Source organism: Taudactylus pleione, unplaced genomic scaffold, assembly GCF_031769625.1.
Source record: "Taudactylus pleione unplaced genomic scaffold, aTauple2 ptg000041l, whole genome shotgun sequence".
Classification (NCBI taxonomy): Eukaryota; Metazoa; Chordata; class Amphibia; order Anura; family Myobatrachidae; genus Taudactylus; species Taudactylus pleione.
The window spans coordinates 53,272,884-53,377,500 of NW_028284443.1; the positions used below are offsets into that span (position 1 = coordinate 53,272,884).

At 45.0% G+C, this 104,617-nt stretch overlaps 3 protein-coding genes across 7 annotated transcripts in view; 1 reads left to right on the plus strand and 2 right to left on the minus strand.

Moving 5' to 3' along the window:
• Window positions 1–1,592: 1,592 nt before the first annotated feature.
• On the plus strand, window positions 1,593–31,794 carry GTPBP6 (GTP binding protein 6). Of its 2 annotated transcripts, XM_088456936.1 has the most exons (11): window positions 1,593–2,101; window positions 6,222–6,359; window positions 8,041–8,111; window positions 16,021–16,151; window positions 16,658–16,728; window positions 17,683–17,841; window positions 17,922–18,130; window positions 19,206–19,354; window positions 28,668–28,817; window positions 30,356–30,438; window positions 31,400–31,485. In XM_088456936.1, exons 1-10 carry the CDS (start codon window positions 1,657–1,659, stop codon window positions 30,387–30,389), a joined length of 1,557 nt encoding a protein of 518 aa, XP_088313062.1. In that variant the 5' UTR covers window positions 1,593–1,656; the 3' UTR covers window positions 30,390–30,438; window positions 31,400–31,485. The 2 variants fall into 2 exon arrangements, with proteins under 2 accessions (XP_088313062.1, XP_088313052.1); XM_088456926.1 differs by lacking the exon at window positions 30,356–30,438 and having other exon boundaries at window positions 31,400–31,794.
• A 9,314-nt stretch (window positions 31,795–41,108) lies between these two features.
• PLCXD1 (phosphatidylinositol specific phospholipase C X domain containing 1) lies at window positions 41,109–85,210 on the minus strand. 2 transcript variants are annotated; one of them, XM_088456944.1, is made up of 7 exons: window positions 85,158–85,210; window positions 58,211–58,341; window positions 56,396–56,532; window positions 50,266–50,394; window positions 48,699–48,851; window positions 46,143–46,323; window positions 41,109–42,025 (listed from the first exon to the last, which is right to left on the minus strand). In XM_088456944.1, exons 1-7 carry the CDS (start codon window positions 85,205–85,207, stop codon window positions 41,781–41,783), a joined length of 1,026 nt encoding a protein of 341 aa, XP_088313070.1. In that variant the 5' UTR covers window positions 85,208–85,210; the 3' UTR covers window positions 41,109–41,780. The 2 variants fall into 2 exon arrangements, with proteins under 2 accessions (XP_088313070.1, XP_088313075.1); XM_088456949.1 differs by lacking the exon at window positions 85,158–85,210 and adding an exon at window positions 84,306–84,605.
• Window positions 85,211–95,778: 10,568 nt separating this feature from the next.
• The window catches only part of RGN (regucalcin), a 22,255-nt gene continuing 13,416 nt past the window's right edge, over window positions 95,779–104,617 (minus strand). Inside the window, exons 6-7 of one of the 3 annotated variants that reach the window (XM_088458772.1) lie at window positions 99,209–99,363; window positions 95,779–96,013 (exon numbers count right to left, since the gene is read on the minus strand). In XM_088458772.1, coding sequence (XP_088314898.1) covers window positions 95,963–96,013; window positions 99,209–99,363 — 206 coding nt within the window. In that variant the 3' untranslated portion in view covers window positions 95,779–95,962. The remainder of the gene's footprint in view (window positions 96,014–99,208; window positions 99,364–104,617) is intronic. The other 2 variants (XM_088458787.1, XM_088458781.1) reach the window with 2 other exon arrangements.

A 104,617-nucleotide genomic window follows, 5' to 3' on the forward strand; every position in this document is an offset into this window, starting at 1 on the left:
CATTGCTGCATGTGGCATAATGTGTTATACAGGGCATTACTGCATGTGGCATAATGTGTTTATAAAGGGTATTACTGTGTAAGGCGCATTACTGCACATGGCAATTAATCGCCACGAGGGGAGAGCTCGAGGGGAAATCCAGCACCTTCGTAAGTGCTGGGCATGCCTCACAGTGTGATGAATTGGGGGTGATCCGCAAGGACACACCCCCTTTCCGGAAGTGCTTTCAGCGCAAGCAGAGTAACGTCTTCTAAAAAAAGTTGGCAACTGTGAACTTTCACCCTAAGCTCCACAATGTCTAGAACCGGCCCTGCCCGCACCCCCCTTGTGATGCCAGTGTGTGTGGTAAACACTAAAGAAAGAAGTCAGTATAGTGAAGCCGTGTAGGTGGCGGTTGTTTTGTCTTTATGTGCAGGTCCTGAGATCCGGATCATTTGTCCATTGCCCAAATTATTTATGCCAAAATCCTTGTTGGTCGAGGGAAATGGCAAATGGGTCATGTGTACCTGACCCCCCTCTGTGGGTTCCAAGAGTCAAATTTGATGACCAAGGATATTTACCCCTTGCACAACCACAGCTACTTAGTCAAAATCTGGTGCCTGTGCCCGCTTTACTACCCTATTCATGCCCAAAACCTTCTTGGTCAAAGCAAATGGCAAGTGGGTTATATGTACCTGACCACCCTCTGTAGATTTCAAGTGTAACATTTGATGACCGAAGCTAGTTAACCCCTGCACAACTACAGCTTCATATTCAAAATGACAAAATGTGGTGCCTGTGCCCACTTTACTGCCCTATTCATGCCAAAATCCTTGTTGGTCAAGGGAAATGGCAAGTGAGTCATGTGTACCTGACCCCCCTCTGTGGGTTCCAAGAGTCAAATTTGTTGACCAAGGATATTTATCCCTTGCACAACTACAGCTACTTAAGTCAAAATAACAAAATCTGGTGCCTGTGCCTGCTTTACTACCCTATTCATGCCCTAAACCTTCTTGGTCAAAGCAAATGGCAAGTGGGTTATATGTAAGTGACCACCCTCTGTGGGATCCAAGTGTAACATTTGATGACCGAAGCTAGTTAACCCCTGCACAACTACAGCTTCTTATTGAAAATGAGATAATCTGGTGCCTGTGCTCGTTTTACTGCCCTATTCATGCCAAAATCATTGTTGGTCAAGGTAAATGGCAAGTGGGTCATATGTACCAGAACACCCTCTGTGGGTTTCAAGTGTAACATTTGATGACCGAAGCTAGTTAACCCCTGCACAACTACAGCTTCTTATTCAAAATGACAAAATGTGGTGCCTGTGCCCACTTTACTGCCCTATTCATGCCAAAATCCTTATTGTGCCAGGAAAATAATAATTGTAAACTGTGTGAGGGACACAATTCTATGTTTACATTGTGATAGTTTAGTGATCTAACTTTATTGAAATGTTTTAATGTAACTTTTTCTGAATAAGAAGCTGGAGCTTGAATAAGAAATGAATAAGAAGTGAATAAGAAGTGAATAAGAAGCCAACTTCAGCCTCGTGGCATTGAGGGGGGATATAATCATGTATCAGCAGCAAGAGACGGACGGAGTCAGTGTGAGCTAGGTGCAGGAACTGACACTCTGACCCTCCCTGTACTGTAGCTCCGCCCTGTATAGGCTTGCATGGCGGGACATGTGGGTCCCATCCTGTGTGGTGGTGTGAGCCGGCCGGGCATGCTGCTGCTGCTCGCTAGGGTGGTGTTGAGGGCAGTGGGGAGGCGCCGCCATCATACCAGCGGGGTGGCTGCCCTGCAGAGAACGGCCCGAGTCGGCCTATATTCTCCGTACCACGGCCCCCTCCTGTCAAACGCTGGCAGTGGCTGGCCTTATGCTCCGAGGTCCCGCACACTCTGCAGCGGCACACCGCTCTGCCAGGCTGGGAGACCAGGGGGCAGAGGGGGTGAGGACGGGAGCAGCACAGAGGAGGAGATGGACGGAGATGAGGAGGAGGACGATGATGTGGACGAGCTTCTGGTGTCTCCCATGCCGCACCTGCACGGGGCTCAGCACGTTCTGTTGGTGCACCCAGACGTAAAGTGGGGACCCAAAAAGCAGTTCAGCACCACCGGTAATAGAGAGATACATATATAGACACACAGGCCTCACTGGTCACAGATACTGTAATGGTTCCCAATAATGATCATATTGGTTACAAATGTCATTTATTCACATGAAAAAATGTATATATCTTAGGGGAAATGTTGCCCAATACCCGCATTATCATTGGGAGATTCCACATTATATACAATTAATAACAGCTTGTGCTGCATATTTACAAACTCAAGAAGGGGGTTTGGAGCATTCTCGCTGACACTTTCGGGTTGATTCGATTAGGCGCGAGCCCCACGGTGTGCTCTTACATTGGTGTAGAAACTACCAGTAATTGCATATCAACTCGCCCCATTACATGCCAATGTACCACCAAACTCACTGATTGTGTATGCAGCCAAGTGGGACGGGACAGAAATCTGTGAGTTCAGGGCTGCTGTAGGTGCGTCCTATGCGTGCACTTGCAGGGCGAGCTGGTTTCTAAATAATACCCCTTTTCCACCAAAATTCCGGGTCTGACCCGGAGTTGGAACACAGGGGGTCATTCGGACCCGCTCGTGAGCGCAGGACGCTTGCAAGCGGGTCGATGTTCCCCCACTGCGCATGCGCGAGACCCGACGAGCGACGGGCTCTCCATCGCTCCGGGTCTCGCACCAAAGGGGGCGTGCTGTCGATGTTGATTGACAGCACGCCCCCTTTGGTGGGCGTGCCTGCCAGACGGAGGCGTTCCCATGGGAACGCCTACCGTCTGAAGCCGGCTCCACTGACATCACTAGTGATGTCAGTGGGAGTGATTTTGGCTCTGATAGAGCCAAAATCACTCCAGGGCTTGCGGCAGCGAGACCCTACCGCAGGGTCTCCGTCGCAAGCCCGATGGTCAAGACCATCGCGACCATCATCATGGACGCTCGCATATGCTGTGGGTGGTCACCCACAGCTATGCGAGCGGCCAGGAGGCCGCTCCATTTTCATGGAGGAGGGCACTGATTCAGAGCGAGCGCTCTGGTCAGAGCGTTCGGCTCTGAATCAGGCCCACAGTTCCTATCCGGATCAGACCCGGAATTTAGCCGGCACCGACTTGGGATATTCCCGAGTTGGCGCCGCTCACACCGGAGTCTGGTCTGCATAGACCCGGCTTTCCTGGCGTGAAAGTGGTCGCTTGGAGATTACGTAATCTCCAAGCACCACTGAAGCCGGACTAATCGGCCTGCTAGCAGCGCACTCCAGGTCATTGTGACCCGGAGTGCGCCGTACACACAGCAGGGTTTCACAGGCTACGCCCGTGTTAAACCCTGCTATTTACGTGGGTTGGATTGCCGGGTCACTTGACCCGGCGATCCAACCCTCTCCCCTTTTACACCAGGGAGCTGCCCAGGTTAACCCTGCAATAACCCGGGTTTTAGCTCCGGTGTAAAAGGGGTATAACTTAATTGACCCTTTCATTATTACGCTGTACAACTTTTTCTCACAATATTAATCAGTTGCAGGTGATTAACATATATACTAAAGGAAGCTGAGCTTTGTAAGCAGCAGGTGCACAGTCCTAAGGGAAAGTCAATTAGCCGCGTGAAATAATTGAATATCTCCGGGCATTAAAACTCTGTGTAATTAGGGATGGACATCGGAAGCCCGGCATCGAATAGTCGGCAGGCATCCAACATCAAATCAAGTGATGAAATGGCTACAAGCCATTGCATGAAAATCAGATGGTATAACCTTTGACGGTTACTATGTACGCATGAGCAGAAGCAGTGGGAGCTTTGTGCATGCGTACACAAGCTGAACTGTGGACACCACGTCCTGATGTCCACAGCTGCATACAAGCCTGTCGGCCATCCAATGGCTGGCAACCATAGAAATACCCACAATTTGATGGGAAAAGTGTTGCCATCGGATCGTGAACATTGATGGTTGCTAACCATCGGATTCCGATGTCCATCCCTACATCTAAGTCCTGCAGCTAATTGAATTCCCCCCTAGAATCTGTGGTGTGTTACTTCAGGAGGATCTCCTCAAATATTTGAATACAATGTAATTTCAATTTGACTAAATGTATTCATGGCTGTCACACTTGGTTGATAGCAATAGGTTTGAGCCGTCCATTGGGCCTTATTCAGATTTGTATGCAAACCCAATGATTTGCATACAAGTCCAATTGTGGGTGGAGTGCGCATGCGCTGGGGCTGCAGTGCACATGTGCTGCAGTGATGTCGCAGTGCCATGGACACCGCAACCAAATTAAAAGGCTGCAGCCGTTTGAGGGCGGGGAATAGCTGGCGATGGGGACCATTCCCCAAAACGGAGGCACATCGCTTTCGTTGTGTGGGAGTGCCAAGGCTCTGTGTCTTTCGATTCAGATTTCTTGGCACAGGAGTTCCGTCGCCGGGCTTAGACTTACTCAGATGGGCGATAACTGCGGCCGGTCACTATGGTGACCCAAGACGCAGCACTCAGAACTGTGATGCCGGCGGCTTCTTTTTTATCTTCAGACACCTCCTGCTGCATTAGCATAGTTTAGCAACTCATTGAATGTTAATTGTCCCTGAAAAGTAACTTCTTATTGCTGCAATAACAAATGATACATTGTGGGGGCCACTGCCACCAGTGACTAATAGACCTTTCCAGAGAGTCAACCATGATGGCTAACTTCGCATTTGAAGGGTTGTTGTATCAGGGAAGAGGGACTTTCTTTACTTAGATGTGTGGTGCTAAATTGTGTATGTAACAAAAATAAAAAAAGGAGGAAGTATTGTACAAATGTGACACTTGTGTCTACTACAGATAACACCAATATGGAGGAAACAAAGTTTAGAAAAGTAAACTAATCACATGCGCCAAGTAGCCAATGCATCTAAATTACCGCTGCCATATTACTTTTCAAAGTCATTTCTATTGATGTCTCTTGATGCCAGAGCTGGAATAACAACATGGTGGTCCCCCAGGAGCTTTTACACATAGCTACATCACCAGCGTGTGGGGGGGCACTGTGGCATATGTGATCTGGGGTTCCTGGCATAATGTGAATTGGTGACACTACAGTGTGTTTAACACATTTGTGGTGCTGGGAGTAGTTACATAGGGTTGGGTACAGGATCCTGGCAGTCAGTATTAGCGTTTCTGCTAGGCTGCTTCAGTGGTGCTCCGACTCTGCCCTCCAGCGCGGCACCCTGCTGAAACAGCCTGCGGGTGCCGTCCTCACTCGCTGGTTGCAGTGTCCCGCGGGTAGGGAAAACTGCGGCATAGCGGTCACCGCCCGTGAATGGATGCTGGGTGCATGCGCCCAACATCTATTCACATTGACATTGCTTGGGGCAGCCCGACATGTCCATAAGTGCCGGGCACACCCCAAGAGTGATGATAAGGGGATGCGTCTTAAAGACACGCCCCTTCTTATTGACCACATCCCTCTTTTGGGCACGGTTGCGCCTTTGGTGCGTGAAGATGGGTCCTTGCACTAGGTCCGGCGCTCTGCCCAGCGCCAGACCTAGAGTGAACGCTAAGTATCCCGACGTTGGCATCCCAACAGGGTTAGGATACCGACACCTGTCGGTCGGTATCCTAACCCTCCCGATGCCTGAACCTAACCTCCCCCCCTAGTGCCTGAACCTAACCTCCCCCCCTAGTGCCTAAACCAAACCTCCCCCTTCCTGCACCCTAACCCTCCCCCCTTAGTACCTAGCCCTCCCCCTAGTACTACTACTAACCCCCCTTAGTACCTAGCCCTCCCCCTAGTACTACTACTAACCCTCCCCCTAACCCCGCTAATTTCCTTCGGTATTCTGGCACCGACATTCTGAGCACCAGAATTCCCATGGTCGGGATTAATGACTGCATACTGTTACATATTATACTTTGTATAAATATCACCAGCATATCATATTGGCAGTCTTATTGGTAGGGGCCCCCACAAGTTAGTTGCACTGGGGCCCCCACAATCCTTAATCTGGCCCTGCTTGATGCATATCTTTCCTGTATCTGCTGTGAGTGGCCAGTTTTCAACAGCTTCCTCTTAATTTAATCAGTGGTAAGTGATGCAAATGCTTAAAGTGAAGAAATAAACATGTTTGTTTTACACTTTCCTGTTTAAATGACCTAAAATTGTACATTGAGTAGCATTCTGTTTTTTTTTTACTCCCCAGCTGATTTGCAGGTTGCTGAGGCTGTCAGTCTGGCACAGAGCATTCCTAATTGGACAGTTGTAGACAAAGTAATAATGTCTACAAAATCACCTGATAGTAAATACATTTTTGGCAAAGGAAATTTGCAGGTTCTAACAGGTAATGTGCACAATAATTTATAATATATTGCTAAAAAAATTGTCTACAGCAGTAGGGTCATACAGATGGTACTGTAGGTTATGTTCCAGCCCTACGACACAAGTCAACTCTTCATCCTGTCTATAATTACAGGAATGCACTGTAATGACACATTTCCCCCATAGGGGGCAATTCAGTTGTTAGCGCCGACGCCTGATAGTGCTGGGCGCCCAACAGAGCAATTCTATTGTCACCAGTGCTCTCCCCAGAATTTTTTTCCAGCCGGGTGGGGGCCTTCGCAATTAAGCGCACGCCGGGAAAATGGGTACCTCCCTTACCAGTCCAGCCCGACAGGTCTCAGGCTGCTCCCCCACTGGCTCTCAGTCAAAAGTGCCCATTATACAGTGCCCCCTGTAGTTTTTCCCTTTATGCATTGCCCCCTGTAGTTTAACTTTGCCCTTATGCATTGCCCCCAGACTGGTCCCTTATGTAGTGCCCCCAGGCTTAAATAGTGCCCCCAAACTGGCCCCTTATGCAGTGCCCCCAGGCTGGGCCCTTATGCAGTGCCCCCAGGTTTAATAGTGTCCCTTATGCAGTGCCCCCAGACTTAAATAGCGTCCCCCAGACTGGTCCTGGCCCCAGCCCAGCACTTACCTTTACTTGCTGGCCGCTGCCTCGCGCTGACTGGATCTAACTAGATCCAGCAGACGCACGGGGCAGGCTCCTCATGTTGCGGGTGACGTCATGACGTCACCCACGCTGTGCATCACTGGGAATGGTGGCCTCTGAAGCGATCGGAGGCTTCTTTAACCTCCGGTCACTTCAGAGGCCAGCGTTCCACAGCGGGGGTCGGCAGGGAAAAGTGCCGGGCGGCAGGCTGTTTCTGTCGGGAGATGCGCCCGCAGAAAACAGCCTGGGGAGAACACTGGTCACTCTGTTCGATCGCGAGCAGCCAGCGACATCTGCATTTCTGCTCGCACTCCCCTGAGGTGGTGAGCAGAAATGTGCGAAATGTCTGTGGTTTGAACGCCCTAACCAGGTCTTTAGAAGGGTTTAGCCACTTTACGCGGCTAAACCTGCTCTAATTTGGCGCAACAAATGCTATAATTAATGGTCACCCAAAAACAATTGAATTGCAACATTGGGCGCCCACTAATTACCATGCCTTAAAAAAACAATTGAATCGCCCCTTAGAATGGAAACTATACTGTTTTCTGTATGTAATTATGCAGTTTTCAGGTCATAAGTATGTTAATTTGTGAGTCTTTCTGTATCTGTTTGAAGTGTCCATCCTGCATCCGTGTAATCTTGTATGCGTTATATGCACTGATAAGAGACCCTTGCAACGCCACATAAATAGAAGATAATAATGGGAGCACAAGGACTATCTGAGCAGTACTCGGCGAATCTGACAATGTATATTGTCCCTTATAGTCATGGCCAGTACTCTGTGACCCTGGTTGTCATATAGACCAATTGTACAGTAGAAGTCTGCTTTTTTATTAGGTATGGTACTGAGAAGATTAGAAGTATACACATTAAAAAGGCACACCCTTCTATTCCCTGTTATTCCATGGGTATCTAGGTCTTACTCAGTGCCCCTTGTGCCATCCAGTGCTAATGGTATAGCAATATTTTCTGTGTTTATTATTACTGAGAATCTTTTTCACCTTGGCTTACCTGCACTTTCTTTTGGTCACAGAAATGATAAGAGGAATGTCTCCGCTCACTGCGGTCTTCTTGAATGTTGAAAGAGTATCTTCTTTGACTGAGGTAATATTGAACTGTGTAAAACCCATAAAAAGTGTAATCATATTTAAACTGGTACATTTTTATTGGTGATAGATATACACAGTCGAGTGACATTATTATGACCACCAGCTAATAGCCAGAGTAACCGCCGTGTGCAGCACGGACAGCAGCTAGACCGGCTGGGAGTGACTCAATAAGGTGCTGGTAGGTTGTCACAGGTATCTGGAGCCATGCTGACTTCAGTGCATCCCACAGCTGCTGGAGGGTGCGTGGTGGAGTATCCCATAGAGCAAACACAACGATTGAGGTGGTCCCACAGATGCTCAATTGGGTTCAAGTCCGGGGTATTAGGCTGCCAGGCAAGTACTTGGAAGTCTTGTCATGCTCGTCCAACCACTGTCGGATATTTCTAGCCGTGTGACAAGTCGCATTGTCTTGCTGGTAGATCCCATCCGCCTAAGGGAAGACCATCTGCATGTGCTCTGCAAGGATAGATTCATAACCAAATCGTTTGAGAGTGTCTTTCACATGAATGAGTGGGCCCAGAGAATGCCATTAAAAATACATTTCCCCAGACCATAATGCTGCCACCACTAGCTTGTGTTCTTCAAGCAATGGTTGCAGGGTGTTTGTTCTCCGATGTTTCTCGCCTGACATGCCAACGTCCATCCGTCCGATGAAGCAGAAAACATGACTCATCGGAGAAGGCAACCCTTCGCCAAGCAGCAGAGCTCCAATTCCGATACAGGTGTGAAAATGTAAGCCTTTTTCACCGATGCACCTTCATTAGCATAGGTGCAGTGACCATCCGTTTGCTTTGGAGCTCCATACGCAGCAGGTTTCGTTGAACTGTCGTTATAGACAGGTCCGGCGGCCCCCAGGTTCATTTTGATGGTGAGCTGCTCCACTGCCGCGTGTCGGTCGGCTCTCCCACACCTTCGTAGCCGATGTTCACCTCTCACATCAATGACACGTGGTACTCCGCAGTTTCCACATCAGTTATTTGCAGTGGTGCCATTTGTCCAGTCACGATACACCTTCACAACAGCAGCACAGATCACAAACTGCGCTGTTTCAGAAATACTGCCACCCTTGACCGAAAGTCAATAATCATCCCTTTTTACAACTCTGATAAATTACCCCCTTTCCCCATGACAGCAACGAGTGATGTGTGTACAGACGACCTATCACACACCTTAAAAAGTCAGCGCATGGCATGTGACGTACTTCATGGGCTATGCACTGCCTACGTCAAATGTAGGAGGTGGTCATAATAATGTGACTCGACTGTGTATATCCTGAATTTGCAATCAGACAAACTATAAGTAGTAGTAATAATGTTATTTATATAGCACTTTTCTCCTAATTGGACTCAAAGTGCTTTACATTTGCCAAAATACAAAACAAGCTTAACAAGGGACATTCGTGAAATGCTTGGGTGAACAGGAAAGTCTTGAGTCTATTTTTGAAAGACTCTAGAGTGGAGTCCTCTCGAACTGTGTGGGGAAGTGAGTTCCAAAGAGTCAGAGCCACAAAGCTGAAATATTGACCCCCAAATGAATTCCGGGAGACTCTAGGTGCTGTTAATAGTCCTTCATCAACTGATCACAGTAATCGAGTGGGATAGTAAGGGATCAGAAGCTGCTTCAAGTACCTTGGGCCCTGGTCATGTAGGGCTTTGAAAGTCAGTAAACCAATCTTGAAAACGATTTGCCATGTTAAAGGCAGCCAGTGAAGGGAGTAGAGAGTAGGTGTTATGTGGCTTGAAAGAGGCTGGTTGGGTAATAGCCTGGTAGCTGCATTTTGTACCATCTACAGTACAAGCGGTACAATCCTTTTGCTGGGACACCAAGGTAGAGGGCATTGCAGTAATCTAGGCATGATAATCTATACTATGTAGACAAAAGTGATTGGACACTGACTAGTAAATAGATCAACAAGATTTTATTGACGTCAGTACTTTGTAGGTCCACCACTGCAAACACCCTTCTTGGCAAACTCTCTACAAGTTCCTGGATAACAGCAGGCGGTAGGTTTTACATACTGTGACACTGAAGATGGCCGAGTCAGCCTAGAATGCATCTGTCGCTCCAATTCGTCCCAGAGGTTTTCAATAGGGTTAAGATTTGGACTCTGAGTTGGCCAGTCCATCCGTGTTACCGAATTTTCTATATACCAGACCGGTGTCGCCCTGGAATCATGACAGGTGGCATTGTCCTCCTGATAAATACATTTGTTGTTTGCAAGTGCATGGGCGTTCCTACGAAGTGTACTTGTCGAAACCGCCACATTAGTGGCCATTTAGAACTCGTGTGCAATGGTATACATTTCACTTGCACGGGGTGTCCAATCAATTTTGTCTACATAGTGTAAGTGCTTGATTTTGGCTATGTTCCTCAGATGAAATAATGAGGATTTAATTGTGACAGATACCTGATGTTTAAGTGTCAAGGCACTATCCAGGACAACACCAAGATTCCGCACATGCTCAGGTAATGTGCAGATGGTGATGGATAGTATGTAAAAGCTAAAGCTGGGGGAACACTGAGCGATGTATACCCAGCCAATATGTCGGCTGACATGGGTATACATCAGAACGAGGTAATGAACGACAGAACGATACCGTGTTCTGTCCTTCATTACCTGGAATGGGGGAGCTTGCGATATCCGTTGGATGTGCAGCACAGCCGACCTGACGATGTCGCAAGTGGCTGCGGGATCGCGCATATTGGCCATACATATTGAGTGATGCAGAGGATATGTCGTTCTGATTTGGCCGGAAACTACATATCGGGCTGACATCATCTCAGTGTAGGGGTGTGCACCGGCCACTTTTCGTGTTTCGGATCTGGATCTTTCTTCGTGTTTTGGATCTGGATTGGTTTTGCCAAAACCACCCTTCCGTGTTTTGGATCTGGAGTTTTTCTTAAAAAATAAAAAAAAACGCTACAATCACATAAAATGGGCCTTTTTTTGTTCCTATGCTATTAATAACCCCAATAACATTAATTTCCACTCATTTCCACTCTATTCTGAACACCTCACAATATTGTTTTTAGGCCAAAAGGTTGCACCGAGGTAGCTGGATGACTATGCTAAGCGACACAAGTGGTGGCACAAACACGTGGCCCATCTAGGAGTGGCACTGCAGTGGCAGACAGGAAGCCAATCAGCGTTATGGTGCCCATTTGCATGTAGCACGGACCCGGGAGATCCGTGCTACATACATCTGTGTGATTGGCACAGAGCAATGACGGGTCCGTGAGATTGTGCTGCTGTGGTAAAAAAAAACCTGTGTAAAAAAAGGAAAAAATGGCGTTCCCCCCCCCAAAAAAAGAGCAACCAGCCCCGGGCATTAGTGACCCAGTGCTGGGTGTGCTTAAATACAGGGGACAAACGATGTAGGGGTCCCCTGTACTTAAGCACAACCAGCACCGGGCTAGTCAGAATCAGCGCTGGTTGCCAAAATACGGGGGACAAACAGCTCTGGGCTCTGTTCCGGTCCTGGTTCTGGAAATACAAGGGAAAAAAATGAGTAGGGTTCCCCTGTATGTTCCAGGACCAGCACTGGACTTTTTCTAGCGGGGGGCTGAAGCCACAGCCAGGGGAGCCCTTTCATTGGGCCCCCCAGCCGCAGCATCAGCCCTGACCGCTAGTCAGCCCAGGCCGGGGATCCCTGGAGAACTGGGGACCCCCCCAATAAATGGGTCACCCTCTCCAGGGCACCCCAGGCCCAGGCTGATAGCCCGGGGCTATCCCCGCCACCCCTGGTGGCGGTGGGTGGCGGGTTGATAGTGTGGTGTGGTGTAAATAAAGAATATCAAACATTGTGTTTACAAGTAGAACTGCAGGTCTCAGCAAGCCTGCCCCGCATGCTGGTACTTGGAGAACCACAAGTACCAGCATGCAGGACATTAAGGGCCCACTAGTACCTGTAGTTCACCTGTAAAAAAAAATGTTTAAAAAAAAACACAGGACGCACACACCGTGACAGTATAAGTTTATTAAACATATGTACACATACTCACCTATGTAACCCTGTAGCATCGGTCCACTTGTCCGGTAAAGTATCCATAGGGGACCTGTGAAAAAAAACATACTCACCATCTCCTATGCGAGGTTCTGTCCTCTTCGTTCCAAAGTAGGCATCCCCGGACTTGGCAAAAAAAACAAAACGAAAAACCGATCCACGAACTTAGTACCGTTCTATAGAACGGTACTTCCCGAATGAGAGCTTAGCGGCGGGGTATCACCATGGAAACCCCGCTGCTAAGCGTTCATTGGCTGAGAGAGGTCATCTCCCGTCTCTCAGCCAATGAACGGCTCCCTCCATTGTAGTCAAAGTTGAGAACCGCAGGGTAAACTTTAATAACCCTGCGTCGTTTGTCCCCCGTATTTTGGCAACCAGCGCGGGTTCTGACTAGCCCGGTGCTGGTTGTGCTTAAGTACAGGGGACCCCTACGTCGTTTGTCCCCTGTATTTAAGCACACCCAGCACTGGGTCACTAATGTCCGGGGCTGGTTGCTCTTTTTTTGGGGGGGGGGGGGGGGCATGTCATTTTTTTTTTTTTTACCACAGCAGCACAGACAGGTCTCACGGATCCGTCAGTGCTCTGTGTCAATGACACGGATGCAAGTAGCACGGATCTCCTGGTCCGTGCGTGCATCTGTGTCATTGAAATAAACAGCAGCACAGACTGGTCTCACTGACCCGTCCATGCTGTGTGTCACTGTCAATCACACAGATGCATGTAGCACGGATCTCCCGGGTCCGTGCTACATGCAAATGAGCACCATAATGCTGATTGGCTGAGAGCCGTGACAGACGGCTCTGTCAGCCAAACAGCGCTTTGGCCATTAAAGGCAAAGGCATTTTTTTTTAAATGGCCGCTCGAGGCAAAACCTCGAGATCCGACAGCAGATCTCGAGGTTTTGCCTCGGGAAAGGGATCCGGGGCAGACAGGGATATCCGAGCTTGGGCTCGGATCGCCCGATATCCCCGAAGTTCGGGTGGGTTTGGTTCTCCGGGAACCGAACCCGCTCATCCCTATCTCATTGTGTATCCAGCTTAACACGGCCACCATTGGAGAGGTACTGGAAACTTCTATGAAATGTCTTTTATTTTTTTCAACCTGTTTTATTGTATTCTTGTGTGACGCACTTAATAAACTCAAAGTGTGCTCTACATTCCCACCAATGTAACCATTTCATGTAGTGATGGGAAATCAACAGGTTTTTATGTTAGCGCTCCCAAAATCAAGTATTGTACATAATTACATACCAAAATCAGTCCCATGTCTCAAAGGATATGTTCATCTTTAGGCCCCAAAGGGTTTATTTACATTTGGTAAATATGAGAGCTGGGCACCAAATGTCCAGTCATAGTTTTTTCACTAAAGTGATTTCATATTGTTGCGGATTGCATATGTTACAAAAAGAAAAACTCCACAATGGTGGATCTATCCTAAAATATTATTAAAATTTTAATGTGTGTAATGCACATGTATAAAGAAATGATGTAGTATCCGTTATCTAAATTATCTCCCACTGTTGTTGTGTGTAATAGCAGCGCTTAAACCAAGGTGCAGCTGGACTTAAAAATGGCGATCACCCACCATACAGACATATGCAATATATAAAACAAACCCATTGCTCCTGCAATTAGAAATATTAGATATATGTAATATCAGTTTGTAATAACCACAAATAGTTTTAACGTTGAAGACTTATATATTCCTCAATTTCTCTTAGTCGTGTTACATATAAGAGGATACAAAAGAGATAAAAGTAGCTCCTCCTAGTGTAAAACATTTAAAATTTATTGACATAAAATAAAATAAAAAATAATACACCACCATGGGTAACATTTTTACTCCGTACCGTAATTGGTCTTTAGAGAAGGCACTTTATCAAGCATGAGGGAAAGATGGTATAAGCCAGGTATATCGCCCTCTTCTCGATGTTGTGGACTCCTTCATTAGACACTTGGGGGTAGTATCTTTCTTCCTTATTCCAGCGGCACGTTTTGACTTTGACAGTTTAAGGCACTACAGGAACTATTTGTAACAATTACAAACTAATACTGGACATATTTTATATTCCTAATTGGAGGAGCGCTGGGTTTGTTTCATATATTACTCTGCTAATCTTAGTTGTTAGATGTTGTACCCACTGTTGTTATTACCATACTTGTTAACAATGTTTTTATTTTTCCCAATGTCTCTTGCTCCATTAACTGTAGTTATTTTGGGGCAGCCCATTTTTTTTATGTATCTGTTTTATCTTATTCATTGTATTTATTAAACAGGTACATAAATATCAAATAAGAAAAAATACTTAAACAATGAAGACATTACAGTGCCTCATACCATTTTAAATTACCGTCGATAAATGGCCCATGGAAAGGCTTGTAGCCTCCACACGTTCAGCTTATTGGTCTCATATTTCTTTAAAATCTCTGTACAGGACAATGACAAAGAAATCAACATATAAAAGACTGCTGCGTTATTGGGTACCGTATATACTCGAGTATAAGTCGACCCGAATATAAGCTGAGGTACCTAATTTTACCACAAAAAACTGGGAAAACTTATTGACTCGGGTATAAGCCTAGGGTGGGAAATGTAGCAGCTACTGGTAGTAATCCCCCCCCTTGGTACTGTCCCCAGTAGTAATCCCCCCTGGTAGTGCCCCCAGTAGTAATACCACCCCCTGGTAGTGCCCTCAGTAGTAATATCCACCCCCTGGTAGTGCCCCCAGTAGTAATATCCCCCCCTGGTAGTGCCCCCAGTAGTAACCCCCCCTGGTAGTGCCCCTAGTAGTAATATCTCCCCCTGGTAGTGCCCCCAGTAGATAGAGGCATAAAAAAAAAAAAACCACTTACCTGAAACCCCGCTCCTGGTCCCGATGCTGCTACCGGCTCCTCCGGCCGCTTTGCAGCATGGGAGAGACGTCACGACGTCTCTCCCATTACCCAATGTGGGAGCCGGAAGATGGCTCCCGCAGTGGGAGCAGCAGCAGCCGCTAATTACAACAAACACACAGCCGCCGTTGCCGGCGGCTGTGTGTTTGGCACTGTGTAGTGCTGACCGAACTCCGTCCGGTCAGCGCTACACACGCGGTGCAGCTGTGTCACAGAGACACAGTCTGCACCGCGGCCCGCATGGTACGCAGCTGAGTGTGGTGCCCTCCAATATGTGGTGCCCTACTCAGCTGCGTAACGGGAGAACCGGCCCTGGTCCTGGAGCATCACTCGAGTATAAGCCAAGGAGGGGCTTTTTCAGCACAAAAAATGTGCTGAAAAACTCGGCTTATACTCGAGTATATACGGTAACTATTTCCACTATTTTATTATCTTTTTTTTCTGGATAAGCCAGTAGTTGCATCATTTTACAAGATGGAGTAACCATCTGTGTAATGTTTAAAAGCATAAACGTTTTATTTTAACACTGTAGTCTAAATACCGTCAGTAGCAAAATATATGACCTGCATTTAGTCTGCAGTCTCTAAAATCACTGAGGTCGTTTTCTCCAATTGAGCTTGATTACTCCATAATTTTACTTAAGGTGCACATCGGTAAAATGTAACGTGATAAACAGTAGCTTACGGCATTTTTCTGTGCAGTATACAAGTAATTTAGAACAGAATTTTCATACTCATTTCATTATTCCTCATTCTCCTAACAAGCATAATAAGGGCACAATCCTGCTCCGAACCCACAATTCCTAAGACAAAACCATATGAAATAAGAATCATCCAAACACCACATTCTTATAAATGCATAAAGAGAACGTGTCATAGTTTATATTTAATGTGTTGATATGTTCAATTGTTATGAACTATAGAATGCACCTCCAATAATCGTTATCATATTCTTTCAATAATCATCTTCCTCTGTTCTGACTTAACTTGAATTCTGCATTCCAAAACAGAAAGAGCTGGAAGCAGCATGGGGAGTGAAAGTTTATGACCGATATACAGTGGTCCTAAATGTTTTCCGCTACAATGCACGCACAAGAGAGGCCAAGCTACAGATTGCACTAGCTGAACTTCCACTGCTGAGGTAGGGAGACACTGTAATCCTTACTGAGCAATCTGTCTTTGTTTGTAGGTTCCCATATCAGCCAGCTTGTGCTAATGACTCAGGTTACAGTACATTTATAAGTGATGGCAATAGAGGGGACCTACTGACTTTTTTTTTCATTCCCTGTATCCCTATAGTTAGGACACAAGCTAATGAATTCTTGTGTGGTAAATTAATAGAAAAGCATTTTATAAAAAGAATATATATCCTTTTCGCCCTTTATAACTTTCATTAAACTACAGAGTAGTAGCTGAATTTATTTCTGGGAGTGCCCTAATTGTATTTTTGTACAGTTTAACACTGATAAAAACACTACCAATTTGTCATTCCCAAAAAGGAAAACTTAGCTGGGATACTCTAGCAAGCAAAAAAAGAAAGTTTACTTAGTTTAACTTGTCACAAAGGACAAAGTAAGTATATGAAAATGTTCACCATTGTATAGCTAATATACTTTAGGAGATATTTTCGGTCTTATTTTTCAATAGGTCTAGAATTAAAAATGAAATGGCCCACTTGGACCAGCAGGGTGGCGGATCCAGATACATCATGGGATCAGGTAATAATGTATACATTACTTTCACTTGTGAACAGTAAATTTAATGAAATTGAATGATCTATTAGTTTTATTAATGCACTAGAGTAAATTAGACACATAGCTAATACACCTTCTTACCTGCACTTCTTGTGTTTGGTAAGACCTATTGATTTATTGGTAGTGCCAATGGGTTGGGTATGGTATCCTGGCACTCGAATCTTGACGCCGGCATCACAACAGGGTTAAGATACCGTCACCTGCAAGTAAGTATCCTAACCCTAACCACAGCCTAAACCGAACTCTCACCACCCTCAGCCTAAACCTAACCCCTCCCATGCTGGCCAAGGAATTCTGACTGGTGTTGAGATTCCGGTGCCGGCATCCCGAACAGTCGGAATATGATAAATATCCCAGTGCCATTACAGCTCATAGTCACAGGAGCTATACAGCACAGGCACCTCTGATATGTAGGTTATCGCTTTTCAGTGATCTCAAACATCCATAATAAACACATCATTATGAGGAATGCGTAGTAAGCCCTGATACACCGTCTTTTAAATACACAATGGATCCCAAATGCTGCTGGCTCCCTTTGACATCTGAAAAAGAAAACAAAATCCCATCACAAAGGACATTGGGATCCATATATAATTTACCACCGATATATGGAGCTGCAATTACTCTGTTATACTTACATTTGTAAGAAATTACATTTTACAGTGATTAGCACCTTTATTGTATTTATGGAAAAGATGGCTGCACTGTACAGTAGTAATTATGCTAAACAGGCTGCATGAGCAGCGCTATCTTCCCTCCTTATAGTACCAGTAAGACGTGCTGGGGGGCTGGTATACAGGAAGGAGGCTGTCGAGCAGGTGCTTCAGCCATGTCGGTGGGGACAGGCCAACTTCAAATTCATTTATTTCACCATGAGCACAACACCCTCTGTAATTGTCCCCCATTATAATCCTTAAGGTGAAACCTTCATGGAGGTCCAGCAAAGACTCTTAAAAGAGAGAGAAATAAAGATAAAGAAGGCTTTGGAGAAGTTGAGGAAGAAGAGAAAGTTGCTTAGGAGCCAGCGCAAACGGCGGGAGTTTCCAATTATCTCTGTGATGGGCTATACAAACTGTGGTGCGTGTATAAGGGATTCTATCTAATGGTTTTCAGTATTGATAAGTAAATATGAATATGGTGTGATATTCTGATTGCAGGAAAAACAACATTGGTAAAGGCACTTACAGGTGATGCAAACCTTCAGCCCCGTGACCAGCTCTTTGCCACGCTTGATGTCACTGCCCATGGTGGATTGCTTCCTTGTCGAATGCCAGTTATTTTTGTTGACACTATTGGCTTTCTGTCTCAGCTGCCTCACAACCTGATTGAGTCCTTTTCTGCCACGCTGGAGGATGTTGTCCACTCGGTAATAACCTTAATGTGAAGTGATGGCCACTGCATTTTTTTTTTCTAGTTTTATTGTTTTGTAACATCAATACATTTTTATTGATAAGTTAGCAAGAATAGTAAGGTAGTACAGAAAACATAGGGATGGGAGGTTGTACAGGTGCATGGAGATGACCACTGACTTTCTAAAGTAGAGCTTTGTTGATTAAAATAGTTGATTCAGACCCACTCGCGAGCGGCTGTCCGCTCCCAAGTGGGTCGATGGTGTGCACTGCGCATGCGCACGACGGAGGGAGCTCCGTCGTGCGCATGCACGAGACGCGACGAGCGAAGGACTTTCCTTCGCTCGTTGTGTCTGATCAAAGGGGGCGTGCTGTCGATGTTGATTGACACGATGTTGATTGACAGCACGCCCCAAGGGAACGCCTACCGTCAGAAGCCGGCCCCACTGACATCACTAGTGATGTCAGTGGGAGTGATTTTGTCTCTGATAGAGCCAAAATCACTCCTGGCCTTGCGGTTGAAAAACTCAACCGCAGGCTTCTGTTCGCACTGGCGATGGTCGCGATGGTAAAGACCATCGCGACCATCATCCTGCACGCTCGTATAGGCTGTGGGTGGTGACCCACAGCTATACGAGCGTCCAGGAGGACGCTCCATAGTTATGGAGGTGGGCCCTGATTCAGAGCGAGCGCTCTGGTCAGAGCGTCCGGCTCTGAATCAGGGCCATAGTTAATTATAGAGTATAACTTGCCCTTAGCTCTCCGGACATCTATGGGTTTACGGGAGTAAGCCGTGGATTTAGAGTATGAGGATAAGGGCTTGTAATTGAATAGCTCAGGGCGTAAAAGTCAGAGGTTACCATCTCTTTTCCCCTGCAGTAAGTATGGAGCCTAATCGGATCTGACCCATAGCATACAGACATGGATTCATATCCAGTCCAATATCAGCTTGTATGAGCTTGGGTACTGTTTGAGAATTTAGGCTTTTCATATAAGATTTTCCTATATTATACTAGTTAGTAGCGCAATCTGTGCACCCTCTCTTACAGATAGCATATGCTTATATTTCATTCTGCTTATTTAATTTATCAGGACTTATTAATTCATGTGAGCGATATCAGCCACCCGGAGGCTGTGAATCAGAAGAAGAGTGTGCTGTCTGCTCTCACCAATCTGAACGTCCCACAGAGGCTCCTGGACACAATGATTGAGGTGCACAACAAAATTGATTTAGTTAAAATGTAAGTGCTCATATTGGGGTCTGATATTTCCTGTTACTCATACTATTTAATAGTATAAATCAGTGATTCCCAACCTCGGTCCTCAAGGCATACTAAGGTTTTAGATATATCCATGCTTGAGCACAGATGGTTACATCAAACTAACTGAGGTACTAATTAAGACACCTGTGCTCAAATATAGTTATCCTTAAAACCAGCACTGTTAGTGTGCCTCGAGGACCGTGGGTGGGAACCCCTGGTATAAATGTTAAAGTTGTGTTGACAGACATTCTAGTTATATTAATAGGACATAAATGTATTTGTAATGAAAACCTATGTTGTACTTCTAAATTGTATTAGAGGTGTTTATGTTTCCATGGGGGATCTGTATAATTCTTTAGGAAACATGAAAGATCTAAAAAAAGGGAAGTTACCGAAGTAGCTTCTTAGCTGGGCGCAATAAATTAATAAATGATTAAGGCTTACACACCTCAAACCTGATGGTAAAGCAGCTCCCCAGTAGGTCAGCCTGGATTACCTAAAAACCATAAAATGAAAAAGAGGGGTGAATAAAAAAAGGGAGGTTTGTGAGCCCTTAATTTATCTACTCTCCGAGGAAACCGTTGCTTGATATAAAACGGAGAAAGGCGTCAGGCTTCATCTATGATGACCAATAGAGAGATATTCACATAAAGAAATACTTGTGCAGGACGAGCGGCTGCTAGAATCATATTCCCACAGCGATTGGCTGTCTGCACCAGAACTGAGTGACTATTCACAGCCGTCTGCTGTATGTTGTTGCAGTGATTCATCTAGCTGTCCTGACCTGGACCAGTGATCACGCTAAGCGGAAAAAAAATGTAAATGGGGGGGGGTGGGTTAGGTTTAGCCTCTATAGTGGGGTTAGCGTTAGGTTTTTTTGGGGGGGGGAGGTTAGGGTTAGGCACTATCGGGGAGGGTTGGGGTGTGGTATGGGGAGGGTTGGGCTAGGCTTCAAGAAGGGAGGGTTAGGGAGAGAAGGGGGGAGGGTAAGTATACCTACCCGACCCCTGTCGGGATACCAACCATCGGGGTGCCACTGACTGTATTTTGACAGGAGGCATCCCGACAGCTGGCATTACATACCCATTCCCATAAAAATATCAGAATTCAATAATTGAACAATAATCACATAAAATTGTCTAAATTGGATAAATCCACAAATATCAACCGGCAATATAAAATCATGTGTCTCAGTGATAATGGGTTAGAAATCTCAATAAATATAAAACCCAATAATAGCACCTATGTGATGCATGCTGTTATTTACGTGGGTTAGCAAGCTCAAGCAAGCTGTTAAGGCAGGGCTCGACAAATTTTTGTAAAATCTAGGAGCCATCTTAAAAGTTTAGGCTACCACACATGTCTCTTTAATGGTCATCAGACTCTGCAACATGCCCATACCAGCCCCTGTAAATAGTGCCACCAAAATTAATGCTTCCTGTATTAGTGCCCCTGTAAAATTTCCCCTACTAGTAATGCCCCCTGTAAAAATGCCCCCAGTAGTAAGGCCCCTGTAAAATTGCCCCTTGTAAAAGTGCTTCCTGTAAAATCGCCCCCAGTAGTAAGCCCCCTGCAAAAGTGCACCCAGTAGTGAGCCCGCTGTAAAATTGCCCCTTGTAAAAGTGCCCCCAGTAGTAAGTCCCTAATAAATGTGCCTCCAGTAGTAAGCCCCCCTGTAAAATTGCCCCTTGTAATAGTGCCCCCAGTAGTAAGCCCCCGTAATAGTGCCCTAGTAAGTAAGCCCCTTGTAAAAGTGCTCCCAGTAGTAAGCCCCTTGTAAAAGTGCCCCCCCAGTAGTAAGCCCCTCATAAATGTGCCCCCAGTAGTAAGCCCCCCCTGTAAAAGTGCCCCCTGTAAAATTGCCCCTTGAAAAAGTGCCCCCAGTAGTAAGTCCCCTGTAATGGTGCCCCCAATATTAAATCCCCTGTAATAGTGCCCCCAGTAGTAAACCCCCTGTAATAGTGCCTGCAGTATGTCAGCCCCTTGTAAAAGTGCCCCAGTAGTAAGCGTCTTGTAAAAGTGCCCCCCAGTAGTAAGCTCCCTGTAATAGTGTCCCCAGTAGTAAGCTCCCTGTAATAGTGTCCCCAGTAGTAAGCCCCTTGTAAAAGTGCCCCCCAGTAGTAAGCCCCTTGTAAAAGTGCCCCCCAGTAGTAAGCCCCTTGTAAAAGTGCCTTCAGTAGTAAGCCCCTTGTAAAAGTGCCGCGCGAACACACACAAAAAAAAAACAAAACACAGAATACTTACCTTAAGCCCTGATCCTGCGTCCGCCGCTCCTCGTTACTATGGGAGATACGTCATGACGTTTCTCCCATAGTGGCCGTGGGAGAAGCCGGACGCTGGAGCTCAGGAGTGAGCTCCGGCCACTGCTGCAGAGAGTCGGGCGCCCTCTGGTAAAATTTCAGCGGGCGCCCGGCAAATGGATCTTTCCTGCGGCGGGGAAGGGGAACCCTTGGACAACCATGGCGACTTGGCGACTGGGATTTGTCGAGCCCTGTGTTAAGGGCCTGATTCAAAGATGTACGCTATGCTGATTTCTACACAGATCGAGCAATTTTTGCTGTTGTGTATGCATAGAAGTTGCACTGTGCACGTGCAGCGATAGTCTTGTGATTCTGCATGCACAGAGAACCCATTCGCAAAGTTAGTGACAGGTAGTCAGCTTTTGGGGAGGTAATGGGGGGTGGCTAAAACAAAATGCAGGTGTGTCTTACCGTTTAAACGCCGTTACATGGCCGTGCATTAATTAGCCATTATTTTATATATAATGTAAATATAGTCCTCATGTGTGGGTCATGTCAAATTATGGATTTGAAGAAGATCTGGTGGCCAAGAACTTGAGGCTGGGACTTGTTCACATAGGCAAAAAGTCTAAAAAGTCAGGTGGAGGCTGGAAGTTCAACACCTATGTTTATAGGGTGATAAGACGTCCAAAACCAGGCAATTGTCCAATCTAGTAGTGACCGGGTGGGCAAGAACTTTAGGCAGGGTGTTGGGAAGATATGCTGTAATCCTTTCTCAGTGCTGTTTTAGGTGCACTCCTCTTTCCCAGCTCACATTACCTCAGGAATAAGGACAGTATCAAGGTGATGACACTATGGTGCAGTGTAGTTTAGGTAAGGATGGTTTACTTACCAATTGCTGTGTCTGCTGGTCTGTCAACTCTCTGCAAGTCCTCTGATGTGTGCATGTGAGTGAAAGGCTGGGTATGGGGTATGACTAAGCACTGAAGCTTTTAATTAAAGAAATCTATTTAATGAGTATTAAGGTAACAGGCTAGAACATTAACAGCATATTACCAAAATCAAATACAGGTAAAAACAGCAGTTCTGTAAGTGTTGCTAACGCGTTTCATCCCTATGAGAGACTTTTTCAAGGGCAAATGTCTGAACATGAAAACTTACCCTGCTTTATAGTAAGTGTCCTCAAAAGTCCCAGTGCGCGGTGAAAAGCCGCACTTCCGGGTTCCGCTACTGGCGCATGCGCAGTGTGTGTCTGTATAGTAGTGTCAGTACATGCACAGACATATAAGACATCGGTGGTTGCTTAGTGGTGACTGGTGTTCCTATTCGTCCCCACAGTGCGGTTCCTCTACTTTCTGTTATCCGGACTCCATTTGAGGCGGCGACCATCTTTGGTGTGTCTTAAGTCTTTTGTGTTCCTAAGTCGTTTGTCCCCCGTATTTTGGCAACCAGGGCTGGTTCTGACTAGCCCGCTGCTGGTTGTGCTTCAGTACAGAGGACCCATACGTCGTTTGTCCCCTGTATTTAAGCACAACCAGCACTGGGTCACTAAAAGCACGGGACTGGTTGCTCTTTTTTTTTGGGGGGGGGGGGGGGGGGGTCACGCCATTTTTTTTCCGCAGCAGCACAGACGGGTCTCTCTGATCCCGTCCGTGCTCTGTGTCAATGACACAGATGCATGTAGCACGGATCTCCCTGGTCCGTGCTACATGCATCTCTATCATGCATGATGTGCACAAACTCTGTACGATGTGTGTCACATCGTACACGATAGGTCGAAATTTTACTGCAGGTTCAGTTGATCTACGTTGCAGATACACGACGCCGGGGACACGCATCGCCATCGTACTGGAATACGCCACTTTTTACACGATTGGTCGTTACAAATGATCAAAAATGGCCAAATTGTGTAAAAAATCGCACAGTGTATGGGCACCTTTAAGCCAACTGATATTAGTATAGGTTAGTCTTAAAAGTTAATGCACCAATGTCATCTAGTGGTGAAAAATTATTGTAATCTAATGAATGTTTATTAGTGAAAGCTGCATGCAGTAAAAAAGAAAATGTATGTTCATAAAATAACATATCATATGAACCGTGAGCTGTTTGCTCTCTCACTGACACCAGACTCACAGGTCAGCTGTTCTAGTAGTACTCCCAGCTGTTTAACCCTTCAGTGCCCAGAATAAATGCAGGGCAGACCGTGTTCCAGCCCCAGTAGATAAATGCTGGCAGCAGCGTGTGTGCTGTGATTAAGTGGTGACCCGACCACAGTATATTAGGGGAATTGATCCGCTGTATGTAAACACTGACGACGTGATCATGCCTGGTGACTCTCAGCTGTGAAGTTGAAGTAATGCAGCTAGTGAGGCTTAGAGAATCGGGAACAGAAACAGCAAAACTCCGGTTCAGAGCAGAGGTCCACGTGCCGGTCAGACTGGAGAATGCTGTTCCACAGACAACACTGGGGGAGTGGCTAGACGTTTTTTTCGGCCAATAGGGAGCCTTTCATGGGAGATGCTATCGGCAGTGATTGGCTGGAGAGATGCTGCCGGCAGCGATTGGCTGGGGAGACACTAAAGATTGCCAGAGGTCGGTGAGTCAGTGCGTCCTACAAGACCCGCTAATTTTTAAAAACTTGGTCTCTCCCTGTAGCGCGTAAAAACTCACTGTAGCGCGTATTTTGTGATCACTGCTGGACTATCAGTGGCAATAATTACAGCTGCATGTCACCCAACTATCTGTGACATTGTTATAAGATTGATTGTATGTATTTGTATGATTGGACGTGTCCTTCGCTGGTCTCAGTGTCTCAGTATATTATATTTTATTCGCTGACATTTGTTGTCTTTTAGTTTTAATAATGCCTTTTATTGTTTAGACAGACCATTGTGATACCTGCTTCAACATTAGTACGCTCATGCATTATGTGAAGGTTTTTGCTACCTTTCATTTCACCCCTCTTTTTTCATTTTATAGTAGGAAACCTGACTGTGCTGTAATGTAAATTTCTCTTGCAGCGAGGCTGGGGAACACTGGACCATGGGATTATAGGTTGGGACTGGAGCTGGCACTTAATGAAACTGTAGCTTTAAATCCTATGCTCCTCCCCCCTGCAATCCCACAATTCATCTTCGTTAGGTACCTGAGGAGTAGTGTACGTTTTGAATGGGCTGCCTTGCAACCCTTGTAGGTAGCTATTATTTCGTATTTATTTGTAAACTTTTTATTTTGGTTTCTAGTTGAGGAGCTGTGCGCTACTTGTAGCAGTTCACAGTGTGAGTGAGTGCCGGGCGGCTGCGGAAGCTGTGGCACAGCTCGCCAGTATGCAGCTGCGGCGGTGGTGCACGGCGGAAGGACCCCCACAGAGCGCTCCAGTCTCTAGGAGAGGCCGCCTGGACCTGGGGACAGTGCATACTGAACCGATTTAGAGGGTGCTGGATGGCAGTGTTGTTCTGGATGGTGCCACCATCTTGCCGGGTCCGATGAGGGCGGCTCCATTGCGGGAGTGCGCACCTCATAGGCAGCTCGGTCAGAGTTTAACAAGTGCTTACCCCAGGCAGGGGAGTAGCACTTGTGAGTGCAGCCACGGAATAGGGGGGCGGATCCTGTAGCTGCCGGCCTCCCCTGCACATTACATTTGGCTGGGATTGTTTGGCAGCGGCTCCCCTCACAAAGATGCAGGAGGAGCTCGTACGCCACATTCTGCCCGGATCAGCCGGGCTTAACCACCGTTTTTCCCTCTCACGGGGAATGACTCAGTGTCCCAGGAGAGTGGAGATTGGAGGGGGCTGTGCTTCCAGCGCTGCTCTCCCCATCCTGCAGCGGTACAGGGAATGCATAGTAAGTCATCCCACAGTCGAGACTGCTACATTCTGCTCTGCACAGCACACATCCTCTCCCAGGCAGCTGCGGTGTTGGTCAGCTTGTTGCTGTATTAGCTTGTTGCGTTGCTTACTGTTTTTGCACAATGGGGCCGGGCTCTCCCACTCCTCTCAGACGGCATGATTGCTCCAGCTGCGCCGCAGGTAAGGAAACTGGGGTTCTATCTTTTTCCTTGTTCGCAGGCAGACCAGCTCATTCCGTCCGCTCAGGTCTCTTCGTGCCTTGTTCAATTCGCATGAACTCTAACCAATCCAGCATCTACAGCATGGAGGCCAACACCTCCTTGCTAGACGCCTGGAAACGTGTGTCTTCAGATTCCGCTTCAGGCGGGTCGTCCTACTTCTTCAGTGGGTAATTGACTCAGTTCCTTCCATTCGCTGGAGCCCTGGCTCCGTGTGTTTGCACCACAATACGGTAGGTGCTGCTGCGCCTAGTGCTCACAGCAGGTATTTGCTCTCTTCGGAGGTTCTGCTTGTGTAGGATACCTCTGCTCCAGAGTTACGGACCTTCTTAGGTCGCTTGTTTCAATTACTTTCGGATCAGGACTGTGTCCCGATATTTGCAAGGTCTTCCTTGCTTCCGTGTCTGCGCCTTCAGTTCTGGGGGTGTCCTTCGACACACCTCTCCACGGTGTTTTCTTGCAGCGGACAGTGCTGGGACCCTACTGACCTTGGTCTCAACGGTTTGGTCGGTGCCTCATCCATGTCCCTGGAGGAACATTCGGTTATTGGGCAAGTTGGTCTCCACTTAGAGACCATTCAGTACACCAGGTTCTACTCACAAGAGTCCCAATGTGTGATTATCCACACTTGACAGGGTTGCTCGGCATCCCTCTCGTCTCCTTTCCCATTCTGTATGGCTGCACACGTCACTCTCCATTGGTGGAAGGTTTCCGTCTTTTTTCCTCCAGGTCCACTCCTTGGTCCTTCCGGATGGGGTCATTGTGGCCACGTCCGCGAGTCCCCTGGGCTGAGGTTCCGTGATGTTGCTTTTCGGCTCTGGGGCCTTGGGTCACCGTCCACAAAGGCTCGGCTGTTCGAACGGCTTGATATCCAAGCCATCGTTCTAAGAGGCCCTTTCTGTCCTCGCCAGCCAGTCGCAGTCGGTCAGATAACAACCCGGGGATGGCATAGGTCCGTCTTCCGGCAGGCAACAGTGCGCGGCAGCGATGCCGTACTCTGTCCGGGGCGAAAACCTTGGTTCCGTCTCTCTCAGTGGTGGTCAGGCCGGTCGTGGGACATTGGACAGTTGACTTCCTCAGTAGAGCCACATTTCTACACTGTTCCTTCACATCTCCAGGGGCATTACGGCTTCCCGAGTGAGGGTAATCCTGGCGGCTCCTGGCTGGCTGCACTTGTTATGGTACATGGGCGTTCTCGGTAGCCCCGGGGTGGCATCCTTCCTTTCGTCCAGACCTGCTGCAACTCTCCTTGTTTCTTCCCGGGCACTTCCTCGGTTGGTTTTCGCGCCTGGCCTTCTTACCTAGGAGTGATACAGCTGCAGGTCTTTCTCTCGTGGTCCGTACTTGGCTGCAAGCCCGAACTCCGTTTTCATCTCGCGCCTACCTCCGGGTTTGGATCCTCTACCTCTTGTGGTGTAACCGTTACAAGTTTTTGCCTCTCACATGGCTTGGAATTCCTTCTGAAGGGTTTGGAGGCCGGCTGCTGACGTTGTCTCGTGACGTTACTGGTTTTGGCCCTGTCATTTTCTTTCCAGCTGCGTTTGACTCTTCTTCCAGGGGTCCAAACCGTTTTTACACGGTGTGCTGCATATTCACCACCGCTTCATCCACAGGTGCAGCTGTGGAATCTTAATCTAGTCTTCTCTGTTCTCGTGCAGGCTCCATGGGAGTCATTGCGTTCAATGGATCTTCAGTTAGTTAATTGGAAGCTGGTCTTCCTCATAGCTATTGCCTGCCCTCGACATAGTTCCGTGTTTAGGGTTTTCAGGTCACCCTTGCTTGTTTTCCATGAAGACTGTGCGGTTCCCCGTACAGGTTTTACGATTCCAGCCGACACTGGTTTCGGATATTGTCCTTCTGGTTTTTCCTCTTTTGGTGGATTCCGGTGACAGGAATGATCTGATTCTGCTAGTTTGGCTGAGCTCTGCAGATTTCCTTGGACACGTCTTCTTTGGTACGCCGTTTTGTCCTCTGCGGGTTCTTTATGACGTGTAGGAACATGGTTGGCAGGCTACTCAGCAGACCCTTTCGCATTGGATCCGCTTGAGCATTACTCTAGCCTATTCTGGTGTGGGGTGACCGCCACCAGACCAGGTGCCAGCACCTTCCGCTAGGGCGGCGGTGATCTTAGGGGCAGCACGACATGGGACTTCAGCAACATAGGTCTGTTGTGCGGCTATCTGGTTCCCTGTCACACGATTGCTCATTTTTTTTTTTTACGTTTTTGCCTTCGGCGGCACCCACTTTAAGCATACAGTTCTCCGGTCAGGCAGCCTGAGCGTTCCCTTCCCTGGGGGGCGGCTTTGGTACACGTCTTATGGTCCAGTGTTCTTCAGCCTTGCTGCAAGAGAAAATAGGATTTTTGGTCAACCTACCATTGAATCCTTTTCTGTTAAGCAGGCTGGGGAACACTGCGATCCCTCCCTCACGCTCAGTCGTGTGAGGTGTTTGGTTCTTGACCCATCTTTTCCCTACTGGTTTGTTTGGTTGTTCTGAATAGTTTCATGGGGTTCCTGCTACTCCTCTCCGGACTCTCTTTAAGAAGAACTGGAATTGTGGGATTGCAGGGGGGGGAGGAGCATAGGATTTAAAGCTACAATTTTATTAGGTGCCAGCTCCAGCCCCAACCGACAATCCCATGGTCCAGTGTTCCCCAGCCTGCTTAAGAGAAAAGGATTAAACGGTAAATTGACCAAAAATCCTATTATTTCATGTATGTGATTTATATATTTATGCTCTTTGTTTGACTTTTAATCTACACTAAACACACAATGCCATTCTTGCTGTATATGGCAAGCCAGTTTTTTTCTGAAAGTGAGAGTGTAGTATATGTCTTTGCAGTATTTGATATCAACGTAGTAGGTTAAATGGTTATTATTTTACATGAATTTTTTGAATTTGAGAATATTTTTAACAATTCAAGGACTATGATTTTAATTAAACAAATCTGAGATTTGTTTTAGTTTTAATGTTCATTCCATTGTAGACCCGAACCGGACGAGGCCGCTATACCTGTGTCTGCACTTTTGGGTAACGGCTTGGATGACCTGAAACAACATATAGAGAAAGCAGTGATGAACAACACAGGAAGGATTAATATGACAATTAGGGTGAACCTGGAAAGTCCCCAGTTAAGGTATGTAGTACTAACCCAATGACAACAAACAGTCTCACAGTACAGAAAATTAGATTATTATTGTTTAGTAACTCGTATAGGTGCAAATATTAAGATTCCAGAGGCAAATATTAAGATACCCAGATAAAAAATAAAGATGAGCTTTTCTGTAAATGTACAGAAGTGTCCTTGCTCATCTGGCCTGAATACGCCATACAGCACGATATGCCTGGCGTGAGTGAGCTGTCAGGTCCTGTGCAACTCTGCTAGCGACGGGCATCTTTTTTTTCCGAAACTGCGTCTAAGTCGCGATGCAACTAGGACGCACCAGGAGACTGTGTTGATTAATTTGATATTTTACACTTTTATATCTGTGTGCGGCTGAGACTAAACAGAACTTGGCATGGAAAAAAGATGTGGCCACTGCATCGTAGCACTTCGGGCTATTTGACGCGACTGCAGGAAAGACGAGTGAGGACACATCTGTAGTTGCCATTACCAGGTCTGTCTAGGTAGTGTAGCATTCACTAAGGTTTAAGGCCTAGTTTCTAGAAATTAGCTTTTTTATGCATGTTCTTTTAATTAGTGCCACAAGTTTGCATTACATATAGAAAGTGATTTCATTGTGCAAAATACAACTGAGAGGCTAACCATTGATGGTGCAGTCAGTGCTTAATATCGATGGCATGAAACTATTGATGGATATCCCTGTTCTGGGTGGTGACGGGCCAATCAGGGAAGAGGGGGGGGGGGAAGGGGGGGGGGTTGGGCACTGGCTTAGTGGCACGAGGAGGTGTAGCTAAGTGGCAGACCAATCGTTGGGACTGGGACTGAGCATGGTGGGACTAAATGCCTGAATTGCTGATTCTCTGCCATATATGGTGTTGTACCAGGGGATCGCCACCATCAATGGTTGCTAACTGTCGATGGTCATCCCTGATTTATAACACCTTTTATAAATATGTTGTATTATATTTATGAGCAGCATTTAACCTTTTTCAGATTAGGTATTGGACTCAGTACAATAATTATTTATTAAAATAGAACTAGTAAGATAGTTGGGTATTGGACAAGGTATTACAACATCTATAATTCCCGCACTGGGAGGGAAGTCATTTCTAATATTAATTATGAAGCAGCTGTGAGGTTAGCCAACCCAGAGAAGGAAACGCCATAAGGACATATATAGATTCCATTTGTGTCCTCCTATCATATACATAAAAGGGACAGCTGATATTTATGAATGACCTATCATCACCTTCTCAGGTGATATAATAAGATTTAGATGTATACAGTTATCCCATATAGACCGTTATCCAATTAGCCCCGAACGTTGTTTGGACGCTAATTGATCCCTGCGATCGGCGAAAAACTGGGATTTTTCGCCAATGTCTTTGTTCACCCTATCCTATTATTTCGGTCAAAATAATAGGATAGTTCTCCCGAAAATACACAGGTCCGCGAGCTTATCATGGCTCCTATGTGTTTTCGCCTCTTTTTTTTTTTTTTTTTTTTTTTTTTTTGTGAAAAAATGGCACTTATCGCGGATTATTTTTCAGGACACATCAGGTCCCGAAGAAAGAACCCCAATAAATGCCGGCGTCGGAGTGACTTCGGGACTAATTGGATAGCCCTGGTCGAGGTAATTAGCCGCGGTAATTTAGCACGGCTAATTGGATACCCCCCTTAATACAGGTTGAGTCTCCCATATCCAAAATGCTTGGGACCAGGGGTATTTTGGATAACGGAATATTCCGTATTTTGGAATATTCCGTTATCATCATGAAATCTTTTAGGAATGGGGCCCAAATATACACACAGAATGTATTTATGTGTTATATACACCTTATATACACAGCCTGCAGGTAATTTTATACAATATTTTCAATAGTTTTGTGGCTCAAGCAAAGTTTGTGTACAAAAATTAATTTATGTTTCATATACACCTTATACACACAGCCTGAAGGTAATTTTATACAATATTTGTAGTAATTTGTGCCTTAGACAAAGTTTGTGTACATTGAACCATCAAAAATCAAAAGGTTTCATTATCTGAGTCATGTCAAAATTATCCCGTATTTCGGAATATTTGGATATGGGAGACTCAACCTGTATATGCATAGAACAAATATGTTTGTGCACGTGTTTTAAACAAATTGTTATTTAAACCTTTGATTATTTTCCATATTGTAGCGCTATATTTCTTTAAATAATTACATTACTACCTGCTGATTTTGCAAAAAGATTGCATTGGGCTTCTCCTAAATTAGGATGGAGACCTGTTTGTGTAAGAGCCTCAGGTTTATATGCTATACTTCAATGTACGTTACTGTATCATTATCTGCCTCCTTCCATTTAGCAGACTGCTCTCTCTGCCCTACTTCTTGCAGCTTTCATAATTATTTCATACTTTTTCTAGTTTACTCTTTGATTAAGAGCATGAATAAAGAAAATATTAATTGCACAACTATTTATATTTATACATTTTATTTTGGGTCCTTATAGGCGCATTAACAATTGTGGTGTATTACTTCATTGTGCTGCTGGTGCCTTGTCCATGCTCTGCATTCCTTTCATCTGTCCTGTATGTGTTTATTTGACAGCTGGCTGCACAGAGAAGCCTCAGTACAGGAAGTAATAGTGTCACCAGAAGATGGCACAGCTGACGTTCTTGTTATAATAACTAATGCTGCTTATGGAAAATACACAAAACTCTTTTGTAAATGAGCACTCACAGTAGGTGTGTTTTAAATACCGAAATATTAGGTGCGTGCAAAATGTTTTGATAAGTATAGTAAATTGCCCAAGAGTTGTCCTCTAAAAGTTCTTCCTGCACTATTGTAATGACTGGAGGGATGTAACGTGACTGTAACCTGCCAATGCTGGATAAATGGACAGCTGCCACACAGCCCTGCAGAGACTCCTCAGTGAATCAGTGACAGAAACATATATGCTAATTATTGTCCTACACCAAATAAACTATTTTCTTGTAATGGCAGGTTGTGGACATGTTTTTGTTTGTACCTAACTTAGTATTTCAGAAGTATAAGTTAGTTATAAACATAATAAATGGTGTAGGAACATTTCTGGTATTCATATTATACAGTAGATAGACTGAGTCTTTCAGTTTAATCATTAGGGCTCAGTCTGTCACAGTTACGAGAAAGCAGAGGACTGGTCCAGGATCTAGACTCTATATATTATTTAAAATATGCCTAAAGAAATGTTTAGTAATTGGTTATAATGTTGCAGGACATAAAGGATGCTTAAATAAGGTACAAATTGCATTTAATATTGGTTGCTTACAAAGAATCTAGCTGAGGAGGGGGGTTGTGGGTAGTAGGCCTTTTGTTCTATTTAGCACTATCCAGATGTACCTTTTTTGCTGGCAGATAGCTTGTAATAACTATATGGGGTAGATTTACTATGGGTCTGTTTTTCAAAGCTGCCATTGGTCGGCGGCTTTGACCAATGGATTTCAAACGGCAATCGTAATTAATGGCAAACAAGGCTCATTTAGCATTTAATTACTATTGCTGTTTGAAATCCATCAGTCAAAGCTGCAGATCATCATCAACTTTGAAGGGGATCGGTATGAATGACCACCGGACGAGAGCCTGGTGGTCAAAATCCAGACGCCGACAGGCCGAACAGCGGAGATCCCGACGGAGGTGAGTAAACTACCTAACCCTAACCTCCCCCCCTAGGGTGCCTAAACCTAATCCCCCTCCCCGCACCCTAAATCTAACCCTAACCTTCCCACGGGGGTGCCTAACCCCCCCCCCCCCTTCCCCTAGCTCAGAGGTTCTCAAACTCGGTCCTCAGGAGCCCACACAGGTCACGGTCTTCTTCTGTGAGGAGACCTGGAAAACATGCACTGTTTGAGGTCCTGAGGACTGAGTTTGAGAACCTGTGCCCTAGCCTAACCCTAGATCCCCCCGTGGCTCGTTCGGTCCAGCGTCGTTCTGGATTCCGGCGTCGGGATTATGACAGGTGTTGCTATTTCGATGCCTATCAATAATGCATCCCGCTTTGAAGACCTATGCATAGTAAATCTATCCATGATGTTAATAGTTGTATTCTGCTTCCAAGACAGCCACATACTGCACTTACAGGCTTCACGAGCTAGGCAACTAGTGATGTGTGAAGGGGACTGGCCTGTAAAGCGAACACAGGTGGAGCTCAACTCAGAAGCAGAGTAAAGCTATTACACACTGAGGGCCTTATTCAGCAGGGCACTGATAAACGCAGATTTCCGATGGGCGGGAATCTGCGCAGGCACCGAGCCCGCACTGTGCACGTGCAGAACGGGTCTTGTATCGTCGTACGTGTCGCCGCCGTTGAGTGGGGGGGGTTTGGGAAGAGGCCAGGAACTCTGTTGGCTAGCAGAGATTTCCTGGCCCCTTTGTTGTATCTGCGGCGGCCAGTTTGCGTGACCCCATGCTGGCTGTTGGGATCGCAGATTATCCAATGCCTCATCCTTGGACACAGGTCGGATAAGTAATGGATGCAGGGGGCGTGACTCCTCCTGCTGCATTACCATATTACAGCTATCGCAGCTGCTAACGTGTCAGCGGCTGCGATTGCTACTGCATTCTCTGCTGAATCACCCCCTGAGTGCGGTATTTTACAGGTACTCCTTTGGGCAATGGAGCGAGTTTGTTATTTATATAATAATATCTGTAGGTCTGAACCATCACATCAATGCGCTCGCAGAGGAAGCCTGGGTGCGCACCCCAACACTTCTTCCACTAAAGGGAGACGGGACAGACCCTAGCCCTCTGCCATAGAGGAGTAGGATCCGCTAACCAAACAGGGTAAGTATGGGAGTGGGGAGCGGGGCTGGACAGAGGAGATGGTAGAAGACTGAGGTGACCCAGCATAGACGATGTCCAATATACTAGCCCATACTAATGTAATAAGAGTGTTGTGTCTGTCTGTCTCTTCCAAGTTGGCGCAAAAACTACATAACCGATTTTCATAAAAACTGCGTCATTGTGAAGTGGAAATGACTAGCAATTACCTGCACTTTGTTTTCTCTCGATCTGTCAAGTTAAAGCTGAATACGTGGGCCACTCCCACGACAGGGCCCCTATGCAAAGCAATACAACTAGAACACTTCAAATAAAACAATGTTGGCAGAAGCGATTTCATTGTGTGCGAAGCCGCGGGTTACAGCTAGTCATTTAAAGTGTAATCTACAAGGCAAACTGTATAAAACAAATAACTGCTCATAATCTTTAACGTAGTTTTAATATATCAGCATTATTAATTAATGATCAAATCGAGACCCTGGTATCTATATACATGAAAGCCCTTTGTAATACAGAGTTAAACAATGTATGTGTGTATGCTTTTCTGTGTGTCACATTCCAGAGCTGTAAAAGTACATTTTCAAACTTTTTGGAGGGTGCCACTATATCATCCCGATAGGTCAGTGTTTGAATTATTCACTTGAAGTCTCTTCGGTAATAGAAAAGCGACAGAATGAAAAACACATTCTTGTTCTCACCAAATGTCGTAAAAAGAGTAAATAACATGTTTTGCTCTAACAGTTGTATCTTATAACAAATCCCCGTTTAGCTAATGACTATGATTTGAGGTGTGCAGTTTTAGCTGTTTCTGGTGCCAGGGAGGATTAATGATCAATAACATGTAACTTTTAAAAGTTACAGTGAGAAGTTGGTAACGCTAAAGGTGCCTACACACTGGACGATGTGCTCACGATGTCGTGAGCGATTTCCCTTGAATTCTCCCCGGTACTCCAGGACACCATATGGTGCAAAAAAGTGTCCGATCTGACCAACGATCTATCATGCGTCCTTAACGATTTGCAGTGTGTCGTGTAAGAGATTGGCAGGTCTTGTCTGCTGTAGTCAAGATCTGAAGATGTGATTTACAACCCGCGGGTATGCGCATCGGCATCGTAAGTGGACACTCACAATTTGGACATATTTTACACGATTTGTCGTTCCGATGCATCAAAATCGGGATAATCTTGTAAAATATCGTCTAGTGTGTACGCACCTTAAGGGGCAGATTCAATTAGTCATGAACAGCCACCAGAACAGGATGTGTCTCTAGCTGATTTCAGGTCGCAGCCTATGGAGGTGTGAGCAGAAATTAAGCTACCGTAATTGCACAATCTTCCAAACTCCAATTTCAAAATGAGTCGCCTTAACAAAGAAATCCTCTTATTTTTAAAAATACTGCCTTCATCAATGCTGTTAATATATGTAAATGTTTTTCGTTCATCGTTGTCCCTTCTTTTCGCTAAGTTGTGCATGTTCAGCTCTTGAAGTCTTGAGAAATACTGTTATGCAGCCCATGCACTATTTTAATGTATTTTCTTTTTTTAGTGATAGAGCCTCCAAATTAACAATACTTGGGATGAGGACTTACAAGTGATATCTAAAGTGCCAATACAAACTTCTCTCTTTGTATACAACCAAGTACATACATCCAAACATTTGAGTTTTCTGATCTGAAACACGACCACTCCTCAAAATAGGGGCAATGACACTTTTGGTGTTTGATCATATCACAATGGGTGGGACCATACCCCCAAGACTGTCTCTCTCATATCTGAAGCAACTAGGCCAAGCATACATGTTTTCACTCACCTGATTACACTCCAAACCGTATTTCCTTTAATTTTAGGGAATGTTTGTTCCAAAATATCCCTATAATTTGATATGTATTACGCCAAGATGGGGCACACCTGTCCATTGCTCTGCTTGCTTGAAAAAGGGTAATGGAGATACCCAAAATGTTGTGTTTATATGCTTGAATATACATATGTTTTGTTTAAAGCAAACCAAAGCAGGGTGCCTAGCGTTCTATCGGGCCGGTTATGCAGTAGTATGCCATACTACCACTTCTACTGCTTTGAATGTACAGCTACCACAACACAAAATGGAGGAAAAATACTGCTAGTATTGATACAAAACGAAAGATACCACCAGTAAGTAAGAGTACAGTCTAACAGTTGTAACATTGGTTAGAGAGATTAACAGCAATGAATTAATGAAGAATATTTCTGCATAGTAATTTTTTAAAAGTTAATGTCAGACTACCTGTCATATATCAAGCAATATTCCACTGCAGGAAATTTGCATATCCTGCCAAGTGCCTTACATGTGACCTCTAGTTATTAACTCCACTGTTCTCTTCATACCAGTTACTGACTCCACAGATGAGACTATACTCAGGACAGATAAGTACTTTAAGTGACAGAGTAAATTATTCATAAAGTGATTCTAATAAAAGTCCTGGCCAGATGCCCAGCCATTATTAACAAGAGAATCAATCAACTCAGGCTGGAAATAAGTTATTTCTCCATAAAGGAGATAACAAGGTTAAAGTAACAAAAAACTATTATTCTGGAATACATGATGTACAGCTATATATAAGTTACTTAAGGTCAACTTATGAATAAATTAAACATTTGCTTGATCTCCATGTAATCTACAATAAAAAGTGCAAGTAGAGGTATGGCGCAAACAGTTTTATATATAACTGTAAATGGTAATCTCACTTCAATAATGATCAATGATGTGTTGATAAGTATTGATTAAAGTAAAAAAGTGTACTACAGTAGATTGTTAATTAAGATTAATAATAATTCTATTGAGGTCCATAAATCTGCTATTTAATGCTACCAACTCTCACTTTATAAAAATATGCATTATTGGTTTATAGCCAAATGTCTTAGAGTCACTACCAGCTTCTCTATGCTCTTTCATCTACATCAGGGACGGGGAACCTCAGGCCTGGGGGCTGTATAAGGCCCTCGGAATCATTTGGTCTGGCCCTCTGAGCTTATTTCTGCTAGCCTCATCTGACTAGCAGGATATCTAGAATGGCACCCTGCAGCCAGAATCTATGCAGCAGTGCCGCCTGGAGCGTCCTTAGGATGCGTTAGACTGTCACGCTGCTGCCCTTACAGCTTCTTGGAGCATCCTGAGGATGCTCAGGGCATTGCTGTAATCACCGGCAATTATGGCTCCGCCCCAGTGTGATGTCACATGGATAATGTTATATATATATCAAAATGGCCCTCGGCAGAAAAAAGGTTCCCCACAACTGATCTACATGGAGTAAAACTACTAAACAAAAGAAAACAAAAATCTTGAAACCCATCACAACAGGATTATTGTCCCCAGGCACTTTCTTCTGTTGTGATCCTGGGATCGGTAGTGCTCCTACCACTCATCGCTAGAGGGGGACCTATCTTTCTATATGTACTGTATATACAGTAAATGTGTGTGCAATATACACATACACACACACACACTTTCTAACCTCGCCACCATACATTTAGCAAAAAGGGTATTTTATTATCTGAAACCAGGCCCCAGATCACTTTTTATGTTAGAGCAGTGATTCCCAACCTCGGTCCCCAAGGCACACCAACAGTCCTGGTTTTAGTGATATCCATGCTTAAGCACAGATGGTTAAATCAAAATAACTGAGGTACTAATTAAGTCACCTGTGCTCAAGTATGGCTATCCTTAAAACCTGAACTGTTAGTGTTGGGAACCCCTGTGTTAGAGGATTTGGTATATCAAGTCCACATCCTATGTGAGTTACAGCAAAATTAGAGTAACGAGAGGAGCCCTGAGGGGAGGAAATCTGGTATTTGCCACACGTGGACAGATCTGAAAGTAGAGGATGGTCCAGAACTGCTAAGCATCTCCTCTGCAAAATTCTGGAGCACTTTGTTAAAGTACAGGGATATATTACATTTAGATGAAATGTACAGCTTATCCTAAAATGTACTTTATCCAATGACTTATGACATTCACAAAACAATAGCAGTTTTCACACAAACATTTACTACAAAAAGCTACGGTATGTCAGTGCTTGGATTTATATTGGTCGGATGAAATGTGGTCGATTATTGTATTTCTAGCTCGGTGCAGTTTTGTCCAGTGAGGGGTTTTGTTTTGTTTTTTGTTTTTTTTGTTTATCATGAAAAAAATTAAAAAGGGAAAATGTCACTAACATTTGCCACAAAGGTTTCCATAACGACATACATAGTGGATAGAACATACAGCAAAATTAAATAATATAATCAAACAGACAATTATATATACATTTAAACATATACAATTACACAGACTGTAATATTATAATCTGCAGATTGCATAATTAGTGAGACCGCCAACAGAGAGCAGATAACACTTAAAATTATGCTATTCCTTGCCAACATGCCATCCCTTACACCTCTCCCTTTGCCATCCTTTGGTCCACTTCCCACACCATCATTTTTCTGCCCCTTCACTGTTCTTCGCTCTGGCCCTTTTCTGCTTCCTTCACTTGCAACCTCAGCTCCCACCAGTGCACCCTCTATGTTATTCCCTGTGTCTTCCTCTCCTCTAGCTAAGTCCACTCTACAGGTTTACAGTCATACAACATCCCCCAGGTCCCTCCCTCACTTTTCAATAATTTCTCAACCTGACTGCCATACTTTCTCTTTCAGACATCTCCATCCTCATGTTTTGTGATTTCAATATCCACATTGAAAATCTAATCAATCTCCACTTCTACCCTTCTCTACATAATCAATGGCCCTCTTCACCTTCTCATTTTAGTAGTCTTACTCTCTATTTAGTATTTGGCCACCATTGTGGCATATCTGATTCCACCAACTTCCCCGTTCATAACTCTCGATGATCGCCTCCTCTAACCTTCTCTCCCTTGTTCCTCCAACTCTTTCCAGAAGACTACCCTCACTCAACACAACCTTGATACCCTGGACCCTTTTTTGCCTCCTCCACAACTCCATTCTTTTCCCAATCTCCACCACCTCTTGCCCCATGGCTGCTTCCCTCTATAACGCAACATTAACGTCTGTGCTGGACGTAGTTGCTCCAGGTTTTTCCAGGTGACTCCTTTCACACACACGCCATGTCTGTCCTGGCATTCAGTGTGAACTCCCGTCTGCCGCTGATGAGGTCATCTGTAGCAGCCCTGAACAGCCAATCAGCTCCTTCTCGGTGCAACCCAACTCTAAAAACCAGGGTCATGCCATTCATACATAAGCTGAACCACTGCCCCAGGTTGCAAGTCCCAGGAATAACCCTTGTCAATTGCAGGGTCAGAGACGAGGGACTGTAAACCCAGGCTGATCCTTTCAGGCATAAACAGGATCCGGATCGACTCTGCATGCCTTGGCAAATTCCCAGGTTTTTGGCTGTGTCTGAAAGGGATATAACTCTTGCTGCAAAATTGCTACTATCCATCAGGACATTTTATTATCCAATCCTTTCCATACTCTTCCTGTTATGGGTGACAAAATCCTTTCCCTCCTCTTGTACTTCTCCCATCTGCACAACTGACTCCATTCCCTCCTACATCCAAGATGCCCTCTCTTGATGCTTGCTCCCAACTTATTTAACCTCTCTTCATTGGCACCATCACTCCCTCCTTTAAACTTGCCCTCTTATTCTAAAAAAAAAAAAAAAAAAACCTCACTATTCAAACTAACCTCACTGTCTTTCTTCTCCCATTTACCTCCAGTCTTATGGAGCAACTTCTTTTCCATTGCCTTTTCACCTTCCTTTCTTCACACTCAACCCACTTCAATTTGGCTTTTGCTCCCTCCATTCCAAGAAAAAAACAAAACAAAACAACTTATTACCTAGTTCATCATTGACCTTCTATCTGCTAAATCGAAGGGTGTTTTCAATTCCAACTGTTATTGACTTGTCAGCACCCTTTGACCATGTTAACCAACCTCCTCCTTCAAAGCCTACACTCTATGGCGCTCCATAACACTGCCCGCACATGCCATCCACCTACCTTTCTAACCACTCCTCTGTATCTACCTTCCTCCACTTTTCTTTTTCCTGTTTATATTCCATAAGGTCCCTTGGTCACCTTTTGTTCTCCCTCTCCACTCGTCCCTTTTGTCTACAATACCACCTTTTTGCTGATGATACCCAAATGTACTTCACCGTCCCTGACCTCATCCCCAAGTGTCCCTCTTCTATCTTTTCTTGAATATTTCAGCACTTGAAGTTCAGTATGTCAAAGACTAGAGGCACACATCCACTTAAAGACATGAAAACGACTGCACAATTACCACATTGTAATCGTGCAGTCGTTTGCTCGTTCAGTGTAGGCACATCACAGACTGCCAATGATTGATATGCCTACACTGAATGACTGTCAAACATGCTGAACCTGACATTATCGTCAGGTTGTACAACATATTTGCCAGATGATAGATGTCGAAACGACCAGGGGGAGCGCGCATCGCTGGTCGTGTTACATTTTTTTTAAACGATGTGAAAATTTGCACTCGATGATTGAATAACGATATTGTTAAATTCGCTCAATTAAATAGTCTAGTGGATGTGTGTCTTTAGCTTATTGTCTCTTCCAATCTATACAGGGTCCCTTTTTTCTCCCACCTCATATTTTCTGTTGCCAACACTATCCACTCTCCTGTCACTAAAATCCAATGCCTGGTTCTTATCCTTGACTACTGCCTCTCACATTTATGCCATCTCTAAATTAATCAGATTTTACCTCTGTAATATCTAAGGTTCCCTTCCTCACCATCTACCAAACTTTTCTGGCCATCACCACTATCACTTCCTACACTTTGAGGATAGATTTAGAAAGAGTTAGGAAGACCAGTGTTACTGCTTACCTCATCTTCCCATCATATAACCTCTCCTTCACTGGCTCAACTTCTGCCAACTCAGTTTCTGCTCTTCCTACAATTGTCTCCTTGCCTCCGCCCATATACAAGACTAACCCATGCTATTCCTTTCCTCTGGAACCCACTTCTGCACCATATCAAAATGTCCATCAGCCTGCAGGGTTTTAAATATGTCCTAAAAACACACCTTTTCTTTAAAGCCTACTAGGTCTCCTCATACTCTACCCAGTTCACCTCCTAGTTTTTCCTTTTAAAGCCTGAGACTGTAAAGTCTCACAAACAAGACCCTCCACCCTTTTGGTTCTGGCCCTGCTCTATCCTAGTCTCCAGGGTGCTCCCATTCACTGTCAGTGACTCTGATTGTTTATGTCTGCTCTTCCCAGGGGATGGGGCCATTATGAGCTACTTTTAATGATTATTTCTCATTCTAATATATCATTTTCTCACAGTTTGATTTTTTTACCCTGTACTGTCTGTTTGTACCGGTTTATATTGCATGGTTTGTTTATATTATTGTAATTCTTAATTATATGGAGTCACCAAGTGCCATAAACTAAGTCATAATAGAAAAAATGGGTAGAGCTACTACATAAGGAAAGAACATGATCTCACAAGTGGTGATTAAAGACACAGGTAATAAACAGAAGAATCACATTTTTATTTTACACCAAAGTTACTAGATTCCAAATTAGCCAAATCAGTTTACCCATACTCCCATTTAGGTAAGAGACAAATTAATTTTTTAAACACGTGGTGGACATATACTGTGGCAAAACCAATGTAAGTACTCACAGAGACCATAAGGTAGAAGGTACCATTGCCTGGGACATCTTCTATAGAGTACTTTTGACCTGAGAAACATTCAAACTGGAATGGTGCATTGGAATGGTGGTAGTGCATTGAAGGTGAAGCTATACCATTAAAAAGGTATTGAAGAAACTGAGATTTATGAAAGTTTGTCTCGGCAGTGCAAATCCCAGTTCTTGACATCAGGTGCTTATTTCTTCACAATTGGAAGTACATGCACCTGAAAGACTGCTGGGAGAAGCTGGTGTCTAGTCATGCATACACACTAATAAAACACAGTACCACCGCACACTTACTCTCCTGGTACCAAGTATGCCCATGTTCCCACCTAAGGTAAGAAAATTCCCAAAACAGGGCCTAGTCTGTGGTGCCCCTACTAAGCATCATGCAAGGTATAATAACACACTATGTATACATACAAAAGAAACTACAACCACAAATATTTGTACAAATTTGATAGTTTTGAATACCATTTAACTAAAATAAATTATATCACAAGATGATCAATTCTTATCCAACAGCAACTTCATATTAAGATGAATAACAGCAGAAACAAAGTAATCAGACCCTATTAGATCTTCTGCAATGATGTTGATGGCATCTCGGCTTATTCCAGGATGCTGCTTTTGCACCCAGTTGAACAGGAATGGGAGCTTAGACAAAGTCAGTTTTTTCATGGACCCAAACGGGTGTCTTAAGATATAAGAAGCATTTTCTGTCAAATTTAGACCAGCCACAAAAAATCCAACTGTAAAATTAAGAAATGGTTAGTGTAAGTTTGTGAAATATTTAAAACTGTACAAATGTAAGCGAGAGGCAGAGTGTCATTCTGAAGCTTTTTATAGGCCCTTCCTGCAAAAGAATTTAAATCTCAGACGCATAGATATCACTTGCTCCTGTCTATCTCCCCCTTCCCGGTCACAATAAGTAGCCTGGATTGAATGAAAGTTACCACACACTATTGGACAACCCACCTTAATATTACCAGACTTCTGCATCAAATGAATCACAATTGCTTAATGCCAGGAGATGTTCACAATTCTAATAGAAGGGTCTATGTAATAAGCCTTGGATGGAGATTAAGTACCAGCCAATCAGCGCCTGTCATTTTTAAACACAGCCTGTGACATGAAAGTTAGGAGCCGATTGGCTGGTACTTTATCTCCATCCAAGGCTTAGTGCATAGACCCCTGAATCAGTTTTGCTTCAGCTCACATTTGGGTACCACAATTCATAGCTCTTTAATACAGCTCTACTGTATAGTACTGGATAGAGTAAGTCCTTTACTATTGTGGCTATTGATGCAATTTGTGTTCCAGATTCAGGAAAGGGGGCCCTTGATGGCAGACCTGCAATTTACATGTAAGGGACAGGCTCTATAAACAAAAAGTCGACAAGTCCTTCAGATAACTAATGTAAAATAAATAACTATCTTCCCCCTGTTATACACAAATGAAGGACTTTATAGGAGGTCACTCAGGATCATTTTCCAACAGCAACTTTTGCTAAATGCATGCCCAGAATCACTGAAGTTTAGAGGAAATACACCAGTACCTGAGCCACTGGAAATAAATGTAACAGTCACTTTGTCAGTGATAAAATGGTGCCCATTGTATCAGATTGAAAGGATATTGAATTGTCTGTAATACACATCTTGCTGAGTAATTAGTATCTCTCCCTTGAACAGTCTGCAATTTGGAGAACGGTCAGATTTAAACACTAGTTTTAAAGACCTTCAGACCTTGTAGCTTTTAGGGATTTTTTTTAGTCAACATCTTTTTTTATTAAAGCATGTCAATAATAATCAGTGACATACAAGCAATATCTAATAAATATTGCATTGTCAAGAAAATACATTTCAGAGATCTTAGAGAGCACAAAACAGAACTAAGAGGTGCAAGGACCAAAACATTGGTAAAATAAATACAAGACATAAGGTCGGTGAGGTGTGACAGAGCTAAGGGCATACTAGTAAAAAGTAATTAACCACTTGCCTGAAACTAACGTATGGTATGAGACCGTAGCCAAGAGTGCGTTGAACTGGTTGCATCAGGGCCAATGCTAGGATGTTCGGCGCACCCCTGCAAACTAATTTTAATAAAGGGACAGCGTGTGCCGAAAAAATAGTCTCACAAGAAAGGAGCGTAGCTACACAATAGTACGCCCAGTTCAAATTACTTCACACTAACACAATCTTATTCTCATTACACCACATAGTAGTTTATTTTATTTATTTATTAACAGTTTCTTATATAGCGCAGCATATTCCGTTGCGCTTTACAATTGTAAAGTGGTGTCCCTTATTCAGGTTACAACACACTGTAGTGCCCCTTATACACATAAAGCCCACAGTAGTAGTGCCCCCTACATGCAATGCCCACAGCAGTAGTGGCCCCTACATGCAATGCCCACAGCAGTAGTGGCCCCTTACATGCAATGCCCACAGTAGTAGTGGCCCCTTACATGCAATGCCCACAGTAGTAGTGGCCCCTTACATGCAATGCCCACAGTAGTAGTGGCCCCTATGCAATGCCCAGTCATAGTGCCCCTTACACATAAAGACAACACTGCACCCGCCGCCGTCCGACAGCTCCTCGTGCTCGGCAATGTGGGAGAGACGTCCTTTGCTTCCCCCATCTGTAATGGAGGAAATCTGTTCTGCATATGTGCAGAACGTATCTCCTCCGGCCCCCTGGGTGAAATTGTGGTCTGAGACCATCTACATCACTCCCAAAATCTCGTCCCAGAACGGCACCTGGAGCGCAAGCACCTAAACCAAGAGTGCAAATATGATAAACTCTGCATGTGAGTTGGGAGAAAAGCAAAAAAGATCAAGTCACTTTTCACCAGGGCAAACCATGTTGCTGTGCAAGGCGTGCAAATACATTATTTTCGCATGAGTGGTAAATACTGGCTGCTTTAGCATGATGACCCACAAACACTGGACAGATTTAGTATTACACTGCAACTTAGACTTTAATTTGGACACACCCCTCTTAAAGATAAATTTCTCTCCATCAGTCTGCCCCCCCTGCAGTGCCACATGGTTTTGCCAACTTGCAGTTATTTGCTCCTTTTTGCTTTACATCCAACTCAAAATCAGGCCCTTAGTGTGACCATTACGTAACACGTGAGTCTGGAAGCATAACCAAGATGCTCCCAGGCTCAGCGTTAGAACCTGAGGTTGCCATTGACAGCCTGATTAGAGCACTAGAAGGAGCAGAATCCCCAACCCAATACCATCTAAGATACCATTTACAAACGGTGACAGTCTGTGAAAAACACTGAAGTGGGCCATTCCCTCCCTCGTGAAATAAGCCCTATTCAGCAACTATTTTATTAAATGAAAAATGATCTACTCAAGTAGGCACTTTACAAACAATATATTTGAAGGAAATATTGCTAAAACTAGAGCTTTCGTGGCATTCAATGGTAAAATAAACATGAGCATGTCATTTCCTGAAGCATGAGATTTGAATATCTATAATTTACTCCTTGAACTTATTCATTATGGACAGCAGGTTGTGGATTTCTCTTATTCCCAGCTGACATGGCCTCCATGGTACCGAGGACAAAACTGCCCTCATCGTTGTGTGACTGTCATCATGGGCAGACTGCACACACTGTCATATTAGCTATAGGCATCCTGGATTTCTTCACTCCCATTTGACATTAATTCAAACTAAATCAGGGAACCATTAGGGATAGTCAGTCATTTTGTGTCCATAAAAGTATATCTTACAGGGGGTGTGGATCATGAGGTCTACATTGTCTAGATAGACAATGTTTGGGTAGACAGTGGAAGATAGACACTAAATGTCGACAGGCAATATGTCGACAGGTACAGAAGGTCGACAGGCAATAGGTCGACATGGTCCGAAGGTCGACACACTAAGGGTCGATAGGTATGATGGTCGACAGGGTCAGGTGGTCAACACACTAAAGTTCGACTGGTAACAAGGTCGACAGGTATGAAGGTCAACTTTTTTTTTTTTTAAATCAGGGTTAGTGTCAGGGTTAGGCACTTACCCCGACGGGTCGACTAGCAACAAGGTCAACAGCTATGAAGGTCAACACTTTTTTTTTTTTTTTTTTTTTTTAGGGTTAGGCACCAGGAGGGAGGGTTAGGGTAAAGATTAGTCCTAAAAACCAAAACAAACCATGTGTCGACCATTTGCATGTCGACCATATGAGTGCTGACCTAATGACCATGTCGACCTTCAGTACATGTCGGTCTTGTTACCAGTCAACCTTTAGTGTGTCCACCTTCAGACCTTGCCGACCTACTGCCTGTCGACCTTCATACCCGACCTTGTTACCAGTCAACCTTTAGTGTGTCAACCTTCTGACCCTGTCGACCTTGTTACCCGTCGACCTATAGTGTGTCGACCTCATTACCCGTTGACCTACACTGCGTCGACCTTGTGACCCCGTTGACCTTTAGTGTGTTTACCTTCAGACCCTTTCTATTGCCTGTCTATCTTCCATCGTCTACCCAAACATTATCTATCTAAACAATGTAGACCTAATGACCGGATACCCTTACAGGATAAACTAGACTTTAAAAGCACCTTGTGTAAGGAAAGATTTACATTAAACAGAGACTGTATACTCATCTGTACAGAGAGAGAGAGGGTAAGGGATTTAGAAACACCTGTTTGTAATATTTGTTTTTAAATAAATGTACATTTTTAGGACCAATTACTTTTCTGATATAACTCTGTTTTAGAAGGTGTGATTTGTCAATTTGATTGTATTAAATTATAAAGTGCAATATACCTTTTACTGGTATAAAACGGACAAAAAGATACAAATATCAAACATTCCATTTGTAATCTGATAAAGGCAAAACAATAAATAGTTACCTGGTCGTCCATTGCGCTTTTTATCCTCCATAAAGTGGATTAATGAGTGTTTATTAGTAGTATTTGCCCACCAGTATGGGATAGATGACCACAGGTATTCATATTTCATAGCCAAAGGGTTATCATATGAAACAATGATTTGGTAACCTTGGGTCCACATGTTTCTCAGAGTGGGCTGTTCCTGGACAATGAATGCATAAAAGGAAGAAAGAATAAATTTACCTTGGAATTCAAACATATATGATACATTGAACTACTATACTAGTTACCAAAGTACATGGATTTCATAGATTGCTAACATTGCAGAAATGACAACTTCTCTGATATGCAGTAATAGAGCAACTGTTCTCTAAGCTTAGGGCTAATGCATTACAAAGCATTAATCTTGTGTGTGTTCCCCAAATAATCATAGTCTGTATGGATGGTCTATGCTGTGACAGGATGTGGGAGGCTGTACCTGCCTGCAGTGTAGGATGAATCATCGCTCTAATGTTGGTAGGGTAGAAGCTGTTAATTGGGAGGGGAAAAATGCTAGAAGGTGGCTCTTTCCAATTAATGGGCATATTCAATTCCAGGCGACAAGTCCCGTACTTTTCGCAGGCATTACTTTTCGACCACTTCGCTGGCTTTCAATGCGGAAAAGTATCGCGTGCATGCCCGCTTTCCGTCGTATTCAATTATAAATTGGCGAAAAACGGGAGCCAGCGAAACTGTAATATGCGAAAAGTGCTGTCAGATTTGGCAAAATAAGCCTGACACCCCCCAAAAGTTGGTCTGACATTGGGGATCACTGTAGATACCCCCGATTATCCCTGCTGAAGGTATTTGGAGTACTTATATGATCTCAATAGCTGCTATTTTGCGTCTGCAGAAGTGGTGAAGAATAGCATTAAGCAATATTTTTTATCATAAAAAGTAGTCCCAGCAAAATTGGGGTACATAAAAATGGGTGCTAGCATATTTTTAAGTTGTGAAAGTGAACTTTTAAAAATCATAAAAAAAAACAACACCTTCCGCAAGCACCTGCAAACTTAAAAACACCTGGGGCATAGTTGGGGACCCCCCAGGAGTCTATTTTGCTAGTTTTTAAGTTTGACCCCAAACTTTGAACTTTTCCGCCCCCAAAACTAAACTACTTTTTGGGGGTGATCTAAATACTTTTTTTAAACTTTTGACGCAGATTACCTTTGGGGGACTGTCCCAAGGGTGCAGAGTTATTCCCGCAGCTTTGCATCCCAAAACCCCAATTCTGCACTTTTCTTCGACTACTATTCATAGGCAAAACTTTTCTGCAGGTTACAATGCATTGACTTTCCGCACCGGCGAAAAAGTTTTCGCTGGCGAAATGACATCATCCGCGATACTTTTCCGCGGATTTGGACTTATCGCGGCTAATTGAATATGGCCCTAAGTATTACGGAGTTCCAAATGACCGGGCCTGAGTGTCCATTTACTTAGAATCCTTTTAAAGACTGGGGGTACCCAGGTTGATTTTGCCTTTTAATTACATATATCCCCGGGAGTGGGAATGCACAATACTTTTGGACTAACATACTAAAATGCACATGAAATGAAATTGGGATATAAGAAGCCTAAGCCACTTGCTCTATAGATCATGCAATGTAATGTATATAGTTTGCAACGAACCTTTTCACACAGAAGAGTGGAGGATTAAATCTTGCCACAGGAAATGTGATAATTGCTTCTCACTTGTCCCTACTGGCTGATCATCTGTGCTGCTGGCTTTCTAGAAAGGATTCAACTAGCTGAACAGCCGCACATCCAATTTGTAGACATGCTGTTTTGGTCATGTTACATCCTTACAGTACAAGGTACCATTTACAGTACAAGGTACACCATACTGAGTTATCTCTTCTATTGTGCAGGGTCAGGAGAATACCCATAACTGTGCACCCAATATGGTTGCAGTAAGTTCTGGTAAATTAAGATTAAGTCTGAGAATGCAGTAACCGTATTGATATAACAAAGTATTTGTGTTAAGTCACCACACCCCCCCCCCCCTCCCCCTCCCACACACACACCTCCCCTCGCACAGTTGTGGTTCCTGTAATTGTAATAACACACCAGCAATTATTTTTACATTTCACATTGCATTAATAATTTTCTTGATTTATATAATAACTGTAGGCATTTTCCTTAAATACAATCCTAAGTTATTCATACCAACTTGTTAGATATTTTAAGACTTTTTTTCATAATATTAAATGTTGGTTTTCAGCATTTTATAAAGAATAAAAAAGGATGTTTCTTTAAATTCCCCAGAAGTTTGTGAGAATATGAGATGATATGAAAACAGTTGGAGTTAGAGGAATAGTAGCCCATGACAGAAGTCACTTTATATTACTACATACCTTATATTTTGTAGAAGATGGTCACATACTGTATTCTGTATATCCTATAGGCACTCTGACACTATTCCCACTATGAAAGGTGTGACAATACACTGGCATCTATTACTATACAACCCTAGAGTTTTACATGGTTACTTAGTATAACACTGTAAAATAACAAACAAAGTACTTTTGATATTCATACATGCTTGGGGCATAATTTGGATCCAAATATCCTGTGTATGCAGCTAATTAGATGTGTATGTTGTACTGGAGACATTGGCTGCAGGTTACATGATAGGATGAGTATCTCCTGTGGGTTCCTCTGTAGCCAGTCACAGATATCTTGTAGCATTTCCTATGAAAGGTGAAAAAGTAATTAAACACTTTTATTGGTATACACTAATTTAACAAAAAGAAAACCTAAATATGCAATTTGCCATATACAGCAAAATACACAAAGTAAAAATTATAAATTAACGGTTAAGCATTTCAGTTACACAAAATAGCAATCAATTATTAGTATTGTAAGCATATAATAGTTAGGACATCTACTTTTTTTTTTTTTTAATCAGTTATTGACTGCTCTTCTTACACTTAAAAATGCTGAGACATTAAATCTATATATCTGTATCACCTACCTCCCAACATGACCCTCTCCAGGAGGGACACAATGCTCTGGTCCTGGACTTCCCTGGTAAGAGGTGGGGCTGTAGCGCAGTTCAAAATTCAAATAGGGGAGTCACACCAACTGTCATTTCACACGCTGCCAAACATCACTGGCTGGGACTCACTGGCAGTTGATGTGACTCCCCTATTTGAATTTTGGACTGTGCTGCAGCCCCACCTCTGGAGCCACAACCAATCATAAATTACCAGGGAAGTCCAGGACCAGAGCATTGTGTCCCTCCTGAAGTGGGTCATGTTGGGAAGTATGGTATCACTCCTAAGGGGATGAAAAGGGCTAAAATGTTTGCTCCCCCCTATGCAATGTCTTGCCTGACTGTCTCATCACCAACTGTCACCCCAAGTGCTGCCAGCCATCACTGGCAGTTGGTGTGGCTCCCCTATTTGAATAGTGTGGGAAGGGAATGTGTTACAACAGCAGTAAGAGGAGGCTGTGTTACTACACAGGTGAGTGATGTATGGGAATGTGGTACAACATGGATGAGGGAGGGGAATGTGTTACTACAGGGGCGAGCAGAGTAATGTGTTACTCCAGAAATGAGGGGGGAGAATTTGTTACTCCAGAGGTGAGGGAGGGGAATAAGTTACCACAGGTGTGAGCAAGCGTAAAGTGGATTACTACAGGTGTTAGGGAGGGATTGTATTTCTACACAGGTGAGAGGGAGGGGAATGTGTTACTACAGAGGTGAGGGAGTGGCATGTCTTAATACTTAATATAGCAGTGAAGGATGGGATGCATTACTATAGAGGTGAAGGATTAATTTGTCCCTGGAGTGGTGAGATGGAAATGGAAACAGTAAATATCTCAGGTCCACTTGGGTGAAACCGAGTACATCAGCTAGTATATATATATATATATATATATATATATATATATACATACACACATTATATATATATATATACACACATATGTATATATACTCATTCTCATTGCTCTTTCTATGTATCCCTTACAAAAATGAACCCTTTTTAGATCTAGAGAGTAAGTACAAGCAGGGGAAAGCACACGTTTAGCTGATAATATAGGCCAAATGTCTTGGTTTTGTTTCTACACTTGGCCCAGTAAACGCCCATCACTTTACCTTTACAGTGACAGATGTGTAAAATCCATGTACAAAGTGCAGGTCTGGAGAAGGAACATCAGGTCTGTGACCTATCCGAAGATCCAGGTATCGGATTCCACTGTCCATCTGTCCCACAACACTTAACGTCTATCAGATATAAATTAGAGTGAACATACTGTACTGTACATACACATAGTAAATGTTGTTGTATATTCTTCTCAGTTAAAAGCACTCCTTTGTCTGGGCAGCATTGTTATTTTGTACCCTATACTGCCATCTGATTTATTCAACATCATGTTAGCCAGGGTTAATAATAAGCTATTCTTTTATTATTCTTTATTTTTAAAGCACCAATATAATATGCATCACTGTACATTGAGGCGATCAGAATATGATTAAACAACATACAATGGCAGGAAGCAGAAGGTAAAGATGGCCCTGCCCAAATAAGCTTATCATCTAACAGGCAGATTTAATCACACATTTATCAGCAAGTTACGATAGACTAATTCTGTTTGCACCTCCATATGCTGCAAGCAGACTCAGCCTTCCGTGACAATGTGCGAAGTCGCTGGAAGCTGTTCTGGCAGGTTACGCAGATAACTGAATTAGCCCCTAAGAGTTTGTGGGCAATTAATGCATAGCGAAATAATAATAGCAGCTGGCAGAGTGGACAGTGTTTGAGGCTCCTGGAAGGCAGAAGCATTATCAGGCACCAATATTCAGGCAGCTACATGTGGTGTGGTACAATTGTTGGGGAGAGACAACCATGACTGTCCATCACTTATATTCACTAAAACTAATGTCCACAGCAAATGTAGTACTACCAACTCCTTACATTGTAAGTTATTATGAGCAGGACTTTCTCACCTTCTGTTAGAAATGATTCCCCTAAACTGAAAATATATATGTTAACATTTATCTCCCACATTATACATCACAATATAGATAAAGCCTATATAGGGGATGATGTTAAGTCTAACAGCAATAATGCGTAGTCTGCAAGCTACATTACACACAAGGGCAAGTAGAGGGAAGTTATCTTTCTTGCAATTTTAATTAAATTCCTTTTTGGATAGATTGGCTTTGTAGTGTGAGGAGAAATATGAGAACTAATGCTACTGTAGTCTTAGAAAATTCAAAGTCTTCTGAAAAAAAAAAAAAAAGAAACCCAGGTAGAAGTTGTGAGGGTACCGCACAAATAATTACCAGTATTGATGCTGAAACGTGACCAGCGTAAAGGGTGCCAAAACAGACTCAACAGTGAATGTGTTAAAGACAGATAAACTAGGTAAATCCCAAACTAACAGAAGGATAAGTAAATCGCCTTACTAAATTATAATTGATCTCCGGTGAACTGTATCAATGTTAATACATCTTTTTATATTAATGAGTACTAAGGGCTATATCTAGGGGTTTGCCAGAATGGCACTCACTAGGGGGGCTGGCCCAGGGGGGGCAACACTTGGCTCACCCTGCCAACCCTTAGGGAGCCCTTCTGCTACAAGATGACCCATTCTAAACCTTTATTATTATTCGTTACATTGAGCTTCATCATTTGCTCTGTTAAGCGGTTTCTGGATTCTTGACAGAGGGAGGGAATGGAGTCTTTCAAGTTTAGTGTTGGGCAGCAGCCTCTGTATCTGATTAGGCAGGTCCGGTGGCTGTAGTCAGACAGCACATCATAGGGTGGTCGGGACTGGTCAGTGATAATGGAAGTGACATCGGTGTTAAAGATTAATGAAGTGAGGAGTCCAGAGCTTGCTACCTGCTATGGGCACTTTGGGGGTGAGCTTCCTTACTGACTTTTTTGCACAGGTATTGTTAGTGCAGTGAAAACTCATATCGTTCTGACATCTGTTTTCCTAGGTGGAGGGGGCATCACCAGGTCATGGAGGGATGTGACTAATGTTTTAAAAGATCCTATTTCAGTCAAAAAACAATACTGTGCATATAGTATGTTGCTTGGAGCTGATGGACTCCACAAGGTAATGCCCCCTTTTTTTTATCCTGATTCAGGTCATGTTCCCTCTACACTCTAGCTCAAGTCATGCCCTCATTGAATCCTCTATATTACTTGCCCCTCGGCACCCCCCCCCCTCTTCTCCCCCTTATCCTACTACAATTCTCCTGTCTCCTCTCTTTCCCATTCTTCTTTCCCAACACCCATACCCTCCAGTCAATGTTACTGCACAGTCTCATCCTCCTCAATTTTCTCTAAGGACCACTAAGTCCATTGTCCCACCGAAATGGGTATGAAATACCGCCGGCCGCATGGCCGGTGGTTCGATTCCCGTCAGCGGCAGGCCGACATCAGCAGAGTTCCGAGCAGCGGAAGCCCGACAGCACTGGAAATCCCGATCGTGGATAGGTGAGTATCTACTAACCTAACCCCCCTCTAAGTGCCTAACCCTAACCACCCCCTTCCCCGCTGCCTAAACCTAAGTCCCCCGGGGGGGTGCCTAACCCTAACCCTCCCTCCCCCTAGCCTAGCCCTAACCCTAACCCTCCCGGGGGGGTGCCTAACCCCAAGTCCCCCCCCCGGGAGCCCTAAACCTAACCCTCCCCCCCCCGCGGCTGTCCGCTCGCAGTGCCCCGGCATCACTACGATCGGGATGCCGGGCACCGATCTCCCGGCGTCGGGGAAATGCGGGCATCTACATCTAGACGCCCGGCATTTCACCCTTGCCGGGATATGACAGTCGGGAAGCCGGCTGCCGGTATTTAGGCAGTCGGCTTCCCGATTGCTTCCCATCCCACCACCCCAATGTATCTTACCCCTCCTTCTGCATTTGAACTTTGTAAGGGCAGGGCTTCATTAATATGCCCTTTACAGCATGGATGGCCAAGATATAAGCAAAAATGATTGGGGGGGGGGGGGGTGTTCTCTACTTTGACAGTGGCGCCTGGGCCCCTAGGTACTGTACAGCCCAGAGAGTACAGGCTAATATGAATTGAAGTTCTTGAGAAAACTGCTTGTGGTATTATTTTCAGGCTAAAAATCAACAAAATGTAAACAATTCCCCCATATTGTCAAATCACATATTCTTGGATTTATTGATCTTGCATGAGTCAGAAGAATTGTTATGGTTGTCTAAATAACCATAGTAATCTACTTTGTTATAGTATTTGTGGTCGCAATGTATCCTTCTTCAGCCTAGAGGTAGATGTACAGGAAATCTATATGCAGAGCTGTAACTAGACTTCTTGGTGCCCTGGGCCAGAAAGAACATCCCCCCACCCTCCACCATCATTTCTCAAATAGGGACACAAGATGTGCACCTGAAAAAGGGGTGTGGCCTCATGATTGTGGGGCAGATAGATCCATGTGTGAGGTGTCTGACTGCCTGTGAGAGGTGATGGGTTTCAGTCCTGGGTGCGACAGTATTTTGAAATGTGTGTTTTAAATTAAAGAGGCTGTGACTAAAGGTGCTTGGGTAGGTGGCTCGAGCAGCGCCCCCTGCCCTGTGGTGTCCTGTGCCGTGGCACATGTTGCACAACCCTAGTTACGGCCCTGTCTATATCTATGGGGTGGCAAGTTATAGTGAATCTCAAATAATATACATTAGAATTAAACTATTCCAAGAAATGTGAAATAGACATCCCATCCCAAATTAAAAAAACAAAAACAAATCATCCATGTATCTGCCAAGGCGAACACCAGATATATTGTCATTCAAACTGGCCCATATATTTAAGTTTGTGAAAATAGGAGCAAACCTAGTGCCTAATGGCAGTACTGGGTGTTTGTAGATCAAGCAAATTCAAAAGCTGTAATAATACGCTCACGTTGTGCCTCTCTAAGGGCCTGATTCAGAGATGCACGCGGCCGCGCCTTTTGCCACAGGAGCTTCTGCATCTTTATGATAATGACGCGACCAATGATCTTTCTACTGAGACGCACAATAGCTGCAGTGCTAATACGTCTTGGTGCGTCCTTAGAAACACCATTGAAGCTTGCACCAGCCCTGTGGCAGGTACAATTTCTCCGTCTGAACATGGCGTCCTGTGTCTGCGTACGAAGTCGCTGTCAGTTACACAAACGCATTTGCCTAACCATCCCCCTGTTCCCTCCCAGAAAAGCCCACTAAAATCCAGGGCTCGTTTCCAAATTCACTCCGTCTCTCCCGGCAGTAACCATCAGGACACAAAGTGCCTTTCATCCCTATAACATTTTACTGTCTGTGTGTCAGGTTCGGGTTGGATATTAATAATTCTTTTTTTTTTTTAATTATTGTTATTCAACTGTCCACATGCTTCCAACACACAGGCTTCCATATATTTTTGTTCATTTAGATCTTTTTTATAAAAAAAAAAAATATGCCTCTTCCGACACAATGTTCAGACATACTGGTTTAATGCAATGTTGCCAGCTTGGATGATGGGGAGAATTTAGAAGCTTTATTTAAAATGGACATGGTGTCCAAAACATTACATGTATTTGGCGATATTAGGGAGGCCATAAAAAAGAGCCATTGCTCAATGCTGGAAACACCTGATTTCAATATAATCATAACTAACATTCAAGTTGCTTTTGTAATGGAAACATGGGCCTTCCATACCCTACTTTTGCTTCTTCACCATTAACGAAATGGTTTAAGTGACAATGGCATAAATGTGACAGATGGGGAAGGAGCCAGACTATTACTAACACTTCCAACCACACCACTGACTACTACAGTACCAGATCTCTCTGCTCAGCCTTGATGCCCCAATTTGCTGTTATAATTGTCTATTATGATTCTTGTTGTTGTGGATTGTGGTGATTTTTTTTTGGAAACTACACTAACAATGATAAAAAAAATAAATTAATATCTGGCACGTGGTTATCCGAAATAAAGTAATATTGCTAGAACAGATTGAGCAGGATCATCAAAAATCTCTATTGTTTTGTCATCACCATTATACGGATATTATGATAACACTAGGCTGAATTGATCATGGTCATCATAAATCTGCACGGTAGTGTCATCGCCCACTCTGCTATTCTTTGAACAGTTTGCAAAAAAAAGAAAAACTAACTACTTTTATCAAAAGTTTTACTGTCAAATTTGGAAACTAAGGGCACGATTCTATTCAACGCGATGTAAATAGCGCCGGAGTGAGCTCCCGGAGCTATTCAATACACCGCGCTGGCAAGTCCGACTAATGATTTCTTCTCTCATCCCTCCGGGGATGAGAGAAGAAATCCGACAAAAGTCCCAGCGTGAGGCTGTTTTCTGCCCCTCGCGCCTGGAAAACAGCCTCGCGCCGGGAAGTTAGGTCGGGGAATGCCCGTTATCGCGCCTAAACACCCTGTTTAAGGCGCGAGAACGAGCCTTCCCTGACCTAACATCCTGATAAATTGAATAACTCCGGGAGCTATCTAACGGCGCTATTTACATCGCGTTGAATAGAATCGTGCCCTAAGAGTCATTAACCCTTTCACTGCTGAGGATTTTCTCACCACTGTGCGAAGACCAAATTTCGATGTTAGTGCTCGTCACATTCCAACATCAATATTGCAGTTTTTTTAATTCAGTAACCACACAAATACCTTGTCTTTTTGCGTATTCCAACAAGTTAAAAATAAAACCAAAGTGGCAATAAAAGTTTTTTTGTTTTTTTTTATTGAAATTTCAAAACAGGAATAATTTTTTTTTCACCACCACATACAGAAACTTGTTTTGACATTAACCCACCTTTACAAAATAGCAAAAGCAGGTATGAATATGCTTTTTGATAATTAAATTTTTCCGGTCTACTGTCTCTTAATTTAGACTATTACTATATGTAAAAATAATATGGTAGCTCAACTAGGCCTAGTATTTTTTAAAACCGATAACCTACCGCATTCAATGAGGGGACCACTTTTATTTGATGGAGGAGAAATTTAGTTCCCCCCTAACTGAACGAGTGGGGGAGATAGAGGGACTTCTCTCCTCCCAAGTTTTCCTTTTTTTTTTTATACATTCTGACTGGTGGGAAAGGTAAAAACAAAAGTTTTTTTAAGCCCCTCTCACAGCAGGTGAAGAGTCCCACTTGTCTGTCGCAGTTTTAGTGTACATGCGGGTGACAAGTGGGGCTCTGCAGCAAAGGGGTTAAAGAAAAACACTTTGCAGATCACAATCATATGCAGAAGGTGTAGAAAAATATACAAATAATATACTTGTGTTGTAGTCCATCTTAAAATAATGGATCGTGTGATACACGGCACATACTTCTCCAAGAACAGCAGCAGCTTAGGCAAGCTGGGATCAATTGCTGATGATTTGTCTAAACAATATGTCATGGTATCATGACTCCCTGTGAAAAGAAAGAAATATTAGAACACTACAAATAATTGTAAGATACACAATATCATTATACATCACATCTATAATTGTATTTTTTATTATTATTCTGAAGTTTAAACAAATGAACATTTTCAAACTGCAAGTACTTATACACTCAATTCAATCTGTGCCATGTAATATATAGGGCCCCATTTATACACAAACGAACATACCAGCGGCAATTTTCATTTAGCATCACTCTGATACAAACAAAAAATGCCACTAGTATTTATTAATACTTACCCCCTCCAGCGAGGTCCCGCGAAGTCCTCATCCTGGTCCTCGGCTGGGCTGCTGGCAGCCTAACGCTACCAGTAATGGGGCTCCAGTGTTATGCGTATGCGCGACGGTTCACCTGCGCATGTGCATGACACGGGGACCCGGCAGTACCTGGAAGGCTTCGCTGAAGCCGGAAAAGCAGCGCTGGGTCTCCATTGCCGGCAATGGGGACCGCATGCTCTCGCCATCTAAAAGATGGCGAGAGCGGTGCTGTGAAAACAGCGGTGATCTTAGATTACCGCTTTTTATTAAATGTAGAAAGGTGGCATAACCCCCTTTAGCGAGCGCTATAGGGGTTATGTTTCGTTAGTAAATGGAGCCCGATGTCAGAATGTTATTGTCCTGTGTATTTAATAGTAAAGAATATGGAAAACAATATAGGGCTGAAAATGTCTGACAGTAACTAGAAGAGGAAACTTGTCTGTTGCACATTTAATGCCTAAGGTGAAACGTGCACTGAACCACAGCAACCAATGAGCAGTTTGCTTTTAACGGTCTGTCTACATTAGACAATGAATGACAGTGTCCGCTATGGTTTGTCAACATTTTCATCTAATACAACTCTAGGTAAATAGCCCTAATGAGGGTGCCAACATTGCTCAAAAGGTGCAAGTCCGCATACATTCATAGCAACCAATCATACATTTGTTTAACTTTCATAGACAGATGAAAGGTTATTACTGATTGGTTGCCAAAGTTTCATTCAGCTCTGCACAATTAACAAATGTCAATGTAAACAAAATCATTAAATTAGGACAATTAACTATATATTATCTTCAGCAAAGTAGGAGTACAAAGTATACCTAATAAGAAGGAATATTAAAAATTGCCTTGAAAATCAGGGACTGTTTCTAGTAAATAAGAGACCTGCTACAGCTATGTAATTACTATTTTGTTCCACAGACAAAAGGTTCCATTTTCCCAATATAATTAGTTCCAGGGGTTTTCATTTGTGCATTTTTACATGTTTTATGAGTGGATGGATGAGATTGTAGGGGGTATATTTGCTAAAGTGTGGGTTTTTAGAAGTGGGGATGTTGCCCATAACAACCAACCAATCAGATTCTACTTACCATTTATCTAGTACCTTCTGGAAGATAATAAGTAGAATCTGATTGGTTGTTATGGGCAACATATCCACATCTAAAAACCCGCACTTTAGTAAATATACCCTTAGATGTGGAAGGCCAATCACATCACCCAGCTGCTGAGAATGTTGGGTGGTGAGCGAGCAGGTTCATGATTGCCTGTAACAGGCATGCTATACACAGCCCAGGGGAACATGACAGTGACCACTACTTTATATGCCATGGTGCTTACAATATTGCGAGGCATGTATCTGGATGGTAAAACAATATAGAAAATAGTACCTGGAATTGATAAGTTGTACAAGGGGATATCCCACAATTTCTCACACAGCTGTGACATCCACTGAGCGTTCCCTCCCTCATCATTATCACATTTCTGCAAATGTTTTTCCATCTTGTAACTGTGATGACCACTGCAATAACAGAAACATAGGATTTACTTGGCACTTATTTTAGTGGTTAGTGCTGGCATGATTGGGGGAATTCATTTCATAGTGTTGTTTTGCTGTACGTTACTGCTATGTCTGGGAGGCCGCAATACCAGTACAAGTCTTTACTCATTTTCCCTATGCACCTCTATGGGGTGCCAGGGAATATTAACAAAGATACTGGTCATGAAGTAACTTGGCTTGTCATTTCCAGAGTCAATTTTCAGTAACGCTATGAATTTAATTTCCACCGACATATGTTTTATACCAGTCATTTGCTAGAAATATAAATGTACAGCGACAGTGCAGTCTAGGCAAGTACCAATATACAGAATAATACACCCAGGGCCTTGGGATGAATCTATGAAAAAATTATTCTATAAAGTGATCCCACTTGACTGAACCAATCAGCTGTTCACAGGCTGCAAACCAGAAGTAAAATAATTAAATGACATTTTTTTATATGCTCTTAATCAGGCCCCATATGCTTCGTATATTACAATTACTACTTAAAAAAAAATAATTATATTTCAAACATTGCTTATCATTAACAAACAGAAAATACAAAGATATTTTTAAATAGATTCCCTAGGAACAATGTGCAATAACGTCACTCCAACAGGAGGAGAATGGACTTCTGGGTACTGCCATACACTCAATTAACCTGCTGGATTAAGGTTCCAAGATTGTGCAGACATAAGCCTCTTCAGACCTTATTGTTGTGCAGGATAGGCTTTGTTGGTCAGCATGTAATCGGTTATAGAGACAATCACATTTAAACAGAGAAAATTATTAAGATTTTGTTAGACAAAGGTCTGCACATGCACAGTACAGATCCTGCACAGATAAACAACCATCAAAGATGTACGTAGACCATTGGCTTTGCAACATCTCTGCATTAATTCCCAATATTCTAGAACAGACATGGCAAACATGCGGCCCGCGGGCCGCGGCCCACACACCTTCCACGATCGGAGCTCAGCTCTGATCGGGCAGAGTTTACTTTATTTAAAGCTGGCAACGCTGGTTTCTGTAGCGATCAGAAGCCTAAAGAGGAATTTAAGATAAAAGATTTTATGACTTGTAATAGCACTAACTGTATTTATTTAATTGAATGTAGCTGTGGCCTACAATATATAGGCAAGACTAAGACGAGACAGAGATAGGTGGTCGGAACATTTGTGCAATATTAGAAAAGGTTTCGATAAACACTCAGTATCACAGCATTTTAAAAATATTCATAATTGCTCAGTATCTAATATTAAATCGATGGTAGGGAAAAAAAAAATTAATGGTAACTGGAGGATTAAGGGTTTTGAAAAAGCGCTGGCTCAGGCCGAAATGAAATCTATTTATGATTTTAAAACGCTAGAACCCAAAGGACTTAATAATGAATTTGAAATTAAGTGGTTCTTCTAATTTTTAATGTCTTTTTTAGAATATCTTTTTTAGAATTTTTCATTGTCATTACCATGTATATATGTTTATAATTTTTCGTGTCCTTAAACTATGTCCCTATGTTTTATATATGCGCTGCTATGTATAGGTTTTTATATATGAGCACTTTATCATTTGATTACTTGAGTACTGTAATAGTTGTAGGAACATGGTTCCAAAGGAACTACATGATATCATTTGTGTTCCCCATGGGGAACGCCTGGTCGATGGACTTGGTTGGCCACGCGTTATCTAGCCGGAAGCGGTAGTATGTCATTTTCATAGGGGAGTCGCAGGCCATCTCTATTTGACCACGTGGTGTCTGGTAGGAAGTGCGCCTTAGTGAATTTGACCAGCTAGTCACGCCAGCCACGTGATGACCCGCCGGAAGTGGATCGCGATGTGCGGTCACGTCGGGGTGATGATTAGCGCTCAGGGTGAAAACTGGCTGGCTATAGATAAGCCGGGCACGTGGCGCTCTACCAGAGGTAAATTTGAGTTACTTCCGGGTAGTGGATCAGCCGGTCAGTGTGACGTAAGGTCACATCCGGTATACACAATTGATGGCCATTAGCACACAGCTGATGGGATAATTGCCTCTCAATTATGGAAGGGGCGTGTTTAAAGGTATTTAAAGCCGGCAAGTTCATCACACAGTTACACTTTGACAAAGGCAATTAGCCGAAACGCGTTAGTGTGATTTCAAGGACCGTGGCCTGTTTGGGGACTGCATCAGATCTAAGAGGTATCATATGGTTGTGGACTTCTATCCAGATTGGAAGTCCATTGGGTATATGCTGTTATCACCTGCCTTGGTCTGAAGGCCCCCTCTGGTACATGAGCATTTTTATGTGTATTTGTGTCATAATAAAGTTTGTTAAGATTTTACACTATGGGATATCCCTGTGCTTAAATTCTTTTGAGGGTCAACGCCTATCCACGCAGAATCTCGATCTAAGAGAATTCATTTGATTGGGAATTTCAAGGAGAAACATATATTTCAAGTCCTAGATGAGGAAAAAGTGGAAGATAGACATTAACATTGGATTGAAGAATTTGGATACATATGGACCGTGTGATGTGATTATAGTGAACATTTATTCACATATTTATACCCTAGAGGAGCTTGCTCTTGGCACTTTTTGTTCATTTGATTTGTGTATTATTGTGGTGGGGACCACATTTGTGGCTTAAGCAGCATTTTCCAGAGTTTGGAGCGCAGTTTTTTACTTTTTAGTTTCACTTCAGAGGCCAGCGTTCCCAGTGATGCATGACGTCACCCGCGATGAGAGGAGCCTGCGCCTGCCGCTTTGGATCTAATTAGATCCTGTCAGTGTCTACACAGGACGGTGGGAGTGAAGACGAAGTGGACTGGAGTGGAGCCCAGTGGCCATCGTGAAGAAAGGCAAATCCTGCACAGGTGAGTGTTGCCTGTTCGATACTGGGAGGGGGCACAGCATAAGGGGCATTACTGGGGGCACAACATAAGGAGCTCTGCATAAGGGGCATTACTGGGGGCTCTGCATAAGGGTCACTACTAAGGACATTACTGGGGGCTCTGCATAAAGGGCATTACTGGGGGCACTGCATAATGGGCACACATTTATGGGGCATTGCATAAGGGGCACTGCTTTGGTTTTTATTAATAATAAACCTTTCAAATTTGCAAATAAGACTTTTTTGTTGCGGCCCACACTCAGACCTTGAATATTCGGCCCAATTGGCATTTTGAGTTTGACATGCCTGATCTAGAACAACCTGTCTTGGATTGAGGAGATCAAACTGAAATGAAAGTCTGTTAAATGTTGCATAGTTTCAAGTACATGTTCTGACATGTTGCATGTTTTATTGTTTTTATTAAATAAATGTGGTGGATGATAATGTGATGTTGCTTAGCTTATCTTTTCACATCATTGGTAAATGTTGAAGTATTTTTAAATTATAACACAAAATCAACTACATTGCAAAATGTATGTAGACACCCGCCCATCACATCCAAGAGGCTCATTCCAATACTAAGGGCATTAATATAGATTTGGTCCTTTTTTGGGGGGCTATAACAGCCTCCACTCTTCTCAGAAGGCTTTACATTAGATTTTGAAACATGGCTGTAGAGATTCGCATCCATGCAGCCACAAGAGAATTAGATGAGGTCAGTGCTCTGTGCAAGCCAATCAAATTCTTCAACACCAAACTGAGAACAGACTGCTATGCACTACAGCACTCTGCGATCCTGTTCTGTAATCTTGTGTAGCCTACAGCTTTGCAGCTGAGTTGATGTTGCCCCTGGGCATTTCCACTTCACTATACAAGAGCAGGAGAGATCTAGCAGGGCAGATATTTCACAATTGGACTTATTGAAAACTCTGCAATTCTATTGCAACTATTTGGACTATGGATACTACATGGCTGTATGCATCTATTAGCAATGGGTATGGCTGAAATTGCCAAGCACACTAATTAGAAGAAGGAGTGTCCACATATTCCAGCAATGTAGTGTAGTGTATTTCTAGAAATACGGGTAAATCAAGGTTACTTAATGATGCACCATCGATTGTAGGGTTTGTAATACCTAATGGGCAAGTAGATTCCTTGGACCTGATACTGAGTTGGGTGCAAGCCAATGTAGGACGCAGTTGTAATTAAGACTCACCGGGGTAAATTTACTAAGGTGGGAGTTATAGAAGATATTACCTGGAATCTGGTTGCTATGGGCAACATCACTTCTTAATAGAAGGTGCTAGATGAATGAGAAGTAGAATCTGATTGGTTGCTATTGGCAACATCACTTCTTAAATAGAATTCCCATCTTAGTAAATTTACCCCAGTGTCTCAGAAATTTCTTCAAAGTTGGGTGTTCCTGGGCGGTGGCTATGTGGACGCATGGAGATGGGTCGTGTTATGGGGCTGTCACTGAAGTGTTTGCGAACTCAGACGCATTATATCTCACATTGGGTGCCATATTCTTATGGAAAACCTGCACCTAGCATGGGGCTGGAGCAAGTTTCATGGTGTGCCTGATGGTTGCGTCTAACACACCAATCGGTATTTGAGTGCCTAAAGAAGCTCATAGCGGGCAGCTCAGTCCTTGCACATGCAGACGCACGGTTGTACTCCAGGAAAGGCTTTTGGCACAATTTGCATAAAGTCACTGAAGCAATACAGGCAAAAGATACACAGATGCTGCAGCGTCAGATTCAGAATCAGGCCCGTATATGTTCATGTTCAATGTTGTAAGTTATACCTTCAATAAACACATAAATGAGCTGGTAACCACACTCCTTCAGTTCTAAAGTTTTTACAGGACCTGGAAAGTGCACATTACAGTTATAGGTTATCAGAGGACAGAAATACATTTAGTTTTCTGGTACTGGTCATATTCAAGCAACATTTTATATGGTAAATTCACATTTTATACTTCCAGTACACATCCCTAAAGAAAAGAACAAAAAATGAAACAAGAAAATAGACAAAGACCATGTTGCACTAATCTAAGGGGTAAATTTACCAAAGGTCGGTTTTGAGTTTTTGATCAATTTTAGTCAATTTTGCAAAGTGACCAAAACCGCATATTTCCTAAAGGCGAAACCGACAAAAAACCTGACTTCAGAACATCGGGCAGCAATCAACACTTTTACATAGACGCCTATAGAAACCAGAGATTTAATAACAGTCGGTTTGAAAAACGATCAAAAACCAATGGCCAAAGCACTGTATAGATCAGCATGAACTGTGCAGATTTTTTAGGTGTTAAATGTAAAGAAATAGTTAAAAGCTTTTTAAAATTGCGTGGCATATCCACCAAAAACCATATCCAGCCCCAAACCACTCAACCTGGTCCCATATAGGAAAATAGTGTGTGGTTCCCCTTATTTTCCTATAACCAGCATTGGGCTGAACCAGCTGGGGGCTTACGTTATAGCAGGGAGACACACAGCGTAGGGTCCCCCTTCTATAATGTAAACCAGCTCCAAACTGGTCAGCCCAGGACTGGAATTCCTCAAAAAGTGGGTGTCACAAATCCGGTACTTAGACCCTCTTGCCCTACTCGGGGCTGCCAATTTACTGGCTGGCGCATGTCAGGATTCTCCTATAGCTGTGATCAGGCACAGTAAGCTCGCTGCCATCTTTATAAAAGGAAACTAAGCAGCTGATTCAAATGGAGGGTGTCAGCCTCCTGGTATAAATTGTACACACAAAGAAAAAGGAAGGTGAACAGCGCTGAGAAACTAATGATTCTAATCACAGTGATAGATAAATTAAATAAAACACAAATAATAAAACCCATCTCCTAGCACATGGTATAAAGAGGGGTGTAAAACACATAAGAATGGCTCTGAGCAGCTTGGCAGAATGAAAATTAAATAAACATTTAATTTTCGTTCAGCCAACCTGCTCAGAGCCATTCTTATGTGTTTTACACCCCTCTTTATACCATGTACTAGGAGATGGGTTTTACCATTTGTGTTTTATTTCATTTATCTATCATTGTGATTAGATTCATTAGTTTCTCAGCGCTGTTCACCTTCCTTTTTCGCTGCCATCTTGCCTGAAGTCAGCTGAGTAGTTTAAGCCATATATAGAGTCTCTACGCTGCACATTGCTTTCACATCCAGTCCTGTGCTAGAGCTTCCTATTTAAAAGTGCTCTCTGCCACCTGTCCATTGCCAGTATAAGAAGTCTGCTAGGACTCCTGATCTACTGTGACAGAAGCAGTTCTTAGTTCCTGAGCTCCAGCATCTGTACCAGTTCTCTCAGGGCCTGATTCAGAGCCGCTCGTAAGCGGCTGCTCGTTTGCTCTGAGCGATTTGCCCAACTGCGCATGCGTACGGATCGTTATACGCATGCACGAACCAGTCAGTGCGGTCGAAATTCATGTGCTCGCAAAATAGCGAATGCCTGATAATTTGAGTGACAGAAAGAGGCGTATGTGGGTGGTAACAGGGGAAGGTGCTTGAAAACGGGGAGTGGAGATCCGATCGCAGGCGTGCTTAAAGGTCAAAACGGGCGTTTTATGGGTGTGCATAATTAAAACAGCAGCGTCATTGAGCACGTCACTGGGTTATTTTATAGCCAGAACTGCTCGCAAAATTGTGGTAGCAAAAACCAACCACAAGAATAGCGAGCAGCTCATACCCTGGTCGATGTACTCGATTAATCTAATAAATAGCGGACATGACGTAGGATGCGAGCGGCCAGGGGGCGTAGTTTCCCAAAAAACGACCGCAAGTTTTGTTCGCTCGTTCAGACCTAGAGGCGTGAACAGACCGCAAAGAGCGAACGGTTCATTTGAATAGCCACCCCTTTTTTGTGAACGAACGACCGCAAATAGCGACCGGCTCTGAATCAGGCCCTCAGTTGTTTCACCTGAGTGATCCATTCCAGTGGATTCAGCCTGTCATCAGCACTCACCATTCTGCAGCAAAGTGTTACCATCTGCATACTTGTAATACACCAATGTGTTTCTGACTCCTGCAGTAAGATCTTTGAATCATTACAATCTGCTATAACTAGTCTCCTGCATGCAGTCTCATTTATCAGATATGTTCAAGTTCTACTAGCTGCCATTACAGACCCACATGTTCTACTGTGTTACGGACTGATTCATCTGTACTCATAAGCACTCATTTGTACGGTATGTAGTTAGGAAGCAGACGGTCGAAATGCCGACCGCCGGCTACCCAACTGTCGAAATCCCGATGCCTGTCATTATCCCTACGCCGGTAACCCAACGCCTGCCATACCGAACGAAGGTAAGCTGGGCTACGGGCGTGGACAGCCGTTGGGGGCTAGGGGCTCCCGGGGGGGGACTTCGGGTTAGGCTAGGGGAAGGGGGGGGTTAGGATTAGGTACCCCAGAGGGGAGGTTAGGGTTAGGCACCCCCCCGGGAGGGTTAGGTTTAGGCTACGGGGCAGGGGGTTAGGTTTAGGCACTTACAGGGGAGAGAGGTTAGGGTTAGGCACTAGGGGAGGGGAAGAGAAGATTAGAAATAGTTAATTTACTTACCTTGTCGGGATCTTCACTACCGGTCTTCTGGCGTCGGGATTTGAACCGCCTGACTTCGGTCCAGCAATAAATCATACTGATCCCCATCTGTACTAGGTTGTTCAATTATAGCCACCACAGCCAGATAGAGTGTAAATCTAATTTTTAAAGTATGCTATTTTCCATATAGGTAGGTTTGTCATATCATACCTTTAATTCGGGACACATGAATTACACAGGTTCTGTGGCTGGCTGACTTCATGGGCAAAATGTAATAGGGTGAGAGTTTAGAAAATGTGAGAGTTTGGCAGTAATCTCTCACACTATTACATTGGTCGAGTTTTATCTTCAAAATGGGAAAACATCTGGATAAGAGTTTAAATTGTGAGTTTTTTTAGTGTAAAAAACATGTGAGTTTGCACATTCCCGGACTCTATTACATTGGCCAAGTTTAAAAAGTTTTAGAGTTTACCGCTAAACTCTAACATTTTCTAAACTCTCAGCCCATTACATTTCGCCACAGTCTCCATTTCACCTGGTTTTACTCAGCCACAGAACCTGTGTAATTCATATGTGTCCCGAATTAAAGGGATGATATAGCAAGCTGAATGCTATGGCAAGCTGAAAGGGTGAATGATACTTCAACTCATTCAGTATTCCCTATATCTACTAGATATAGGGAATACTGAATGAGTTGAAGTATCATTCACCCTCCTAGTTTTATTCATTCTAGGGTAGCCTGTCCTGCCCTGCGGCTTCAGTTCTGGGTACTCTACAAATTCAGAATCTAACAGTGGGGACCCCAAAAATAAAATGTGGTCCCCCTCCCGAGGAACAACCCTGGTGGCAGTGAGTGTGGGGTTAATCGTGAAATAATAGATATTGTTCTTTACAGGTCGAGCTTTTAGCTTTGCGGCTCCAAATCTATGGAACTCACAAACTTGCACAGGTCTAGAAGCCGACACTCTGGAGTCTTTCAAAAACAGACTCACCTGTTTACTCCAGCAATTCCTTAATTTCCTAATTTCCCTTTTTAGTCCCAAAAAAAAAAAAAGTAGAAGCCAAATGCTTTGTTCTCTTTTCTGTTAATCTTAATTTGGATCTGTTATTTAAATACAAATGTAAAACACTTTTTGAGCCATACTGGGAGAAAAGTGCTATATACTGTAAATAGAATTGTATTATTATTACGTTATCAGTTATATAGAACCAAAATTACTACTGTACAGTCAATGCAAATTTGATACTTTTCCATCTTTTTTCATTAAGAATGTTGTGCAATAAAAGTACAATACAATTATAATACTGTATAGACTTACAAGAATTACATGCAGAGCTTGCAGTAGATCGTTGCTGCACTAAGGACAGAGGATGTCATTCTGTGTTTATTATGAAAGCAATGTACAATGGAATGTGATATAACTGGATTGTAGCAATACAATATAATTTCAAAGTCGAATGCTTATACAGGTGCAATGATAAATATGACAATAGTACAGATTAACATGCAGGAGATTTGGGGCATATTCATGTAAGCGTTATTCTTACTCTAAAATTTAAACCACTAGGTAGTGACTGATTATATTTTCACAGGCTATAAACTTATTTAAAAGTGAATATTCTTCAACAGCACAGTAACAAAAAATAACAGTAATACAAAAAATAGTGGTTGCTCATATCAGCTTTTTGGTTTTTCACAGGTGCTTGTAAAAGGAGGAATTTACTCTGTACTACAGAAAAAGAAGAAAAAAAAAAAAAAAGTTTCCCTCAAGCACAGCAGCAAAAAGGCTAGAATACTACACGGGCATATTTAGAGGAGCGGGACTGTGTTCACTCACCATCCGGGGTCCCCTCCTCTCTCTCCCGCTGCCGTGGCATACTGACCAGTTTCAGTAGACTCCGGGCACTAGTCTGTGCCCGGAGTCTACTGCGCATGACGCTGTGAAAGTGGCCACTACGGCTATTTTCCATGAGTTCTGTGTAGCGCCTCTCCAGCCGACGTGGGACATTGGAGAGGTATTAGAAAGTATGGGTGCAGGGTGTGCAGCGTGGGCCCCCCTGGACCCAGGGGCCCGTGTGTCCTGCACACCCTGCACCCATTATAGATGCGCCCCTGATACTACATGATAATGGAAATCCAGAGGTCTTTGTTGCATATATTTGCAAATATATGATTAAGCGCCAGGCCATGTACAGGGCTCCCTTGTAATGGTGTCCTTATCGCTACATAAAAATCGCACCCTCTCTGGGTCATGATTGTTGTGCCACATAACAGCAAACAGGGGTGTAGCGAGGGCGAAGCCAGTGGAGATTATGCTTCAGAACCTGTTGGGAGTGCCAGCAGTGCCGTTTCCCTGCCACAGTCGCATGCCTTCTCTGCTCCTCTGGCAGGCCAGTCTATTAATGCATAATGATCTCGGCCGACCCGTACTGTGTATGAGACAGACTACAGTGAGGAGCCGGGCTGTGTCTGTGACAGCCGACATCACATGTGGTTTCTGCACCCCAGAAAGCCTTGCAATTGGCATTCTGGAGGCGCGGTTTTCAGCACTGCAAAAGTGTTTAGGGGGGAACCGAAGTTCCCTTCTATAAGCATTGGAACACCGGCCAAAGGCACTCAGAGTGGGCTAATGTGTGATCATCAGCCCCTCTGAGTGCTGGTTCCTGCTCAGCGGGGACTGACTGACCAGTCCACTCTGAGCTGCCTGTCACACCCTCTGCTGTGTATACATGGGCTGGGTGGAGAACAAAGGCGTATCTATAATGGGTGCAGGGTGTGCGGGGAACACGGGCCCCTGGGTCCAGGGGGGCACTACACCGCACACCCTGCACCCATAAGGTTACTTACCTCTCCAGAGTCCCACGTCGGCACAGGGGTCCAGCGCTGTAAAACGACAGGAAAATGGCCGTGGCAGCCATTTTCCCGTTGTTTGTGCATGCGTAGTACAGGTAAAATGGCCGCCGTGGCCATTTTCCCGGTGACCTATGCATACACTGTGCACTAGTGTGCCCAGAGTCTATAGAGTCTATAACTCCGGCGCTGGCCGCGCACAGCTCAGTGCACTGCCGGCTGCCGGGCGGAGAGGAGGGGGCCCGTTTCAGAGACTGCACACGGGCCCCCTCCTCTCTAGAAACGCCCCTGATGGGGGGAGCATGGTGGCTTGAGGAGGAAGGGGGCACATTGGGGGATCTGTAATCAATGAAGGGGAGGTTATGTCACCAAGGCAAATGGTCCCTGGGGTGGGGGGTGGAGTTATATTACTGGGGAATACAGAAATAAGCCACAGGGGTGGGAACAGATATCATTACAGGGGGTTAATTATTAAAGGAAATTCTATAAAAAAAAAAAAAATGCTCAAGGATTGGGGGATAATGCAGAAAAGGCAGTCTAGAGAGACACACCCACAGGGTGGCAGCAAACACCTATTGGGGGGGGGGGGTGCCATGGCTCCATGCTACACCTCTGACAGCACATACATAAATATATTTAAGTTGAGTGCCAACTCACCTAGGAGGTACCCCAGAAACCTCCATCCAAATAGCACTACAGGAGCCTGCACATCATCCCAATGCTGGTCCCACCCATGCCTCTCAGAACAGCAATAAAAAATAGTGGTTGCTCATAAAAAACAACAATGCTGAAGACATACTATAAAAAAATATTTATTTTTATGAAAAATTAGATGAGATGCTACCTAGGCTTCATCTACATACAGCAATACATACTGTAATATAGTTACGTCTGTAGTTACATCTCATGGATCTTCTTGAAACCTTAGCTCAAGCCCCACTTCTATACGGACATTACACACACTCACCAGCAGTGATCTCTCTGCCCCACTAACTGAGTTAAGAGGAAGCAGGGATAACTCCTTTCTCTGACAAAAAAAAGCCAGAGAAACTGGTTAAATAATTTTGAGTTGGCAACATTCAAAGTACTTTTTTTTATATGAAGAGTACCGGTACTCACATTAACGGACCTCCTGCTTGCTGAAGGTTCTATGACCAAGTAAGTGTCTCCCTGGTCTATAAAGCTGGAACAGAAATGTCCGGTGATACCAGTTTTAGGCAGAAGTGATATCATATACCAGTGATGATGATAAAAGAACTACTTGTTTCTGGGAAAAAAAAAAGTTGCTGATACAGGAAACTGTTGAGTGTCATCGAGTAAAGAAAAGAAATAAAAAAAAAAAAAAAAAAAGCCAATTCCAGCATGTAAAACAAAAAAAGGGAATCACTTCCATACAGCATACTTATGTATTTTACTTGACTCTATAACATTTAGGGCTCTATTTACTACAATCCACATTTAAAATGAGGTTGGAGCACCAGAGGAGCTCAACGGAGCACCAATCACCAGCCCCTGGATCCCTCCAATTGCCCTAAATTTATGTGAAACTAAAATAATGTGAAAAGGGTGTGAAAACATCCTTTCACTTTATTTTAGTAAAAAATAATGTTAATAAGTAGAGCCCTTAGTGAGCTCCAGCCTCCGGCCCTGCCCAGAATATCAAGGTGACAGGTGTCCACTCTGCCCGAAATAAGGATGGCTATCGACCATCGGTGGTTTGCCACTGATGGTTCATATTTTTGCCATCAATGGCAGATGTCCAACGGTTTAGCGCCATCGAAGTCAGACAGTGCAGAGATTTATTTTTTTACCCCGGCGCCCACCTTTTCTGATTGGTCTGTCATCCTCTCCACTCGATTAGAGCCACTGCACACGGCTGTCGGGAGAGGGAGAGAGAGAGACGATATCTCCAACCATCGGTTCCAAACCGACCCAGTACTGCAATCTATCAACATCGGTCTCAAACCAATCAAGTTAATCAATTCATCAACTTCGGACTCATATCAATTTAGTTCTTCAATTCATTATCAGTTATAAACCAATGTTCTCCAAACATCAATTCCAACCCAACTGTCTGCAAACATCAGTTCCAATCCGATCCTACTTCATCAATCCCACATCATCGATTCTATCGCATCAGTTCCAATCCAACCTTGCTTCACCAATTCCATATCATTGATTCCAGTACATCGGTTCCTATCCAATTTTACCATTACAGTTCCTATTCCACTGTCGTCTTTGGGCTCATCACCTCCACTGCATTCTATCTTTCCTCATTGCATGAGGAAGTCCTGGCGCAAGCCACCCAAAATCAATCACACCTGTTCCAACCAACTCCAACCCTCAGGCGTGACAGCGTGTAATTTACAATCAGAGCGGCTGGGCAGCAACTTTCTCTCCCTGCCTCTTAGCTGGCGTCCGCACACTCCATGTAGATGCCCTCTGGCCCTGCTTAATGGCCCATACAATCATGGGGCCCGGGGGAGAGGGGGAGACCGAGACAGAGAGGGAGGGAGGGAGACAGAGAGGGAGGGAGGGAGACAGAGAGGGAGGGAGGGAGACAGAGAGGGAGGGAGGCAGACAGAGAGGGAGGGAGGCAGACAGAGAGGGAGGGAGGGAGACAGAGAGGGAGGGAGGGAGACAGAGAGGGAGGGAGGGAGACAGAGAGGGAGGGAGGGAGACAGAGAGGGAGGGAGGGAGACAGAGAGAGAGAGAGGGAGACAGAGAGAGAGAGAGGGAGACAGAGAGAGAGAGAGGGAGACAGAGAGAGAGAGAGGGAGACAGACAGAGAGAGAGGGAGACAGAGAGAGAGGGAGACAGAGAGAGAGGGAGACAGAGAGAGAGACAGAATGAGATTTATGTGTGTTACAATTAGGTTGGCAGACATAACATTTTTCCAAGTCATCTCTCAAGGAGAGGGAGGCCTAGGATCCAAATTTGTTAGGGAGACCATAACTCTTGTGTTAAGTCTCTGCCCCCATAAAGATCTATAGAGATGGCGACAAGTGCCACTAACCATAAGTAATGAATGATGGGGTAGAATCACCCCATTCTATGGCCATGCTCCCCTGGACGTTTAGCCGGCTCTTGAATAGACCCCAAAGTTATAATGTGTTGTGCAATACATGTGACTCTGCTTTCAGCACACCTCGGACTTGTCCCTAATCGTGGTTCTCAAATGACTTTTCACTCCATTAGAAACTTTGTCATTATTTTGTTGCTGGTTAAGACCTATCTGACGGCACTTTAGATAAATGTGTCATTGTCCAGGAACCACTCATCACATTGTGTATGTCAAACTTGTGAATGACTGCAAGTTCACAACTGCATTTACCGTACCTGATCATGCAGTTACTAGGAGCTCTATATATCAGTCGTGCATTAGTGGAAACATTACAGCAAAACATAATGTAGCTGCAGCGACCGCTCCCCATGCTGAAGAAATATTGAAAACTGAGCCTGTCTGAGAGGTACACCATTAAGTGCAGGGCTGTCCGGTCACTGCCTAAGAGGTTCTATTCGCTGGGTTTGAGAATGGAGGAGCTGAGGAGGGGTGGCCATACTGTGGCTGGCCACCACCCAGATGATGCACATTACTCCTCCTCACCTCCCCATGTATGGGCTGTGCAGCCTATTACAACGATACACTGTATGGAGGTCACTACATTGCTGTGTATACTGTATGGAGAGTTCAGGCTGTGCCGCTTTATATTATGGTCAGGGGCAATTATTGATTTAATTTGGATGCAAATAATATATTTAAATGTTGATATTTGAATTTTGAAACACGTGGACCTGGGCCGCCTATTTTTCTAACTTCGTTCCTTCGCATGCCAAAAGCTGGCAACACCACTGCCTCCCATTGGCGGGTATGACATCTCAAGAGGGTATTACACAGTTGCTTGATAAATTGAGTATATACCACAGTCCCTATAGCAGGCTATGTGTATGCATTTAACTGGCACTCCCGGGGGGACAGTGTTAGGTACTCCCCGAGGAGGGTTAAAATAGGAGATGGGGGTTAGGGTTAGGCACCATGGGGGGGGGGGGGGGAGGGAGGTTACAGTTAGGCAGTCCCTGGGGAGGTTAGGTACCACTAAGGGAGGGTTGGGGGGTGGGGGGGGGGTTTAGGGGAGTTAGAAAGGGAAGGGTTAGGGTACTTTCCAGCCCTAGTTGGGATCTTCAATGTTCGGGCTTCTGGCGTCGGTATTTGGTCCGCTGGGAATAGATCCGGCGGCATTACATACTGAATCCATTAAAAGCTACTAATGTGGGCCATGTCAGATCATAATCTAACTAACTTTCTACTGTATATAATTATGAGGATTAGTTCCCTTCATAAAATACTACAGCCTGTCTAAACATGTTAAGCACATAAACACATTAATAAGAGACAAACTCTTGACTTGCAAGTGCAATTACTGGAATGAATATATAATTCTCCACTTTAGTTCTTCTTTCTTGTAAAAGAAATTTCCCTTAATAGGAACAAATAATATGCCGAGTAAGTTCTGTTTAGTCGATAGAGGAAGTGAAAGCAAGTGCATATATAAATTTTCTCTACTATTTATGGTTGAGCAAATACTATATTTAGGGAGATATATATGCCCCAGGTTCCTAGCTTGTGTCTGGTAGACAGCGAATACCCAGTTTCCACTAAAAACCCTGATCCAACCCGGGACACTGAGAATGCAGAGCAGTCTAGTCAGAATACCGACAGCGGAATCCAGACAGGCAGAATCCCAACATGCATTGGAGTGAATGGTAAGTATTTTGCCTAACCCACCCTTCTCAGTGGCTAACTCTAACCCTCCCCCCTCCTCCCTAATCCTAACCATCCCCCTAGTGCTTAACCCTAATGCCGCTAGGTAACGTTACCCTCCCCGTGCACCTCTATACTTACTTTCGTGATGCAGACGGTCGGGATACTGGTGTCGGGATCCCGACCTGTAGGGATTTCGGCGCCATTAGAACCGTTGGCATCCCATACGCTAGGAAGCCCACTACATCCCCTTGTACCAAGGCCCTGGATTGGTGTGCTATTAATTGGCTGCTGCATGCAAGGTACTGCAAGCTGGTGAGCCCCTCAAAATGTCAGGGGAATACAGTTGATGTAACCTGTATACTTAGTGATACTTAGCATTATGATACATGGTAGTCACTGTGGGATTAGTTCCTTATTTGATGCATGATGCTATATCGGGGAGACATTTTTCCCACTTCTGACGCCATGAAAAACCCAATTTGTTACAGAAGTAAATAACCCAGACCCGTTTGATAATGTTGCTGATACAGTAGCAGTGGGAATGTTCCACGAGTCTGAAGTGTTCCCTTTTTCATGCATGGTTTGGGAGTCAGAGTGACTGAAGTAGAAAACGTTGTTGAACCTGGTGACTGTATGCCTGAACTTGAAGAAAAGAGATCTTTGCTGCAGAACATTTTAAATACCAGACTCTGGTAAAGGCTAGAGAGAATGTAAAAGTGGTTAATGGAACCCCCTGTGGAGCCTGTAGAGGTTGTCATTTCCTCACATGGCAGTATGTCAGGATTTGTTGTATCTAGTCTCCAAGAGAAGATATTTTGGAACAATTGAAAGTCCCTAAGGCATATTGAAGAAAAGGGTTGTACCTGGCTCATGGCCACAAAAACTAACGACATCTAGGGGTAAAAAAAACTCTCAGAGAGAATGTTGTAGTGATTTTTATGGCCAGGGGTCCATAGAGATGTATCAAACTACTGTGCACCCTGCCCAGAGTGTCAGTACCATGCTCCCAGGCCACATTATAGAAGTCAGCTTGTCCCATTACCCATTATTGAGGATCCGTTTGAGAGAATAGCTATGGATTTGGTTGGACCGCTAATAAAGTCTGCCTGGGGTTATTAGTATATTTTAGTGGTAATGGGTTATACTACCAGATTCCCAGGACCAATACCATTGTGCAATACATCAACAAACACAATTTCTAGGGAACTATTACATGTCTTTAGCAGAGTTGATATACCTAACTGATCAGGGTGCCCCATGTATATCACGAATCATGAAGGAGATGTGCCATCTGTTTAAGAACCTCCGTGTATCGCCCCCAGACTGATGGTTAAGTGGTTTAGTAGAGAGGTTTAACAAAACTTTAAAGAATATGCTAAAGAAAGTGTGGATAAAGATCGGAAAGATTGGGATTTATTTATTACCCTATATGTTGCTGCCCATTTGAGAGGTTCCACAATCTTCCATGGGGTGCTCATCTTTTTATTTGCTGTAATGGAGACACCCAAGGGGAAAGCTGGATCTTGAAAAAGAAGTGTTCCAGCCTGGGAAAAGAAAGGCAGAACAGATCTACCATGTAAATCTTATAACATCTTGGAAAGAGAGTAGCTCCATCAGCCAGAGCTGCCATTAGAAATTGTGGGGCGTGGGACTGACAAAATAGGCAGGGCCCCCTCCTCCAGCATCTTCCCTTCTCCTGAGGTAGCATGTGGCTCAGTGATGTTACAGACACTCAAAACAGCTGCCTTAATATTATTAGTGCACTTTAACTGAATTAAACACAAATTTGTTTCAGTATGTGACATACTGTACAAGTGATTATATTTAGCCTAAATATAATCACTTGTACGCCACATGATGAAACAAATCATCCCATAAATTAAAAGTCTCATTATTTACCTCCTTGAAGGAGACTCTTTCTGTCTTCTTCCTCTGGCCTGGCTGGCTTGCTGGCATCGCTTCTCATGCATGGTGGCTCCTCTGACTACCTTTGTCCCCTTCCAGTGGTGCAGTATGAACAAAGCAAACAACAAACCTATTGAAGTGGAGGGGGGAGATCATGTAGTCAGGGCCAGGGGCGCAAGTTCATCCCCATCACTCAGAGAATCTTTGCCTACTCTCCCTAGAGTCACAGGAGGCTCTGGATTTTCCTGGTAATCCCCTGCACCCCCGACAAAGTAAGCAGATCTCCCGCATCCACCCCCCACTTCCTAGGATGGGGAGGTTTTCACAGAAATTTGCAGGTCCGTCGAGAGGGGTCGGGGCTAAATGATGCAAATTGTGTCATTTAGCCACACCCCCTCCTCTTGGACTCACAAATCGCAGGCTTTTCCTGTAAAGAAGTGAGGCCTAATGGCGGCTATAGTCAGGCCCCTGAAGCTGAGTGCAGAAGCTCCTCTCCGGCTGCTCCTGGAAAGGATTCCACAGAATTTGGCAAGTATGGCTCAGAGGCAAGTTAGAGTTAGGTTGTGAGGCACTGGCCAGCTGAGTAAGCCTCAGCTGACGCAGGTTAGCCAGCTTGTGAGGCCAGGAAGTTTGCATCCATAGACGCTGACCCTGGCCTCATTCATCACTGAACACAGAGGCGACATGCCAGTTTCAAAGAACACAGGCTGTCCTCGCTCCTGCACCGCTCTGCAGATGCCTCTGCCTGAAAACCCTGATATCTATGTATGTATATATTTTTTTTTTTATAGGTACTGGAGGTGTATCTGATCTGTCTTAAAGTCATAAATACACTATCTTGCTCTTTTAATTTATCACTCAAAGAGAACAGGTCTATGCAATATGGAACCATCCTAGACTTAAACAAAGGGTACTGGCTTTTTCTGCACCAGAGGACCTGCTCCAATACAAGATGTTGCCATTTGCTTACATGGGGGGCACCTGCCACCTTTCAGAGGATGCTGGATAAAATTCTAAAAGGCCCCATAGACCGTATGCTGCTGCTTATCTCTATGATGTATAGTCCTGATTGGCATTCCCACTTACCCAGGATACAAGCAGAATTGGACAAAAAAGTGTTGTTTAGGGATACAAGAGGTGAAATATTTTAGATACATCATAGGTAGAGGTTTGATAAAGTCTCAACTTAATAAAATTGAGGCAATACAAAATTGGCCACAACCCCTAAATAAGAAGCAGATGAGAGCTTTCTTAGGAATCACAGGGCATTATTGAAGATTTATACCCGATTTTGCCACCATTGCTATCCCTTTGCCTGACTTTACCAAGGGTAAACAGCAGGGGCTGGCTGGCAACTTTTAGCCTGGGGGCAAATGCATGCAGGCGGCCCTGGCAGAGGAGTAACGTGTAGCCAGGGTGCCCGAAGAACTTGCATGCTACGGCGCCCCCCCCCTCAAATGTTTCAGGGAGGAGGCGGGTCCATATGGGATTAATGTAAGGTAAAAATAAAGATTAGGGGCAGCCCCCTGTCGTAGTCAGGGCCGTTTCTAGGGGCAGGCGACCCGTGCAATCGGACGGGGCGCGCTGCCTCCTACCCCTGCTGTAGAAACAGCATGTTAACTGCCGAGCGCCCGCTGAGATTCAGTTACCAGCGGGCGCCCGGCAGAGCAGAGCAGCCGGAGACGGAGGCTCCTGCTTCCGGCTCCCACAATGTGCACTATGGGAGGACGTCATGACGTCTTTCCCATAGTGCAGAGAGAGGAGCAGCCGAGCGGAGCGAACGCCAGAGCGGGGCTGAAGGTAAGTAAGTGTTACTGTTTTTGTTTTTTTTTGTGTGCAGGCAGCCTGGACAATACTTGGGGGGAGGCACTACTACTGGGGGCACTTCTGCTGGGGGAGCCACCACTACTGGGGGCACCTGGGTACAGCTACTAGGGACATTACTCTGGGGGCACTTCTACTGGGGGAGACACTACTACTGGGGACATTACTCGGGGGGCACTTCTACTGGGGTTATTGCTTAGGAGGCACCACTACTGGGTGCATTACTCAGGGGCCAAGGGCACTTCTACTGGGGTCACTACTACTTGGGGCTTTTCTACTTGGGGCACTACTACAAAGGGAGCATTACTATTGGGGGAACTAATACAGGGGCATTAATACTGGGGAATTTATAAAGGGGACACTACTACAGGGGGCATTACTATTGGGGCAATACAACTGGGGACACTACTACTGGGGCACTACAACAGGGACCATTACTATTGGGGGCATTACTGATGGGGGCATGACTACAGGGGACATTACTAATGGGGGCTCTGCATAAGTTACACTACCACTGTGGGCACTGCATAAGGGGCATATATACAGGGGGCACTGCATATGGGGACAACTACAGGGGGCACCGCATAATGGGCACTTTTGCCTGAAGCCAGTGGGGGGGAAGCCTAAAACCTGTCGGGATGGAATGGTAAGGGAGGGGGCTGGAATGAAGTGTGTATTATGTGAATCATGTTTTTTCAATGTGTTTTATGTGGTTCTGGATTTAATAATGTATTTGAGGTGGATGTGGTTTTAAAACGTAGTTTATGTGCCTCTGGCTTTTCCAATATATTTTATGTGGAAGTGGTTTGTTGCATTGTATTTTATGTGGATCTGGCTGGGCTCGCTCCCAACGCGACTAAAACCGGGTGTGATGCAAGGTCATACTTCTGCATGCACACAGAAATGCGGCGTGGGCTTGTGACAGCTAAGCCACACCCCAATTTTTGAGCGCGCGCCTCCGGCGCGCGCATGCTGTCTATCTTTTGTTTAGCTACATATATTTTTCAGCGCTTTGCCTCTGACAGGTTAGACACCCCTGTACTCAGTAGTCATGGTGGCTGTCATTCTGTGATCTTTCTAGATCACGCTCCCTTACTGTGATACCACACCCCCTCACGATGACGCCACGCCCACTCCACAATATTACTGCTTCGAGGGGGGGGGGGCGCATTTTGACTGCTCGCACTGGGAACCTCAGACCCTAGAAACTGCCCTGGTCGTAGTGCCCATATGCAGTGCCCCCGTGTACCACAGGAGAGAACACCCTTATGCAGGCCTCCAGTAGTGCTCCCAGTAGTGATCCCCCCTATGCAGTGCCCCTTGTGCCCCCAGTAGTAAGCCCCTTATATAGTGCCCCCAATAGTAATACCCCCTATGCTGTGCCCCTTATATAGTGCCCCCAGTAGCAGTCCACCCCCCATGCAGTGCCCCCAATAGTGGTAACCCTTATGCAATGCCCCTTAAATAGTGGCCCCAGTTGTAGTCTTCCCCCTAAGCAGTAGCCCCAGTATTGCCCTTTATATAGAGCCCCCAGCAGTGGTCCCTCAATGCAGTGCCCCCAGTGGTAGTCCCCTCCCCCTATGTAGTGCCCCTAGTAGTAGTCCCCTCCCCCTATGTAGTGCCCCTAGTAGTAGTCCCCTCCCCCCTATGCAGTGCTCCTAGTAGTAGTCCCCTCCCCTTGTAGTGCTCCTAGTAGTAGTCCCCTCCCCTTGTAGTGCCCCTAGTAGTATTCCTTCCCCCTTGTAGTGCCCCCAGTAGTAGTAGTCCCCCCCTTGTAGTGTCCCCAGTAGTAGTCCCCCCCTTGTAGTGCCCCCAGTAGTAGTAGTCCCCCCCTTGTAGTGCCCCCAGTAGTAGTAGTAGTCCCCCCTTGTAGTGCCCCCAGTAGTTGTAGTCCCCCCCTTGTAGTGCCCCCGGTAGTAGTAGTCCCCCCCTTTGTAGTGCCCCCAGTAGTAGTAGTCCCCCCCTTTGTAGTGCCCCCAGTAGTAGTCCCCCCCTTTGTAGTGCCCCCAATAGTAGCCCCCCCTTTGTAGTGCCCCCAATAGTAGCCCCCCCTTTGTAGTGCCCCCAGTAGTAGCCCCCCCTTTGTAGTGCCCCCAGTAGTAGCCCCCCCTTTGTAGTGCCCCCAGTAGTAGCCCCCCCTTGTAGTGCCCCCATAAGTAGTAGTCCCCCCCCCCTTGTAGTGCCCCCAGTAGTAATCCACCCCCTGGTAGCGCCTCCAGTAGTAATCCCCCCCTGGTAGTACCCCCATAGTAATCCCCCCCCCTGGTAGTGCCCCCAGTAGCCCCCCCCCCAGTAGAGAGAGACTTAATAAAAAATAAAAAAAACACTTACCTGAAACTCCCGCTCCTGGTCCCGCCGCTAACAGCTCCTCCGGCCGCTTTGCATGGGAGAGACGTCATTACTCATGACGTCTCTCCCATTACCCACTGCGGGAGCCGGACGATGGCTCCCGCAGTGGGAGCAGCAGCAGCCGATGAGAGTCTGACAGACTCTCAGCGGCTGCTGATTACAGCAAACACACAGCTGCCGGCTCCGGCGGCTGTGTGTTTGTGCTGTGTAGCGCTGACCAAACTCCGTCCGGTCAGCGCTACACACGCGGTGCAATCTGTGTCACAGTGACAGACTGCCCGCGGCCCGTATGACGCTGCGGCCCGGGGGGCACATGGCACCCTGCCCCCCGGCCCAGCCCGCCACTGGTAAACAGTCAGTATTGGTTAAGTGGAATCCTGAGGCAGAAATGGCTTTTCAGGCATTGAAGGTAGCTTTGTGCACCCAACCAGTTTTAATGACACCTGACTTTAAAATTTAATTTGTTGTGCAGACAGATGCAGGTCTATGGATAGCTGCTGTTTTGCTCAGAACATAGGCGAAAAACAACATCTTATTTACTTATGTAGGAAATTGAATATACGTTAGGCCAGTGTTGAAAAAGCAGCATTGGCAATTAAATGGGCATTAGAAACAATAAAGGTACTATCTTTTGTGTATTCAATATATAAGGATACGGATCATGCTCTTTTGAAATGGATTTCTGAAAATAAAGAAACCAAAAATGGGAGAATCACTAGATGGTTCTTGGTATTGCAAAATTTTAAATACTCAGAGCATAGACCATGAAGCCAACTTGCCAATGCAGATGCTTTGTCCAGTATTTTTGTTTAGGGACTACAGTTGTTCCGCTTCACAGGTCGAAACAGAAGGGGATATGCTACAAATATACTGGGGAAGTTGTCAACAGGAGATATATTTGCCCCAGCTTCCTAGCTTCTGTCTGGTTGACAGTTAATTAGCAACCTTCATTGCCAGGCCACCTGTGACAGGCTGATAAAAGGTGGGTCAGTTTCTCTAGTCTGTCTCTCCCTCTCTGGGGAGCAGGTTGGGGCCAGCAGAGAGAAAGACCATTGCGTGTGATTCTAAGTGCTGTGCTAAAAGAGATTTTGTGAGTTGGACACTAGCTCCTTTTACCTTGGGAGAGGGAAACTTATGTTAGTTAGAGCTGGACTGGCTAGTATTTATTTTTAATTGTTTATTCTGTGCTCTCAAATAAAACCAGCTGCGATTACTTGTACCAAGGCCCTGGACTGGTGTGCTACTAATTGGCTGCTGCGTGCAATGTGCTGCACTTTACCCCAGGAGATGGCAGCCATAACCTGATCTTGCGAATACATACACAACCTGGCCAGATTTTAAAATGGCAAAAAACTGCCCTTCACTTATGACGGCGCCCTGCTGAAACAGCCTGCCAGGTTCCAACTCCACCAGCAGGCCACAGCGCACGGCATCTTTTCACAGTGAGAGAAGAGCTCGGGGGCAGCCCAGCATGTCTAAGTGCTGGGCACGCCCCCAAAAGTGATGAAAAGGTGGTGTCTTAAGGATACACCTCCTTTTCTCATGGCCACACCCTCTTTGGCTCACACACTAGTGCCCTTTTACAGTCCATCGACTTAGGGCCTCATTTATCATTCAAAGAGTGATAAAACTAGTTGTATATGATAAATGGTCCCCTAGCCAATAAGCTCCTAACTGCTATCGGTTTGAAAAATGACAATTGGGAGCTGATTGGCTGGAGCACAATTATCATACGCAACGAGTTTTATCATTCTCTGTACAGAATGATATACATACATACATACATACAGTGGGTGTGTCCCGCACTCTTACCTTTCAGTTTGCCCCAGCTACTGGGATGCAATTCAGGGATCTCTCAGGGGAGTCCCACACATATGTTGCACTCTACGTCTGTAGAAAGAAGGCACCCTCCAGATTGTTTGAAGTATTTGGAAATTTCATTTTGAAGGTTTTTTTTTTTCTACATGCCATCAAGGTGCCGACTTCTAGATTCAATTGCCAACAGTGGCGGCTCCAGAGGTGAGGCTGCAGCACAGTCCAACATCAGTATAAGGGAGTCACACCAACTGTCATCCCGACTGCTGCCAAACATCGCTGGTCGGGACTCACTGGGTTGAATTCAATTCAGTGCAATGTTGAAAAGTCGCGGGAGGGATCTCCCGCAGCTATTCAATTCAACGTGCTGTTTGCCTGGGCGGGAAGCAGGTACATCTGATAACACCGGTTCTTGCAACTTAACCTGGGTGTTAAGGTGCGATAAAAGGGCATTCTCCAACTAAAGTGCCGGGCACGCAACTGTTAACACCTCGCTAAGTCGGCAAACAGCTGCGCGCCCGGCACTTGTTGGATTTTTCCTCACATCCCCAGAAGAAATCCTTTAGCCGCCCAAACAGCGCGGTGTATTGAATAGCTGCAGGAGCTCCCTCCCGTGGCTATTCAACATCGCACTGAATTGAATTCGACCCACTGGCAGTTGGTGTGGCTCCCTTATTTGGATTTTGATCTGCGCTGCAGTCCCACCTCTGGAGCTGCCACTGATTGCACATGTTCCTCAAGGCTGTGTCATAGGCAGTAATAATAATAATGCACTATAATACAAATAAGTATAGTATGAACAAACATGGTCTCTCAGGTCCCTCTAAGTTCCAAAATTACATTACTTATATACGGTATACTGGGCTAATAAGACATAGCGTTCCCGCGGGTGGGGAAAACTGCGGTGTAGCGATCATCGCCAGTGAATGCACCCAGCATCCATTCACACCGATAGCAGAGCTTGAGGTTAGCCCGGCATGTCCGTAAGTGCCTGCACACCCCCAAGAGTGACGAAAAGGGGACGCATCTTAAATACACACCCCCTTTTTCTGGGCCACGCACCCTTTTTGAGGGTGCAAATGTGCCTAGAGTTAACACTAAAGACATAATGGCTAAATGTCCCTAAAGCGTAGCACAATACATACAGTAGCAGCATCTATCAAAAAGTAAAATTGCCACAAATACAAGTATTGCAACTTTATAATATTCATATACAATCGACATCCTTCAAACAGCATATTATCAAATAGATCATTTATAATTTTTAAATGATCCAAAAACTTAATGTTGCACCGTGTACAATTCAGCTGTTTGTTTAGGGCATTTACCATTTCCAAAAAGCCGTTTCAAAAGGTTTATTACAAATACTGACAAACCCTAGTGTCAGATGAGAGAAATATATATATATATATATATATACATATATATATATATATATATATATATATATATATATATATATATATATATATATATACATACATACATACATACATACATACACACACACACACACACACACATTATATATAATATATCCAGTATACACACGCACACTTATCCCCATATTCAATTAGAAATCATCAAAAACAGGACCCGACGAAACTAACATGCGAAAAGTACTGTCAGATTTGGGGAAATTAGGCTGACACCCCCCAAAAGATGCACTGACACTGGGGGATCACTCTAGATACCCCTGCTGAAGGTATTTGGGGATACTTAAATGCTCTCAATAGCTGCTAATTAGTGTATTTGCATAATTGGTGAAGAATACCATTTAGGAGGTTTTTTTTGTTGGAAATAAGTTGTCCCAGCACATTTGGGGTACATGAAAATGGGTGCTAGCATATTTTAAAGTTGCTAAAGTGAAGTTTTAAAAATCGTAAAAAATCCACCAGCCGCAAACACCTGCAAACTTAAAAACACCTGGGGCATACTTGGGGACCCCCTGGAGTCTATTTCGCTAGTTTTTAATTTTTGGACTTTTTCGCCCCCAAAATTAAAGTAGTTTTTTGGGGTGATCTAAATTTTTGTAACTTTTTAGCATAGTTTACCTTTGGGAGACTGTCTCAAGGGTGCAGGGAGGTTCCCACAGCTTTGCACCCCAAGACCCCAATCGTGCACTGGATTTTTTTTCGACACCTATTCATAGGCAAAACTTTTTCGCAGGTCCCATTGCATTGATTTTCTACACCGGCGAAAAGTTTTCTGAATTGAATACGGAGGAAACTTATCGCAAGGCAAAATGAAGTCACTCGCGATACTTTTCCGCAGAAGCTGATTTTTCGCACCTAATTGAATACGGCCCATAGTTGAAAAGCAAAGGCAGTGACATTTCAGAGCCTAACTGGCCCTTTTGTCAAGGCAAGCATAACAGTCAGAAGGATACAGTCAACCTGCATGCATTCTATTGGTGATTGGTTTAGTCTGGAGGGCACCTGAGCAAGTATACCTATGTTATCTATGGAGTGCAGGTTTACTATAATGTTATGCTAGCATCACCAGAATGAATAGCAATTGTTACAATACAGGCTCCCTGAGAAATAGTAATAAAGCCATAACATCAGTATGCATAAAGATATCTCTACTAGATTAATAAAGGATTAATAGAATGTATTGCCAGTGTTTTCATTCTGGATAAGCTTGTAAAGTGCCACACATAGAGAGCCATATATAAAAATATATTGCAGCTGAGTTAGTTATAGGGAGAACATACACAAGAGCGAGGCACTGTAATTCTGGACAGAACATCAGTCACAACATCCTAAATTGAAGCAGAGTTAATATTGGGGATAAAATGCACAAGCGTAAAGCAGTCTTTGTGGACAACATATCAGTCAATACATCCTAATGGGACATCTGATCAATTTAGCACGTCAATGTATTAAGGATAAGACTTGTGAAGTATCAGATATATTGCAACATGGGCGCAGGCACTTTGATGCTAAATTTAGTCATAGCGATGGCAGGCATAGCAATACAGCACAGTCAATATGAACAGTATATCAATCACAATACCTTAATGGGGCATCCAGTCACTGTAGCGCATGCTGGCTCAATATGTGTAAGCAGGGCTATTTTTCTGGAAGAATAAGTTCAGGAACTAGAGGTGGAGCTATAGAAAAACTATTTTATACATAAATTATATATTCTATATACATATAGTATTTAGAAAGAAGGCACTCAAAATGGACTTTAAAATAAAACTTATCTTGGCCCAGGACATAACATCATAATTAATGAGAGATTCAGAAACTGAGTTCCTGCTGAAAGATAGCACTGTATGTGTAAAGGCATGAGTCCTATTTAAAGCTGGCAACAGGAAGTGCAAACCAGGAAGTGGGGCAATGTACAATGTGTCTGTAACAGGAAGTGGGGCAATGTACAACGTGTCTGTAACAGGAAGTGGGGCACTGTACAATGTTTCTGTAACAGGAAGTGGGGCACTGAACAATGTTTCTGTAACAGGAAGTGGGGCACTGAACAATGTTTCTGTAACAGGAAGTGGGTCTAGAAATGTAAACAATGCGGGTCTGGCCAGTGTAATAAAGGTAAATGACATAAATGTGCAGTTTGATATGCATATATAGAAAAAATATATACTAGTTGTCACTATTTAGGTGTATTAAGAAAATAAAAATATAACAGATAATTTTTAATACATTATCTATAAAAACACCATATAAATAATATGTGCTTCCATATACCATAATATAACTTGTTAAACATAACTTAATATTATATAAAGTGGTGGGGATAAAGGATGAAGGTAAATAAAGTGTAAACAGTGTATTAATAAATATAGCAGACCAATAATAAATATAAAGGCACTAAAAATATAAGTAGGTGCTCCACTATTGCTTAACTCACAGGTTCTCAAACTCGGTCCTCAGGACCCCCAAACAGTGCATGTTTTCCATATCTCCACACTGAATCAAGTGAAATAATTGCCTCCTCCTGTGGACCTTTTAAAATGTGTCATTGAGTAATGAATACACCTGTGCACCTGCTGGGTGACCTGCAAAACGTGAACTGTGTGTGTGTGGGGGGGGGGTCCTGAGGACCGAGTTTGAGAACCACTGGCTTAACTTAATATGCAGTAGTAGTAAGTTAGAGTGGGACATTAGAGTGGGTTTAGCCTTATTAGAGTATTAGTAATTCAAACTACAACATGCGATGTATGCACTATATTTAGATGTATATAACTTACTGTGTGTCTCTGTATGTTCCACAAATCTGTGCTTACATTATAAATCGATATACTGACTGATATAATATGTCAGGGACTTTGTTTCCGGGTCCCGACGTAGAGCCCAGCCAGCAGCCTTACTTACCTCCGGTCTTCAGTTCGTGGTCCTGGGCAACCGAAGATCATCTTCATGGCAACGCTCCAGCCGCAGGTCTTCCTATCCGCACTAACAGGCGTCCCTCGTACAGTCTAACGTCATCCTCCATGGTTGCCAGCGGTCATCTTGTTGTAGCCAGGGTCCATCAGTATTTCCTGGTTGACTAGTCAGCTGAGAGTCAGCCACCAATCAGCAACAGGCATATTTAAACCCTTCCTGAATGCTCATTCAGTGCCTGTACAATGTCTTTTCAAGTCCTAGTATTTGGCTCCTGATATCATTTGTTCTTTGACTTCCTGTTATCTTTGTGTCCTGCTCCGTGTCTACAGACGCCACTTGCGGTACCAAGCCCGCAGCACCTAAAGACGCTACTTTGGATACAAACTCCGCAGCACCTAAAAGATGCCACTTTGGGTACAAAATCTGCAGCGCCCATTGACGCACATCTGTGCACTTTGTCCATATCACCGTGACACATCTCAGCGTACTATATCTGGAGTTCGTGCACTAACACCAGTCGTTCCACTCCTACCACACTGCTGCATTCTTGTTACAGATTCCTGTCCTTATTGTTCTAGACCTTTTAGTTCTGATTCTACCCATCACTCCCAACACCTCTCTGCTTGTTCAAATAAAGCCTTGTATTCATTCAAAATCTACTAGGATTCAAGTCGGTTTTCTCCTATGAGGAAAATTTATCTGAATCCTCCTCAGTTCTTGCTACCACAGTCTCAGCCCGCAGAGTCTGATTCGTCACAGGAGGCCAACGTTCCCAGAGTCGCGACATAATATATATGGAAGGTGGTGTGCCTTCTAAGCACTCTTGTAGAGAGACCTGGGGAAACACTCAGTGTCATCTTCATGTAACATGATTTGCACACAGAGGGCTGAGTGCTGAGTTAGAGAAAAATATGCGGATTGTATTAATTTAGCCTTCGAGGGGCAACAGTGTCAAGTGTGTGGATCCAAAGGCTCTTACATCTGCATAATTGTAGGCGATCTCTGCCTAAACTTGAGGTTACCCTCAGTCTATTAGTTTGCAGTTGAGACTCGCAATTTGGTGTACTGTTTCTACAAAGTGTCTAGCGACAGGTTTGTCAGAAGTGCCAGTTTGGAGTGCCAACTTAATTGAGGCTCTATGGTTGGGCATTCTTTCTCAAAAGTTTCTGGAGGTAAGGCCGACATAGTAGAGACCACATGGGCACATAAGTATGCATATAACATGGTTTGAGAACAGTGCAACTTATAGTTGATCTTTATATCTTACACATGTGTGGGTGTGGGAATGTGGGGCCAGGAATCATAGCCCTGCACGTTATACAGCCTGCACATCTATAGCTTCCTGGTTTACTTTTTCATAATCATTTAGTTTGTATATTTTTTTTATCCAGATTGCGTTTTAAATTTGGTCCCCTTTTATACGCCATCATCAGAGCACAAGTATCTGTAAAAGGCAGAGAGTTATCCAATTTGATGATTGGCCAATGTCTTTTGAGAGCTGTCTATGTTGCACTGGCTAGATTATCATATTCTCTTATGAATATCAGTCAGTTGTCTTTTTGTATTTTGAGTCTGGGGTACTTGTGTTCAGCTATTGCTTTCTTTAGGCATTTGTTTAGTACCTTGTTAGTATATCCTCATTCTTTAAGCCTATCTATCATCTCTGCCAATTGGTCTTTTGATTATGTATGTTGGTATTGTTGCATATTACTCATAATATTGTGAGATAGGCAGGCTGTCTTTAACAGACGATGATCAGAGGCTAATAAAAACAGATTCCAGTCTGTGGGTTTACGAAAAAGAGTTGTTTGAAGTTTCCCATATTGTCAGTATACTGAGATACCTAGAAAATTCACCAATTGTTTATCCACATGTTGGGTGAATTTAACTGGGTGGTCAAGCTTATTTAAATATTCCACTGTGTGAACAAAGGAACTTTCAGGGCCCTGCCAAAGAAGGAAGATGTTATCAATAAACCTCCAGTAGAACTTGGCCAAAATATGTTTAAATTAATGTTTCCTCATATTCCGCCATATATAGGTTGTCGTATGCGGGAGCCAAATTGGACCCTATTGCAGATCCTGACATTTGTAGATAGAAGGCATCCTTATACATAAAATTGTTATTATGTAGAACAATTTCTGCTAGGTTTCAACAACAAGCATACTTTGGGGAGTTGTTATAAGGGCTTTCTTCATGGCACTTAGACCTTGTTTGTGTGGTATTATAGTGTACAGAGAGGAAACATCTAGAGTAGCCAATAGAGTATCATCTAAAGTAGAAAAAATGGTGAGGAGGGGTGGTGCTTCGATCTCAACAGGCTGCAGTCTAACCTCAACTGAATTGTAGATCTATCCCTAAAGATCTCAAGAATTCTAACATACACAAGTATAGTGTGGAAATGATTGCACTGCCTGTCACGTAACAAGTGTGTGTATATAAGTATTACTTATCCACAGATTTTGAGTGCTTGTCTGTTCGGTAATTTTCACTCAATCATCCGACAAAATTTTTTCATAGACATATGGAAATAAAAGATATAACACAATGGGGCATATTCAATTAGCCGCAGAGTTTACCCCGTGGCTAATTGCCGTGCCAGACCTATTCAATCAGTGGGGATACCTCGCACATGAGTCCCCGCAGTCGGACTTTACCTCACAGCTCATGGAGGTGTGAGGTAAAATCTGCGTAAAAACCACCAAATCGGTCTCACATGCAGGGAAATAACCCGATTCCGCAGTTTACGCGGAATCGTGTGTTTCCGCACGTGAGTCCCGATTTTTCGGTGTGAGACAAAGGCTATTTTATTGAATAGCTTTTCCCCATGCCGCAGGGATTTTGGCCAACAATTGGTCTCGGGGTAAACCCTGCATCTAATTGAATATGCCCCTATGTGTAGCTCCTTCTACAGAAAGGCTTTTTCACCAAAAATGGTAAGCGCACCCAAACTCACTAGATAGAGAGTGGGTGTGTTCCTATAAAGGTATCTTTTACTCGTAGAAGGGGGAAACCTTCTCGTCGAGTATTATACTTAACACTATAGCCATATTGGATCAGGGTTAGTTGGTAATCCGAAGAAGCGCACCTCACTTACACTTATAGGGTGCAAGATGAAGCATGTAATGGTTTCTTTTTACACAGTAAGATGATCGTCTTTCTTATTCCCAAATGTTTTAAAACAGGATGGCATGCAGTAAATATTGGTGCGTACCTGTACTCACAAAGCGGTAGATGTTGTCAAGCATATAAAGGTATCTTTTAGTCCAAACGATCACACTGCTAAATTAAAGGTTCATAATAAGATCTCTTCATTAAGGCATGAAGGTGTAAGTGCAGTCCCAAGTTTAAATACTAATCCTGAGTCTTTCCATGATGGCGCCACTTCCAGTTCTGTTTTGCGGGTCGTGAGTCGGGGCCACCATCCAGCACATACAGGAATATTCCTTCATGACTGGCACACCCAGTCCACCCCAGCCACCAGCTTGCCACCAAGCCAGAGGGGTCCGGCGAAGTCATGCCACGACTCCAGGACGGCGACCAGAAGTCCATTCCCGGACGTGGAGGTTACTGGGAAATGTATTTCATCTGTAAGGTGATTTATTGTACCTAAGTGGAAGAGACAATATTTGGTGTCTCAAATATAGCTGGTACTTTTATGCACTAGTGGTTGCAGAAAATGGTCGACAAAGATCACCAATGGCTAAAGTATGGATTCAAAGGCAGATATTATAGGCCGGCCTGGAGGTCTGATTAGAGTTTTGTGGATTTTAGGGATTGTGTATATGATGGGACACACTGGTTTTTCAACACTAAGAAACTTAAAGGTATCTTCATCAAGCCATCCTGCTGCCAGACCAATTGTTAATAAATTATCCCTTTTTTTCTTCATTTTGCCCAGTGGATTATAATTAGATACAGCATGTGAGCTGACCCCCGTGTTTTGATTTTTTTAATCTGTATCTTCTTTGTGGTTTGGATCTGGATTTGGTTTTTCCAAAACCGCCCTTGTGTGTTTTGGTTTTGGATCTATATTGTTTTCTAAAAAATCATAAAAACAGCTGAAATCACATAATTTGGACCTGTTTTGTTCATACAGTGTTATTACCCTTAATAACATTTATTTCCAGTCAGTAGAAAATGTTGTTGAACCAGTTGATCTTCTGCCTGATCTGGAGGTCAGAAGAGATCTTTGCCTTATGGTGCACATCCACTAGGCAATTAAATTGAGCGATTGAATGATATCGTTATCGTTCATTAATAGTTTGCAAATCTTTTAGAAAAATGTCTAAAATGACCAGTGATGCTCACTCCTTCTGGTCGTTTTAGACATCTATCATCGGGCAAACATGCTTGACAACCTGACGATAACGTCAGATTCAGCATGTCTGCAGATGATTGATGTGACTACACTGAACGACTACTCATTCAGTGTAGACACATCACAGACTGACAAACGACTTCGCGATTACAATGTCGTAACCATGCAGTCGTTTTGAGGTCTGCTAGTGGATGGGCAGCATTAGAGCAGTTAAATTACCCTACTACGGTAAAAGCTAGAGAGACTGTAAAAGTCAATGACGGAAACCTCATAGGCCCTGATTGTAGGTTATCATAACCTCAAATGGCAGTAAGTCAGGATTTGTTGTATCAGGTGACCAAGAAAGGGGAAGATACTGTTGGACAATTGGTAGTCCCCAAGGCATATAGAAGAACAGTGTTACATCTGGCTCATGGTCACATGACTGCAGGTCACCTATGTGTAGATAAAATCACTGAGAGAATTTTATACAGATTTTTCTGGCCCAGGTCCATAAAGAGGTATCTGAATATTGTGCATGCTTCCCTGACTGTCAGTACCATGCTCCAAAGCCACATTGTGTGAGGAAGCCACTGATGTAGTAACTAAGGCAGAGATATGTGTTACACAGTATCCCCATCACTATGAGAAGGCTGCAAATGTATGCTGAAAGTAGTAATTTGGACCCGAACGAGACGCACTTACTTTCAATTATCTCCCCAACTTGGCTGTATGATCGGAGAATATCAGCAGCAGGAGGTATAAAAAGTGTTTGTAGCCACTGGAAACATGGACTTTTTTTTACTCCGCTAATACAAGAAGCCTACCATAGAGTGTTTTATATGGTATGTGAGACTGGTTGCTGTTTACAGTTTAACAACTAACCAGCACTAGTTACAAAAGTGACTCTTTACAATCTTACAACTAACAAAGTGTCTTAAAGGTTTTATTAACCAACATGTTTTCAGGATTATGGGAATCTCTACCTAAATAAATATGTTTGGAAAAGTGCAGTTATATGTTTTTCTGAATGCCCATCTACAGATGTGCCCAGCTAGTTTGTTGCTCCATACAGCCATGTAGCACACCATGCATCTTGCGCCACACAGAATGTTTCTTAACGGAACGTAGCATAGCACTGCAAAAAGTCATATCGTGTAATAAAACTTTTTGTCCACCAGGTGTCACTTTTCCTAAACTACACAGCACATGCATCAGATTTCCAATGCATTTTCTGTATCACCGCCCGATGATTGACTGACAGAAGCTGTGATTGGGTACACTATAGTATAGCATTTTGGTCATGGAATCAGGGCTGTAGAAAAATGTGTAATTAAAGTATTAAATAATAACAGTACAGTATGTGTGTGAGTCCTATACTGTTAAAATATATATATTTTATTTGTCTAATGGGCTCAGACAGGGGTCACAGGCATGCACAGCTTTCACTAAGATGACTCGGTAGCTTGAGCATCTTTTATGCAGCTTTTTACCTTCAAATCATCCGAATCATACAGCGAATTGAATTGATAGCACAAGCTGCTTCTGCTGATTAAAATTATATATATATATATATATTCTGTGAGCCAGTTTTGGTGTATCTGCACGCAATACGTTACACTAATAGCGACTGTAACACTTTAATGTAGTGATTTGCTTGCAGATACAACTGTACTGGCTCACAGAACATAGGCATGCTGCATATCATTTTAATCAGCAGAAGCTGCTTGTGCTAATAAGACGCATTTTAGGGTAAAAAGAAGCATAAAGGACACTCAGCGCTACCGAGTCACACAGCACTCCTGTGACCTTAGACTCAAAACATTTCTCTCGACATCCCAGCACTTGGCATTTCTGCTATACAGTAGACATTGTATTGTACACATAACAGGGGTCAAGTTTTTCATAGAGATCATGTCAGGTTGAATACTTTTAAAATACACTACTTTGCACTTCCCTTCTCCCTTCCTCTCTGTGTATGGCCACCCAAGTTCCTTCACCACCTCCACCCGCCATCACAAACTCACTATTCATCTCCATTGAGCTCACTGGATGGCTCACCACCACCCCCACCATGATTTGCTTCTATTCAATGCTGCCGCATGCTGAGACTGCTATTGACATTGTACACATTGCCTGTTTTAATTTGCACACTTCACATCACATACACGACAGGTGCAGCTCTCAACATGACTAGAGTGTGTAGGCTAGTGGGTAAGGTCTGCACCTTGGGGTCTGAGGTTTGCATCATGGAAGGGGAGTTTATTTTTTTTCTTCTTTTGAATCTTCATTACTAGATTAAAAATAAGTCACTTGGTGGTGTGTGTGAATTCTGTTATGGCATGGCGTGAAGACTGCTGCAGCATGATTCGGCTTCTGAAGGGGGCGGGCAATTCACGACATTAGACTCCGCCCCCTGATACACCCACGAATCACGTCTATGTCAGTGAGGGGGCGGGGCTTCATCGTCAGCCACGGACCGGCCCATCAGTGACTGCTCACAGTGTGCTGTCTGTCACTGCTGTCGGGAGGTGGCCAGAGAAGGTATAAGTGGCAGGTAATGTTTGTAGCAATGTGGGGGCCCCTAATGTGTGGGGGCCCATGGACGACCGCCCCATCCGTCCCGCCTATAATCCGGCCCTGCAAGTATGACAGCTGTCACCCAGTTGCACAGCGGATCACTGATGCCATTGCTAGTATTAGCACCTTTTCCAATATCTGTCATTAATGCATCTGGTTTTAGACAGTTAATTGAGGTCCTGTGTCCCCACTATCAAGTTCCATCTCAGTTCCATTTTACCAGAAAAGCAATTCCTCGTCTGTACCAGGACATTAAAAAAAATCTGATTCTTGGCCTATGAAATGCCATTGTACAGTCCACTTAACCACAGATATGTGGACAAGCGGTACTGGGCAATCAAAAGATTACATGACTGATAGCCCACTGGGTGGGTCTATTGCTTTCAGCAGCAGCAGTAAGTATCACAAAACACCAGCTCATTCACAGGCAGACTACTCTCTGCAGCACTGGCTTCACTAAGAGGCATACCAGTGTCAATCTGTTAGAAAAATCAGGGAAGTCATAGCAAAATGGCTTCCCCCTCTTGGGCTCTCTTCAGATTTTGACATTTACGATAACACCCAAAATATTGTGAGCGCATTACAGCTTTGTGAATTCGAACATTTCCCATGTTTTGCTCACACAATCAACTTGGTGCATAATAAAAAATAAAAAAAATGACAGGTGCATGCAGGAGATGCTGTCTGTGACTCAAACAATTTCAGGACCTGCAAGAAACGTTCAATTTGTTTCAGTTGGTGGCATGGCAAGAGGTAGCAACACAGTGGAATTCCACCCTTTATATGCTTCAGCGAATGGAGAAACAGCAACAGGATGTAAGTGTTGGCTGGTCTGGAGAGACATGGGTTGGGTGATTGGTGGGGCTGGGGGATGGAGCAGAAGACACAGGGGCTGGGGTGAGGCTGAGAGACACAGGGGCGGGGGAAAGCAGCAGAGAGACACAGGGGCGGGGGAAATGCAGCAGAGAGACACAGGGGCGGGGGGAATGCAGCAGAGCGGCACAGGGGCGGGGGGAATGCAGCAGAGAGGCACAGGGGCGGGGGGAATGCAGCAGAGAGGCACAGGGGTGGGGGGAATGCAGCAGAGAGGCACAGGGGCGGGGGAAATGCAGCAGAGAGACACGGGCGGGGGAAATGCAGCAGAGAGACACAGGGGTGGGGAAAATGCAGCAGAGAGACACAAGGGTGGGGGAAAATGCAGCAGAGAGACACAGGGGCGGGGGAAATGCAGCAGAGAGACACAGGGTTGGGGGAAATGCAGCAGAGAGACACAGGGGCGGGGAAATGCAGCAGAGAGACACAGGGGCGGGGGAAATGCAGCAGAGAGACACAGGGGCGGGGGAAATGCAGCAGAGAGACACAGGGGCGGGGGAATGCAGCAGAGAGGCACAGGGGTGGGGGAAATGCAGCAGAGAGACACAGGGGTGGGGGGAATGCAGCAGAGAGACACAGGGGCAGGGGAATGCAGCAGAGAGACACAGGGGCGGGGGAATGCAGCAGAGAGGCACAGGGGTGGGGGAAATGCAGCAGAGAGACACAGGGGCGGGGGGAATGCAGCAGAGAGACACAGGGGCGGGGGGAATGCAGCAGAGAGACACAGGGGCGGGGGGAATGCAGCAGAGAGACACAGGGGCGGGGGAATGCAACAGAGAGACACAGGGGCGGGGGAATGCAACAGAGAGACACAGGGGCGGGGGAATGCAGCAGAGAGGCACAGGGGCGGGGGAATGCAGCAGAGAGGCACAGGGGCGGGGGAATGCAGCAGAGAGACAGGGGTGGGGGAATGCAGCAGAGAGACACAGGGGTGGGGGAATGCAGCAGAGAGGCACAGGGGCGGAGTAAATGCAGCAGAGAGGCACAGGGGCGGAGTAAATGCAGCAGAGAGGCACAGGGGCGGGGGAATGCAGCAGAGAGGCACAGGGGCGGGGAAATGCAGCAGAGAGGCACAGGGGCGGGGGAATGCAGCAGAGAGACATGGGCGGAGTAAATGCAGCAGAGAGACACAAGGGCGGGGGAAAATGCAGCAGAGAGACACAAGGGCGGGGGAAAATGCAGCAGAGAGACACAGGGGCGGAGGAAATGCAGCAGAGAGACACAGGGGCGGAGGAAATGCTGCAGAGAGGCACAGGGGCGGAGGAAATGCAGCAGAGAGACAAAGGGGCGGGGGAAATGCAGCTGAGAGAGACAGGGGCGGGGAAATGCAGCTGAGAGACACAGGGGCGGGGGAATGCAGCTGAGAGACAAAGGGGCGGGGGAATGCAGCTGAGAAACAAAGGGGCGGGGGAATGCAGCTGAGACCCATAGGGCGGGGGAATGCAGCTGAGAGACACAGTGGAGCAGTTGAGGCTGAGAGACAAGGTGGGGGGGTGAAGGTGAGAGACACAGGGTGGTAAAATGAAGCTGAGAGACAGTTGAGAGGAATGATGCTGAGACAGGTGGTGAAATGATGCTGAGAGACACAGGGCGGTGAAATAATGCTGAGAGACACAGGTGGGAGGAATGATGCTGAGAGAGGGGTGGGGAATGAAGCCGAGAGGCACGGGTGGGGAGATAAATGCTCAAGTGAGACACAGGGGAGATGAGTGGATGGCTGGAGATGGAGAGCTATAGAGGGCATGAAGCTGGAGACACAAGGATGGTACTGGAGCGACACAGGTGAGGAGAGGATGAGGCTGGAGAGACTAGGGTTGAGGTTGGTGCAACACAGACAAGGATGAGGCTGAAGAGACACGGGGGGGATAAGGCTGAGAGACACAACTGGGGATGAGGCCGGAGACACATGGGGGTTAAGTGAATAGCCAACCTGCATATACCTATGTGGCCCCAAAATTGTGTGTGCCAGACCCCAAGACTTCTGTTGCCCTCCCTGGGTGCATTACACGACTTTGTGAACAATTCCACCAAAACCAGGAGGTTTTGGTCAGATTGTGTAAAAAGTCGTGTAATGGATAAGCTATAAACTTCCTGCGACGCGCACTCCCGTGAACATCTGTCGGGAGTCTTTTGCCGTTCCAACACGCTTGTCAATTTCTGTACATTGCTGAACGATTTTAGAAAGTTGTTCAGTGGATATGCAGTGAACAACCAACGGTGAACGGCAAACAACTTCTTTAATGAATACTCACTGCACTCATTAAAGGTTTGGTCCTTGGTCTATAAAGAAGTTGTTCACAAAAGTCTATCATGTTTGTGAAAGACTTTTGCATGAAATATTTTTTTGTTGGCATGAAAAGTCCTTGGTCTCTGACTAAAAAAATCTTCTAATGGATAGGCCCCTTTAAGATACAATATTAATAATTGAATCAGTAATGTAATAAAAGAAAGCTTATACAATTTTGTTCAATCAATATGATAGTATATTACTCAATCTTGGTTAGCTTTTCTTCACTATTTACACATTAGATTGTCATTTAAAACTGAAACATTGACAAAATGAAGATTCTTTTTATTCAACCGGCAAATTCATATTGTGGTATTCCTTTTATGCCAAGTCCAGTAATCTGTCAAAGAAGAAAAAATATATTTAATAAGGTTAGTACTTTTATTTTTTTTCTAACCCAATATATAGAATTTTAACATTAATTGTTGAATGAGCAGGCCATGTCTAACAACATAACACAACAGTTTCAATAGTTTATTGATGTGAGCATCTGCTTTGTTATGTATGGAATATATATTTTCAAAACCATGGGGTATATTTACAAAGATTCGTGTTTGACTTCTAAACCAAGTCGCTGGACATCACTGGTAGTTTGGAGGGTCTAAGGGGGTCATTCAGACCCGCTCGCAAGCGGGTCGATGTTACCCCACTGCGCATGCGCACGACGGAGGGAGCTCCGTCGTGCGCATGCGCCAGACCCGACTAGCGACGGGGTAGCCGTCGCTCCGGGTCTCGCACCAAAGGGGGCGTGCTGTCGATGTTGATTGACAGCACGCCCCCTTTGGTGGGCGTGCCGGGGGCGTGGCTGCCAGACGGAACGCCTACCGTCTGAAGCCGGCCCCACTGACATCACTAGTGATGTCAGTGGGAGTGATTTTGGCTCTGATAGAGCCATAATCACTCCAGGGCTTGCGGCAGCGAGACCCTACCGCAGGGTCTCCGTCGCAAGCCCGATGGTCGCGATGGTCTTGACCATCGCGACCATCATCATGGACGCTCGCATGCGTGGGGTGTTCACCCACAGCTATGCGAGCGTCCAGGAGGACGCTCCATTTTCATGTAGGAGGGCCCTGATTCAGAGCGAGCGCTCTGGTCAGAGCGTCCGGCTCTGAATCAGGCCCTAAATGCAGTGTTTATTAAGCATCATGTTTGGGCGTCTACTGTCTTTTGATGGTGTTACCTGTCATTTTTTTCTGTGTAAAACCCGGTTACATTTCCCCCATTACGATAGATAAATGAAAGTATGAATCCGCTGTTAATGTGTGGCGGATTCAAAGCACTGGGAAGATATTTACTGCTTTATACACCAAAGCCTCTACATAAGTGGAACAACAAGTGCCAGCATGGTCAGACATTAAGGGCCTGCTGGCACCTGTAGTCCATCTGTAAAGAAAATATTAAAGTGACAGTACACACAGAAGGTGAAAGTAATTTATTAAAAAGAAAAAAATTCAAACTCACCAACCCCATTGGATCGGCTCCTCTTCGGTTCATGTAGTAGTCCACTGGTCTTCAGAAAACAAAGAAAAACAAAAATCCCAAGCCCAAACAGACAGGACAGTACAGTACGCTATGTACAGTACTAATGCATAATGGCAGGTCATTCCGGTCACTCTCATAAGAATGAATGGGGGAAGCGCTGATTGGCACTTCCCTTATTGGTTATTAAAAAAATCGGGGGGACCACACGCCAGTTTTCCCCTCAATATTTTCCTGTACCACACTAGGCTGAGGGGTCCGGGGAATTTTTTCTTTCTTTTTTACATTGACCAGTTATTTATCGCTTTACACACCAAAGCCTTCACAGATCATACTGATCTGTGCAGTGCTTCAGGCAAACACACCGCTCACAGCCACGTCTAATTAATTTTTTTACTATTCTGCTGTGATGTCTCTGCGGCTTTTTTGGGGTTACTCACATGATGCTTAGTAAATCTATTTGTATTTCTGTGGATGGAAATTTTTTGATGATTGCCCAGAAGGTCTAAGACTGTCTATTACCGTCTAAAGTTGGATTTTTCACGCAATTTGCCATCCGTTTTGCTTTTAGTAAATCTCTGATTTACAAAATCGACAAAATATTGCAGGATAACACCAAATTTACACTTCGTAATTTACAGGTCTCATCTGAAGTTCAGGATGTCACAATTAAGCAACATATGTTCCTTATCCCTCAATTGGAATACCTTTGCCATATGGCTTCTGAAGCGTTATTTTTATATATACACACAGTACATACATATACACATATAAAAGAGAGAGAGAGAGAGAGAGAGAGAGAGAGAGAGATTCATTTCATATTTGTATTGTGCATTGTCCTAGGATCCAAGCACCTTATTCTATTTAATTTCTGTCTCCCTTTCCATCCTGCATATCCCGGGGTTTGCAGAAGAGGTAGTCGAATAATCTGGATAGCTACATTAATTAAAATTGATATTCTATAACAAATAGGATGTTAATATAATAGACCTGTGCCAGAGGGCACATGCAAGAGTTGGAAAAAAAAATCAGAAACAAGACAAGGTCAGTGCGGGCAAAAGTGAAATATAGTTAAACAGTCCACAGCCAGTTCATAGGTAATGGCGCAGTCAAGGACAAGCTGATTAGACTTACATGCATATGAGCCAGCTCTGCGTATGCTTAAACATGACTAATATTTGTACTGCCGAACCAATAACCATGCCTAACCATAGCATTTTGGAGTCTTATGGGGGGTTTTCAGAGGGAGCCCATTATTACCTTTGATTGGCCAATGATTACTCAGAGCTTTACTTGTTCCCAATTGGAAATTTCCATTAGTCTCTCAAGAACTGCAGTTCACGGAACAGACTGTCCAAAGTGACAGCAAAGCAAGAGGCCACCAACACCAGAGTTGAAGGCTCAGGCAGGATCTGTTCCTGACAGTTTATTACATAGATTGCAACACTAATTACACTAGCCATCTCGTACCTGAGTGTCCAGATCTGCCAAGCCCTTTCACTAAACTAAACATTATTCCAATCTGAAAAATCATTGCTACTCTATTTCCTTACAAACAGATTGAGCCTTGGTGATAATAACTGTATAGAAATTCTTATTGCATTTATGTTTAGTTTACTTTTGGGACTGGCTGTCTGTGTGGTGAAGACTTTTCAATGAGCAAGTTTTTCATCTCAACATGTATAGCAAAATAAAATGTGGTAGTATATACATATACTAATATACTAACATTCCCTGGTTTGATAGAGTTCATTTTAATGTATCTGTATAGCATCAGCAATGGCCACATGTTCTTTAATTATTTTTCAAAGGTGACAGCGGAAAAATATTTTCTTCATGTTTGAAACATGTGGTCTGATCCTATTGCACTACGATACTTGTAGACCGGCGAGATCATAAACATGCACTAGACTGCTCAGTCTGTTATCACACCATGGTTATCAGCACACAATACCTATCAATATAAACATATATAAACATCGGGTATTGCTATAAAAAATGATGCACCACGGCTTTAGGCTGAACAGAACAGAAGCCAGTAAGAATGAGAAATGACCTTGTATATTCCCCCAGACTGGGGCTGGCGGGCTTTCAACTCCTCATCCATCCCGTCACATGCTGACGTGACATACATATCCGTATAATCCTTTCCTCCAAAGCAACAAGACGTCGTCTTATCCACTGGTAGTTTTACAGTCTGAATCACCTTCCCTGCAGTATAGATGTACATCCAATTTAGCAGCACATGGTAGTGTATGTGTAGATAGTACTCAAAGATTCATAATCATAACTAGTACTTGAAGTTGATTGGCTTTAATTATCTCAGGTGAGCAGGCCAATTTTACTTCATGAAACCTCACCCACCCCACTAAAGCTTTTATTTTCTGATAGACATCTTATGGAATACAGATCTAGCATCCATCATGTCTATACTCCATGATGGTCCTGTAGTCCTTGGGCAAATATACATTTTAAATGCAGTATAACAGAAAGCATTGCTTCCAGATAAAAATCTCACACAGACACAATATTACTATATAACATAAAATACCTACTTAATCATAAAAATATAGGGGCATGCATATTGTCAATCATTTTATAAAATAAGATTTTTCTGCGCACCTCTATGGGCTGCAAGGAAAATTCCGTGATGCTGGTGGTCATGAAGTGCCGGAGAAACAGTCAGAATGCTGACACCTTGAATACCCCACCTACTTTATCCCCACCCATGTGCTTACAAACCAAACAAAACCAATGACATGCAAAGCCTAGGGGGGAGAAAGAAAAACTGATTCTATACTTTGCATTTCAGCACAATTACATTAGAATTACATCCCAGCATTACATTAATAGAAAATCAAAACAGAGGTAAACAGCACTCCAATTACAAAAGATAAAAGTATAATTTTAATGAATATATAAAATGGTACATAACCTACATGAACACTATGATAGCATAAGAAATTGCTACAATCTCGTACACAACACTCAGACAGTGGCGGAACTAGAGAATAGTGGGCCCAGGTGCAAGAATATGCTTTGGCCCCCCCATCCCACCCATTCCTGGCACCCCAACATTTTTTCACCACCCAGTAATTAAATACAGCGTCTGTCCTGCTGCCCAGCCTTGTTTTCTCACCACCCCTCACTGCCCCCCCCCCGTCAGTAAATTCAGTCTGTCCAGCCCGAGTGTGTCAGCCTCGTTCTCCCCCCAAGCCCCAGCCTCATTCTCCCTCCATCCCCAGCATGTCTCTGCCTCGTTCTTCCCGCCAGCGTGTGTTCCTTCCAACCCCAGCGTGTCAGCCTCTTTCCCCCCCAGTGTGTGTGTCAGCCTCTTTCCCCCCAGCGTGTGTCAGTCTCTTTCCCTCCCAGCCCCAGCATGTCAGCCTCTTTCCCCCCAGCCCCAGCATGTATCAGCCTCTTTCCCCCCCAGCCCCAGCATGTGTCAGCCTCTTTCCCCCTCAGCCCCAGCATGTGTCAGCCTCTTCCCCCCCCAGCATTTGTCAGACTCTTTCCCCCCCAGCCACAGCATGTGTCAGCCTCTTTCCCCCCAGCCCCAGCATGTGTCAGCCTCTTTCCCCCCCAGCCCCAGCATGAGTCAGCCTCTTTCTCCCCCAGCCCCAGCATTTGTCAGCCTCTTTCTCCCCCAGCCCCAGCATGTGTCAGCCTCTTTCTCCCCCAGCCCCAGCATGTGTCAGCCTCTTTCCCCTCCAGCCCCAGCATGTCAGCCTCTTCCCCCCCCAGCCCCAGCATGTCTCAGCCTCTTTCCCCCCAGCCCCAGCATGTGTCAGCCTCTTTCCTCCCCAGCCCCAGCATTTGTCAGCCTCTTCCCCCCCAGCATGTGTCAGCCTCTTTCCCCCCCAGCGTGTGTCAGCCTCTTTCCCCCCCAGCCCCAGCGTGTGTCAGCCTCTTTCCCCCCCAGCCCCAGCGTGTGTCAGCCTCTTTCCCCCCCAGCCCCAGCATGTGTCAGCCTCTTTCCCCCCCAGCCCGTGTCAGCCTCTTTCCCCCCCAGCCCCAGCACGTGTCAGCCTCTTTCCCCCCCAGCCCCAGCACGTGTCAGCCTCTTCCCCCCCAGCCCCAGCATGTGTCAGCTTTTTTCTCCCCAAGCCCCAGCATGTGTCAGCCTCTTTCCCCCCAGCCCCAGCATGTGTCAGCCTCTCCCCCCCCCAGCCCCAGTGTGTGTGTCAGCCTCTTTCCCCCCCAGCGCATGTGTCAGCCTCTTTCCCCCCCAGCATTTGTCAGCCTCTTCCCCCCAGCATGTGTCAGCCTCTTTCCCCCCAGCCCCAGCATGTGTCAGCCTCTTTCCCCCCAGCCCCAGCATGTGTCAGCCTCTTCCCCCCCAGCCCCAGCATGTGTCAGCCTCTCCCCCCCCAGCCCCAGCATGTGTCAGCCTCTCCCCCCCCAGCCCCAGCATGTGTCAGCCTCTCCCCCCCCCAGCCCCAGCATGTGTCAGCCTCTTTCCCACCAGCCCCAGCACGTGTCAGCCTCTTTCCCCCCAGCCCCAGCATGTGTCATCCTCTTTCCCCCCAGCCCCAGCATGTGTCATCCTCTTATCCCCCAGCATGTGTCAGCCTCTTCCCCCCCAGCCCCAGCATGTGTCAGCCTCTTCCCCCCCAGCCCCAGCGTGTGTCAGCCTCTTTCCCCCCAGCCCCAGCATTTGTCAGCCTCTTCCCCCCCAGCCCCAGCATGTGTCAGCCTCTTCCCCCCCAGCCCCAGTGTGTGTGTCAGCCTCTTTCCCCCCCAGCATTTGTCAGCCTCTTCCCCCCCAGCATGTGTCAGCCTCTTTCCCCCCAGCCCCAGCATGTGTCAGCCTCTTTCCCCCCAGCCCCAGCATGTGTCAGCATCTTCCCCCCCAGCATGTGTCAGCCTCTCCCCCCACCAGCCCCAGCATGTGTCAGCCTCTTTCCCCCCAGCCCCAGCATGTGTCAGCCTCTTTCCCCCCAGCCCCAGCATGTGTCAGCCTCTTTCCCCCCAGCCCCAGCATGTGTCAGCCTCTTTCCCCCCAGCCCCAGCATGTGTCAGCCTCTTTCCCCCCAGCCCCAGCATGTGTCAGCCTCTTTCCCCCCAGCATGTGTCAGCCTCTTCCCCCCCCAGCATGTGTCAGCCTCTTCCCCCCCAGCCCCAGCATGTGTCCGCCTCTTTCCCCCCCAGCCCCAGCGTGTGTCAGCCTCTTTCCCCCCCAGCCCCAGCGTGTGTCAGCCTCTTTCCGCCCCAGCCCCAGCGTGTCAGCCTCTTTCCCCCCAGCCCCAGCGTGTGTCAGCCTCTTTCCCCCCCAGCCCCAGCGTGTGTCAGCCTCTTTCCCCCCCAGCCCCAGCACGTGTCAGCCTTTTCCCCCACAGCATGTCAGCTTCTTTCTCCCCCAGCCCCAGCATGTGTCAGCCTCTTCCTCCCCCAGCCCCAGCATGTGTCAGCCTCTTCCTCCCCCAGCCCCAGCATGTGTCAGCCTCTTCCCCCCCAGCCCCAGCATGTCAGCCTCTTTCCCCCCCAGCCCCAGCATGTGTCAGCCTCTTTCCCCCCAGCCCCAGCATGTGTCAGCCTCTTTCCCCCCAGCCCCAGCATGTGTCAGCCTCTTTCCCCCCAGCCCTAGCATTTGTCAGCCTCTTCCCCCCCAGCCCCAGCATGTGTCAGCCTCTTCCCCCCCAGCCCCAGCATGTGTCAGCCTCTCCCCCCCCCAGCCCCAGCATGTGTCAGCCTCTTTCCCCCCAGCCCCAGCATGTGTCAGCCTCTTTCCCCCCAGCCCCAGCATGTGTCAGCCTCTTTCCCCCCAGCCCCAGCATGTGTCATCCTCTTTCCCCCCAGTATGTGTCAGCCTCTTCCCCCCCCAGCCCCAGCATGTGTCCGCCTCTTTCCCCCCCAGCCCCAGCATGTGTCCGCCTCTTTCCCCCCCAGCCACAGCATGTGTCAGCCTCCTTCCCCCCCAGCCCCAGCATGTGTCAGCCTCTTCCCCACCAGCCCCAGCATGTGTCAGCCTCTTCCCCACCAGCCCCAGCATGTGTCAGCCTCTTTCCCCCCCAGCCCCAGCATATGTCAGTGTCTTTCCCCCCAACATGTCAGCATCGTTCCCCCAGTCCCAGCATGTGTCAGCCTCTTCCCTCCCAGCCCCAGTGTGTGTGTCAGCCTCTTTCCCCCCCCAGCGTGTGTGTCAGCCTCTTTCCCCCCCTGCCCCAGCGTGTGTCAGCCTCTTTCACCCCCAGCGTGTGTCAGCCTCTTTCACCCCCAGCGTGTGTCAGCCTCTTTCCCCCCCAGCCCCAGTGTGTGTCAGCCTCTTTCCCCCCCAGCCCCAGTGTGTGTCAGCCTCTTTCCCCCCCAGCGTGTGTGTCAGCCTCTTTCCCCTCAGCCCCAGCGTGTGTCAGCCTCTTTCCCCCCCAGCCCCAGTGTGTGTGTCAGCCTCTTTCCCCCCCAGCATGTGTCTCAGCCGTTTCCCCCCCAGCCCCAGTGTGTGTCAGCCTCTTTCCCCCCCAGCCCCAGCATGTGTCTGCCTCTTTCCCCCCCAGCCACAGCATGTGTCAGCCTCCTTCCCCCCCAGCATGTGTCAGCCTCTTCCCCACCAGCCCCAGCATGTGTCAGCCTCTTCCCCACCAGCCCCAGCATATGTCAGTCTCTTTCCCCCCAAAATGTCAGCATCTTTCCCCCAGCCCCAGCATGTGTCTCAGCCGTTTCCCCCCAGCCCCAGTGTGTGTCAGCCTCCTTGCCCCCCCCCCAAGCCCCAGTGTGTCAGCCTTTTTCACCCCCAGCCCTAGCGTGTGTCAGCCTCTCCCCCCTCCAGCCCCAGCGTGTGTCAGCCTCTTTCCCCCCCAGCCCCAGCGTGTCAGCCTTTCCCCCCCAGCCACAGTCAGCCTCTTCCCCCCCCAGCCCCAGCATGTCAGCCTCCCCCCCCAGCCCCAGCGTGTGTCAGCCTCTCCCCCCCCAGCCCCAGCATGTATCAGTCTCTTTCCCCCCCAGCCCCAGTGTGTGTCAGCCTCCCCCCCAGCGTATGTTTCAGCCTCCCCCCCCCAGCCCCAGAGTGTGTCAGCCTTTTAACCCCCCAGCCCCAGTGTGTGTGTCAGCCGGTGACCCCCCCAGCGCCAATATGTGTCAGCCTCTTCCCCCCCCAGCCCCAGTGTGTCAGCCTGTCCCCCCCCAGCACCAGCATGTGTGTCAGCCTCTTCATCCTTCCCCCAGCGCCAGCGTGTGTCAGCCTCTTCACCCCCCCCAGTGCCAGCCTGTCCCCCCCCCAGTGCCAGCGTGTCAGCCTCTTCACCCCCCCCAGCGCCAGCCTGTCCCCCCCAGTGCGTGTCAGCCTTTTCATCTTCCCCCCCAGCGCCAGCGTGTGTGTCGTCCTGTCCCCCCCCAGCACCAGTCAGCCTCTTTCACCCTCCCCCCCTCCATACCACCGCCACTTACCTTATTTCTTCCTCTTCTGCTCCTCTTGATCCGCAGCTCCTCTCGATCTTCTTACTCCAGCAGCCAGGCCCCTTATTATGAC

Coding starts and splice junctions, on each gene's coding strand:
- PLCXD1 (XM_088456944.1), bottom strand. CDS start 85,207: ATGGAAAACATGCACTGTTTGGGGGTCCTGAGGACCGAGTTTGAGAAC. Junction 56,533..58,210: donor GTACAACTTATCAATTCCAG/GTACTATTTTCT, acceptor TTCTTTTCACAG/GGAGTCATGATACCATGACA. Junction 46,324..48,698: donor CCAAATTATGCCCCAAGCAT/GTATGAATATCA, acceptor TTCATTGTCCAG/GAACAGCCCACTCTGAGAAA.
- GTPBP6 (XM_088456926.1), top strand. CDS start 1,657: ATGGCGGGACATGTGGGTCCCATCCTGTGTGGTGGTGTGAGCCGGCCG. Junction 2,102..6,221: donor AAAGCAGTTCAGCACCACCG/GTAATAGAGAGA, acceptor TTTACTCCCCAG/CTGATTTGCAGGTTGCTGAG. Junction 8,112..16,020: donor GAGTATCTTCTTTGACTGAG/GTAATATTGAAC, acceptor ATTCCAAAACAG/AAAGAGCTGGAAGCAGCATG.